This window comes from Diadema antillarum, unplaced genomic scaffold (assembly GCF_040938485.1).
Source record: "Diadema antillarum isolate AM-2024a unplaced genomic scaffold, OU_Dant_1.0 scf00000017, whole genome shotgun sequence".
Lineage (NCBI taxonomy): Eukaryota > Metazoa > Echinodermata > Echinoidea > Diadematoida > Diadematidae > Diadema > Diadema antillarum.
In genome coordinates this window covers 2,128,104-2,272,282 of record NW_027270906.1, presented here as the reverse complement: position 1 = coordinate 2,272,282, position 144,179 = coordinate 2,128,104, and the positions used below count along the sequence as shown (strand labels likewise).

General features: G+C 38.9%; 2 protein-coding genes, 2 long non-coding RNA genes and 1 pseudogene across 4 annotated transcripts; 4 read left to right on the top strand and 1 right to left on the bottom strand.

The window, feature by feature from the left end:
* Positions 1-9,912: 9,912 nt before the first annotated feature.
* LOC139727198 (small ribosomal subunit protein uS5) lies at positions 9,913-13,740 on the bottom strand. Its single transcript, XM_071638159.1, has 5 exons — positions 13,560-13,740; positions 12,814-12,974; positions 12,078-12,251; positions 11,061-11,220; positions 9,913-10,610 (listed from the first exon to the last, which is right to left on the bottom strand). The coding sequence occupies exons 1-5, from the start codon at positions 13,738-13,740 to the stop codon at positions 10,456-10,458; spliced, it is 831 nt and encodes a 276-aa protein (XP_071494260.1). The 3' UTR covers positions 9,913-10,455.
* A 7,081-nt stretch (positions 13,741-20,821) lies between these two features.
* On the top strand, positions 20,822-27,096 carry LOC139726443 (uncharacterized). The gene is made up of 3 exons (XR_011710705.1): positions 20,822-20,925; positions 25,807-26,050; positions 27,021-27,096. It is a non-coding gene; the product is annotated as an uncharacterized lncRNA (long non-coding RNA).
* A 7,440-nt stretch (positions 27,097-34,536) lies between these two features.
* Positions 34,537-50,516, top strand: LOC139726434 (pre-mRNA splicing regulator USH1G-like). Its single transcript, XM_071637395.1, has 3 exons — positions 34,537-35,047; positions 46,890-47,061; positions 48,042-50,516. The coding sequence occupies exons 1-3, from the start codon at positions 34,884-34,886 to the stop codon at positions 48,954-48,956; spliced, it is 1,251 nt and encodes a 416-aa protein (XP_071493496.1). The 5' UTR covers positions 34,537-34,883; the 3' UTR covers positions 48,957-50,516.
* Positions 50,517-65,506: 14,990 nt separating this feature from the next.
* On the top strand, positions 65,507-141,062 carry LOC139725594 (uncharacterized; annotated as a pseudogene).
* Positions 111,371-112,929, top strand: LOC139727191 (uncharacterized). The gene is made up of 3 exons (XR_011710736.1): positions 111,371-111,496; positions 111,979-112,104; positions 112,862-112,929. It is a non-coding gene; the product is annotated as an uncharacterized lncRNA (long non-coding RNA).
* Positions 141,063-144,179: the final 3,117 nt, after the last annotated feature.

Genomic DNA, 144,179 nt, shown 5'->3' with positions numbered 1-144,179 from the left:
TCAGTGTGCGTTTTTGTGTCATGTGAGCCTCACCTGTACATTAGCTTTCTTGAAAATTGGCCACTCATGAGGGTAGAGCTGTACTTACGCTTAGCTGCCAACTATAGTAAAATTTAGTAATTACATTTTGTAGTAGTAATTTCAACATGTGACTTCTGTTTAGGTGCGTAAAATTATGCTTTATTAGTATTTGGAAAATAAATATACTGTGTGCTTCTGTGCAAAACAACCCACTATCGGTATTAAAGTTTCATGAGAATGAGCAGTGAATTATACACAGACATACTGTAAAACGAGGAATTTTAGCGTGCATTTTAATTTCGCGAATTTCGCGAGCGCCAAAATTTGCGAAATTAAAATGCACGCGAAAGCTTTTGTCTACACTACATGCATTGAATGCCAGTAGCAATTCGCGAAAATTTCATGCCACGAAAAAGGCTGTCTGCTCCAATTCGCGAAAATTTCATGCCGGGAATATATCATGTTTTACAGTATTGGCAGCTATGCTCACGTGCCATCAGCTATAGGTAATGATGGACTAAGAGATTATTCATTTTAGCTTTGTTTCTTTCCTATAAATATGATGTCATTTACCAACAAGTTGCAGTTCTGTTTTTTTCTACTTACATATGCAATGATCGACAAGTCTTGTTGTGTTTTGCTTCTAATAGTTTAAGTTTAAGTTAATTGGTACATGTGCACTGCATACAGGCAACAGTAAGTGATTTGAATGATAATTTATTCTAGCCAGGTTCATGGATTAATATCTTAAATATTTAAGAACACGTGACAGAGGTACAATATTATGGGTCAATTTAGAGTGGAAAGTGTACTTAGAGAAATCTTGAAAGATGCCTGTAATGATATATGCAAACTGCATGTAGATTCTAAACTTGTCCTATTTTGTAATGTAATGTACATCCTGCTATCAAAGCAACAACTAAAAAGAAAACAAAATGCTGTTGTGGTAATGAAGGAAAACAACAGTCTCCATCTTGTCATTGATACAGAAATTGATACATCCAATGGATGACTTCACAAAATTTCTTGGCTTACCTCTTCGAGGAAGTGTTATTTGTCATTCTGTTCTTGGGCGCACGATGTAATGAAGGAACAAAACATTTTTTCCGTAGTCGGGGACTTTGTCAAGAAAAGATAGAAACCATGATGAGAAAATAACCCATATGTGTGTGAATTGTTGCTTAGGTACCATTAAGCAGCCATCTGTTTCAAGCAATGTGGTTATATAAAGCAAATGAAGCATAGGCCCTGTGGAGCAGTGGAAATGATTCATGTTTCTATGAACTGTCATCAAGTTGAAGCATTCTGTTGTGATGTAATGTCACATGGCCATGCACTATAACCACAAATTATTGTATGAAGAGTTAATATTGACCAGTGTTGACTATGTTACTATAGAAACTGATACACAATCTATCAGTATCACACACCTTGGTAGACTAATATGCTGTACCTTAAATTCTTTGTGCTTAATTTCCCCTCATACAATGTAGTTTTACCTCAGCTTGAGAGCTCTTGGTGAAATGAAACTACGCCTGAAGTTAGTGGGTGACTGCATAACAATAAAATATGTTATTTGTTTTATAAGTACACAAGAGATCATGCACTATCTGTGTAATAACAGAACATCCAGTTTGCATTTTTTTTTTTGATAAACTGACATATGATCAAGATCCTGGGGGGAAGAGGACATTCACCTTTGTGAGTGGTATTGACCATAGATAAGAGGCAGTGGCCGGTTTTTGCAAGGACGTCCACTTTGCCCATGCTGTGACCTAAGATGTAATCATTTGGAATAGATTAATATGTGTGATGAGTATCTTCATGTCTACTGGTGAGATTTAAAGGCTTTCCTTACAAGTTCTTTCGTACTCAAGCCAGCTTTCACATGCTTTAATTTAATTTATCACCATAGTTACTGTATTTGACCAATTTTAATCTGCAGTAGCCCACCCCCCCCCCCCAACTTGTGTAGAAAGTAAGATCTTTTAATGTTGACCCATGCATCAGCCTTGTTGCAGCATTCAATGGGGATAGAAACAAGAAAAATGCTACATTTTCTGTGAGGACGCTGAATTTTTTATCGTTGTAACCATATACAATTCAAATTCATAGAACAGAAAGGAGAGGGAAAACATAAAAGGTGCAAACATGCTAGAATAGTGCATGGTGGGTGCATTGTAATGACTGTCATCTTGGACAAAGGTATGCGTCACAGGTAATAGTCCCATATGGCCAGAAGAAAATGTGTCTATCCAAAACTAAATTGTGTGTTTGTGGTTTTATGCTCCTTTACACACACACACACACACACACACACATACACACAGACACACACACACACACACACAGACACACACACACACACACACACCAGTCTTCCATATTCTGTGAAATGTCTTCAGCTGCAGCTATGTGTAAACAAGTGCACAGTATTCTTCATTCTACATTGTTGGACACAAATAGCCTTTTGTTAGCGGTGGAATTCCCATTTTCTTGAGGAATCGCAGGCATTTGCGCGTGACAAACTTCTTTAGCATAGATTTGTACTCGATCGGAAGCGTAATGCGTGGTATCGCATCGTTGGATGAGCGAGGGCTCATTCAAAGTCTCTCAGACTTCACAACAGTCTAGAAATAGTTTTGTGCCTATCCAATGCCTGTCTTTTCATATTCATTTATCTAATTTTCAATTTGTAGGAGGTTTACATGAGGGATTAGATAGCGAAAACATTTAGACAAAAAGTAGTGTGCACATGCGCAATGACTTCTGTGGTCTGAGTAGTAAGTTACGAAGGTCTGTGGTCATTAAAAATGTGATTGACCTGATAATGTTGTCATTGTCATGACTCATTGATTTTATTGAATTTTTGTTACTGAAGTTGAACATTTGAAATGAAGTGTTACTTACTATCTTCCTCAAGGATAAGTATTGTTCAAAAAGAAAGAGAAATGTGCCTATTCATAAACGGTCTACTTATCTGGAATAACTTGCTGAGATGTGTCGTGATCTGAAATTATGGCCTTTTTCATTTTTATGTCTTTTTTTTTTGGATATATCAAAGTCAAATGTAAATACGTTGTATGTCAGCAAGTTATACTTGTAAGGAAGGCTTCTGTCCTTTCTTTATTTACATTACATGGTGTAGAGATGGTAAAATCATATTTTTTCTACATACGAGTCTTGTATATTTTAAGGGTATATGAAAATCAGTGCCACAATAAATTTGTATACACAGAAGGCATTTATACTGTAACATTCATAATGTCTAGCTCTTTTATTATCGTGTTATATTGGAGGCCTGTGCTTGTACATGAATATGTTGTTTTGGCTGTGTTGAAAGTGTCATGTGGGCTCGTTATTCAAGTAGCTGTACTCATTTGCTCTATACAAAAAAAAAAAAAAAAGTGGCAATGTGTTTATGTATATCAATATGTGTGATCATACTTGATACTTGATACTGTTATCCCTCTTGTAGCTCCAATAGCTATACCGGGATGAACTACACTTAATTGTGAGTCATCGGGAGGTGCTACAATGATGATCTCTATTTACAATAAAAGTGTGCGCTCTGCGAGTAAAATCTGACAAATGTATCACAAATCTCATGGGGAAAAAAAAAATCACCAGATATTATTTACAGTTGTGTCAAAGTGTCCAAGCTATTACTAACCTCTTTTTTAAGTTTCTGTTGGACTTTCATAATGATTATATAATGATAATTAATATGACTTAAAATGCGCCAAATTCATTCTTTGGAGTGCTCTAAGCGCAAAAAGAATGAAAGAAAAGAAGGTTATAAGTAAAGAAAGTACCAAAAAAATAAGTGCATATAATACTCAAAAGTAGACATTGAACAAGTGGAGTTTTTCGACCATTCATACTCACATTCTCATACCTCATCGGCAGAGACTCCAACCCCAAGCACCTTCTGATCTGGAGATTCTCCCGCCCGAGACCCCTAACAAACGGGAGACTCCAAGTTGATGTGTGCAAAGCGCGAAGTTCCCAGGGTTTTAGATGTTCTCTGGTGCTATCTAAGGCTTATTTTTTCAACATACGATAGCAATAAGTAAGAAATCCTTTCCACCGGGAGACACAGAGCCAGGGCGGGAGAAATCAAATCTCAAACGGGAGAACGGGAGATTTTGCGAAAATGGGCTTTCAGCGGGAGATCTCCCATCGAAAACGGGAGGGTTGGAGTCTCTGCATCGGTGGACAATGGACAAAAGCAACATGAGAGAGAAAAAAGTGGGTTCAAACAACTTGTAAAAATGCTACTTTCTACCTAAATCTCTGCATGCTCCAAAATATTAGATTTAGCTATACGAAGCAAAACACTGTCACGAAACGCCCCAAAACACCAAATCAGCAAAGTTGTTCCAAATTGTACATTTTCATCCATTCTTGAAAATAATACTGCGTGACTTTTTGTGAGTTTTGTGATGCAGCTACATAATACTTCTATCAACTTAACTCAAGTAAAGTACCTATGCATACAAACATAATTTTAAGCATACAACATACATATGCATGTAATATATATGTAAATGTAAATGTATGTATATACGTATATATATATATATATATATATATATATATATATATATATATATGAAGTTGGTAGAGGATGATATTGACTATAAACAATGTTACATCATATCTGAATTATTGGGATTGTCACACCATATTTCACACCAGCAGCTTTCAATTAACAGTGTGCATTCACAAGGGATCGGTGCATTTAGGCATTGATAAAAGAGATTTCTTTGCAGCGAGCTGTTTGTACTTTACCGCAATAAGTTGGTCCATGAATAGCTAATCTCCTTTAGGGTAGGCACTTGAACTAGGCGTATTTGGGTATTTGGCAACCTTCCAGTGTAAACACTCAAAGAAAGAGATGTAGCTTTTTCAATTAGCATATCTATGGGACCTTAAGAGAGGTAAAGCCAAAGGTTTCATTCCCTCAATAGCATTGGGGAGAAAAGTTTGAGTACTATGTTAATGGCATTTGGTGATGGCAGTCTGATAGGGTTAACACCTAGATGGTCCTATTTTTTTTTTTCATGTTACCCAAGGTAACGGTTGAATGCGACATCAGATAGCATTCAAGCTCGTAAAATTCAAAATTCCACTAAAAAATATATATATATCAACATTATTCCATTGCCTTAATTTTGAATGGTTCAAAGGAACACTCCACTCCATGCTCCAGCTGGCTTCCTGGAAAAAAAAAAAGTTTTTGCTGGTAAATCATTAAACCTCGACATGAATTTGATGGGATTGATTACATACCTTCTGTGAGAATTAATTTCATGGGAAAGAATTCAGTGAAGGTTTAGGAGCATTCAAGAGACCTGTCTCCAGAAGCACAACTCTGCTTTAGATGCATTGGCTCTCCTGTACACAAACTCCTCCAGGTTCCACCAAATATCAGAATAGCACATGATAATTATAGAAATATGATACACTGTACACACACAACAGATTTGACTACCAGTATATGAATAGTATATGAACAGCGGCGGATCCAGGAATTCCGTAAAGAGGGGGCGCATTTACAAAATTAAAGGGGGGCGCACGCACCCCTCCCCCATTTTTTTCTTTTTTTATTTCTTTTGTTTCAACAAAAAATAATGGGGGGTGTGCGCCCAGTGCGGTCCTCCCTGGATATGCCACTGTATGAATATATATAATGTGAAGAGTTTAATCGCAAATCGAGCTAACTCCATTCTTGTTGAGATATTTGTGATTAAAGCTGCTAAAAAACAAAGAAAATAAGAAAATACAGGATATTTTTAATCATAACTTCTAGAATATTCCTTGTTATGTCACAAGTGAGGTATTACTGGAAAGGTTTAATTTTGCTCTACATGATGATGGACTTACTTTGAAATGTTTAAAAAAGGCACTTAGCTCATTTTGCAATAAAACTCTTCATATATATTTAATTTATATATTATCCTATACATTTATTTAGTTGTTTTTTTTTTTCTTGGGGGGAGGTATACACCAATGATGCCAGAAAGGGATGCAAAGGAGATGTGTGTGTGTGTGCGTGCCTGTGTGTGTGTGTGTGTGTATGTGTGTGTGTTGGGGGGGGGGGGGGGGGGGACAATAGGGACAACACTATTCCTCAAGATACCAGAGAAATGCAAGGCTCAAGACAGCCTCATGTGAGCAGGTATAACAGTGTGTGGTTGTGAAGGCTGGAGCCTAGAATACATATGTATTATCATACTGTATTAGTTCTTTCCTCCTTTTTTTGAGGTTTTTCTTTTTCTTCTGTTTTTGATGTGGCGTAAACAAGGAAGTAACAAACTAAACATTGGTGATGGCAACTATTTGTGGAAGCAAAGAAAAAAATGAATTTTTCAAAGCCTTGACTCCCATCCTAACATGAAGTGCGCAGGAAGTGTATTCCTTTTGAAGACCAAACACAGGGAACTTTTTTTCTGTTATGGCTCCATTTCATTTCGCAAGAGAACAACTTCCTTCCTGCATGAAATGTGTGTTGTTTGCTGCTAGCTGGATGGGAAGGACTTGTGTAGTCACGTGCCCACTGCTGGTCCAGATGGAGACACTGGCAATAAATTTATCAATATTCAACAGGTCGTTTGACTTGATTCACATTCATGCTTATTTTCTCATCTATTTTTTTTTTTTTTTTTTTGGGGGGGGGGGGGGGGGGCTGAGGATCCAGTCATAAGATTCATGTGTATATGACCCATGTTGTCCTCTCCAAAATCTGTCAAAAATATAATTATCTTATTGGCCAAGTGTATCAACTTCACCCACACATACATTGCATCGTATAGTTATAGCCAGTTCATTTTAGAAAATAAATTGATAATTTTTTTTTTTTTTTAATTTACGGTCTCTTGACACCGACAATCTCAAGGTCTAGTTTTTATTTTATGAAAGTTTAGTTCTGTCATTCTGTGATAAGTTATTACAGCTTTGAACTAGCTATTGCACCACGTAGTGCTCAGAATCTGGACAGGAACTGGAGAGTTACCCATCACTAGAACCGTCTAAAATTTGGAGATATCATTCAACATTACCATCTAACATGCTTCATTGTACCACCTTTTGCACTTTGGCTACCAAAACATGGTCTCCTCTGGGCAGACTCTGTTTGCAGACTCAAATTTCGCTGTTACCACGTACTACATAGTATAAACCGTTATGGTCGTGTACAGATATTTTCGCGAATGAGGTCACGGACATTTTCTCTATTTTGACACACTATCATAAGTACATTAACCCTATTCTGACTGGGGGGGGGGGGTCAAATTGACATTTCGCGCCATGATTCCGCAACGCGCAAAGATTTTGCCGCGTTGTTTCATGACTTTTTTCATTGAAGTCTCCCAAATATTTCGAGACCAAATTTGCGACGTCCAGGTACACTGTTCTGAAGTTACGTAATGTTTTGCATATGCATGTCGACCTGAAAACAGCTCAAATTCATGATATCGTGTGCAAATCCAATGCAAATTGTGTTTTTTTGCTAAATTGATATAAATTAGATTATTTCAACTTTTATCCATTGAAATTAATCAATTCTAATGTAGATAAGTTTGAAAAAGTGCCTGCAACAAATTTTGGCAAAAAAACAATAGAAAACAAAAGGTCGAAAAAACAATAAAATACATCAGAAATTAACAAAACAATCAAAAACAAAAGAAACTGATTTTGATTGTGCCATTTTTTTACAAGAAAAGTGTTTGATGTGTCTTGAGGAACTGACACAAAAATTTAGCAATCGTTCAGTCTTTTTAATGTAGTTATAGGTGAAAATATGATTTCACGCGTAAATTTACATAACTAATTTACTAAAAATAGAAAGCCAATATTTTTCTATTGTATGACCACAATCGGCAGCCGAGATCTGAAGGGGGTCAAATTGACACCCCCCCCCCCCCCCCCCCAAAAAAAAAAAAAAAAATAGCCCAGTTAAAATAGGGTTAAAGGTCTTGTTTACCTTTGGGAGCAGTGATTTAAAAAATTTTCAAGATATCACATTTGATGCATATGTGTAGGTCTGTTGTATCAAAAAACATCCTACCATATAAATTTTTCCCAGTAAAGCCTAAAATATAAGGAGATATCAGTACTTTTGCTCAATTAACCGTAACTGTAGACGGCTTAGTCCGGAAACATTATTATTGTAACTATTGTTCACATTTTGTATTGAACAATACTTAACATCAATAGAAGATTTAGGCTTCTACTAACCTTTACTGACTTAACATTGATTATACGGATTCAAATGTTTTCAGGGGTTGTTTCCATCCCTAACTCACATTTTAAAACTATCTTAAAGCACTAATGCTAGGTTTTTTGTTTCATCTGCAAATGGTAAATTGTGCCTTTAATGCCCGTCAATTCAAGATTTTTCATGTGTCATTAATTTCGCAGACCAACAGTGATTCACAAAATTCCTGAAAATAACAGGTTATACATTGTACAGTAACTACAATGTACATTACTGTGAACATCTTCTTGTCCGTGAAAAAAAAGAAGTATGGTTGATACACTAGTACATGCATGTACCGTGCTTCAGACATGTGCGACTATGCAGCTCAGCTATTGAAGTCTCAAAGCATCGTTCAGCAGCCCCCTCAAAGGGCAGACTGCAAAGAAAATTGTCATTTTTGTAGACTGCAAGTACACTGTAGTGAAGTCTCAGAAAGTCTTGAGCAGTTGGATGATCAAAGTGAATGGCTCTGTGATCACGTTTTACAGTCATAAACACGTATGAAATATATGGCACATACATGTACTTAGACATTCACTTGGCCACATAAGTAATTTTGAGGGCATCATGAATCGACGCAAGTCAACATGTACTTGCATTATATACATTGCATTTCCTTTGCCACTCCAATGGTATTACAAATGTACTGTGAAACCAGAAATTTTCGCATGCATGAGATCTTCATGAATTTCCCTAGGAGTTAAGATATGCGAAACTAAAATGCATGCGCAACTTCTTTATCTACACTATATGCATTGAATGCCAGTAGCACTAGCAATTTGTCAAAATTTTGTGCCACGATATTTCTGGTTTTACAGTTCATGTATTTCCACTCAAGAGGGCCTTGTCTTTTTGTTTGTTCGTTTGGTTGTTTGTTTGTTTGGTTGTTATAACAGTATTTTGTTTGTCTCTTTGTTTACCTATCTGTTTGTTTGAGTATAAGTTGGAATGCAAAATAATGTTAAGACAACATAAATAATCCGACTTGTACTGTATAAACTTTTTGAAGTGCAATTCCACATCATGTTCAAGTTGACTTCCAGACAAAAGTAAGATCAGATAGAACAGAATGATACAGGTTTCATCAAAGAAAATCAAAAGATATTTTGATCTTTTACATGTTTTCAAGGACAGTGCTAACAGGAACACTCTCGTCAAAACAAGTAGGGGTGATGTCTTGCTGTCGCATAATTCGCCCATTGGTTTATTTGCAAACATCACAAAAATGAACTCATGTTTTTGAACAGTAATTTCAGTACCTGCAATCCCCTTCCCTAACAATTAAAAAAAAGACTACGTTGCCAGGATATTGCAAAACAAAAAGAACTTATCCCAAGCATACATCTCATCTGTGTACAAGTCAATGGGAGAATTGTGAGGGGAGGACATCAACTCTTCCAGGGTGGTATGAAACTGCTCCAGATAACACTTACATAAAAACATGTGAAACTTCAAAATTTCATAACTTTTATATTCAGTGCCCAAATTCTCTCTACAAATTGGTTCATCTGATTTTGTTCTATTTGTAAAATCCAACTTGAACATTGAAGTTGTAGAATTGCACTCCAATTACAATCACAGCTGCATGGAAAGAGGACAAAAGAACAAGACCAATGCAACAACCACTATTCTTTTTCACGTTTTTAATTTACTTTTTCACTGAAGCAAACTTCACATTTTTTCTAGACTGGTTCGAATGTACTTTTTCACTGAAGCAAACTTCACATTTTTTTCTAGACTGGTTCGACAAGCTGGATGGTGGTTTCAACAGCTAAAGAGTTTCAGAAGAGATGTGTAATTCAGTGAACTTGCCTCCCATAGGCAATGCAGATGGAATGGGTTGAATTCAGAGGAATGCCCTTAACTTTGATGAGGCTGATGGGAAGTACAGCGGAGTTCAGTACTAGAAAGCATGAAGTTTAAGCGTGCATTGTGATGTCATAGGCATTAACTTGTTTCATCATCGTGTATCAAGCCTGTTTCCATCTCGAATAGTTGCGTTGGTACGGGGTGGAAAAGAAAAAAGCTTGATACAAAGGATGATGAAACCATCATGACGGGACAGGGGGAAAAGCCCCTACAAAGCTGTGATGGAAAGCTTGGACTAAGATCTAGGTCCTGCCATGAAGGTCCTGGGCTAACTTTGGCCCTATTGTGTGGACTCTCTCTCTCTAGGCCTCCAGCTTGGCCTTGGGCTGGCCCTTGGCCGTCTTGGCCAGATGGTCGGTGAACTCCTGGTAGGGGGACTTGGTGAAGACAGTCTCCTTCCACATATCAGGGGTCAGGTAGCTGTAGGTCTTTGAGATGGCCTCAAATGTGGCCTTGGCTGTAAGACAGAAAGTATGACGTGACCATAATAATTCTATTATCACTACACTTAGGCTGCCAGAAACAGCCCTACCACATTATCTTTGTGCATTGGTACCCGACCATACAATTTCTATGACCATGCTGCATTTTCTTTTTCACCCCGTCACAAGCAAATACAATGTTCCCAAAATCTCTTTTCAAGCATCTTTAAGTTACAACACCTAAATTACAGGAGTAGACATGTGCTAACTTTATCAAGATCCTCTGATAAACATAATTAAACTTATGCTACCTACATTAGCCATATAACTTGTTATAAGAATGGTCCACCAGAGAAATGATAGTTTCAATTGAGTCTGCAGAAAAGGGTTAGCCACTGAATTCATATTTCAGTTACGTGAAGGATATGGCTTCTTCAATTCAAGTTCTAGCAACTGTGGATGTAGGCGGAATCTATGGCACTTACCAAAGTTGCCCAGGGTAGCGGTCTGTCCGCTGGCGCTGGTGTAGCAATCCTCAATACCAGCCATCTGGAGCAGCTTCTTGGGTACGGGGGCGCTGACGATACCAGTACCACGGGGTGCGGGGATCAAACGCACCAGAACACTGCCACACTTCCCTGTGACCTGCCAGAGAAGAAACAAGGATCAAGTTTAGCATAATGACTCTCCTGGGTGGCAAAAAGAAGGGTTACAAGAGGTGAGGTTTTGTTTGTTTGTTTTTTGACAAACATTTTTTTTCCAATTTATTGTCTTTTGCTGTAATGCAAAGGAGCAATCATAAAGGCGGGTCGTTACCGACCAATTTTCATCCTTTCTCTCACTCATAAAAATATTTTTTGAATATGAAAACTTCAGCGATAACACCTATAAACCCACTGTTAATACATGTAATAGTATAATTCCCAAAGTAGCAAATAACACAGGAAAAGGGTGCTTTATTTTACACTGAAATTCATCCTCTTTAATGCTTGCAAATGCTTGCTCATAAAAAAAGAAAGAATTTGACAACCAATTTATGACTCTCATGTTTCTTCACTTTTGTCTTTGCCTTTGTCAACTGTCTTTAGAAATTCTGTGACTAAACTTGCTATCAAACTTGTGCACATTTATGAATGACTAAAAAAATTCTGGGAGTGGACCGAGTCCAGCTTATTTATGGTCCACAATCGATACAAAGACATTCATCAACTTTCGGCGTAAATCCTTGGATTAGCCTAAGAAAATTAACAAAACAGACGGCAAGCTAACCTTTGATAAATGTTTGAGACCTGTTTGGCATTTAACTGCATCTGGGCCCGTTTCATAAAAACTTGATATGAGCAACTCCTGCTGGAAAGAAATTGCCATGGTAACAACAAGAATTCAGTTTCCTGATTGGCTGTTGCTATGGGAAGTTGCCATTCCAGCAGGAGTTGCCATCCTACCATTTTTTATGAAATGGTGCCCTGATGTTACACTGACTCCTTGGGCCATTTTCTCACCTTGCAGGGAACGGTATGGGGCTTGCCGATCTTGTTGCCCCAGTAGCCTCGTCTGACGGGGATGATGGAGAGTTTGGCCAGGATGATGGCGCCTCGGATGGCCGTGGCAACTTCCTTGGAGCACTTGACTCCAAGACCGATGTGGCCATTGTAGTCACCAATAGCCACAAAGGCCTACACAGAAATAGAGGAAAGAGTACTTCAGTCTAAAGCATCTGCATTACTTTACTCAGACAGGACTTAGGTTTGTTTTGTTTTGCTTTGGGTTTTTTTTTTTTAATGCTACGTAGTAAGGTATTCAGAGCATATATCCTCTTTCCAACTGATACAACAAACATAATCGGTCAGATTATATATTTCTCCCACTGCTCGATTCTACTCATTTATCATTGCTTTCTACACAAGTAGAAATCTAGCTTCCAACTCGTGAAGGTATATTCTGAAATAGAATATTTTCCTCTTTTTTTTTTCTTCTTTTCTTTTGCTGTGTTCTCTATATCACACAATGGTCTCCCTTCTTTCAATCCCCGTTAGCAATTTGAGCTCAGTTAGTCATGCACAATACAGACACTATCGTCGCTAGATCCTGTCACTTCTCTATCAGCTCCTGCCAGAAAAGAGATGCTGTTTCGAGACAGGCATTGGTCAGCCTTTGAAGAACTATCTCTATGGTCTTTATCTTTCACTCCCTACATGAAAAGCAATGATGCCCCCACAGAAAAACTGGACTGCTGACCTTAAACCTGGTGCGCTGACCGGCACGCGTCTGCTTCTGGACAGGCATGATCTTGAGAACCTCATCCTTGAGGGCGGGGCCAAGGAAGAAGTCGATGATCTCAAACTCCTTGATGGGCAAAGAGAAGAGGTAGATCTCCTCCAAAGACTTGATCTTCAGGTCTGCAAGTAGTAGACAACAGATTGGCATATGACATGTGGTGAATCAAGGAATGTAATCTTATTTCAATGTAGATGAGGGTATTTTTTTTCCCCAAGTTAGCAGTAGTTTGCTAAAGCTATTTAGTTGGACAAAAAAGAAGAAGATATAAATAAATAAATAAATAAATGAGCATTGTTTCCAGCAGCAAAATTTCCTCAGAAATCAAGAGGATCTCAAAGTGTATATCACTTCCACATTACAGCAGGCCTCACTCTAATCACCTACATATGGGCAACTACTGCTAATACAATAACAAAATCATCACAACCAGCAGTTTTCACTCGTTACATCAAAATTTTATTACAGCCAAGTCAAGTACATCAGTTATATCAATGATAATATGAGGACCTGAAGTTTCACTTCATTGTAACAAGAATTTCGTTATATAAGGATATTTGTTATAATATGGGTGCACTGTTGGATATTCAACTTCCAGAGATCTCAAAGCGTGCTGTCAAAAAAGAATTAAAATAATTAGAAAGGTATGGTAATGAAAAACTTCAGCATCAGTCAGTCACCCATTGAATGGTGACTTCATGCCTCACCTTTCACAAGTCTGCCCAGCTTGGTGACAGGCATCCATTCCTTGTCTTCTGGCTTGCCTCTTCCACGGCCGCGACCCCGTCCACGACCGCGCCCACGGCCTCGGCCCCTCCCGCCAGACCCAAATCCGCCACGGAAACCGCCTCGACTACCACCGGCTGGTGCTGCTGCTGCGTCCGCCATTGCTGTTTCACAAAGTCAATCAATGTGAATGAGACAAAAGCACACAAACAAAATAAAATTAGCATGGACTGACAAAGCAGTTCACTCGGTTCCAATGATCATGCATCCCATGCATGGGGGTGTGGTTCTAAATTCTGTCAGTAATAGACACTTAGAAATGCCAATGACGAAAAGATCAGTGTAATCACAAAATCAAAACTGGACTCTCATGAGATTGTGACTGCTTCAATGAATGCTATCTTACATGGTATTCCACAGTGACAATGACGGGTCACTTAACATCTTGATAATCTACTGAAAGCATTACCTACACTGTTTGTGGTAGGTCTATGACATCTCTAATAGAAAACAACATTCACTTGCCTTGAAAATATAAATAAATTTTCCTCTGACATGAATAATACTCTTTACGTTTATCATTTCAAGAGCAGTTTACTGGTAGAATGTACACCAAAATTACAACCCTTATTATTTACTACCCAGTAACACTAGAAATCTACTAGAAACGTTCTACTACTGTGTAGGCATATTTGAGTGTCCGGCACATAACCATAGCTAACATTTGTGTATATTTTATTCACACTACATTACTGAAATTCTATGAAATCCCGCTCACATACGGAAAAAATGCTGAAGATTCAAATGGAACCACTACCAAATTCAGTGATCAATACCAAAACTTTGTAGCTATCATTTTCAAATGTGAACGATGTCATTTAGTTGTGCTCAAAGGAAGGAGCCTGCTGCACCTCGTCACCCCGCGCCCAATACACAAAGCAAAAACTGAGACATGCGCGGGGGGAACATGGTGATACTTCAAACACTTATTCCTACAGGTCTATAATCTTCAGATTTTCAAAAAAAAAAACCGGGCTAGTCTTCACCTCACTTTGCTTGGTTGTGGTAACCCTCCTAAGTTTCAAGCGTACTGCACACAATCCCGCGCATACTTCTTTTTTTTTTGGAGGGGGGCTCGATACGAGCCCCCTTTCTTGTCTTTTTTTTTGTACTGGATTCTATGCATATAGAGACCTGTCTACGATAGTAGGATTACATAGGATGTCACCACTTCGCCCCCCCCCCCCCCCCCCCCCCCCCCCCCCATGGCACTAGACAAAAAAAAAATGAAAACTTGTGCGGGTGCGGCAAGGCCTTTCCGCTTTTGGCCTGAAGACTTTTTTTTTTTGCATGTTTGCTATGAAACCCAGAAGTGGCATGGCTGAATAAGTAGATTTATAAAAAAAAAGTGCCCCCCCCCCACTTTTGAAAACATGGGCGTGGCACACCAGCCATGTTTTTGATACATACTGCTTAATTTTTTTCTTCAATCTTTTCTGGTGTGTGCGCCCTTGCTGGCAACACCTCTTTTGCCTCCTCCAAGGAGTCCAATTCAATCATACGAAAAAAGATAGGACTGTGCTGTAAAAGCATAAATTTAGCCCTCTAAATCTAGCCCAGGATTGCCTGTATGGCTCTGAATTTACTTAGTAGAAGCACTTTCTGAAAACACCACTCGAGCCAACCAACTTTCGATTCTATAACATTCATAACGTATGTACTAAAGTGTCTTGCAGTGTTGGTGCAATATCCAAACTTCGTTTCTTCCATCCCCAGCAGTATACCCTAGTTACTTTATACAATGCAATTGTTATGCCATATTTGATGTATTGCAATATTGCTTGGGGACACACGTTTAGGACTATGTACAAAAGTTGTATGTTCTTCAAAAGAAAGTTGTCAGGTACATAACAAATTCAAACTGTAGATCACCTAGTACTCCTTTGTTTTTGCAGCTACATATTTTGCCGTTTGATGAAATGGTTTCTCTTCAATGCTTTATATTTATGTTTAAATGTCGATCTCTCCAATATACATTTTTGTCCGATGTGTCTGTGGAAAATTCTTCCATCCATCGTTATAATACTCGCCAGAGTAACCTCATCCATCAGCCATATGCAAGAACACAAACTACCTTCATTCAGAATAGTCTGTGCTAAAGAGTGGAATAAGTTGCCCCGTAATATAATCAATTCCACTACACCGTCTGGATTCAAAATTTTGTGTAAGACACCTTTTCAACAGATTGAAATTAGGTACATGAATGTAGAAAATGAGAGGAGGTAGCCATGTGTGAAGTGTGCATGCATGTGTGCATGTGTGTAAGCATGCGTGCATGTGTGCGTGTGTGCGTGTGTTGTGTTGTGTATGGGGGAGGTGGTACACGTGTATGGTTGGTGTTCAACACACTGACCGTGTCTATAGAAACCGACCGCGCTCTATAATGGCATTGCACGTACAGAAAGAAAATGTACGCATGGGACTACGCGCAATGGTGTTCGATTCTTCACTGGGCTACGCTACCGAGTAAAATGAGGCGAAAACAAGTAAGTATTCCCTCTAAATTACCGAAATTTAGCAAAATTGAATAAGATCTATCGTGTAACTACATATAACTAGGCCTACCTTTGCTGACTCGTTATATGTAGAGTATCCTTCCGTAATAAATTTGACGATTTTGACCGCAAAATTGTCATTATGCCGCTCTCTCAAACTCCGCCACTTGTACGATCATGCACACACGTTACACATACACACGACGTAATCATTTTGTCGCCCGCTACGACCGTACGAGTTGAAGCAGAAACGAGAAATGAATGTGAAAAAAACAAACCGACTCCTCTAATTTATTTCAATTATATTTTACGATGAAAAGTTTCCTCATGAAAATCAATTCAAATTCGGCAAACAGTCCTTCAAAAGTAATATCGAAGGATTCAAAATATATTCAAATATCATTGGGGAAAAAATGACGGCTAGAAAAAAACAGCAGCTTGTCGAAAGAATGCATTTAAGTGCGCTTTATACGAACTGTTAGGGTGGTCGGTTTACAGGGCAACTGAGTGCAGAAAAAATGACACCCCACGCGTTCGAAGCCACCATCTAGAGCGCGTACCTCAGGTCGCATTTTCAGTGCGCGCTTGTAAATCCAGAGTATTTCCTCCACACGCGAGTAAAATTTCAGGCACATTGTGAGATTTTTCATGTTTCTATTGATAGAAAAACGTTAGGTGGTCGGTGTGATGAACATCCAACCATACTTGTCTGCATTTATGGCATTTATTATGTTGTACAATTGGTACATATGTAACTTATAGAAATCTACTCCATGTAAATATGCTACACCTTGCCATATACTGACAAAGTTAGTGTATCTTGTGTAAAGCCTAACGTTAGCCTAAACTTAGAGGACAAGCTCACCTTCATAAACATAAGGATTGAGAGAATGCAACAATAAAATTATTAGTAGAACACATCAGTGAAAGTTTGAGGAAAATTGGACAATCGATGCAAAAGTTATGAATTTTTAAAATTTTTGTGTTGGAACCGCTGGATGAGGAGACTACTACAGCTTGTGAGTCATATGCGTACAACAGTATAAAGAAAATGTAAAAGAAAATTCAACATATTTTCACTTTTTCGCGTAATAGAAGAGCACTTGGTTTGCCTGTTTCTAAAGGCAGGGGGAATAATATTATTACCCATAACATTTGTCGGTAACGAGTCAGGGGAATGTGTAGAGCCCTACTTTTTTCAAAAGATGGAATTTTGTGAAATTCTCTTTATATTTTCCTTTAGCCCGACCAGACACTGTTACGCTATGCGAAAACAGACGAACCATGTAGAATCTACAGCGACTGGGCTGTGTATAGACCTAGTTGATTTTCCTTATATTGTTGTACGCATGTGACATCTAAGTTATTCATACACTGCAGTAGTCTTCTCATCCAGCGGTTACTGCACAAAAACTTCAAAAATTCATAACTTTTGAACGGATTATCTGATTTTCCTCAAACTTTCAATGATGTGTTCTACTATCTTATTGCTACATTCTCTCAATCCTTATGTTTATGAAGGTGAACTTGTCCTTTAAAGCCAGGGCCAGCAGGGGCCCCGACCACAACTGAAATAAAACAAGCTGTGCTTCACAGCCGGGACACTCTCACTGGCTGGGGTCCCAAACCTATCATTCTGAATTTTTGCAGTTGCCATAGAAACGGTCTATGTCTTGTAGTAACAATTTGCTATGTTTGATTTGGTTTGAATAAACTAAACTGAACTGAACTGAACTGAACATAGGCCATGTCACCACGGACTATCGACCAGCAGCATGACATTATACACACACATTCCCCACTGCACTACCCCTAGTCACTACCATTGATTGTCATTACCCGTCGCACATAGCTAGACCAGTGCACTGGTAGACCCTATGCTGAAAACATCCAAGCCCGTGTCCTCCTTCATATCACCAATTCATGACACACAATACAATCGAAAAGTTATATGATTCCCCCAAAATATGGCAAAACCCGCACACCATTATGTTCTTCATAGTTTTAAGATCATGTTCGTGTAGTTTAAAGGACACTGTCTACACGGATTGACTAGATATTTGAGGATTTTGTAGCATTTTTAGATCCTCTCGTCTACCTACGTGATAATTTCTGTTGTAAAGAACGATACTTGTACTCCAGAGGGCGCTCTTTCACTCATTTGATATCGCGCAGAGCACTATGAAAGAACATACTAAATTCTAAGAGGAATTCAATGTTTATTTCATGAAGATCGGTTTTGAAATGGCTGAGATATAGAAACATGTCCTTTGTTGGGACCACTCTCTTCGTTTTACCTTTACTGTAAATATAATTTTCTCCCCTCCCTCTCCCTCTCTCTCTCTCTCTCTCCCTCTCTCCCCCTCTTTCTCTTTATTTGATATCTCAGCCATTTATAAACATGATTTTCATCAAACCTATATATTCCTCTTCGAATTGTAGACCCCTGTGCTCCCCAATATTCATGTATTTTATGGTTTCTAATTACGACTCCCAAAAAGTCAAGGCCTGAATCTCCACAGAACTGGCGGAACGGGAGGGGGGGGGAGCCCCCCCCCCCCCCCACACACACACACACGTGTACACACTTTTTGCACCATACATAGGGTATAACTTTGCCTCCCCCCTCCCCCACCCCACCGGCCTCCACTTTTTTTGCACCATAGGACCAGTCCTACATAGGAATAGGCCTACACAGGGTGTCGCTTCTTTGCCCCCCCCCCCCCACCCACACCTTTTTTTTTTCTTCTTTTTTTTTCTTTTTTTAACCCCAGAAGTGGCACTAGAAATATGGAACCTTGAATTGTGAGCGCATTATTTAGTGCCTTTTTTTTGGAGCATTTCCCCTCCCCCCCCCCCTTTTTTTTTCTTGGTCAGCTTAAAACCCCGGCAGTGGCACACACGTTGCGCTGAAGGCCTTTGTGTGTGTGTGTGTTAGCTGCTGAAACCGGGAAGTGCCCCCCCCCCCCCACTTTGATAACTTGGCGCCGGCCATGCCCCATCTTAACCAAAACTGTATCATAAAGGCTTTATAAATCTGTATAAGTGTATCGTCAGCTTGATGTAAATAGAAAACAGATGGTATGACCATAGCTATGACTACCGCCACACGTACACAATAGGCCTACGGGGCCGGCGGAACCACTTTTTTTTTCTTCTTCTCCTTCTTCTTCTTCTTCTTCTTTTGCACAATTAGTAGGGCCTACACTTTGGGCCATCGACTTTTGGGCCACCACTTTGGGCCCATTCCCCCCCCCCCCCCCCCCCACACACACACACTTTTTTTCACCCCGGAAGTGGCACCAGAAAAAAAAAAAACATATGGAAATGGTGTGGTTTTTTTTTTTTTAAGTGCATGGTGTAATCTCTTTGATGCACACCAAAGAGATTTTATAGGGTGGTGTAATATTATTATCCCTTTGATGCACACACGTACATACGCACAAACGAGCATAAACATGTACATGCTATTCGAGCAGATGTAATCATGTCTTCAAGCATTATGGACACTCAAAAAAAAAAATGCTTTGTTTGGTTTGGCTTGCCAAATCGCTGTGTGTCATTTTGTGACGATGACAAGACCCTTTAGGGCTTTTTACACTTGTAAATTTTTGCTTAGCCCCGGACCAACGGTGGGGCTAAGGGGGGCCTTAGCCCCACCGTTGGTACGGGACTATCCTTTATAGCCCACTTTCTGTTTACACTCGTTTTTGCCAAAGTGGGCTAGCCCCACCGATAGTACGGTACTATCTGGCCCTGCAAAATAGCAGGGGTTAGCACCGCAATTGCGGTGCCAAGCAAGTGAGTGTAAACAGAACGAAAAAATAATCCTGGGCTAAGCGACGGAGACGAAGTGCGACCCTCACTGACCAATCAGAAACGAGGTTATCAAGTGCTGCCGGTGCGTGCGTGTACGCATACAGTACACAGCGTAATTATGAATATTCATGTGGTTTGGAAAGTCCGGGGCTAAGAAATATGAGTGTAAAAAGGTTAGTTTTCTCCTTAGCCCCGGACAAGAGATAGTACGGGACTAATTGGCGAGTGTAAAAAGCTGAAAAAATTGGTACGGGACTAACGATAGTCCTGGGTCAGAGAAAGTCCGGGGTTAAGAAACACAAGTGTAAAAAGCCCTTGATGATGATCATGTGGCGGATCCAGGAGGGGGCGCGCCGAGTGGGCGCGCCCCCTTTATTTTTTGTTAAAACAAAATAAATCAAAAAGAAAAAACGGGGCGTGCGCCCCACCCCTTTAATTTTGTAAAGGCACCCCTCTTTACGAAATTCCTGGATCCGCCCATGCATTCAATGATGATGATGATGATGATATAGGCCTAATGATAGTGATGATGACAATGATGATCATGATGATGGTAAGAATGATGACGATGATGATGATGATGATGACGATGATAACGATGATGACGATGATGATGATGATGATGATGATGATGATGATGATGATATAATGATGATGATGATGATGATGATGATGATGACATGTTCTCGAGCTATTGTTTTCGCGATTTAAAACCGCGGCCCACAGCGCGATCCACGAAATTCACGAAAATTAAACCCTCACGAAAAAAGATCCTAGGATCTTTGCGCAATACGGATGTACGTTCATTATCTGTATAAAAACAGTACGTACATGTAAAGTGTATGTACATTGATTGTACACTGAGTACAGTATATCAGCGAGAGAGCGGATCGAAGAAACAATGGCTGCGATTGGAAAGAGCGTATTTTCACTGATGAGGCACTCAGCGGGCCTATGTAATACAAGCCAAAGGGTATGTTGATTTCATGAGATGGGCTGTCATGGTTCTCCCAGGAAAAAACGTGGTCCCATTTGATTTGGCATTACTTTTTGTGTAAAAGAAAACATACAGCAGCAGCAGTTGTATGGGTGTGTAGCTATCCATCGACACAGTCCCGTGTACTGTATTTAGTGTTAGTTATTGCAAAGCGTGCCTCTCAACCTTTTTTGAATACTGTCCCTGAGTCCGACGTAAATTAGTTACAAAAGTGTAGGTCTTTGGCTTGGCCTACATATTGACCCCGTCTACTTGATGTACATCTAGGCAACCTATATAGTGCATGCCCTATATAGATTATTTGTAACAGTACGTGGTAAATGTTGTGTTTGGTTGGTTTTTTTTTTCAGGTAGAGTTCTACCAGTCTACAGTACCATATACCAGTACTTAGGTCGATACGTACTAAATTTACTCTACGGTAGTAGCACGGCTAGTGTAGTTAGTAAAGTAGTTTACACTCGAGTCTAACCATATACTAACGTTAGATCTATGTCTACACACGCAGTAGTTTGGCAAGGAAAGACGAAATCAGCTTGCGATAATTTCAGTTCCTAGAATCTAGACGTTTTTTCTAATTCACAACATTGGAAAAATACATCAAAAGTGTGATTCAGACAATGCAGTGTCAGTTTGTTTGTTTGTTCACTTCCATCTGAGAAGATGGCTGGCTGGGTAGCCCATATAAATATTCAGCTACGTTAAGCTGGTCTTCCACGGGGTCCAGTTGGATGTGAGGTGGCGGTGGCACCACTTCACCGGGTTAAACACCCTACTCTTTTTTTTCTTCTTCTTCCTGTTCAGTACAGTCCACCTTTGGTGTATTGTCGTACTGTTGGCAGGCATGGTGTGGAGGTGTTTATGTACAGTGCAGGTTCAAATGACTACATTTTCTAGGGTGCAGCTAAAAACATCCCATTCCCTTCTAGCGGAGTTGAATATCCTGCACCACTTGCTTAAACTGAGCTAAAGTGGTGCAGTTGAAGGTATCCTGGGGCAGAGCATTCCATAGTCTGGTTGTGTCTGGGAAGAAAGTCCTTTGGTAGCTAACAGTTCGTGCATATGGAATAAAGAGCTTGTGAGAGTGTCCGCGGAGTGATGTTGATGAAGAAGGGTGTATGATATCTGGGGGTATGTCAATGAGTGAGTACTTGATGCGGTACAGCATTACTACCTTAAATTGAGCCCTGCGCTCTTGAAGTGTAGGCCAATGTAACTGGTGGAGCATGGCTGCAACACTGCTTGTTCGTCTGTAGTCATTGCAGATGAAGCGAGCATAGCGACGTTGCACCATCTCGAGCTTGTGTATATTGTCTTGAGTGAGCGGGTCCCAAACGGTGCATGCATATTCCATTATGGGGCGTACCAGTGCTTTGTAGCACAACTCCTTTGTGTTTCTTGGACATGACCTGATGTTGCGTTGTAAGAAGGCGCTGGTTGAGTTTGCTTTCTTTGTTATGACATTGATGTGATGGTTCCAGTTCAAGTTTTGAGTGAGATGGACACCAAGATACTTTGCAGTATCAGCTTGATCGAGGATCTGACCATGGATGTTATAGGACTTGATTATCGGACGTCTCTTTTTGGTTACATGAAGAGTTTGGCATTTCTTGGGGTTGAATTGCATGAGCCAGTCTTCCTCCCATTGCTGTAATGAGTCAAGATCCTGTTGTAACTTGACTGTGTCTGCCTCAGACTTGATGTTTTTACGGTACAACATGCAGTCATCTGCAAATAAGCGTACAGTGGTACCAAGTATCTGGAGATATGCATTCTGGTAGGTCGTTGACATATAGAAGAAATAGCAAGGGTCCGAGGACACTACCTTGTGGAACGCCTGAAGTTACATGGCCTGTGGTTGATGAAACTCCTTCTAGGGTGACTTGTTGGGTGCGATTGCGGAGGAAGGCAGAGATCCAGTCATGGGTTTTATCCTGAATGCCATAGAAGTGCAGTTTGTACAGAAGTCTTGAGTGTGGGACCACATCAAACGCCTTGGAGAAATCCAGCAGTAATACATCATGTTGCTGTTTGTCATCAATCCCTTTAGCAAGATCTTGAATAGCCAAGATGAGTTGTGACTCACAGGAGCGTTTTTTTTTCGGAAGCCATGTTGTGCGTTTGATAAGATGTTTTTCTCTTCAAGGTGATTCATTATGCTACTGCTGACAATGTGTTCCAACACTTTGCATGAGATGGAGGTCAGAGAGATCGGCCAATAGTTCTCAGCCTTGTTCCTTTCTCCTTTTTTAAAGACAGGAGCCACATTTGCTTTCCTCCAGTCCTCTGGGATTTCACCTTGGTTCAGTGATGCTTGGAAGAAGATTGTGAAGATGGGGGTCAGCTCCAAAGCAAGCTCTTTCAGCAGTCTAGCTGGGAGTCCATCTGGTCCTGTGGCTTTGTGAGTCTGTAGTCCAGAGAGGAGCTTAAGGACACCAGCTGCTGAGATAGTGATATTTTCCATGGCAGTATGAGGGCTGATGCCTTTGTCCTTGATGTTGTGTAGGTTTTCATTCTTATTGAACACTGAAATGAACTGGTCATTCAGGATCTCAGCTTTGGTATGTCCATCTGTGTATGTTATCCCTTCAGGAGATTTTAAAGGAGCTACTCCAGTACGTTCGCAACGTTTGCTATTGATGAAGCTCCAGAATCGCTTTGGATTACTTTTGGATTCTGGACTTACAATGTCAGTAAGGTAGTTGTTGTATGCTTCCTTACAGGCAATCCTGGTTTGTTTCTTTAAGTTCAGGTATTCCAGAAAGTCCTTCTGCTTTTGGGATTTTCTTGCACGTACGAAGCTGCGTTTCTTCCTTCTGGTGAGCCGCTTCACAGAAGTGGTGATCCAGGGTTGGTTAAATCTGGTGGATGTCATCCTGGATGGGACATGTTTGTCAAGAAGCTGTAGAAGGAACTGTTTAATCTCGGACCACATCTCTGGAACAGGACTGGTTACAGAAAAATTCTCAATGAAGTTCTTCTGAAAGACGACGCAGTCATTTTTCATGTTGCGGAGATCAGCATTTTTCCAGAGGTGTATTTTTCTCTTGACAGGTTTCCTTCTCTTTGGAGAGACATCAGAGTCTACCACAATAATGTCATGATCACTGATTCCTGGGTGGGCAGTACATCTATTCACAAGTGATGGTCTGTTTGAGAGGAACAGATCAAGAGTCTTGTTGTGTCTGGTTGGGAAAGTGACCATCTGCTGAAGACCGCAGTTGCCAATCATTTCAAGGAAGCGATTGCCGATAGCATGAGTATATTGGTTTCCCTCTACTGCTTGGGTGTCCCATTTGATGTCAGGGAGATTCAAGTCACCTCCGAGCCACAAAACAGCATTCTTATGCTTGTTGCAAAGGTTTTCAATTTCATTGCAGAGATCGTCAGTGTACTGAAGAGAGCTTGATGGAGGTCGATACAGTGCTCCAACTATGAGGGTCTTGTTTCCTCTGAGAGGTAGCTCAGTGAATAAAGCTTCACACTCCGATCTGCTTGGTATGTGCCCACAAGTGTATCTCTTGTTAATGGCTATAAGTACACCTCCGTAACCATCAGCACGATCCTTGCGGAAGACGTCATATGTACTGGGAAATATTTCGGAGGTATGAATGCTGTCGTTGAGCGAGGTTTCTGTTCCGATGATGATTCTTTGCGATGAATGAATGAAGCGGGATCTTTTATGTGCATGAGTTGTTGTTACTCTCTCATACACGGGACCTCCATTTTATGTCCTATCCGAGGGACAGAGTATTTTGCCTCTTGCTCGCAGCTAGAGGGGACAGTATGCTTACACACAACATTGCTCAGTCCAGACTCGGGTTCGAATCCGGGCACTTAGGATCGTTAGGCAGACGCGCTACCGATTACTGAGCCAAACTCACCAGTGAACAGGTGAAATTTGACTAGGCTGTGTAGATTTAGAATCTAGGCCTGCATTTAACCATTTTGAGGAAAATTGAACAATTCGTTCAAAATGGTTTAAATTTTCAAAGTTTTGCTGGAATTCAAATGCTGTTATTGCTGGATAAGGAGAATAAAAGGGCAGATATACATGATGTCACAGTAAGGGAAGGATGAAAAAAAAAAGACAGGTCGAAACCAAGAATTCCACAAAATTTCATTTTTTTTTTTAAATGAAAAGCGCACATTCCCCCGCTGCCCTCGAGTCGACTTGTCACTGACATACAAAAAGGGTAATTTGAATAATGAAATAATATTTTCCCCCAACCACAATGTGAAGGAGGTTTATAGTCATGAGCTATTCCTTTATTCTATAAAATCCTAGGCATCCGCGGGCATCACCCTGGACCTTGGGTACATGTTGCAATTGCATCATGGGCTTGAAAAAAAAAAACTAGGGAGAGATTTTTACATTTTTATACATGTGTGCCAGTTTTTGCAGTACATTGCACTTTTTTTTCTCCTTATTTTTTTTTTATTTTTTATTTTTGCACAACTGTAGATGTCAACTTTTTGGTACTTTACCACAAATGAAAGCAGATCTACAAGTGGCACTTAACGTTTCATCTGGATATCCATGAGCTGTGTTGTGAATTATGCACATGAACATGAATATCAGTGACTATGAAATATCAGCCACTTCCACACCAGCAGTGCAGTACAGTATTGAGTATAATGCTGTCATATATCATAGGTAACAACATTCTCTATTTTGTGCTTTTACACATGAAAAGTCTTGGGCTTTAATATGAACAGTGCTGTGGCATGACTGAGCATTTGAAACTGCTTTTAGTCTGGGTAGTTTGATGCACAACTTCTGTCACCAGAAGGAGCTACATTTGTATGCTATTATTGTTTTGTATTTCTTTCTTATTTTATCTTTAATGATTGTGTAGGCGTGCTTTCAGCAGTTTGTCAGGCACAAATGCATCACCGAGACAGGGGGAGTCCTCCCTTCACCATCCACTGTGAGGTTTGGGCTACCAAAGGTCATCACGGTGATATTTCCATTCCTGTACATCGGTGCGACGATCAGCAAAGAGGGAGCAGCATTTCTAGAAGAGTATGACATCTTTGTTCCGGAGGACGATGACTAGATGACTTCATTTCTGCTGATACTCTGCAAGCCTTGGCACGTAGGTAAGGTAATGCTTGTGAAGAGTCATTGATTGGCTAGATTAACCCATTGGATTTGAGGACAGGCTGATTTCGCTATAACACGCATTTCCCATAGACACCTACCCAAGTATACTCGGGACTAGCCTTCAACAGGTTAAGTATAATATCTCAGTACTGTAATGGCTTAAGTGACGTTCCTTAGTACTGTGGATGCCAAACTGCAAGCAGAGTGAGCTGCTTCTATAAATAGAGGAGCCGCACAACTTTGAGATAACAAGGGTTGTTTGCATTAAGGCATTCATTACCTCATCCTCAAAATATTATCGAGAGTAGTGGAAAATTGTATTTACTCTCCTGACAGAAAGGGGGGGAGGGATTTCAGTAGCATAAAATGACGGGTCCTTTGATGGACATTGTCATCATGTTACATTGTACTGCCATCAAACGAAGTCCGTGGGAGCGGTATTTTTTCCGTTGTAACCAAGTCGTTGTTCCGAAATTTTGTTATAACCGAACAGTTTAGAGTACAACATGGTAATTTTGGGACCCAAATTTTGATTTCATTGTAACAATAATTTTGTTATAACCATGTTTGTTATAACGGAAGTGCACTGTATTTAGGTCATGATGCCCATATCATCCCTATTACAAGGAACATGGTCATTTGTCTATACAGTGCAACCCTGTGTGTGTATTTGTGTACCTCATATCTATATGAAATTGATCGATGGTGAAAATGTTGGGGTGAGTGCAACTTGTTAGATTAATATTTGCACTCAAGCATGGTGAGGAGCTATTAGCATTTAATTCATTGTGTATGGTAATTGAATATATTAGAAATATGTCGGCTCAAGGGGCAGGCATCAGTCTTATAGTCCAATTAAAAAGATCTGAGAACAATTTTAGTTTTTCTTTCTTTGTCGTTTCATTTGTCTTACAGTTGCTAAATTTCTTATAAAGAAGCAATGTTACATTTTGTTTCTCTTTGTAGTGTGTCCTGCAAGGGATGGAGAAAGATCACTCAGCTGCACAGATAATGCATCATTGGATGTAGATCACTGTCGAGATGAGGTGCAGTGATGAGGTGGAGGGACACAGAATCTTGGACCATCTTGCAGGAGCATAGGCCGGGAATCGTCTTGTGAATATTTTAGAATATTTATCACAAATTATGCATTGTATTACAGACCTTGGTACTATCTTATCTATCCTCTTCCCAGTAGATTCAATTCATATGCTGGACTGCACTAGAGAGGGTTTAATGAGTAAAGATATCTAGCTGTGAGTTTATTTTTGTGTGTGACAAAAGGCTAATTACCCAGGTATATTGTATTAAATCACACATATTTATAGTGGTTGATGACATTTTGCTTACAAATGAAATAGCTGCATGTATTTATGATTCGTGTAAGTTTCATAATCTATTTCAATTGCAATTAAGTTAGTTCCCTTAGGCTTATACTCATATTTTAAAAAAAATGGGATTACCAAGGAAAATCATAATGTTCCAGGCTAATGTTTTGCACATCAATTATAGTTTTACGTGTGCGACACTTACTGTGCACTATACTAGAAGTGATCTTCAACAAACATCAATAAGTACTGGGGGTATGGATTGTGTCTTTATATAGGCTGCATATATACATGTATTCAAAATGTGACAAAAATCCTCTTGTTGTAATAATATGAAAAAGTAGCTTTGATTTTCACATTTTTAAGTTGGCCAGTGCAGAGATATGTCAGTGCATGCATTTGTGTGTATGTTCTTATTTGTGTTTGTGTTAGTGTGTCTGTCTCTCCTTATGTTTTTGTGTCTATGTTATTGAGCACAATGAGCTTGATCACTGCATGTTAGTCCTCTCATACTTTGAAATTCTGTGTGAATGATTATGAGATATTGGCTACAAAAAAACAAAACAAAAATTAATTTTCCATGTGGCTAATGTTAGAAAGAGCACCTACTGATAGCTAATGATGTCAATGAATGAATGATTTATTGATACTTCATTCATCTTTTCTTCCTTTCATTTGTTTTTAGAATGGATAGCAATTGAGTTGTCTTGCATCCTCTCAAATTTAGTTTTATATTTCTTAGATTCTGTCCTTCTTGATCTGTGACATTCTCCTGTTTTTGATGATATTGCTTTCACTATAATATTGGAATTGCCACGTGGTACACATATAACAGAGTATGCACTGGATGACTGTAAATTGTGTGTGTTGAGAATAAATAAGAAAAGATTTTACCTGTAATTCCATGCACATAATTCTCCTGTTTATTAGCTATGACCTCCTTGTCTTTTCAGCCCTTGTATGACTTTCCTTGTCATATCTTATTTGGTACTTAGCACTGCCATGATCAAGACAACATGGTACAAAATATAAGTTATCACTATCAAACTAGACATGTGTGAGCTTGTGGGTACAGAAGTAGTATGCTGTCTTTATTTGTAGTAAGCGATATAAAGTGCCACAATTTCTTAAAGATGTGTTTTGTACATACGAGCGAGAGTGACTGAAAAAAAAAGAATGGGAAGCACCTGGCAGTAAAGATGATTAAAATTTAATGTAGGAAGTGTCTTCGATGGAAGGGTGGTACAATGCACTGTACTGCGCAATTTGCTGGTTAGCAGATGTGTGTTCTAAAAGTGGATTGTGAGAGGGGGACAAGTACAATACATTGTAGTATGTGGAGGAAGGATGTGACAGAGCAGTACAGAATACAGTATGTCCCCAAAAAAATTACAATCAGATTTTTGCATTGATAACACCCAATATGATTAAATTGTCTAAATGCTACTTCAGGGTCTTAAAATATAACGTTTTAGCTCTATTTTGCTGAAATCCCCATTCAATTTGGTTAAGCGGTCACAGAGAAATGTGGATTGTTGTAAAGCATGTTGTGAGTCTGATCTTCCAAGTTTATCACTTCGATGATCTTGTGCGTGACTACAATAGACAGAACTTGGAGGGAGGGGATCCCCGACATCCTCTACAAAATTCCTCATTTCTCTTTGACCACTGAATGGGGTTTTCTGTAAGATGTGGTCATTGATTTATAGTTTCATACCCTGGATTTGTATTTAGATTGATTCAATATTTTTAAAGATATCATTGCGGAGGGTCCCGTTGTAATTTTTTTGGGGGGACATACGGTACTTACTATAGCAAGTCACAATGAGAGCTGTCGTGAAGGTACATTTGTAGTACACGTACAGTATTAGGGTTTGGTACGGAGTGCCATGAGTAGCAGCAAGGGATGTGAGAGTGAAAAGGTGGCATTTCATTTCGTCTTGAATAGGAATTTAGTGTTTTTTATTATTGATTAATTACATAATATTGGTGTGTGGGAGTGTATAATGCATTTTATCTACTTATACTATTTGTTCACTCTTTCTTGTTTGTGTTATTGCTGAGCCACTGCTTACACTCAGCTTAGTCTTCATGGACTTGCATACATCAGGCCACTGGCTAACATGCATTCTAACACTCACACAGTCACACACACACACCCACACACACACACACACACACACACACACCCTTACACACAGACAAACAAACACACAAACATGCTTATTCAAAGTAACACTAGAAGACAAGTGCACAGATAAATCCCTCCCACCAATGTCCCCGCTGACACCGACAATTACATTGCACAAGATACTACATGTAGTGGTATTTTAGATTAGTGGCATACATATATTGTAGTAGTAAGGGTTCATAAGTCCGAGCTATTTATACTGTACTGAAAAGTACCCAGCCAGAATGCCTTGCGGTCATACTAGGAAGTAGGATGCGATGACATTGTCTGAAAGCCGTCGTATGAGGGAGCTTTCCATGATCGAACGACAGACAAGTGCCGTCGAACGACATTTTTTCTTGCACAAATTCTTCACTGAACACCAGTCCTTCCGTTGCCTCCTTCTCGTGGCTGCTAGATGCCTTTTATTAAAGGCAAAACAAAACGGAGTGTAGGTCCGTGATACCATCGTTGTACTTGTATTTGTATTCGTTCTTGCCTTTGAAAGGCATGCACCCTTTTTGGTTTCATGACTTATATAGTGGATTATTTCGGTCTTCAGCTGAGGGTGGTGTCGAAAGCCCGGGTCGAAAGCTTGCCCGTCGTCTTCACTTCAACCTGCCTTCATCGCCAATCTATAGTGTGCTCCCGTTATAACGTGCGCACGGTTATAGCGAGATTTCATTACAACAAAATTTTATTAAAACGAATAAAAAAAAATTCAGGTCCCAAAATTATTATCTACACATCTTTACACATCTTTATCCTTATACATTCTTTATTAGTTCGACTATATAACGAAATTTTGATGTAACGAGAAAAGCAATGCTGGCCCCGGGGAATTCGTTATAGCGGAGTCGCCTGTAAGACTAAGAAGATAGGCTTGTCTAGTTGACTTCCTATGACTTGGCTTATATCTCTTCCCGCCTCTCTGGTTTATCGTCGTGTCCAAGTGAAGAGTTTTTTCGCAAAAACCGATAAGTCCATATTTGCCATATGGAGATATTTGCGATTAAAGGTCAAGAAAAATAAAGAGAATAAGAAGAAAATATTTGCTTCTTTTGACCATAACTTCAAAAACGTACCTTTATATGTAGTGACCAATATATCATTTAAAAGGTATTATTTTGTACTTTATGACAGAGACCGTACTTCAAAATCTACAAAAATGGACTTATCGGTTTTTGCGAACAAACTCTTCAAGTGCAACGCAGGGCCACGGGATAGGTTTTGTTGTTGATTGGTTGGTTATTCTGTTGGATTCTTCTTCTTCTTCTTCTTCTTTTCATAGCCCCGTCCCCTCAGGTTCTGTGGACCATGGTCGAGATGGCTTAACACAAAAACAATGTAATTACAATAAACGTTGGTATGTAAGGCGTATAATAGTGTGTAGTACAGTCAACCTCGCGTAAGTCGACATAATCGGGACTGAGCAAAACACGTCGACTTACGCGAATGTCGACTTACGCGTAAGTCGACATTTTGTCGACTTATAAATGAAAACTAATTTCCCCTGTACAGAGTATACATTTGGATCACGATGGGGATCGCTACCTAAATCTTATTCATTTTGCCGCCAAAACATGCCTACTGATATCAGCAACAATAATGTTTTAGTTCATGCATAAATCTCGCGCGGGTTAGTAACGACAACGCACAATTTCCAAATCTCTAGAGAGATTTTGAGAGAGCGGGATCGGAAACCTAGGCCCGTTTCTAGACACTTTACTTTTTAAACTTAATTTGAAATATCAAACGCAAATTCCCCAAAATTGCATTAAACTTTGCGATTTAAATTCAAGTGCGTTGCTGCGAAGATATGCGTGTGATTTCGCATGATTTTGTCGAGATAATTTTTCAGTGCCGACTGAGTTGAAATATGTGTGATTTTCCTTCCCTAAGTCGCCATATTTTTTTTTTGTTCTGTTTAAAATTTGTATTGCCATACTCTGAAAATGAATTGTTCTCGCGCTCCGATTCGTAACATTACCGCTCTGTACGGCGCGGGCCCGTCTGAAATAAAAAGAAGAAGAAAAGTTTGTTTGAAAACGACATCTTTCGGACTACTATAACCTTCGTAAAAACAAACCTCTTTCCATTGTCGGACTAATTCAACTTTGGGCTGAGATTTAAACCTTCGGCATAGCGAACTTTAACAATAATTCGTTGTCATTTTTTCATTGACATTTTGTGAAGCAGCATGCGTTTCGGCAGTTTGAAACGTGTGAATGTTGCGATGTCTTTCCCCTGCAAGTGCAGACTAAGTTCGGTCACGGCGGAAGTTCCGTTACGAAATAAAAAAATAATGCGAGCCTTTTCAACCATAACTCACTTCCGTAAATTTTAATGCGTTTAAACGCAGTTTCTAGTTTCGGACAAAACCCGCAAGTCTTTTCTGCAACGCTTTTGCTTTTTGAATACAGCGTTGTTTGTAATTTGACGGACTTGCATTTGATTTTTAGAGTTGCGTTTAAACGCAATTGAGTTTAAATTTCATACAATTTTCTAGTTTCGTATGATTATCAAACGCAAGTCTTTTCAGCGTTCCGTGTGATTGATGGACTTGCATTTGATTTTCAGAATTGCGTTTAATTTTTAATTTTGCTTACGAAATGAAAAATAATGCAAATCTTTTAAATAACACACTTCCGGAGATGTTTAGAGATGCGTTTAAACGCAGTTTCTCATAGTTTCGTACAAAAACCGCAAGTCTTTTCTGCAACGCTCTTGCGTTTTTTATACAGGGTTATGTGTGATTTGACGGACTTGCATTTGATTTTTAGAGTTGCGTTTAAACGCAATTGAGTTCCCTACAATTTTCTAGTTTCGTATGATTATCAAACGCAAGTCTTTTCAGCGTTCCGTGTGATTTGATGGACTTGCATTTGATTTTCAGAGTTGCGTTTGATTTCTTATTTTGCTTACGAAATGAAAAATAATGCAAGTCTTTTAAACAATAACACAACTCCGTATATGTTTAGAGTTGCGTTTAAATGCAGTTTCTTATAGTTCCGTACAAAAACCGTAAGTCTGCTCTGCACCGCTCTCGCGTTTAAATACAGCGTTACGTGTGATTTGATGGATTTGCATTTGATTTTTAGAGTTGCGTTTAAACGCGATTGAGTTAAAAAAAAGTTCCCTACAATTTTCTAGTTTCGTATGATTATCAAACGCACGTCTTTCAGCTTTCCGTGTGATTTGATGGACTTGCATTGGATTTTCAGAGTTGCGTTTAATTTCTAATTTTGCTTACGAAATAAAAAAAGTAATGCAAGTCTTTTCAACAATAACGCACTTCCGTAGATGTATAGAGATGTTTTTAAACGCAGTTTCTAGTTTTGTACAAAACCGCAAGTCTTCTCTGCAACGCTCTTGCGTTTAAATACATCGTTGAGTGTGATTTGACGAACTTATATTTGGTTTTTAGAGTTGCGTCTAAACGCAATTGAGTTTCAGGTTCGTACATTTATTTTCTAGTTTCATATGATTATCAGACGCAAGTCTTTTCAGCAACGCACTTGCGTTTAAATGCAAAAGTTGCGTGTGATTTCATACACCTGCATTTCATTTTTTTTTGAGTTGCATTATTAGTTGCATTGTAATTTTCTAGAAAGGGCCCAGGTTTTAATACCGCTTCGGAATAATTAACGTCAGAATATTCGGATTTACAAAAACATTTCATGTTCGGATAATTAATACCTACTGGGACATAGTTAAGTGTACAAAATTTTTGCGTTTTGAGAAAAACGAGAGGGAGAAAAGGGGTAAAGTGAACTGCCTTGGGTACTACATGAATACTCCAGGTGTAAATGAGTGTATACCCTTTCTATTCTGGCATACAAGACAATGGACGCATGGCGCGAACGCTACCGCGACGTACACTAGCGAATTACCGAGTAGAAATGCAGCGAATCGGAGCGGGAAAACAATTCTTTTTCAGAGAATGGCGATAAGATTTTGAGCGAAAAATTATGTCGACTTAGACGAGGGAATTAACACGTATTTCAGCTCAGTTGGCACTGAAAAATCAGGTCGACTTACGCGAGTTGTCGACTTAGAAATGTCGACTAAGACGAGGAAATTTTCAAGGAATAACAAAGGTAAAAATCGGGACTTTTTTATTGTGTCGACTTAAGCGAGTTGTCGACTTATGCGATGTCGACTTAGGCGAGGTCTACTGTATATACATGCATATTACACATACTACTATAGGTATGTGTGTGTGTGTTTGCGAAGCTTTTAGAGAGAGAGGAGTATTTTGTGGTAAACTTGGTACACTGTTTTCAACAAGGTGTGAATATCTCTGCTTGTTTATCACCTTGCTCACACTCTTTGCTTTCCTGATAAAAATGTTCTTCATCCACATAAACATATTTGTCGGCATTATATCTCGAGTACTTGCGGAATTTAAGTTTATCTCAGAAACATATCTATGAACTATTTATCACGGCCATTATGTCATATCGTTATTGGCACTAACATGAGATCTTACACCGTGTATAGTTTATTTATAGGATACGTACAATAAATTCTTCCCGATAAAATTCTCCTACATGTAACGGGCTTATCATGTCAAGTAACGTTACTTGCGATTATGTTCTCTCGAGAGGGGCGAAGAGTAGACCCTATCTATATAGGCTGCACGGACTTCTCAGATTAGTTTTTCTATACTTTATTTGTCGTGTACACTAAGAGAAATCGTGGAACGGAGAGATTCATAAAGAAGATATCAAAAGGTAACGAGTATTGAACACACCATAGAACAATGTAGCAGAGTGTGGTGATAATAACGTTTGCCATTGGCATTGTGCAGGTAGAGGCGAGATCTTTCGGAGGACTCGAGTGCATTGTTTGTCGTCTGCGTTAGACATTGGACAGGGCAAAGTGTGAAGTCCTTTTTTCGAGATACAGACACCCACTTGCTCTTCAAGCAGTGTCGAGCGAGCCGATGCCATATCATTGCCATAATTATTTTCATCTGCTACTGGCGCGGGAGATCTGCCGGAGTGACCTGCCATAATCGTTCTGTAGTTCAGCGTTTTGAGCATACGACTGTAATTTTTTTTTTTTTGGCGATTACCGGTAATCATTTAAGTATCGATCATTACAGTCGTCGGTCGTCACCAAAATTCAAACCGGAAACCCGTATTCGGGGAATGTCCCAATTCAATCGAAACTAAGCTGGAATTTTGAGTTCATTTCGTGTCTTATCTGCTCTTAAAGCGTCATTTCTTAGTCCATCAGTTTAATCCAAGCAAGGTCTGGACTTCACCGAACTCTTCCATCCACCCAGTTGACACCGAAAATAATTATTCGTCTCGATCCTTGAAGATGTCGAATTCCCTGCACGAAGCCGCCAAGGCCGGGCGGCTTGATCCACTCCACGAGGCTACCAAACGGGAGTGCAACCGAGGAGACGAGACGGGAATGACGCCGACTCTCTGGGCCGCTTACAACGGTAAAATCGCTGCTCTCCGACTCCTCGTGAGCCGTGGGTAAGATCATCACACCCATTTTTTTTCCGAATATGAAACTACGACGAATAGAACCAATATTTGCGCTACACTGTACTGTACTTTGATGAAACAGTGGTGTCTGTGAAAGAACATACACACACAAAAAAAAGAAACACCAGACCTCCCAAGCATTCTGAATTTGGAGGCAAGAATCTGAATGTTCACAATTCCCAGCTCACGTTTCAATAGAAGTTTTCCTATATTTCTTGACAATCTTACTACACACTCCTATGGGAATTGCTCTTTCTATCCTTCTTTTGAGCCAAATCGTCCCGACTTTTCAATCAGAAAGGTTAGGAGGTCTGAAAAAGAGAATCTGATGAGATTTGTAAAACAAGCATTGCGCTTCCTGTCGCTGTCATTAGACATAAATAATAGTATAATTGTCATCTGTATTATTGATAACATCATTCGTATCATTACTATTTGTTCAAGCTGTTGATATCTATATTTAGTTAATATTTTGCATTTTAAAGGGACATTCCATACGATTTATATAATTTCACATAATGCAGTACATAAATGGATAGCGCCATATTATAGATCTGTGGTCCTGGAACACTGATCAACCATGACACTAAATACCCAAAACATATTACATGTGCACTGAACAATAATCATTGATCAAGGATGATGACGTAGCGGGAGGGAATCACATGGGGAGGTGGACTCTTCTACCTCCATGCTCACATACTCCAGTAATGATGATAGAAGTTCATTACAATACCACTTGCTTAACAAGTCCACCAGCGTATAATCTATGCATATACTTTCTTCTTTTGTTCTGCTTGCTTGGGCACCCAATCACTGATGCATGCATTTATGTGAAGCTGAGGTAGGCCTATATCATCATCCTCGTTCACTGTGATTTGTTATCAATTTTGAAGAGATTTTTATTCCTCATCCCAAAACTATATAAATTCTGTTAGCAACTCTGTATCCAGTATAACCAATTTATAGATGTTCAATTGCAAAAGTCTGAAAATCATCCAGAATTCTCCTTTGAATACTCGCCAACACACAGTGTCTCTATTCACACAAATTACCTTTTTTTATTGAAAATTTAATGAACATTAGCGCCATATTTACTTTCACTAATAACAGTAAATATGAGGAAAGTAAAATGATTGTGTTTGTTTACTCTCCATGGGACATGATTGCATACTTCCAATTAACGAGCAGACAACAATGCTATACTTCAACTTTGCCTGCACCTCCCCCACGAATACATTTACATGCAATTCTAAAAGTCAGAAGAAACATTTTCTTTATGCATGCTTTGGTCCCAATAAAGCATAAAAGCGCGCGGCGTGTGCAATCATATTCCTGTCGCTCATATAGAATTTGATTTGCGGTAGAAACACTTTAGCAACCATACAAGTCTCCTGTCGAGTTTTCGAGTAGGCCTAAGTTTCGTAAACGGCGACAGGAATTCAGAATGCATTGTTTGTCTAGACTCCGTCGCGTCGAGTCGCATTGCATTATACAAGGAATATTCATGAACATTATTTCGCTTCACCAATTTACTCAAGACATTCTACACCCTAACCTAAACGATACAGCCCGTATGACGTCATCCACGGAACGATTTTTTTTTTCCTCTCACATGTATACAGTAAGAAAAATAAACATATATGGTATATGCACCGAGTCTGATCAAGTTGGGTCGGCTGATATTCTCCCTGAATAAGCGCAGAAATCGTTGTGTTTGAAGAATAAGATGATAACTGAAAACAACAATAACAACGTTGCTGATGACAAGGGCATTAGATAAGTTGCTTTTCTTGGTATATCATATGTGTATTCCATGGGAAGGCTTGTGATAACCGGTGTGGCTTCGAATGAAAAGATAACTTGGAAATTAGTGATGCAAATTGTGTCGAAAACTTTGTGGTAAAATGTTTGATCATTCAGTGATTTTCTGCGTCTTAAATGTATGTTCACGCGTTCTATGTTGTACATTGTATATTCCTTTCTCATGAAAGCAAAGGAAGAGCAGATAAGCTTAGCAGTGGAGGATTTCTACAAACTCAGTCAAAATGAAAGTCGGAATTCATCTTGTATTCGATTTGTTTACTCACAATTGTTACAGGATATATATGTATTAGCCATTTCAAGACCTTTATTGATCAGATATATTTTGTTTTCTCCCTAGCACTATTATTATTTTTTTTCATATTTCATACTTTGTTTCATGTTGTATCACATGTAAAAAAACCCAATATTATGTAAAAACCCCAATTTTTGGAAAATGATGACGCGCCCTCCCAACCAAAAGTGTACTGTCCCTTTAAAACAAAAGATCGTGAGGATATTGGAGGGAGCATGAAGGAAAGTCGCATGATGGTGACAGACGAATTAGCTAGAAACGCGGCATCCCATTTTGATGACGAGACGGCCGCCTTGCATGGATGCCATGTATCTCATTAGAGGCTCTTTTATTGGTCTGGGCATAATCGTACTAACGATGATATAAAATACAGTGTCCCGATGCGCCACATACAACTCCTTACAGTAAAGCATAACCTCCTCCCTTGGCGGAGGTAATAAATATAGTTTCTTATCACAGCTCAACGATAAGTATGCTATAGTGATGATGATGCTTCTGTTAATGATAGTAGAGACAATTTGATCACGATAAACTAATTTAAAAGATGATGGTGATGAGAACAAGGATATTAGACATAATTATGATAACAGAAACACATTAGAATTCTCTTAAATTAGAATGAAGGAGTGCAAATAAGGTGAGAACATTCATAAGACCTTATCGTAGATTCATTAAAAAAAAAACCTCCGCGACAATAATATTCTACATAAGAGACATTGATCGCAAAGAGAAGAGAAGAGTCTGTATGAAATAACAACATGAAAACAATGGCGATTAATGAAAGGACGCCTTTCAAAATAATGATTTACTGGTGTTCAAATAGTTACCGTTTTAGGGAGTTCTATTCATCTAATTCTGACAAGATATTTACTGATCGGTATAGTGATACCACCTATAGTGTTAATAATGTTCCATACACATTATTATGGGGTGGTTTTTTTTTGTAATACTTCATAGCGTATTCTCAACATAGGCACTACAATCAATGACGAATTTTGGAATGATCGTTTGATTTTATTACTTTCAAGCACACCTGACCTTCAGAGCGGTAACAAGGTTCAAGAATAAACAGGAGCGATAATAGGGCTAATAGAGCGAGAGAACAAGTTTGCCTGTTGAGGCTAATTGAGGATAATGAGGTACGTGACGTCACTGTTAATGTAATCACGAAACAATTTGTTACAGCTGAGAGGTAGGAAAGAGAAGTGTCACACATTCCTTATTACCCAGCCTGTTAGCTCACCTGGAACCAGAATTTCCATTTACACTACAAATTATTCTTTCAAAGGAGAATCCTAGGTGTATTTGATATGACAACAGGGACTGTCGTTATTTTCGTCTCAAACCTTCCATGTTCCTTGCAATTAAAACGAAAGGGCTGGTCCTTCATTCTCTTCACAGGTCTGTACGAAGAATGACGCATAATATCAGTATAACTGGTCAATCACAGAAGGTTAATGCTATAAGCGCATCAACCTAAAACGAGAGCGGTATCAAGTGTGAAGTGACGACCTATGTGCACATAAACCCGAGCGGTCAAGGCGTTGGCTATATACCCTGGTTCGATTCCCGGCGGAGACTAATTTTTCAACTCATCCACTTTTTCCAAAAAGAGAAGAAAAAAAAGAAGAAGAAAGGAAGAACTGTAAGAGGAATAATAATTTCAAACGACTACACACCGTATTTTCTTTCTCACTTTCTCACTTATACATGTAGTTATATATTATCACATTCAATTTTGTGGAAAGGAAACAAAGCGTTACAATACCTCGCTATCTTCCTACCTATACCTACCTACCTATCTGCCTATCTATCTATCTATCTATCTATCTACCTACCTATATCTATCTATCTATCTACCTATCTATCTATCTATCTATCTATCTACCTACCTATCTATCTATCTATCTATCTATCTATCTATCTATCTATCTATCTATATCTATCTATCTATCTATCTATCTATCTATCTATCTATCTAAAAATATAAAGTTAACAAAGAAAATATCGATAAATGGAGAACCAGAAAGGAATACCGCTAGAGTACCAAGTAAACGGAACCATGACTTCGTGTTATTACAATCAAAAGTTTCGTGAATGAACGGCCATTTTGAAGCATCCACTTTATCTCGAAGTCTTTGTCGACTTAACACGCTTAGTGCAAAATTTCACCAGTATCTGCTTAACTGCTTTTATTGAAACTACTGCATGAAGCTTTCGCTGTATAATCATAAAGTCACACCGGTCTTGCTCTCTTTATAGCAACTGTTTCAACTGGTAGTGAATTAATACTTATTTATATATTCTCAAAGTAACGGACATAAAGTGCCCCCTTCATTTTACAGGAGCAATAAATCCATAAACTTCACTGAATATGGTTACAGACTCAACTGCACCCCGCCTACGTGTTTTGTATGGGTGGTTCCTCCATATATGTGAATATTGACACGTCCACAGGTAAAATAACGTGTGTTTGCACACTCCGAAAAGGAAGTGTGGTTATGAAAGTAGAATTTTACAGTAATGGATGGATTCTATCGTTTACACACCCTCCCATTTTCTTTGATAACATAATCATCATAAAATGTCAAATGTTACACCAAACTTTAATGTGACTTATTTGTGTGGAGTCTTCTTTCGTGCAGTCCAGGTAAAGCGTTTTGAAATATGGATATCACCAGGCCACACCCTGGCTACGGGTGACCCAGATTTCCTTTCAATGCTGATGTCCTGTAATAGGGACATGATTGTAAAGAAACTACTGCACGTAAGACAAAAAGGGAAACTGCTATAGACCTAATAGACCTATGACTTAAAAAGTCTTATCTTGTTGTCTTCTCAAACGAAACTTTCAAAGTATCCACGTAAGGTTTAGCTCTTGCATATATCTTTTCAGAAGCATGTACTATACATGCAATTTTCCTTACTGTTTGATATTACTCGTGCACCCGATGACGACTACCGTTAAAAAGAACTACTCAAGCAGACGAAGCGACCAAAGTTTCTGAAGCTAGGCGGTCTTGTAAGAAAAAACTTTCACCAGGACCCCGTTTCATAAAACTTGGTATCAATAACAAGTTACGATAGTTGTTATAAGCTACCGAAATCCTTGCATCTGATTGGCTGAGAGCAAACTTGTCATAGAAATGTGGCAGTTTTTACTGATAACAAGTTTTATGAAACGGGACCACGGTCTATCAATGATCACCCACTATCACTATATCTTCCTCGATGATTTACTTCATAATAAAAACTTTATGTCAACTGCTTCGCCGACCGTTTCCCAATATTATTTTCTCTACATAAAGAGTGAGTTGAGTTTACATTTTTTTTTTAATTGGGAATTCGACACACCTTATTCCAACATGAGGGATCACGTAACGACAAAGTGAATAGATTAAAACAAAAAAGACAGAAGATGATAATCATTTTTTTTAAAAAATGATAGAATTAATAGGAGGGTCTGAAAAGAACACTCCTCTGCAAAGAAGGAATATAGGATGGGGACAAAGTTCACAGTGCATATAAGGGATGGTGTGTATTATAGTTCTCATGGTCGAACCTAGCACATCGGATATACATAGATGAAAGGCGGGGAAACGTAGAGCTACTTGACCTTTCGACTCTTGTACTTTGATCCTATACGCAATATATAGCAACAATATTCAAGGGACCTGATGTTTGATTACGACCACCTGACATGGTAAGGTGCGTGGTGTTATTGATATAGCAATAATTGCCCACTTACACACACTGTAGTCATCAAAAAGAATAGATCATAATTATGATAGTAGCAATTCTCAGTATGATATGAACACGTATTAGTGATGATTGGATCTGAAGTTCGATTGACGGCATGGGAGTAACTGGACTCTTGGACTCACCGATTAAAAATAGCATAATCCGTTTAGAAAATGAGAATGTGACTTTTTGGGGATATTGTTGCAATCCGAGTTTGCTTTAAAAGAAATCATCTGTAGAATAGCATGTCTGGCCGACGAATTCGTTGCATCAGAGTGACCCCACCCGCAACATCACCAGTCCTGTAGTTCAGTGTACATGGTGTAGTCTATTTTTATTTTCTAGTTTGGTTCTAATGCCATTTTTTTTTTAATTTCTAGCTTACATTGCAGACATTGAAATATGACAGCCGTAAAATAGACAAAAGTCAGAAAACTACCGGAGACCCCTTGGGTAACCGATAAGCATCAAACTTACCCTGCTGTAAAGAACACAGTGTCCCACAGTGTGTTCAATGTGTTCATATAGTCTGACTATGTGAAAACGCTCGAATTCAACAGTGTGAAGATGATTTCACACTGTGACGTGGTTATTAATGGAGAGTTCACATAGTAATGTTCTGTTTCACACTGTGAATTGATGATTCAAAATATGAATTGATGATCAACGATATGTTCACATTGGTAAAACGCTTAGATTTCCAACTGTGTTCACAATATGTTCACGTTGTGTTTCACATTGTGTTTTACACTGTGGGGACACTGTGATCTTTCCATCAGGGTATTTAGTAAATAGTGTGTAAACTCGGGAGTAGCAAGTGACCACTAAAGAGCTGGTGGAGGGCCGGGGTGGATATCAAAGGGGAAATTATGGTCTTGGGTAGCAGTGATTCTTGTTCGAAGACACTGATACAATGGAAAACACGGAATTTCAAAAGACAGCATAATGCTATCATCTTGACAAGCCTGACAGTATTTCAGACAATTTCACGAGAAATCATGCAGTAATAAAAGGGGAAAAAAATCCGGAGCATTTTTCAAAACAAGAGTACCAAGGGGATCTCGCGCTCTCCTGAGTATAGCAAAGTTCACCTTCTATCAAGTTATACATTCTTGCCGACTACCCAAAAAGAATGTAGCAAACTTGGTGAACTTTGGAGGATTTCCAGGAGGGCATGGTGTTTTTTGCATATTCTGTCACGTAGGCAATAATACGAGCCAAGTTTGCAGAAAAAATGGATCATGCGTTTTAATTGGACGCCAATTTGTCCCCACTCCACGTCCTGAGGGAGGCAACCCAGATCCATCATGAACAAACCCGAAAATGTAGTCACCAATAGGCTAGACTTACTCTAAACACTAACTGAGTTCTATCACTTCTGGTTCTAGAGAAGAATAGATATCTAAAGACTTCTTTATCTAGGGGCTTTCGGGGTCCCTCATGGGGGGGGGGGGGGGCATTTTGCCAAACTGAACAAATTAAGATCCTATCACCCTACAAATGCTACCTGCAAAGATTGGAGAAATTCCGTGGCGGGGCTCCCCCGGTTCCGCCATGAACAAACTTGAAACTAATACGGTCAGCAATTTACTTTAGCCAGGGTGAGATAGCAAGTTGATACCCTGTATTTCTCAATTAATATATGCCTGTTTAATGGTTTGGGTCAAGATATTAATGCAATAACCATTTTGTCAAATTCTGTTAATTATCACTATGCTTTATCGAAAATGAAATGCAGAAATAAAACTAAACCAAAATAACGATGAACAAACATGGCGGATGGGTTTCATGCACATCAAGCTCATACAACAATGTTCAAATACACTTCTCAAAAACACAACTGTTGATAATCACAGTGCCGTTTCTCATTCATGATGGTAAAGATGCATAGATATTATATGAAACACCCTGAACTATTTCCATTGGAAAGCCATCGTTATCATCATTACATACCTGCAGTTTTTATCTATCGAACGTGATAACCTGAAAGGTTACAAAAGACAAGTTTATTTGAGGGTGGCTATACACACAGCTTGGCAAAGCGTGCCTGGACAAAGCTTTCTGAGACATCATTCAAGGGTTAAGATAATATAGCTATAAATCATCTGACGCAAGTCTGATGACAGAACCACTCAGAATGACTGATTACTGGTATTCAGTAGTCGGTCAAATTTTAAATAATTCAATCATGAATCAATATCATTGTGGCCTATTGAAATTCGCTTTTTTAGTTTTTGCAAATACGCATCAAAAAAAGAAACAGACAGTGCGTGAGTCAAAGTATGATGTAGACTTCAACCTCAAATTCGCGCATGCATACTAATCATGCTACCATCAAACATCCTCTCGAGAAAATGTATTAATCCATGCAAGGTACACTGCAAAAAGCGTTCAAAATCGTTTCAGTTCAATTTTTTTTTGCCCACGATTTTCAGATCTGCTGTCAGCATAGAGATATGCAAGCCTATGCTAGTATACTCTCTACGGTTGCCGCGTACATTGATTCTGATGATGATGGTCATTATGATATCATTGTATTTATTATTATTATCATCATCATTATTATTATCATCATCATCATCATTTTTATCATTATTGTCATGATGATGATGATGATGATGATTGGCATTAGTATTAGCATTAGTATTATTTCTATTACTATTACTGTTATTGCTGTTTTACTAATGGTAGTCTCGAAATTAGATACGATAATTGGAACGAAACTTGCCTTGTTTAGACTGCAATTTAAAAAAAAAATGATAATGACAGAGAGGAGAGTAATACTGATGATAATAATAATAATGATTAATCTTTGCGGTATAGGATATTGTAGTGATGATTTTTTTTTTCCCCGCTGACCCGTGTGACTCATATGCCGTCTGTTCTGTTGAAGGGGGAGTGCTATAATTGTACAGAGTTAATTTGCCAATCCTCTTATGGCATCAGTTTGCGGTTGTGATCAATTTTCCGTGTGTCCCGACCATGCAGAGTTAATAGCCTATCTCTCGTCAAATATTGACAATAGCTCGAACATATGGCTCTCCTAACATCCCTAGTTGCCAAGCAAAGGCCATGCTCAAGATACCACCAGTCTATGATCTGAGAGCTCTCAGGAGTCGTTCACTCAGTCGTGTCTCCAACGTCGAGGTTTAAAAAGTAAAACAGAAAACAAATTTGTTTGTTTTTATTTTAGAAAATGGCTGGATAGCCCCATATTCAGTTGCACTATATGGTCTTGTCCATGGGATCCAGTTGGATGTAAGGCGGAACCACTTCACTGGGTTATGCACCCTGCTCATTGCGACGAATGAATGAAGCGGGATCTTTTGCGTGCATGCGTTGTGACTCTCTCACCACATGCGTTGACATGGGACCTCTATTTTATGTCCTATCCGAGGGACAGAGTGTCTTGCCTCCTACTAAAAAAAAAAAAAGGGGGGGGGGTGATTACACAAGCATTGCTCAGTAAGACTCAGGAATAGAACCCATGCAGGTCCTTTGGATCTGGAGGCAGACGCGCTACCGAGTGAGCCAAATCACCGCCCTAAATTTGATTATAAAAACAGAAATATCAAACTTTTTTAAAAGTTCAGGTCAATTTAGATTTTATTTCTGCATTTTTCCATGAAAATGATAATAACAATAAATAACATGTATATAGTGTTTCTAAGCACATGGCTACAGAACAGAAAAACTGAATTACACATACAGAATGAATTACGTGACACTGTGATATGTAAAAATAGAAAAAAAGAAACAGAATATTAGATATGACACTAAAATTATGCATAAATTAACGATGAATGTATTAGAATTTAAAAACGTAATCCAAAGTACTCCGATAATAATCACGAAAGCGTTTATAGTATTTGAACAAAATCAAATACATGTACAATGAAATCAATGACGTAAGTCGTCAATCAATACACATTCCAATTTGAGAGAGACAAGACAAAAAATGCAGAGTTCTGCCATCTTCAGCAAGTGCTTGATAGTGACGGTAGCGGCAGAAATAAAGATATACATTCCTCAAGACCTTGAAATATTAAACACTAAACCTCTTAATGTTTACTCTCATCGTTTATGACAATACGATACCAGGACCAGAAGTATGGTTTCAGTCGTGTAAAGATTATCCTATAATGTTTATTCCGCGTCCGAGCTACTTTTCGACTCGAAAATAAAGCTCAGCGGGAATTGAATATACCAAACATCATCAGAATGTCATAGAGACTACAGGACTTTGAGTATTTCATCAGTTTCGATTAAAGATCACGTAAATTATGCAGTTCTCCTTGATAATTGGAAACACCTGTCTAAATGACTACAATACAGATGATTAAACGTCACATTACTCTTGATAGATCTATGAAATATAATAATAATTATGTACCAATATGTACCTTATCGGATCGTAACTCGCATCATGATGTGATTGCAGTATGGAAAGACACCATAATGTCCTTAAGTAATCGACAATTACATTCCTTACGAACAGTATTACGAACGACAGTGTCGACATTGCATGAATGACATTCAAATTTGATATATTTTGTAGGTATGTTTGATAAAATGGATTATATATTTCTAAAGAGATTTTCATTTTCATTATTTTATATCATTATTGTGGCAGCTCTTTAGGACTATAGAGCAAACACAAATTGACACTGGTTGTTAAACCATTAAGCGCCAGACCATGGACAAATTTCAAGTTGTAAACAACACTATTAAGATCTATTAAAAATGGTGACATGCGAATTTGTTTTTCGAAAATTCTCATTCTAAGTTCTCCTCATAAAATGAGGATGATCCGAAATGATCCGAACAACATATGATCAAAGATGGAAAACAAGTAAATTACAGCTGTAGGAACCAGTATGCTAGCTTGCAAAACAAATTAACATTTAAATTTGGCATCTCTTAAAGGTAGGGGATACCTTTTACGGACCTCCCAAAATGCAGCAGAACATTAAATATGAACCTCAGGGGACTTGTTTAGGCTACTGCTGAGAAATTTGGAAGTCAACAGTTATCTGCAATTTGAATAATGCACAAAACTCAACTACTCAGTAGTTCTGTGTGTCGGCCACACTTAAGCCTTTTTGTTGCAGTCTTCTGTATTTTTTATCTTTAAACACAAATCTAAAAGTATAAGAGCTGATGTGATAGCATAAAGAGTGTGTGGCAAGAATGTATATAGAAAATGTTTGTAAGTTTTGATGAACTTTCTTCACAAAATATACATGATGGACACACATGCAGTGCATGGGTCTGCAAAGGTAGCCTAGTAATGTACTGGCATTTACGGTGAGCCCCGAAAAAAAAATCAATTCAAAATCTAACGGTCAATAAAAATGTACTAAATGTTACCTTCCACTTTCAATACTTTATGGGAGTTTCTAAAATGATACTCTCTTCAACATACCACTGTATTTATACAACTCTTCATGTAAGGCATGCAAATGAAGACAGTTGAAGGCAATAAAATTATGATCATGCTAGTTCGTCACTCAACATGTTGTTTTTGGTAAATTTTAGACAAAAATTTAACGAAGATAGTTAGTCAAGACAGAGAAGGAAATAAAGAGGGTTAAGAGGGAGGGGGTGAAGGAGGCGGTAGGAGGGAATGTGCTGGGTTGCCTTAAGCAAATAGAAAAGGGGTTGAGACTGTATTCAAATGTGATAGCAAGGAAATTAACGAAGCGGGAAGTTGGACGTATAGAACCCGTGTCCTAGCCAACCAATCCAATTAGAGACTTTGTTGAACTTTTCAAGACTATAGATATAACTATGCTATAATTATCTTTCCTCCCATTACGTCTTTACGTTTCACTCACGATCTTCATCCATTCATGTCACCCCCCCCCCCTTTATCTGTGCGTCTCTTTTCCTCTTTCCTACTCATATTTTCTCATTTTTCCTATTCTCTCCAACCCCACCCTCGTACTTCCGTCTCTCCCACTGCTCCAGGGGTGACCCGAACAAGGCGGACCTTCAAGGAAATACGGCACTTCACTTGGCTGCTCTCTGCGGCCACCGTACCATCATTGAGTACCTCATTGCCCTGGGTTGCAACCTGTGGGCCCTGAACAACGAGTACCGGACAGCCATGCAGCTGGCGGCGGAGAACGGAAAGAAAGAGGTAAAGTGTGTGTGTGTGTGTGTGTGTGTGTGTGTGTGGAGGGGGGGGGGGTTCTCTATGAATTATCATACCCGTATAGGAGAGGAGAAGAAAGAAGAGAGGTAGTTAGTAGATATTTGCTTCCTCTTGTAGAGAAGGTGCAGGAAACCATTTTGCAGAGCTTTGAGGCATATGCTTCGGTAAATGGACAAAATGAAAGGGTTGTCCATATTCTCAAGTCGCTTATTGCCAATTTCTGAACATGTAAAACCTTATAGTCATGTGCAGTAGTCTATGTTGTGATTTTTGTTGTGCAACCTGTTAAGAATTACTACATTGATAATTGATTCATTATGTTGTCATTCATTGATTGATTGATACTTCTTTTTCACTTGTGTTTGTAGTTTGCGCTACTTTTATAGCGAGATAGATTTTAAAACATGAGTTTAAGACACTTTAATGTATTTCCTGTACATCCGTGTGGTAGAAGGGCAAATTGCATTTTTATTGTCGTTAAAGAGAGTGCAGAAAAGGAGAGTCTCTCAAGTAATCGCTAACCCATCGACCGATTCAAGCACCTAATGATTGAATGACAAATACATATGTACCAGGAAGATTAATGAGTAATGAAAATAATAATGATGATTATGATAATGACAATGGAAGTAACAATCAAAAATACAAATTATCGTGATGATGAGGTAAAAAAAAAATAAGTAGAAAGGATGACGAGAAAAGAGAAGAAGAATATTGCAGACACGATGTCTCTTTGCGCCTTCAGTAATAGCGCTGGTGTCCAATGAGGTTACGCATCCTGGAATTATCACCCCTAGCATTGCTGACTATCCATTTTGACACCAGGGTTTGGTATGTTGGTGGGGGATTGTCAGTAAATCGTCTTGTTCCAATATAACATACATATCGGGTAGGATTCGAACTCATGAAGACCCAATTATGCCTCCCACTTATCATAAAACAAATATCCCACGTCATCTCAACAGGTACTTGCCGTCCTAGATGACGTGTCATCCAGGCAGGCGGCTACCAATAGGAAGGTGGTCCAGAAGGCCAAGGAGAAAGCTGTAAAGGAGGCAGACGAGAGGGTGAGGAAATACGATAAGCTTGTGAAGGAGCACGAAAAGCAGATGGCTAAGCAGGCGAAGAAAGACGAAAGAACCAAGAGCTCTATCGCGAGGGGACCTTCCGGGGATTCCACCTATTCGGACGTGCTCAATCAGAGATACTCCAAGAAGGGAACGGTGACGTCGCTGTCTCAGGTGGTGAGCGGTTCGAGGAAGCGGGGAGATGGCGACGGCAACTCGTCCACTGGAATCCCCGCCTCCGAGAGTGGGGACACCATTGAGGAGGAGATGGATCCAAACGGCGTCGCCCCAGGGCAACGCGACTCTCGCTTCTGGCTGCCAAACCGCACCGCCGATGGACTGATGTCCCTACCCAAGAATGATGATGCAGCCGACATCGATGATGCCCTGGATGAGCTCGATAAGAGCATCCACGATCCCACTGACGTCTCGCCTTCAGCAGACACATCGGAATCAGCAAAGTCCAAGGATTCAGGAAGTAGGCATTCCAGGACTGCCAAGCCCGGTGACTCCATCAGTACCGTCTTCAGGGGTGACAAGGCTCTGTGGACCGACGTCGAAGTGGACTTGGATGATGATGTCGACCCTGCAAATTCGGCCATTGAGCTGTTTCTCACAGTTAATGACCTCGAGGACTACATCGGCGTGTTTTACGATGAGGACATCGACATGAAGGCCCTGGAACTTCTGACAGAGCAGGACATCCTGGAGCTGGGGCTACCCCTTGGACCTCGCAGGAAGCTGAACCAAGCCATCGCGACGCGGAAGGCTGCGATGTCGTCACCTGGAGTTATACAGGACTCTGCCTTGTAGCAACCACCGCTGAGACAGACAGTATCATGATATGAGCATGGATATGTAAACTTGAACACCAAAGATGAACTTATTTTTTTTTGTATATAATGCAGTCAATTAATAATGCGTCATGTTTTTACAATTAATTCAAGGTAATACTCGTTCAGAATGTCCTCACGAAAACTTTTAACCTGGTTTCAAATGACGGTCACTGAGAAGCAAGTAAATTCATACAATCAACTGAGTACGGGACCTATGGCTTTGAGATGATTCCTACGGACTACCGTTGCCATCAACAGACTCGAACCGCTATCCTAAAGATTGAGAGGTCCATGGTCTGATTCGCTGAGTTACAAGAGCTTGTAGTATTTAACCACTGCATAGAAAAGACAATCAGCAATGCATCATAACAAAAATAGAGTATTATATCTGAGCAGGTAAAACTTTAAAACTGTCTGAGCAGGTAAAGCAGTTTGAGCCTCAGTCTGCGTCGTCTGCGTTACTTCTCAATGATTGGAATGCGCACTACTGGCCTGAAATCGTTGAATTGAAGCTGTCATTATGGACAAGTAGCTAGCACATCGAAGACACGCATTTCAACAAGAATCCTCCATCATAAAATTATGCTACTTGCAGTGACTGGCATGACTGGTTTGAAAGGAATCGCCGCTTGTTGCAGTTTTCCCAGAACCCACAATGAGGCTGCAACCATTTAAAATGTCGACTGAGTATTTAGAAGAGCCCAGTGAGTGAGATATGCTGATTCGTGCCTGTTGTGGGATCTTTGTACATGATAGACGCCACTTTTGATGTTGGTTGGAGCATCCAGTGCGTCAGTGCCTTCGTGAAATCTGCCCGTGTATCTTATAGTGTCTTTTCGACTCGAAGCTTTTCAACGATCTTGTACAAAGTAAATTTTGCCGAAGTCTTTTGTCTTCTTTTTTCACATGCAATAATTTGCATCTTTGGAGGATATCTCTATGAAGATGGCATTGACACATGAATCTGTAGTGACATTGGATGTGTAACGGGAGTGGTGATTAAAAGCAGTATAGAGAATTTCTATTTTTATCCGTTGGTTGTTAATAGTACATTTTGTCTTTTTCCATACTAGGAAGAGAAGAAAGAACATACCATTAACAACCTGTTAAAAATGCCGCGTCATGTATAGTTCTGTTAAAATACTCAAGGTGCGAAATCGTGTATAAGTTAACTGAACATACTTTCAGAAAATACCGAGTCTCTCTATATCATTGTCAAGTTGTTGTTGTTGTTGCTCTCTTTTTCACTCACCACGTTTCAGGATGTTTGCCTTTAAGGTGTTTAAGCTATCAGCACAGTGGTCACCGATTGATCGATAACTTCTAGACGGACGATTATCAATGGTCGTATCTTTCAGTCATTGGTTACCTTAGGATAATCATTATGTAATAGTACTCTAGGTATACCTCTGTTAATTGTCAACGTTTCTCTGTATCTCGTGTAATAAATAAACAAGGACGAAGGCGCGCCAGCGTAATAAGTCGAGAACGATTAATTCAATGTGTGTTGGGCGTGGCTGTAGTGGAATACGTGAAATCAGAGCCTTCGTGAAATTTGTGTCTGTCTCCCTCTTTGTTCGAAACAAGAGAGAGAGCTACCGCGTCCACTACACCATTTCTCTATCGTTTGTAAGTTTCAGATTATATAAATATATATATATATATATATATATATATATATATATATATATATATATATACAATGAATGAGATACTTATCTTGACTTCCGCCTAACTATTAGTCTCAAAGATAACATAAAATAAAGAAATAGAATTGAAATGCTCACATGCACATAAACACATATAAGATTATCATGTATATTATATATATATATATATATATATATATATATATATATATATATAATAGCCCTATCTAAAATCTTCAACTTACAAACGATAAAGAAATTATATATATATATATATATATATATATATATATAATATATGTACTATGTATGATATAAGTATGTGTGTAAGTGCGTGTGTGTATAATTATATTCTAATTCTTTTTCTTTATTTTTTGTTATCTTTGAGACAAATAGTGAGGCAGAAGTCAAGATAAGTATCTCATTCATTGTCATTAGTAACAAAAACACAAAGTACACACCTGTACACACTAACACACTCACACAAACACACACGTGTGGGTGTGTGTGCGTAACAATAGAGGACACTAAAGTAAAACCGAGATTTCACATCAAGCCCCAACTTTTCACCTCAAACGTAATGCCCTAACAGCCCTGTGTTATGCCCTTAATAGTAACTTCGGTTATTTTGACGAAAGAAAACAAAATAGGATTGGGCATAATGCCAGCGGTGGAATAGCAATAATGTCATCACAACTGACGTATATTTACTTATCAGAAATAATCATGAAAATTTAGTTGCGTTGCTCTGACAACTTTGAGTGTTGTGTTTAGTTCGATATAACAAGTTATCGAAAACGGCAAAACAAATCAGGATTAGTCATAATGGAATGCACAAGCTTTGTCGCAGCTTCGCGACCAAAAAAAAATCTTCTCGAGATACCCACGTATTACCCACGTATCATACAACTATGCAGTATACCCTCTACTTAACTGTCTGATCTCGAGCAAATTCTAGAATGTTCTCGTCTGCTGTGTGTCCAGTTGCTTACTAATGGTAGTTCAGTGCGATTACTTATAGATTACGCATAAATCAATAATGCCAGGGGCGAAATTGCATAAACGTTGCACAGATTCATAAACCTACTCGGAAACATAAAGAATATCCCCTCCCCTTTCAGGTGGAGTTAAATCTGCAGTTGAACCACAGATAATCAACCCTGTGTCTAACTAATCAAGCATTTCTTCCAGAAAATAATTTTCCTATCGCTAATATAGAGCTGCACCCTCTATGAATGGAAACATGCTCCTTCAGTGTTCAGTGTCATTTGGGTGGCTTGCGGTACTTCACGGATATCAAGTCATTGCTTGACATCAGTGCAAGAAGTATGCATAACATGCGATTTTCCCTCATAATCTACGTAACATCAAGCCCAACCCTTGGACTTTACTTCTTATGTACAGTCAATTATTGCAGTTTTTGTCACTTCCGGGTGCGCATCCATACCGGTATGTGGTATAAAATAATAGCACACCAGGTACCTGGATTGTCTTCTTAAAAACCTATTGTGAGATTGCACATAATGGCGCGAATGCTGTCACGGTTGGCTGTGGATGTCACCTAATAGGGTCGAAAGCATGATTTATTATCATTCAGAGAGACGATGAGCAACCAAGAATAGAGGCAGACATTATAAAGTTTCCTCAGTTGTCGTCAAATATTTAATCTCATTTGTAAATCAAATTCACGGAACAAGCACAAAACACGTCCGTGCAGCGATGTAACATGGGATAAATACATGTAGTACAGTACATTACTGTCATCTGCGTGGTTTACTTTAAAGGGATGGTATAGTATTGGTGGGGATGAGGATTGAGCTTTTAATTTTTTGCGAGATATGAAATGAAAGGAATTCAAAGTTTATGCGATGAAATCTGTTTTAGAATGACTTACATATTCCATATCAAAGTAATCCTAATGAAAGATGGGTCCCACCTTTTATTCGGATCACTTTGTTTTGAATATCTCGGCCATTTCAAAAACAATTTTCATAAAGTAAACGTTGAATTCCTCTTAGAATTACTTGCTGGTTTCTCATTATTGATATCATCTGAAAAAGAGTTAGAAACCTGGAGCCATGTCTCAAGCAAAACTATATCATCCCTTTAAAACAAAATATCAACATGAAAGGGTGGAGTTTGATCAGCGCGCAAACAAGGAAAGCATTGAGAAAGAATGAAAGCAATGAAAAGCTCTCATCTGACTGTGTGCGTGTCGCAAAAAAAAGAGAAGAAACATAATTGGCAATGTCAATTGCTGATATTGGCCCTACCGTTATCGCGACCACAGAAGAACAGAGAGATCGACATGTAATGATTACCAAGTCGATAGACTGCATTATGACTAACAAGTATCAGGATGGAAAAAAAAATCGAAAGAAAAAATGTTTCTCTATTGTCATGATTGTATCCATACATTTTTCTCAAGGATCTTTTGGTGAACGTTATTTTAAAAGTAGTCTTTCTAACTCAGTGAATAACGTTTTAACCTGGCACCAATATTACGCACATTCAGGGATTGGGTTTCACAACACTTACACACAGTAAGAATAAGAAAATAACTAAGGATTTGACTCTCAAGTTACCATAATTATTCTCATTCCATTCATATTGCTCTAAGTCATTCCATCTAGTGCCATGTTTAACTACAAATGTATCATGAAGGTTCTGTCGGTGAAATCTCATTCTTCATGAAAAATATAAACCAGCAACGAGCAATTTAGGTACTCTCTAAAAAAAAAAATCGAGTGAAAATTTTCACTCTTGAAGGAGTGAATACAAAATATAGTGAATTTAGAGTGAAATTGGAGTGAATTTTGTGTGAAAATATTCATTTTCACTCGTTTTAGAGTGACGTCAGGGATCACTCCAAAATCTTCGAGTGATCCCTGACGTCACTCCAAAATGAGTGAAAATGAACATTTTCACTCGAAATTCACTCCAATTTCACTCGAAATTCACTATTTTTTTGTATTCACTCCTTCAAGAGTGAATATTTTCACTCGATTTTTTTTTAGAGTAACACTCCATTTTCATAATCTATACCAGTTGTAAACAATTTCATACAAAATAATATAATGATATTTTTTCATTACTGTGTATATACAATGTATAAATCAAGTCAACTTTAAACGATTATTTTCACAACTTATGACACTACGCCATGCATTCAGCTTTTATGCAAAGGACCTACTTATTATTCCTGACAAGACTGCACGATAAAAGTAAATTGAACTGAACATTATTATTACATATAATCATCATTATATACAAGCAGAATGTCTCGCCACCGTAGACTTAGCACAAGGTGTTTATCTTAATAGGCCACTGGACAACTGCACAATAGAGTGGTCACTGATTGTAAGAGAACATGCATGGCAGAGTAATTACTCGAGTATTGATTTTGAACCATCTAAAGAAACCCCACATTGAACCCCTGAATCTAATTAGCCGACACACCCAAGAGGTATGATTTTTCAAAAGTTTTGATAAACCTTCCATTTTTGCTCCGTATTTGACTGTTTGAGTTCGCAACTGTGTGCCGCCATGAATGTACCATTGGGTTCTCTATACACAGATTTTCAGAAAGACTTCAATTTTCTTGAATAATGTTAATATTTGTGAAACAATAAGAAAAATACTAGGGGTTTGAAGAGAGTTAACAAAAATGACAGATATATAATCATTATGTCAGACTCTAATTGGTGAGTGGGGCAATGTACTCGATTTGTACTTGTAACTAAAATGAAAAACGAAACACCCAAAATATTCTTTATGCGAGTTGCGATACCATATTGAAAAATCAGGTAGAAAGAAAAGTTACCCTACACTGCAAAAAGTCCGGTGTTAAATAGTGAACACCGAGCTGGTGTTAAATTTTCGGTGCTCATTTATGGTGTTAAATTAACACCTACGGGTGTCATTTCCAAATTTTAAACTGTTTTTTGAAGAGTTTCGTAGTAACTGCACTTCTTGTTGATTTTTAATTTGATCTATACATCTTTGTACAAAAATCCTTCTGCGGCGACTGATCCATACGGCATTAACTTGTGTCTTCCAATCTTGATCACCATAAAACATTTTCCAACAATACCCCAACCCCGAAAAAAAGAGCAAAAAGCAAAAACATTAGTAAAGGGCGTGGTGAAACAGAAACCTTTAAAATTTTAAAATGTTGAACGGATTGCCCGATTTTTCCTCAAAGTGCACTAATACGTTGTAATATCTCTGCAATGGTCCTCTATCCATATCATCGTGTCACAAGACATGTAACGAAAATAAGATGAGATGATGATCATAGACTTACAGCTTTCCTGTTGACGGGTGCACGTCACGAGTTCGACACCCACGAATCATAGAGCCCACGAGTCATACAGCCCATCTACGAGTCATACAGCCCATTAGTTATACAGCCCACGATTCACAGACAATGAGTTTGACGCCAAACACACAAGGCCCGCGAGATCGACACATTAAGTCCCGTGTTGTAATGTCGAACTCTTGGGCTGTTTTACCTAGTGTTGAACCCATGGGCCTTACTTGCCTAGTGTCAAACTCATGGGCTGTATAACTCGTTTTATAACTCATGGACCTTTTTTTTTCAATGTCAAACACGTGAGCTGTATGACTCGTGGGTGTCGGTCTCGTGGGATACCATCGTCCTACATGGTAGGACAACGATATAAGGGAAATTCAAAGGTAATTCGACGTGTTTTCACTTAGCGAACTATTCTCAAAAGGCAGAGAGAATAACATTACCCTAAACAAGATTATGTCAGCAATTTAATCGAAGGAATCTACAGTTTTCATTTAAAAAAAGTTTCTGTTTTCGCTGTTTACAGCATTGCTACCAAGTGTTCCACAAAGCAGTCGAGAGTGCATCAGTTGATTATTACATACATAATGACATTATATATATATATATATATATATATATATATATATATATATATATATATACATAATTTCCAGTATCCTACCTTTCCTGCTATTTGCAGACCACTCAAATGTATATCTCTTACATTAAGATCCTCAGACTTTGGTGGATACCTTAAAATCTCATCTTCAAATATTGCATTGCCGGATAAGGTCAAACAAAATGTCTTTAGACCTTCTCAAAATTCAAACCCACAATTTTAAAGATTACTAATATTTATCACTATCATCTTTGCAAATTCATGTAGGGCCGACAGCAAAAATACAGTAATAGCCCATTTCCTCCCAATTTCACTTGCACGTTTGTGAAAAACAACTCCGATCATAGATAACCTACGGTCCCGTTTCCAGAATTTTCATACATTCAGGGCACTCTTTTCTTAAATCTTCCTCATTTATTGCAAATCTCTTTTAATTTACGCTCTAATAATGTCGATATATGCACTTACTTTCTGAAAAAAAAATCATATTTACATTTCTCTTGAATGTGGTAAGAAACCCAAATGAATGAATGGATGGATATTTCCTTGAGTAATAAATGGCTTTGCGACGCTCAGTGAACTTGTTTACACACACAATAAGCACTGATAAGCACCAATGCCGCTAAGTTCTCTCGCAACATTTGGAGTGATTATTTGAAATCATGACAGTGAACACTTTGACACAGTATGCATTTAGTTTCGACCCACCTCCCGAAATCTAAACAAACAAAACAAAACAACACAAAACAACACAAAACTTAGGTAATCATGACTATTGTGGTTGCTTTGATTGAGTTTCATGTTCTTCTTTCTTCTACGAGTACCCGGGATCGAATGATTCGTTACGTTTTATCATTACGAGTATTCTAACAATAAACCTCGATAAGTCTAATTGGGTTGGATATAGATAATGTTATGGCATAGATTGATGATTATATGGGAATGGCGGTTGCTTCTACAAAGAGGCACGATAATTTCTAACTGTGTTTTCCCACTAGGTGACGCTTCTACTCATATTATTATGACAGCTCTACTTTTTGGTTAGGTTCGTGGTTTGTTTTTTTCTGGAGGGGGGGGGGGGTACTTTTAGAATCCTGAATAGCGTCTCTGGGGTATATAGAAAGAATCTTCACAGCAAATACCCTTGGGATTGTTCGGGTTCTGATTGTGAGTCTCAGGTCAGATCACGGTACATTCACGGTTGGTCGCCGCCTACTATTTTCACATTGCCTGGATTGTAAACAAAACGTGGAGCAATGTGAAACGTTTTGTCTAGCGAATGTTTACTAGGTTCCCTGGCACAAGTCTGGCATGACGCTGTAAGAATTCACAGCTCATTGCTATGTGAAATGCCCGAGGCTTCTGGGAATATTTGATTAAATTCGAATCCATTTGGCAAAGCGTGTTTCTCTCCCAATCCCCTCTTTCTCTCTCTCTCCCTCTCTCTCTCTCTCTCTCTCTCTCTCTCACACACACACACACACACACACACACACATTTCCTCCTTTTAATCAGTCAGAGCATTGTGTAATTAAAATGTGATCAGTTGCAGACAACTAAGATATTAATGTAATTCCATGCTTTACGCCCCCCCCCCCTTTTAGACAAGGGGGAAAAAGAATGGATGATAATAATAATAATGAAAATAATAATAATGATAATGATAATAATTATAATAACAATAATAACAATGGTCTTCTTTATCCAGGGGTAGCCTCTTAAGTGCTGACAGTCCTCTACCAAAGGATCCTGCTATTTTTATGACCCTTCGGTTGTCAGTTATCCATTTATACACCTTGGTCGAGAGGGACATTGCGGGTAAAAACATCTTGTTCAAAAGAGTGAGCACAGGACGGGATTCGAACTCGGGTCCTCCGATTGATAGCCAAGAGTCTTATCCACTATTATGCCACAGTGCCGCCACATGGTGACGTTTATTTTGATTTGACCATTACATACATTCCTCGATAGTTATCTGAAAGTGGCTTTTTGTCTTATGATTTGTAAGGGTGAATAAGATGTAAGATTTACTGGATTAACTCTAGTCGTTGCCAGTTTCTCTACCTCCTTGTAAGATCAGTTCCTCGAGAGGGCGGTTGTAGATTCGCAGCTGAGCTACGGCGCCGGAAGTGATGTTTCGCCAGAAATGATTCTTTCTGTGATGCAGAGAGATAGAGATATGATAGATAGATAGATAGATAGATAGATAGATAGATAGATAGATAGATAGATAGATAGATAGATAGATAGACGGATGGATGGATGGATGAATAGACAGATAGATAGATAGATAGATAGATAGATAGATAGATAGATAGATAGATAGAGTGAGTGAGTGAGTGAACAAGATAAAGAGGACGGGGAAACTTATAAGAAAGAGAAAATGACGACAGTTAAAAGAAGATAAGAGAAAAATTAGGCGAAAAAAGAGTTAAATAAGATCAAGAGAAAATGATGATTGGTGATGGAGACGCAGAAAGGGGGATATACAGGAGAAGAACGGGCAGAGAAAAAGAGAAACGGGGGAGGAAGAGATAAGTGGATGAGAGACGAATATAAAACAAAATATAATATGGGAATTAGGTATTAAGTAGAAAGAAACGATAACAAGAATTGCATATGACAAAAATGTATATTGGAGCTTTATCGATGCTCATGTTACAATTGTTTTTTCCCACGTTGTAGTCAAAATGCTTGCTTTTCTGTAGCCCTCATATCATCCAAGAGTGCACCGGGGTGAAAAGGCGAAGTCTCAGATTTGCCTAAATTCAATTTATTATGGAAGCATATTTGGGGAAAGCTTTTGGAAAGATTCTGTGATGCTGAATGTTATAGCCATCCCAGTTTCATTTTGTAGTGTACGTCTAAAAATTTGTTTTTCTTACTGCTGCGATGTTCTAAATGTCTTTTAATTTGCTCGTATCTACAAAGAGCTGGTGTTCAGACACGTGCATGTTACGAGTCTGTCACTGACGTGCCATACACCCCACGAGCTAGACACAGAAAAAGGCCCATGAGCTTGACGTCAAGTAAAATTGGCCCACGAGCTGTACGGTCCACCAACTCAACACTATTAAGCATAGAAGGCCCATGAGTCTGACGATAGGCAAACAAGGACTACGAGTCCGACATTACATCTCGGGGATTGATGTACGCAGTGTCGGTCTCGTGGGCCTTTTTTGCCCATGAAGTGTCGAGCTCATGGGCCGTACTACTCGTGGGCTGAATGACTCATGGACCCTCTTTTTCAATGTCGAGCTCGTGGGCCGTATGATTCATGTATGGACGTCGGGCTTGTAGCCACTGCAGTGCTGGTATTAAAAGCAGAATTATTTGATAATGATGTATGTGCATGGTAGGAGTTCACGTTACCATTACTATTGCTCTCAGTGTTCTCATTACCATGGTAATTACTAAACTTATTATTTGCAAGCGCCATGAGCACTAGGATGTGATACATTACTATTAGTAGTTACGCTAACATTAGCATCATTATCATCTTCATAGTGGTTGATGTTCATGTCAATCAATATCTGTGGGACTGTAATTATTGTGTGCGTGGATTACAAAGCTTTATGCCAGTTACATTCGTAAATTTCATTTCATTCATTTTCATGTTCAACGAAGAGTATGAGTGTACAAAAAATATCATGCCAAAAAAGAACATACATGATTCTCTAAAAATATATCAAAATATGAGACAAATACAGTAAATTATGAATCCAATATGCATGATAAAAATAAATTTGAAGGGAATAGAAGTGGTATAGTCGTACCTTCGAAAATGAAGTACAAAATCAAAAAGACTGACATCAGGATGGTGACAAAGATAAGGAAAATCTGGAAGCCCATGCAAAATGTCCATCGTCTCTGGGGCTTCTTGTCGATGTCGGTCACGACATCGACGCCCGATGTGCTCTCTTCGACGGCTTTAGATGTGCTCGGTCTGTCTGGGTCGGTACATTCTTTATATTGGCCTTCAAAGCCCTCATTCACTTTGCCGCCAAACACCTGCAACCATATATAATTAAGATGATTCGTTCACATTTTTAAAGAATTGACACATTTTGCCTGTTTCCACGGGTGTGTGGAGATTCTGAAATTCTGCAGAGTCTCTGATGACAAGGACACACTAATCCTATAGCCAGGTGAATATCGACACTAACATACAGCATGCTTTGTCAGTTATATAAAAGTTCGTCTTGCAGGAAGTTCTGTTCAGATAAAATTGAGGAATTTTCTTTCACTTCATGTTCAGTGACTCTTGAACGAATATTGTCTCATTTTTTGCCACCTCTCTACAATTACGTAAATATATATTCTATATGAAAACAACAAAAATGGGAAAGCATTAAACTGAAAAAGATAAAAACCGGACTGGTGGTTTCGGGCGTTTTATAGGGAGTAATAGGACGGGCGGTTTTGGGCGGTTCAGTTACTCATGGGTTTAAAAAAAATATACATCACTAATGCATTAGGCACCATTCCATGACAATACCACTGGCGACGTGCACGTTCACGTGGAGCTGAAGTGGATACAACTAGACTAAGGGGGTGTTGCAAGAAAGTCAAGTTGCAATTGATTGCAACTTTCTTGCAACACCCCCTAAGAGAAATAAATCAAATCGTGGAAGTTTAACTGAAATTGCTTCTTATAAAATCAGATGCGTGCTTTTTAGATGGTGGTGGCATAGTAAAACAAATGTCACATGCGCTTGTATCAAAATCTTTACTGATATTATCTTTTTGACACGTAGAAAGAAGAAGTTACGACATTCAATTGAAGTCGTCATAGATTTCAAGCATTCCAATTTAACCGATAGGGGGTTGTAGTCTCTGAATTATCGACATAAATATCAATTTTGCAACATCATGAAGTTAGAAACAAATAGGAGCATTGTGAAACAGTGAAGATATCGCTTCGCATAAAATATAAATTTTGATATTCAATTTCAAGTTTGTCACAGTGATATTTTTGACACATACCTTCTCCTCGTACTTGCTCATGATCTCTAGGAATCTTGACAGGGAATAAAGGTAGAATGAGGCATACAACAAGCAGGAATGTCCAAACAACTTCTTCCACAACCGTATGACATAAGATGCGAACTATGCAATCTCGTTAACAGCGAGGAACAGGTACTATAAAGTAAGCAAACTATATGTAGCGGTAGGTGCGGCGACACGCAGCACCACGCTCCGCCGACTTTCTATAATACCGACAGACTTGCTCAAACTGCTTGCTTCGGTGGAATCGAGGTGTGTTTGTCTGTTGGGGGAGGGGAGTGAGCAAGGTGTTGTTTTCAAAGCACTCCATTCATGGTCATGTTTTATATCGTTTGTAAGGAAGCCATTAATGTTTGGAAGAAAACCAGGCCTTTTAAGTCCCCTCCGAAGAACTACTGGCGTTGAGATTGAAGTATTTCTTTCTTTCTTTTTCTGCCGTATTGCAGCTGGCTGGTAGATCACTTCTAGAACTGTCTGTACATGTTTTTCATTTTCCAACACTTCCCCTTTATTTTCAGTGGGAACAGTTATGTCGCAATCATTATTCCTCCTCTGAAGAAAAAAAGAAGAAGAAAAGAAGCACTGGAGGCTCCCTCCATTGTCTCATAATCATGACGCACTTTCAATTCAACAAACTTGTTCCAGGCTGAACTTTTTTCCATTTTTTTTTTCAAACGAAGTAAAAACTCATGAATACATGATTTCGCTGACAACACAGCTGTCATCTTGTGATTTACTAGTAACGTATGCCCCCCCCCCCCAAAAAAAATAACACAAACACACACACAAACACACACACACACACACACACACAAGCACACGCACACATACCACACTATACTCATAAAGTTACGCACCCGATTGCACATCTGCACGCAGTAAGGTTGTTGACTGGTAATCATGCAGACTGAGACCAGTATAGACACGGAAATATGAACCCCGTTGAGAGGTATATCATTTCATGCAAAAAACAAAACAAAACAAACAACAGCCACAAACAACAACAACAAAAGAAAAACAACACAAGAAACTCAAGGATCAAAGTCGAATGACGTACACGAGATGTATTCCTTCGTCAGGCGACAGAGTTGCATTATTGTACCACTGCGGTATTACAGTGGATCTGGCTTTTGCGTATAAAATTGGGTTATGCGTTCTACTCCGAAAAGTGTTTAACTGACTTGTGACAGGTGTGAAAACGGGTACATAGCAATGCAGGAATAATCTTAATGGCAGACGGGGGCCCTCTGCCATAAAAAGCAATGGAAATATCAGGAGATTTCCAATTGTGGATTAGGATATAATGTTATCATCATTATTATCCGTATCTTCTTATCGTCGTTTATTTTTGTCATCATCTTAAATTTCATTATTCATATTGTTGACAATAGCGTAATCAGTAAAGTTATCACTGTCGTTGTCGAAGTCATTACCATCACCATCATCATTACCATTTACAGTTACCATGACTGACGCATATGTTACCAAGCAGTCATTGTGGCATATGTTAGCAATTACTGCATATCAACCCCTGTTATTATCCGTGTCAAATCCATCAACCACATGGGGGTTTGATAGTCGACAATGCGACCAAGAACAGGACAAACATAAAGACAAAAAAGAACAGCAAAACAACAACAACAACAGCAGCAGCAGCAGCAGCAGCAGCAGCAGCAACAACAACAACAACAACAACAACAACTCAACACCTTTTGTGTCATCCTCTCCCCTCGGTCTTCTGAATGTTACTCCTGCTTTTACGATTACAGTTCGTAATTCCGAAGATTCGTTTATCAAAAAAATGAAATACTGTTCCTTATTCCAGAGGTTCTTTATTCTAAAGGTTTTTTTTTCTTTTCTTTTTCGAAAATGGAATAAGGTTCGGTCGTTATTCTTCAAAAGGTCCGCAATTTCAAACATGAAATAAGGAACGTAATTCAGAACGTTCGTTATTCCGAAAACTAAATAAGGTACGTAATTCCGAAGATTCGTTATAGTACGCACCCTCTTTTCATTTTTGATAAACTAGCCTTCGAAAAAAGGAATCTCATTTCGTTTTCGGAATTACGAATCATCGGAACAACGAACCTTCGGAATAGCGTTACAAATGTTCGGATTATTGAAACCTTTTTTTTTTTCATTTTCGGAGTGAAAAAACTTCTAGGTATAGGGAATTTGTGGATATCGGAATTTTCCTTTTCGGATTTACGAAGCTTTGTAATAACAAACGTTACCCATGTTTACATGAACATTACTCTGAGTCTCATTATTCAAGACTATGTATTTCATGTCACATTCTTCACAAGCGCGAATTCAGTAAACGCTACCAGCATCAGGGGAGCTTTTTCAATTCAATTTCATTCAATTCGTTTATTCATCTCATCTTCGGATAAATCCAATACAACAGTATTGGATTTTACAATACACAAAAAGATAATCAATCATTTACATATAACAGTGAAAATGTGTGAACAAATATCTCTAGGAATCGAATACCAGATTAAAGGAAATTGGTGACGTACGGAGTTTGAAACCAGATTTGTTTTTACTACCCACATAATAATAACAATAATAATAATAATAATATGAAATCTATTGCAATTTCGTGTATTGTATTTATGAATTATATTATTAGTTGAAAACATACATGAAATATTTTGAGGTAACATATTTTTGAAATAATAAAATCCCAAAACAGCGGTATTATAAGTATACAAATCAAATATATTCAAAGTATTAAATTCACGAAAAAGAGGAGCCGAATGAGCAAGATAATGACTACCAGAGCATATTCGTAATGCTTTTTTTCTGCAATTTACGTAAAACTTATATCTTTGTTTTATTATATTGCCCCATACAAATGTTTTGACTTGATTTTTTTGAACGTAATTCTCAGCAAAGCATGTGAAAGGCGATTGTAAGTGACTCGCGGAGGCATGGAATTTTAATATCAAAAACGCTGTGAACATGGACATTCCAATTTCTAGGCCTGGGATATAACGAAGCGGTCTCTAAATATCGTCGCTTCGTTTCTTTCGAAATTAGATTTATGTCGTTTCTATTGAAGGCCATGAAACAAATGATGGAAAGGGGTTAGCATACCTAAATCTCCCTGCCTGCGTCAGAGCACGAGAAGGGTAATCAATTTGTTCAATGAACTGCATGGATTTTACTTTAATATGCACACTAACAAGGATCAACCAAAACGTATTGACAAATTTAGAGATTAATTTGCATGACAAAGCTTCAACACAACGCAAATGAAATTGGCTGCGTCGGGTAGACATTAATTAGTGCCATGCAGGGAGTAGGAGAATGGGGGTATTTTGTTTAAGTCGTTGTCATGGTGACCCCTCCTCGGGCTTCCAGCGTCGTCGAAATCCACTTTCGATTTTACCCAACAGGCTCTGGCGCTCAGGCGATTTATGTTGGAGGACAATATATCGAGTCTTGTTTTTCTCTTTCTTCGATCATACACACACGTTCACATAGTGCAGAATACTATTATATGTATCATAATAGAAGCATATTATATATTCATATTTATATCTCAGGTGCCCCATCTTGCAGCAAAGGTTCAAATTGTTACTTTTGCTTCTATTTTGGCCCATATACATACACAAACACAAACACACACACACACACACACACACACACACACACGCACACACACACATACACACACACACATATATATATATATATATGTATATATATATACACATATATATATATGTATATCTATATATATGTTTATATATATATATATATATATATATATATATATATATATATATATATACATATACATACATACATAAATACATATGTGTGTGTTTGCGTGTATGTGCGTGTGTTAGCATAAAGTCGAAATCACCTGTCTACTGTAGATAGCAAGTTGTTAAAAGTTACAAAAGCACAGGCATTGTCCTTTTCTCTTTCTTTCCTATTTCACTTCAAATACATGTTTATCTGTTGGTAACACATGTTTGTTTCGAATTTGAAACCTTCTTTGTTTCGACGTAGACCTGTACAGAGTATAGAATACCTTACAAAAATACATGTTTGATAAATTGTCCTCTTTAAAAAAAAAATACATATTAGATAAGAGCCTGAGGGGATCATCCCAACAACAAAATATCAGATATTCTCCGGTATAAATCTACTCCCTGGCACAAATGAATGTATTCCTGAAGCAGTCAAATATATTTTTTTAGATATACAATATTCTTATCTATGTATATATATACACATATGAAGCATTAGCTCACAAAAAAACAACCGCGTGATTAAGAATGTGTTGTTTTTCATGTGACTTGAGCTACACCGTCACTAGATGTTAGACATCAGGACTTATGATGTTTGGTAATCTTTAGACAGTTTACATTCTGACAGGAATATGCATGCGAACGACTGCAAAATATTCCCGGCCATTAACCCTAATCGTAACGGCCCCGAATATTGGAATTTTCGCTATGAGTTCGATCAAAACCTATTAACAGGTTCCATCAAATCAACGAATATGATTTTCAGCTGCTATACACTATCACAAAACGAGTGCACGTACAATCATCATGTTCCGCTGTTGTGAATGTCACAGTAAGAAATTAATAACACTTTCCAGGGACCCCAACCTGCAATTCCTATTTTGTGGTCACTGGAAAAAATGAAAATGATCAGTGAAGTAGAGGATAGAAGTGAATTTAAAAAAAAGGAAGCGAAAACAGGTGACATCGAGGTAGATACAGGGGAGGAGAAGGGGAAGGAGAGGGAGAGGGGGAAGGGAGGAGAAAGTGACGATAAGGGGTATGAGAGAGAGAAGCAAACACAGAGGGTTGGATGTTAACGAGGGGAGGATAATAATCTGCGCATGCGCGGTTTATTGCACCTATCCAATGATCCACTGATTTGAGCATCTAAGGGCAGACGATATACACCTGACGTCAATACTTGCAGAACGCGCTCCTACATTACTCCACGCTACTCTTTTTATTCAAGTTGTCATGATTCTATGATCTGCCTGATTCAGTGGGAAGCGTTGCTTTTTTGTGATTCTTCAAAGAAAGTGTGTTCAGTCTCACACACTATAGGGATAAACTGGCAAGCAAATCGTCAGAGGAGAGCAGGCACCCAATGGAATCAAGGAATACAATCGATTCAGAGCGCAGCCTTTAATGTCTTTGTCATGATTATTGTGGTTTAAGTCATACGTTTCCGCCAACATCAGTGAACATGGGATGTTTCGTAGCAGTCGCGAGTCTCGTTCTGACTTTGGTAAGCACATTCTCCCTTTTGTCTACCAGTGCTTTCCAAACATTTTGTCATATTGAAATGAAGAATTCTCTTGAAGTAGAAGTAACATTATTATATTACGATATTTCCTTCTCAAAATACTCTGGTTCTTTTAGTGTAAGACAGTTCATGAGATATTCTACAAAGATAAAACATTACCACAGATGAATATGATCGACACGAATTCTCCCCGGTGCAAGTGTCATTCGGTACAGTAAATAATGTATATAACAAAACTGAAAAACATGTATCTTCGTGACAAGGACATAAATATGGGACTTGTTGTTTTCAGGATATTGAATACAAAATCCAAATATTCACATTTATGATAAAGCTTCAATTTTGGGGTCGTCAAAGCAGAAAGCGAAAATATAAAATCATGATGAAAGGTCAAAAGGAGGTTACTTATTACATTCGATTGATTGTAATAATCAACCGTTTAAAAAGAAAGATTAACATTTCTAAACAAACCCATATTTGAAAGAGAAAATATTCGAATTGTATGAATCTTACAGCTGTATACAAAGATTGTACACAGTTGTGACGATCATGGACGATGTATCATGGTTGGCTTGAATTCAATTTCACTGAGTCCTTAATTGAATCACATCATGTCCTTGGACAAAGCGATTATTTTCAGCTTTCCAAAATTAGTTAACAGGCGTTTATCTGTCGCCCTTTTCTTGGATGTTTATTTGCGTTTGTATATAGAATACTTTCTTTCTGAAACTGGCTGCAAAGTATCCCAATACTGGCCAAAGCGCGAACAAAGCAAAACAATACATCATTTAGCCGTTACTGGGCATTTTTCTGGGAATATTTTGTGTTTATATCGTGTTTGAAAAAAATATTGTGTTTATGATCACAAGTGTTTCTAAACTTCAGTAAAATTACTCGAAATGCATTTACAAACGCTGCTGGGAACAACTGCAAGTCTAACCGCTTTTTGAAATGTGTATAGTATTGGGAATCATGCCCAAACTTCAGAGCTAGCGCTTTTGCACTGAAACTGCATAATACATCAATATCTCAATTCCTTTGAAAACCTTTGATGAGAGAAACAGCACATTATGGCCTATCTCATCATGAAATTTATCATCACCTCCTGCCAAAAAGTAAAACCTTTTTTTTTTTTTCATGGCTGGGAAATACGAAATCAATGCGGAGGATTTAAAGTATAAGTGATCAACCAATAATAACACCAAGTAAAACACACGGTGTTGATCAGATTTCTGGTAGGCCTACTATGACCATCTGCAGGCATATTGAAACAGAGATAAGGAACTTCTCAGAATAGAAAGAATAAAATCATGACAAAAGAAATTCGAAAGAGAGAAAGAGCCAGAAGGGGACATAAAATAAATGAATAATCATTAGATAGCAGATTTATATAAAAATCTAATGAAAATAACTAAGATAGATAAATACGATAGTCTTTGTCATCATCAAGTGCTCAAATTCTTTAATATTTCAGTTTCTGCGTATACTTGTATTTGTTAATTTGTGAATTTTGCTGGAGCGTACATTTCAAAGACTGCAGATATCCTAGTAGTACTCTGAATATTTCTGTTCTCATTCTAGCATGGACAAATGAGTGATTTACTCGTTTTTGGCATGTCTTTTCGCTTTTCAGATATTTATTCAACACTGTCAAGGTAAGTCCTACAATTTCATTCCCCCCTTTTCGCATCGTTCTATAATGATGATGTATAAAGCACATTTTCTCTCTCACAAAGAAATACGCTGCTCATAGTTTCACACCAACAAATTCCGATTCAAAAGAATCTACTGAGTATGATATCAAAACTGTATATATTTTGTATAAATGATTTCGTATTCCACGTTGGGACTAATAGGCACCACCAATTACAAAAAGAAAATATTGCAAACACGACTGCATTTAAAACATATGAAACTGTAGTTTCAATTCAAATCATGCTGAAGCATAATTGCATACACATTTTCCAGTAAAGTGACATAAAAAAGTAATCTGCATTAGTTTGAGTTTGTTTGTAGTTACTACAGTTACGACATCTGATAACCTGTATCCAATTCAACCATATCCCTTGGTTTATCGAGATTAATCCTGTCTGTATACTCTGCAAAATATTCCAAGGAATAATGATAACAATATTCCCATTACATATATCACAGTCGTTATGTTACATCATACTTATACTGTTAGACATGATATTGGTGATAACAACAACGCGACTTTCCTACCACATACTTAAGTTGTCTTCTAATGATGACAATGGTACAGATGCCAACTCTAATGTATAGACGTATCAAGTATGGAATTCCATGTATGTGTAAGTAACTGGTAGATTAGTATAAACCCTACTCACGTTACTCATCATAACTAAGACTAAAATCAACAACAAATTAATAATTTAATACAAAATTTCATGCTCTTCGAAGCCTAATACTTGATAATAAAATAGCACGAGGTGACGTTATACACAAGCTTTTACATTGAAAGAAAAATTGCAACATGCCTGTCATGCCATTGTTGTAATTTCACTTCAGGATTGTTGCCCGAGTGAGCGAATGCTGCAATCAATATCCAATTGTATTTGATTAGCAACCTGCCACAAAAAGTAATTACACCCCTCTCCCGACCGGTGCATGTATAAAGCATATCCTTCACCCTCCCCCTCCTTTCCCTTCAATATTTTCTGGGTCAACATTGCTTTTCGTTTGGTTCAATTCGTGGTGATCGATCAATTGCTGCATTGAGACATCAAGCATCCAATGGTATTCTGAGTCCATCAGTCGTACCAGCGTTACCATGGAAACGAGGTCTCTTTTTGTGTGTTTGGAAGGCAATGGGTCAAACATATCAGTAATGATATTCTGGTATAACATGAATGTTCTCTTCTTCGGAACAATGGAATGATTGTAGATGGTATATACTGTGACTTCTCGTATGTATGTATGTATTAGATACGCCAATATAGGCAATGACTATCCGGCCGCGTGTTGTCTGTGGGTTTTCTTCTGTCAATTCAATTCGCGTCAATATTTTATTTCCATTCAACAAAGGTAACCACATAATGCAAGGAATAAAATTGAAAAGGTGTATTGTTTAACAATTTGTGACCATGCAGTATGATTAACAAGTATCTCTCCCTTCACATGCTTATGTACACACACGCGCGCGCGCGCGCACACACACACACGCACACGCACACACACACACACACGCACACGCACACGCACACACACACACACACACACACACACATATATATATATATATATATATATATATATATATATATATATTACATAAGAAAAAAGAGGAGAAATGAGGTATAGAAAGAGACTGAAACTTCATTAAATCGAAGCAGAGGCAAAGTGAGGGTGATTAGTAAATGTGTAAATCGGCATGGAATACTAGCTGTTAGGACAATGTTTATCTAAACTTCGACAAAACGGAGTTAAGTTAAGTCTCCTACAACAAAGATTAAAATCTTTGTCCTAACTTATGTAGACTGTTATATGGCACAAGTCTATTGCCAAATCGTTCCATAGAAGGAAGAAGACGAATCATAGGCAGATGGGCGATTTATATATTATTGTCGTGATATGGTGCGACACCAAGCCAAAGCTATCATTTTGTGCATTAATTAATATCGTATATAATGGCTTTCGACCTTCTGTATATACTGTATCCATCTACTCTATTCGATTTAAAGGAGACCTCCGGATGATTTTCAGATTTTTCATTTGAACAACTATAAATCAGTTATACTGAGGACAGAGTCTCAGAATTTGTGATAATTGGGATGAAGAATAAGAATATTTCCTACATTTAGAACAAATTGCAATGAACAAGGATGATGACATGGCAGAGTCACCATAAGAATGCATGATTTGGGACTCAAGGAAGCAGAACAAAAGAAGAAGGCATGCATAGATTATACACAGATGAACTGGCAAGCAAGCGGTATTGTAATGGAATTACACTGCTACATTTCTGAAATATGTGAACCTCCTGTGTCATCATCCTTGTTCAGTGTAATTTGTTTAAGGTTTTTCTAAGTATTGTTTCTCTGCACAAGAACCACAATAAATTCCACAAATCTATACATGGAGTTGTTGATTAATGTACTACATGATGTGAAATGATGAAAATTGTCTGGAATGTCCATTCATCACGCAAATACGAATACAGAGTTTATATTTGATAAATCATATTTTTTACAAGCAGGAACATAAAGTTTAATAAAAAGAATTACGTGAACAAAATGATGAAGGAAACAATGCATATTTTGCAATGGTGACAAACGACAAAGGTAGACATAGCGATGGAAAAGAATGATCTACTGAAAAGAGGATCTTGTAAAACTCGCTGGTTCGAGAAACAATATGATATCATGTATGTATCCAAAATTTATCTACATTATATAACAGTTATAAGCATTTTATAAATGAAACATTTAATTCGGGTAATAAAAGAACATATTGTAGACAGTACTAGTTTAAAATGATAGAGTACATAGGCCTACAAACTTAAAATGAGATAGATGTTGCTGTATTAGGGTGAATAGAATGTGGGCTTATGTTCTTTAATGTTCAACGTCTGTGAGGGGCACAATGATGTTCACTAGACGTGGGAAGTAAGAGAACCGATTATATTTTCCCGATGTCATAGCAACGATTGTTCCCTGGAAGACATATCTGCCTAGCAACCAGTTTCCCTTCCTTCCTTCCTCTCCCAGTGCAAACAAGATCGTCTGGTCTTTTTACCCTTTGTATGTAGAAGCATAAATCAATACCCATAAATCATCACCTGAATAGAAACCAACGTGTCTGCCGTATATGTCGAGGCCATGCATTTTCATAAAAGACTCATAAAGTTGAAAGGAGAAAAGTACTCAATTTACCGTGGAAGGTGTACACTTGAATGTCCAGGACACATACCTTTTCTTGAGATGTTCTGCAACAGCAAGGAAGAGGGGAACATAAACCCTTAAGTACCAGGTGAATTTGAGCCCGTGTCGACTGAACGAGAACGATACTCCCAATGCATTTAACAGACTTTTCACTCTGCCATCGACAGAGATGTGCATTATCTGTTTGCCTGTTTGTCCGTTTGTTTTGATTTTCAGTCAAGGTATAACTAATCATGAAAAAAAGGAGACAAGTTTGGATAATAGCTCCACACATTCTGTCATTGTGATAATGTCGAGCTCGAATGGGAGAGAAGTTCTCAATTTTATTCTCTTAAATACATTAAGTTCAGTGCAGTAACCTTCCTTTGCATATGTTTTAAAACTGTGCATTCATGTTTAATCTTATTACGATTACATAGTAGTATAGGACAGTTAAAGGTCATATTCCGTATTGAAGTACTCCCTGAGTCCCTGAGATATGTTGGTTTTGTAAAAGTTGGCAACAAAAAGACAAGTGTATTGTCTTCCATCAATATCTTGCCTTCGCCGTAAACTAAAAGTTATATCCACCTTAAGTCTTATATATACATCATTCTACTGAAATTATTGAAGTAGTTATTGAGACCCTTTCAAAGCAACCTCTGTACGTACGCTGTGGCCGCCCCCCCCCCAAAAAAAAGTAACATTTCATTTAATAATATCAAATGAAATTTTACATTTTTTGTAACATTTCATTTTGATGATATCAAATTAATGAAATGTTACATTTTTTTTGGGGGGGGCAACATAATGATGTTGTTATTTTTACCACTTTTGTTTATAGGTATACATCATCTGCATAAACCAAAGACTTGGGCTGGTTGCGTTTTAAAGGTTGTGCGAATAAGGCCATTTAAATAAAGATAATGGCCGGATCGCCTCAGCATATTAAAGCTTCTTCATATGGATTTATAGCTCTGTGACTGGTGACTGGATTATCGAACAGGTTATAATGTCACTTATTCGACTACCATATACAGTCTGAGAAGAATCTACTTCTATCCACTAGGTCTCAACAGTGGCCAATTTTACAAATAATTTGCACTTAGACAATGTTTGTTAATATAATATCATATCCATGGAAAACTATTTGTCTAGTTCTCGAATCATTATCGATCTGGGAGGCATGCTGCCGTCATAAGGCGTGCAATGTTTGCACTGAGAGATAACGAACGGGGCTTTTTTTCTGTTTGCGCAAATATTTTATACCCAGCTACCTCCGAATGGATAATTAATTGCTGCGAAGTTCACACTCGAGAAAAAAAGGGGGAAAATTCTCCTCATCGCAGAGTTTTGATACCTGCTTGTAGCCAGAATGAAGACCAGAGTCCTGGGGCATTATTTCGTTTTCATATTTTTGTGATCCTGATGCAACATAATCATTCATATTATGTAAAGTCTTAATGTTCTAAAGAGTAAAACTGACCATTATTCTGTGCCCACCGTTTTAATAATGAAATATCAACCGGTTGTCTACGGGAACCGGATGCCCCTGTTTTGAAGCAATGGGAATTCGAGTAATCTCGGAAGCAACGGGTTAAGTAAACAGTCCACGATAAATGAGGCAAGTATGTACGCTGGGTAGAGATCGCTCGCTGCGTTTATCACTTGGCTCCAACCAGTCTGAATTCACTCTGCGTTCTCAAGTTGGCAAACCCCGTATACACAAAATATGAACCATCGATAGCGATCGATCTTATCTCGGTGATTCTCAATATTCATCGCGATGACGTCACTGAAGTGCTTCGCTGTTTCCTTGTTTGCTAACGATTCTTCGTTTTGGCCGCGGTGGAATAGTGGTACACCTTGACGCGGCGTTTACGAGACGGTCAGGGATTCGAATCCCTGTTTTTACACGTGTGTATTTCAACTTGATGATTTTTTTCCTTTTTTTTCACAGCCCTTCTTTAACCCATATCTACATAGACAGCCCAAGCAAGTTACCTATGGAGGTGAAACCAGAATTTCCCCATACAGCAGAAAGCGTGAAAACAGGTCAAATTTGCTGAATTCGGAATACGAAAGTGTTTTATCTGTAATTTAGTCTGGTTTCTACAAAGAAAAAAAAAAGAAAAACATTTTTCTCCCAACCATTTTTTTTTTTTTGCAACCAGCAGAAGATTTCGTATCACTTCACTGTGCAATATCCCAGAGGTCTATCAACCAAACTGTCAAGATGTTCCAAGCTCAATTTGTAAAGAACTTAATTCTTTAACGTTTGAGTTAAATACACATCAAGTTAGTTGAATTTCATATCTTACGTAGATAGCAAAACTATCATTAGTCATGCAGAGCAAGCTCTCGTGGAAATCCTATTCAGTATATAGGCTTGGATATAGAATGAATCGGCAGGATACATATTCACTACTCATTAAATATAATGCTGATTAGCAGAGACTTAAAGCTGTCTTCTGACGAAAACATGAAGGGAGAATACACATTGGGATCTAGACGAAACGTCTAATGCAGTCTTCGCGATTAGCTTGCTGTGTGGAAAGGGGAGGGGGTGTCACGTGATAAACACGCCGAGACTAGAAAACGAGAGAAGATAACTACGTGCTCTCTATGATACCCACCGACAATGTTGCAGTCAGAATAGCTGTTTAAGGCCATCCAAGGGCTGAAATGTTCCTATGAGAGCTCCAAAACACCAGAGAAGCGCATTATAAACGGAACATAATATTCCATATTCATGAAGATTATCAAATTAGGTTTCAACGAGACACGTTCTACGTCTATAACATATACATTGTCGTGATGCGTTTATCGTAGATAGGTGTATGATACGTCACAGTGTCAGGTCCCTAGATTGGTTTGTTGCCTCATAATCTTCTCGGAAGCAGGACATGCGTTCCCATGGTTACGTATTTCAATTATGTTGATTGTGGTTAAACTGTCAGTTTAAAAATGGACGCATCCTTTGCTATCTCTAGATTGGATGAGGCGAATGTGTGACGTTTTGGGCTTTAACTGCAAACACGCACTCTCATTTCAACTGGATCGCACTTTTTTGTCGAATTTCATTTGTTAATCAAATTTGGAGACAATTTCCTCAATTTCTCCCTTCTACCGCGACAGCAAACGAACGCGTGGTGTTGCCATGGTAATCAGACAAGCTAAGGGACACATCTTGAATGGACATTTCACTCCTGTCTAAGAGCGATCTCTCAAGGTGTAATTATTATACACATTTTTTCTGTATTCTCCATTCCTTCAGCAGTATTCGAATCATCAAAAAAACAACTTGAAAATTACACACACACAGAGACTCAGACGGGTGCATGCACACACACACACACACAGACACACACACACACACACACAATATTCCGTGTATCGATTACGACTTGATCAAATCCATGTGAGTCTGCATCCGAAAACCCCTAAAAAGTGTTGTTATATCTGAGTTGATTTACTAGCAGGCTGAAATTCGGTATTTTGGTTACCTCACCATGCAGCTGATTTTGGGATGCGATGTTTTTCGACATTTATATTGATTTGATTTTGATTTTTTTTTCATTTGATATGATTTCATTTCCGCATTCAAGCAAATACAAATTGAATACAAATTTCAAAAGCACAATGACAAAGGATAAGTGCAGTGATTCAAAACGATAACATAATAATACACAAATAGATACACTTAAGCAATTGCTATGAGCAGTATACATATACAGAAACATAAAATAAGATTTTTTAATAGTACTTTTCAGTAACAAATAACAGCTATGACTGAATGCAGGAGACCGCCATCGTGAGTGGTTAAGCTTTAAATGGATGGGGCCTCATATATATTTCAAAATGAGGCCACATTGTGTTTAAAAATAAGCTAAGAATATTTTATTTCACGATTTTCATGAAGCGCTTATTTGTTGTTTCTGTCTAGCCAAGTCTGTTTTATCTCCTTTCCACACTATCAAGGTGTGTAAAAGAGTAAATAAAACCTTCCAGACACTTTATGAACAAGCATAATCTATGTGTAAAAAGTAGCTTTGACGATTTGACATGCTCATGCATGAGTATACCAAATGTTAGGTCAATATGATAACCTTTGACTTGCTATGGAGTTTCAAGTCAGTAATCCTTTTGGTACATTATACGCAATATTGAGAGTTACACAGTGCCATAAAAGAGACCCACAAACTTCTAGGATTTTTTTTTTAAGTAGCATTCCTGCATACTTGATCATCTATTCTATCATTCATTCTGATGGGTGCAGTTTCATGAAATATGTCATAAATCACATACAGTATATAACCTTACAATCTCTTCCTTTAAACATGATTAAAGAGAAATATCAAATATGGTGACCTTTTTGTCAGGTAAACTTTTTGTGTGATGTACGTAGGCACTGCATCTGTTATCTAAACCTGGCGTCCACTATAGGGCGCGGACAAGACGCTGAACGCAAATTTATTGATTCCGCATTCATTTGGCAACCTCTTCCGTTCACTGTCTTTGTCACTGCTAAACTCGTCCGCATGCACCTTCGGGAGAGATAAAAATGTCCGCGTCCAAATGCTGATCGAGACCAAAATTTGGATATAAACTTTCTGACACCTTCGGGAACTTGAGGACATCGTCAGGACATCCCGCCCTTCTATAACATTGTACTTACGCCTCTTCCTCAAACGTTCCGGAAAGAATCCCGCGGTGCGGGCAGCTTCGTAGATATGATAGAGGCATGCAGATTAAAAGTCACCCATAATGTTTTGGAAAGCGCAGAGCCGATGAGGATTGATATAAGACTCAAGTGCGAGAAGCCGCTACAGACACTTTATGGTCAAGATACGAAAGAGGCAACATTAAGTGACAAGTACAAGGATTTTCAAAGTCCAAAATCAATGTAGCATTATGCCTACGAAACATAAATAATAAAAAGAATACAATGATGTCTGCTTTGTCTGAACAAAGAATCTAAATTGTTTGAATCTTCTATATCGTCACTGCATGATGTACGAACGAATTACAATGCCACCCTATATAAGTGATGCGTGGCATAGCCCATTTTAACAATTTTAACAATCATACGCCGGGCTGGTTAAGTTCAACAATCGTCGTCACACTTTGATATTTTCATCATTATCATGACAGTGATGACGGTTATGATTTTTTTTTTCCGTGGCATGCTCCTTTATAATATTCGCAACACTGTGTTGAATAGGGTAGTACACTTTCCCGTCGTTCCTTAAAAAGAGCTGCGAATGACCTAATCTACTATGGCAATAAAAATAAATGTCAAAGAACTTCTCTGAAATCCACTTAGTGATTCATATACCAGACAGTCTACCTAATATGTCATTGCACTCATACACCTCGCACATCGAATAATGGTCTTTGTGATTTCGAGTGGATGGATACAATATACATACATGTATATATCCATGGTGATATATTGGACGACCATGAATATTTCAATCCGAATATCTGTCACATTATACATGTTATAGTCAGCAAAGGAAATGAATGCAGCGGCAGCAAAGCTAATGGATGTCTTTCCAGCATTCAAGGTCGATATAGAATGCTCCATACACACACACACACACACACACACACACACACACACACACGCACACTCACTCACACGCACACACACACACGCACACACACACACACACACACACACACGCACACTCACTCACACACACACACACACACACACACACACACACACACACACACATATATACAGGGTGGCCCAAAAAGAACGGAACGCCCAAGATCTTTAATTTCAGCAATATCGTTGCAAATATGTCATCATGTTGCATACTATTAGAAAGGCCATTCTTTTTCCAATAGAATGACACCAAGCTCTTTAATTTCAGTTAATGCGTTACGATTTTAGGTCCATTTTTGTCAACCCTTGCAATTTTCAAAATGTGATCATTTTGCACCTTCAGAGATACAGAAACCAGTGAGAATTCGGCTTACCGTAGAACCAGTAGCGTTCGCAACGTGCGAAACGTGGGGCGGACAGTGTGAATATTGTCGTCAGGTCGTCTCATTCACAATGGTAACGGACAATGACAGCCACATTCCACACATTGTGAACGTTACTGCTTCTATGGCAAGCCGAATTCTCGCTGATTTCGGTGTCTCTGAGAATGCAAAATGATCACATTTTGAAAATTGCAAGGGTTGACAAAAATGGTCCTAAAACCATGATGCATTAACCAAAATGAAAGAACTTTGTGTCATTCTTTTGGAAAAAGAATAGCCTTTCCAATAGTGTACAAAATAATGACATATTAGGAACAATAAAATAAATAAAAATCTTAGGTATTCCGTTCTTTTTGGGCCACCCTGTATAGGTGGATATACAGATAGAGACAGAGACTGACAGACAGATAGACAGACACGCAGACCAAAAAGGAGAGTTTCTTACAATGATCAGAATGATTTCCTTGCTTTCAAATTGATTCGATGCTCTCTTATATGCTGCTCGTTGATTTCACAACGTACGGGGCCGGGGGGGGGGGGGGGGGAGGAAAAATCCCTCGACGAATGCCCATATCTAATATAGCTCAATTAAAGCTATTTTAGGAAAAATATATTCAATTTTGCACTTCAAGGTGCCGATCAGTGTCACACTGGGAGCATGTTTGTGGGTGCAACTTTGCACCTTTCAGACCAGAAAGTTGCACCTTTAAAGGTAATCCCATTGTGACGCTGCTGTGAATGCGCATTTTTTTTCTTTCTTTGAGGGTTCTGTACAGTAAAGAAATTCAGGTACGATATCTTACGCATCAGCCTCGTGATCCACATTATGATAGTGGCCTACAGTGCCCCCCCCCCCCCAAAAAAAAAAAATACAATCAAATTTTCTCATTGATAACACCCAATATGATTAAACTATCTAAATGCTACTTCAGGGTAATAACATCTTAGCTCTATTTGCAGAAAACACCATTCGATTTGGTTAAGCGGTCACAGAGAAATGTGAAAAGTTGTAAACCATGTCATGAGTCTGATTCTTCCAAGTTTAGCACTTCGATGTTATTGTGTGTGAATACAATAGACATAACTTGGAGGGAAGAGATTCTTGACAGTCATTCTCTACAAAATTCCTCATTTCTCTTTGACCACTGAAGCAAGTCGAATGGGGTTTTCTGTATAAGATGTGGGCAATGAGTTATAGTTTCATACCCTGAATTTGTATTTGGATTGATTCACTATTTTTAAAGATATTAATGCGGAGGGTCCCGTTGTATTTTTTTTTTTTGGGGGGGGGGGGGGAACATACGGTACTGTACATAATGTAATTAGATGTAGCGCGCGCTTTTACATTATCAGCCGGTTCTCAGAAAACACAGAACTATGTATTCGGTGATTCGAGATATAGTACGGCATCTTTGCTGAGCAGCCATCTTGATGATTAAGTAGGGGCCTATCGATTTCTTGTTCAATAGACTAGAGTCCTGCTAATTAGCACACCATCTTGACGTAACAAGCATCTTTGTGGTCGACCACGTGAACTCCTATTGTTCTGCGGATGGCGACTGACTCTCGTTTCTTCAGCGGCCACTGATTAACAGGAAATTGATAAGTCAAGGGTTTGGTTATATTGTCTCATACATTTTACTCTTTCCCTCTCCATCCCTCCCTCCCCCCCCCCCCCCTTTCCTCTCCCCCTCTCTCCCTCTGCATCTGCTTTATCTTTCTTTCTCTCTTTTTCCCCCAAACTTTCCGTCATTTCTCTTAGCTTCACTGATGCCTCTGTATATCTCTATCGTATTGTCTGTGTCTATTGTAGTGTCTACTGCCCCCTTTCTTCCACCAATCTATAGAGCAACTCGAGTTGCTTTCGACTGACGGCAGAAGGCAAAGAATAATTCGATGACCATGAAGTCTTATCATGTATAATTAATGCTCTCCACTTAGCCCTCAAATAATGACAAGCATCAGTTACAGGTAATAATAAAAAATATAATAGGACCTATACTGTCGAAACAGGAACACACACACGCACACACACACAGGCAGACAAACAGATAGACACGCACACAAGCACACACACGCACACACACACACATACATTCAGACAAACAGACACACACGCTTTTTTTTCTGATGACATTTTTTTTTTCTTCTGAGTACATGACTTCTCATCTACCGACGGTCTACAGTTCAACATCAAACAGCAAAAAACGTGTGTACAATGGACCTCACGTTTTAATAATATATACTTGTCTGCGCTGGGACCACCAATTTTGTCCTTCCGTTGACGATGACGACATCAATAGTTTATAGTAATCTTTCTGAGATGAGTCGGTCTGAAAATGAATAAATAACCACGTCCTCTGCACGCAGAAGCACCATTATAGCTATCAATAGAAATATTGCTCGCATGCATGGTCAAATCCAGCCTGCAGTATAATCATTGGTATAAAAGCGACTCGCAATCCACGACCCGCGGGGCAATTTCATGAAGAGTTTTTTCGTATTTTTTTTTTGTACTAATTTGCTCTCAAGCACAAGGATATATAGTTTTTAACAGCTTGTCAGAAAAAAATCTCACAAAACGTTTTACGAAAATGCCCCCCCCCCCATGAAAATTGCTCTTACATTATAATAATTGATTGTAGGCCCTATTTACGTGGCCGAGTGATAATACCACGATTATGAGGAATTCCAATCAAGCCACATTATAGCTTTTTGGCTTTCGAAGCATGGCACATTCAGACGCTGTCAAATATTGGCACTGGCAAAGAAAGAAAAACTTAAGACGAAATCTGAATGTACACAAAAGATCGTTAAAATTATAATAAAGAATAACCTCTAGACCTACATGCGTGAAGGTACTATATCGGATTACTGTATATAGTAATCAAAATGAATATAGGCCTACACAATGCCCAATATATCACAATGGTCATGACTTAGTGCATGTATCGCACGGATCGAGAAATTACACTGTAGGTCCTAATCAAAGATTGTCTCTGCAGTCTGCTTACTGTTTAAGAGGTTGCTTACTTATGGGACACATTTTTTAAAGAGAAAGTATTAGGTACATTTTCGGCCTCATATCCATTGGCACACAACTCCTTTGCACAATATTGTTGCTTTTAGCAGTGTTAAACCATTTTTTTTGTGTGTGTGTGGGTGCGCTGCTTTTGATCATGACAAGCCGACATTGTTACTGCCAAAGTATTTTTCCTTGACCATGTTAACGATTGGTGAATCCCACTCACCGTGTAGGCCTGCAGCTGTAGACATTTGCAAGCGGTATATAGCAAATAAAAGTTTGGAGAGGGATCTCAGTGTACTTTGGCGAAGTATGAGAGGCTGTACAGACTGACTGAACTTGGATTCTGCAAAGTGAAGCTGGCAAACCCAACTAGGCTATTGTTAATTTTGATCTCGAATAAAATGATGAACATGCCGTAGGCAATACGGTAATGCATACAGACGATTTCTGTTGTTGTATAACTGTATTTAATAAGTCGATAACAGTGCATAACTTAGGAGAGAATAGAGAATGTGGTTGAATGTGCTCTTTAAAAGTACAGTATAAAGAAAGAATGCAATCGAAAGAAATTCATGTAGGCCCTATAGCCTATGTGCTGGGCCGGCGCAACCATGTTTTTTTTAATGTTTTTTTTTTGTTTTTTCTGCTTGTCAGCCGAGATTGGAACACACTTGGATCTAGCTGTCATCCAAAATGTATTTTCCCCCGGCCTCCATCCTCAAAGTGGACCAAATTGCTGCTCCCTCTTGTCATATATTACTAGCCGCTAAAATATTTTTTTTTAATTGACTCGAGGGGGAGGGGCAATAAATTTGGTGTCAATTTTTTTGGTCTTTGTATGGGGTGTGGTTGCTGCGCTTCTTGAGGGATTCCACTAGAATTATTCTATGGCTTTAATATGTTTGTATATATATTAGTGAGTTGTTATATTACATGTCTTAACTTGCTTTTTCAGGGGTCTTATTATACAAGCTTGCTTTTCTAAGACCCCCCACTTTACATCTATAATGCATCTACATGCATTGTCAATTTATATTCAAATATTCTGCAAATTGTTTTAATCGCATATATTCAACAATGTATTCCTTGTTACATATTCTTATGTATTCTTATCTTAATAATATCTTGCCCAAGTTTCTCGAAAATTATTTTACTTTTACTCAGGTTAGAAATACATATAATACTCGGCAATTTTATAATTTGTAAATCCCAAAATTTTATTATAGATATAATCACTCCAGACGAACAATTTGTTATACTGGTCCTTCTTTATGGAATGCCTTGCCAAATGACTTAAAGTGTATCACAGTTTGAATTTATTTAAGAAAAGATATAAAATACATTTATTAAGTCAATAATTTTTCTGCTTTTGTATGATTTTTAATCAAATTATTATGTATAAGGATTAACATTATGCTCACTTGCCTTGTTGTTTTATAGGTTTTGTACTTTGTAATGTCTTCTGTTTAAGTTTTTATGATGTGTGTTTTGTCTTGTTGATGTTATGTATATTTCTTGGGATTGACCTTGAAAGGCTGGTTTAAGCCTATATTGATTCCTCCACTTCTCTTGATATAACGCCTATGTTTTGTATATTTTTTATTTTGCCTTTATGATGTCCTTTGTATGCTGTCATTTACGATGTAATTACCCTTTTTATCAGATTTGTGGAAATAAATTGAATCGAATTGAATTTAATTGAATATTATTGTTCTTATGTAATTTTTGTTTTGTGGAAACTTTGAATAAACTTGAACTTGAACTTGATGTTCTTGTAGACCATACAAGGGTGCTTAAAACTGGGGTACCGGTATGCATTACGTTACGTAACGCCGGCCCTGTAATGAATCTACTTCTTACTCTTACGTAACGAATATAAGGAAATAAAACGTCAATGTTTGCTTTTATTTTCTCTTATTCATTAGCATCATTTATTGTTGGTGGTTGCTACCAAGTGGACGTCGACAACCGTATCTTCGTAACGTCAGCAGGCAATTACGATCCGGACGACCTTGACCACGCCTCTTGCGCCGAGGCCTGCGGGTTACTGGACTACCAGCACGCAGCGGTCACTGGGGGCGCTATTGCCTGTGCGCCGATAACACAATCAGCGGGGCCGACACAGGATCGTGCGACATCGACTGCAGCGGCAATGCTGCCGAGAACTGCGGGGGTGCCCAGAGTCTCCGGGTCCTCGAAATCACTCTTCAGCGGGCTGCCGTACAGCTGAACAGCACCAACGAAGCTTTCGTAGTTGGCCAAAGCAAAGCGCTCGAGGCTTCGTTATCTGGTACAGCGACCACGGCATCGTTTGACTATGGAGACGGCTCTCGCGCGACGGATTTTGATGCTTCGATACGCTCTCATGTCTATGCCATTCCCGGACAGTATGTGGCCAGTATTCACGCCCAGAATGTCCTTTCTGTAAGCTCATCTCTTTCAAGAATTCACTCGTTTTCTCGGCTCTTTAGGATGTACGAAAACGATGTAACGACAGACGTTAGGTTATAATTTTGTTATGTATGTAGAACGGTCTATATCTGTTGACTAGGGGCATAGACCTATGTAGTATTACACATAGCTTCTCCATTTTGTCATGTTAGAGTTACAAGTTGCCAAAAATCCTTTCTTCCGCCGTGGTTTCCAGTTCCCATTTCTTATTACAATTTTAACAAGATCTGCTATGATGAGTGCTACATGTAACTGTTAAGTAGTGTCTATAAGTAAACGCCGCTAGACCTTACCCCTAATCCCTAATCCTTTGTTGTTGCTGTTTGTTTGTTTGTGTTTATGGGGGGGGGGGGGGTGTTACATTGCCATAGCATTAGACAGTGACTTGTGACAGTGTTAAGAGTTCTACTATCTGCTCACGATATTTATTTTGGTGACATGATAGACTTCTTACATTCTACAGCAGCAGTGTTTTCAATATTTCTTGGATAAATGTGATGTAACTGCAATGGCAAATATGCCTACTGGCCATTGAACAAAATAGTGGTAATGTAAACCTTAGGTAAGGTAAAGAAAAATAACAACAAATCTGAACTCCCATATGATTTTGAAAAAGTTCTGTCCATGGGGGACTTAGATTCTTCCTGTCTAAGCAGTTGGGTGGGGGGGGGGGGGGGCCCCCCCCACCCCCCCCCGAATGTTCTGCAGCCCCTGCAAGACTCCTCATATTTTCATGTTTTCAAGTAAATGAAAAATCCAATAATTCTAATTCACAGAATATCATCAAATGAACATTTTCAACTGTTACGGATCATCCATCACCATCTTGATCATTTCCTTTTGCCATGAACGATTTTGTTAATTGACCAGAGTGACTTTGCTGCCGCTCAAGTGACAGCATATGTGGCCATCAGTGATGTCGCCCTCGATTGTCCAGAGGTTGTCGAGCCGGACGAATCCTTCAACTGCAGCCTCACTATCCAAGATGGGTCTGACATGACCCTGAGTTTGAGTATTGGCTCTTCCTTCTACATAGGCAGTGAGTACAAAGAAACTGCTCTTCGTTAGATAGTTATAAATGTTACTGAGCTTGCTTTGAAAAATAAAGTATTCAGCCCCCCCTCCCCCCCCCCCCCAAAAAAAAAAAAAAAAAAATTAAGAATCTTGAGTGGAATATGATGGGAAGGGTTTTTAGCTACATTGAAATGTAAGCATTTTGTTATACCTGTATTGCTCAATACCATTGTAAGCCACGAAATTGCAATGACATAATATTTCTTTACTAGTCAAATTTTTCACCTCAAGTTATGTACTCAATATCAGCAGGCTGATCATACTGTGAACTGTACCAGTATGGTGCTTGTAGATGGAGAAAAAAAAAATTAACCACCAGGGGAAAACATTTCATAACTAAGTATGGAAACTCATTATTTCATTACAAAGTTCTTTCTCATGTTCATGTGCAAATTGACAGATGACCCTTTTTGGAAAGTATATTTATGATAGAGAAATCTTTCTTGATTTTAGCAACACCTCAATATTCAATGGATATAAAATCAGTCTTTTGATAAATGCTGATTGTCATTAAATTGCCGTGTTAGTCTTCTCAAGCGAAAAATGGAAGGTGTGTACCTCTCTTTCAACACTGGCATAGCTATCTGACACAGTATTTCACGTACATTCCATGCTTTAAAAGTTTATGCCAACTTATTTTATTTTTTTTTAACCATTTGAGTTTGTGCCCACAGGTTCATTGTGATAATAGTCTGTCTATGTAGCAACCTATCAACTGATACACTTATATTGTCTGCATCAAGCGTACAAGTTATGTACAACACAAGTTATAATTGACTGGCCTTGTGATCGAGTAGCAATTATCAGACAACCTTGAATTTAATCACAATTTGTTTGCATGGCAGCTGAGGAAGCAGTCAGTGCTTGTAAGCAAGCAACCGCTGGAAAGACATCTTTCCAGTGTACAATTGTATTTGAAAGAGTTTATTGTGACATTGTTTACTTTGTGAAAAATCCAGAAATCAAATCAAATCAAATTTGATATTTTATTTATAAACATAAATACTGTTGTTAAGCAGTGCCACTTTAGTATATTTGCCATTATGTGAAGTGGAGATACTTAGGGCCTACATATCTGTGTGTACATGTTTAGGTACAAATAAAAAAAAGGTCAGTGTACTGTATTATGACTAGTGTGTATAAGCATTCATTTCCCAAGCTAAGCACTTGAGTAGCTAGTATGCTGTATACGCTATAATTTTCGCGTACATAAATTTTCGCGAATTGTCGCTGTCACACATTTTCGCGAGTGGTTAAATTTGCAATTGGGGGACCAGAGAAAATATGAAGTGGCAAAGAAAGTGTGAATTTTCAACTTACTAGCAAATAAGAATGATACTAGTTATAGACTGCATGAAAAAGACTTGCCAAACTCTGCGAACTAGTAAGTTAGAATTCAACATTTTTGAAGTGGTTAAGTCCATCGCGCTAGATTTCTGATGAGTGGTCCCCTTGCGATAATGGATTGGCTCTCTACAGTATTTGTAAGTAGACGTGGACGTGCATAAACAAGCTTAGCCAGTATGGTCTGTTCGGTAAGCCGTGACATGGTATACTAGTACTGAAATGTTCGTATCATCAAGGCAAGGGATTCATTTTGGAAGGTAATATTTTCATGTGTTGTTAATGTCGCGAATAGCTCCCGACTCGCGAAATTCGCGAAAGTAAAACCCCCGCGAAATATGTAGCGTATACAGTAGATATCTATTTCTTTAATTGTTTTGTTTGTGATGTAAATAATTATTTGACCTTTTTTATCACCAATAGTCTTGAAGGTTTCTAATGCTGATTTGCACTAATGCTATTGTTTGTTTCCCATGTGCCATGTTTTTGAATTTGATATTTTATGTATTGTACTCAATTATATGATTTTTTTTTTTTCTGTATGAATGTATTCATCTGTGGTTTTGTATTTTGGAGTCGGTGAATAGATCCATGGTTCATCCTTTCATTTACTTGTGTGTATGTTTCTGCAGCTCCAAGCATGTTTGCCGTAGGAAGAGTGGCCCAGCATGCCAAAAGTTCCTTCGCCTTCGAAGCACCCACTCAGGATACCATCTGGATTCTTCCTGGTTTTGAGTTCCTGGACACCGGCACTGTGCGCTCCCTTGAGGTCTATGCCTCATCAGGTGGCCAGATGAAATTCCTGGTGAGTATCGAACAGAACTTTAACTTGTCGAGTCCAAGAATTTGCATTTCTGTGGTCTCGTGTTGTGTTGATCGTTTGCTATGCAGTGTCCATCGCACATAAACTGTTTCACCTTTTCATCTTCTCCTTGAAAACTGGTGACCAAACTTGACAGAAATCATCATTGCAGGAAGGGAATCATAGTCTGTACAAACGGTGGTGGTGGTGCCCCCAGAGGGGCTTCTAGTATAGAGTTGGAACCTAATACCCAATATTTGGATGGTGCTGCCAAAGGGGGCGGCAGCTATCCACAGATATTGTCATAATTTGTGTATTATTGCCTCAGCTGAAGTTCCTTGAGGACGAAATCCGGTGCTCACGCAAGAACTGGGCCCAGGGCTCTCTTGTTTTATCATAACTTTCACTTCAGCCCTATTCTGACTATATGCCATTGTACATTCCCACTGCAGCATTATCAAATACCTCCACATTATTAACTCTATAATTGATTGTTAAATTAGCATCACACATGAGAAGACTTCTCTCAAGTTTACAATTTTTTTATTGCTTTCTTGTTGTTGTTTTTTACAGATTTAATGTATTTAACCAGTTCTATCTATTTCTTCCCCCTTTATAGGACAAGCAGTAGCTTTCAGACTTGCCAATTCAATGAGACCAGGATTCATATTCTGCAAGAAGATTGCTGTAGGACTTTTAGGGTTAAAGCAATTACCTCAACTTCGGTTCTACAAACTCACTAAGTTTTTCACATTTTTACATTTGGTTTTGGTTTTTTTTTCCTCTTTTGTTTGTTCATTTCATTACATTTTAGTATTGCTTCTATGAGGGTTTGGTCAAAATATTGAGCTTCATGTACCAGCCCAGCTTCCAGCTTTGAAATGACAAGAGATTATTTCTATCTTGAGATGATGTGGCCTTCTTATGTGGATAAGCATGATAATATGGTAACTAGAAAATGTGATTTCTAGTCAGACCCCGTCAACTTGTTCACTGCTATTACAATGTAGTGAAGAGCAAGTCATGCAATGTTTATATCAGCCACTTTTGCTGTTAATCTCACACCTCAGATTCTACGACCCACATGTACTGGGCCTGGTCTTAGCTACTGCCTGATCGACAACCAGTGCTCCGCATCATGTGCTTATGACGAGAGTCTACCCACCAATCCCATGTATCAGGACACATGCTCCACTGGGACGGAAACCTACTGCCTCACCCAGAGCCGCTGTGTGTCCGCTAGTGATGTAAACACCTGCCCAAGCAAACCGAGCCGCTACGTCACCAACACCACAACCGATCCGCGTGCCCAGTACACCGTCAAGTATATCTACGATGCTACCACTTCTGTCGGACACAACTATATTGAGCTGCCTGTCTCTGACCGCACGTTTTCAGCAAACATTGGCGATGTCCTCGGTTTTGCCGTCGGAGCTGCAGGTGCTGCAGTGGCTTATGAAGGCATGACTGGCTCCGGAGAAGCGGTGGGGTACAGAGTGGATTCAATGACCCCAACCCAAGATGGAGTCTTGAGTCCAGTCGTACCAGCTTTCGCCAGGCAGTTTCAGATTCGCGTTGCTGCAACAGAGGTGCTGTCAGCATCAGTTGAACACTCGTATCCTACCATTGGCATATACCCTGTCGTAGCCAATGTCAGCAATGCTGTGAATGCTGAGGGAGAGGTGGTGGAAAGTGAAGTCGCAGTCCAGATACCAGTCATCAGTAAGCATGTGCTAGACTTTTGTCTTTTGTTTTGTTTTTGTGTTGTGGTTGGTTAGTTTGTTTGTGTGCGTGTGTGTGTGGGGGGGGGGGGTGACACATTTAGGGCTCATTAGGGAGAAAGGGTGCATGTGAACGGGGAGATATTTACTTTGCATGAATGCTTCCCAATAAACCACCAATACCTGGATAGTCATGACAATATAAAGGCTGATTATGATTTACTGCTTTCTTCGCCACTTCAAAAAAAGGAGAGGTGATCACATGGTTATGATTCTCTTTACCTGTGGTATTCATTTCATGCATGAAATTTTTCCAATTTCACAGCTTGTCAAAATGTGGTGATTGTTCATTGGGTTACACAAGATCATTGAAGATACCACATTAATCCACCAGGGCCCTGTTTTATCAAGATAAATTTAGCGTTGATTGTGAAATCAACGCTAACTTTATCCAACTTGAAGTCTGCTATAACTTTAAATCAACTGCAAGTTTCCGTTTTACGAAGAGACTTAATAGTCGATTATAGTTATAGCTCTTCACCGTGACTTAATTATTGATTTAGTCAAAACTAAAAACACGGGACGAGGCTGGTTTCCGGTACTAGCTGTCTGCTTAAAAACAGAACAATACATTAAGCAAAACAAACAACAAAAACATGATTGTTTGCCATGGCCACGGATTCGTAGTCTGCTAGTGTGACGCAGTATTATTAGCGCTATACAGCCGCTGAATTAGAAGTATTAAGTTTGCAACAAAACCGCAAAATACGCCGTTTTGCGTTGTATTGAAAAAAGTAGGTCGATAGATCTAGCACATCCCGAGCTCAACGAAAATCTGCGTACACGCGTACCGTAAAGATTCCGCACATACATAGGATTATTAAAACACTCACGTATTCATTGAAATGGATCTAAAAACGTACAGTAACTGACTGCCCAATGTGAAGGTCGTGTAGCCGGCCTACCAATGCATTATTTCAAGTCCTGTGTGTTAACGTGTAGGATTATGGAAACTTGTGAGAGTGTGGTGACTACAGTAGCTTGTTTTTACCTCTACGGCGCAGATCGGCTTTGTAAAGAATAGATCGCAAGTCTACATACATCAACATGTAAATTGTCAAAATTCTAGACTCTAATAGACGCTCTAATCTGCAGTATGGTACGTGTTTACGGTAAGTACAATCGACTCGCTGAACGAATAGGCCTGTTAAGTGTTACTGGTTAGCCTGACTTAGATCTCAAGTTACTTTCGTACTCGGTGCTATAGAATTAAACTCATTATTTTCTGTATAGGCCTACTAAACTCTTAATTAGTATCTATTGACAATCTAGCTCTACGTAGGCCTACGCACGTCAGAAATCATTGCATTTCCTCGCATATGGGCAATTCCACGGTAACTAGGACACAGGTGCCAAAAATTAAAAATGATATTTGTTTCAAACACCATACATTTTCAGACAGTACTTGAGTTGAAGTTTTAAGAATCATTATGTTTTTCAATAAAAGCGGCCATTTTGAATTTCAAAATGGCTGCCAGAATATGCCTATAACTCAATGGCGAAAAGAGTGTATTGTCGCATAAATTACTCTCTGTATATCCACTTTATTAGTACTCTAAACAACAATCTTTCATATGTATGCAGTTACCAAAGAAGTCTTTTACCACACGATAGAAAAAAAAGCTGGTAGCTTTAAAGAATTTGATAAAAACTGTTAATTACTTTGATAATGATGGATGTAACGTCAGTTACCAAAAACAAGGAATTTTTAAGTTTATTCATCAAAGGAAGTGACCTGTATGATGTAACTTGGGATTTCTAATGTATGCCCATATGCCTTTATTTTAATACCAGAAATAAGGATACTTGGCATACTGGCGAGTCAAAATGAACACTTCAAAATGTGTAACGTCAGTTACCGAAACGTCATACATGAGTATGTAACGTCAGTTACCATGACAGTAATTATAACTGAGGCAAATTTTTTGACTTTTGACCATTTCAATACATCTGGGAAGTCAACTTACAACAAAGAGCAGCTATCCCTTTCATAGGGAATGATGTCATTGCCATGGTATGTCCATGGATATTTTTTTAAAATTTTATTTTATTTCTAAATTCATTTATTCATTCATTTACCATTTTTTTTTTTGATTCAGCACAAGTTTAAGGTTAAATCATCTGGAAGTTTAGTTTGCCACATGCAGTATATGCACTCAAATTAGTACATTCCCAGTCCTACGGGATGATAAAGCTACCAAAGTTTGTAGGCCTAATCAGTGACATGATTGCATGTTAACCACATTTTCTATAAAAACAAACAAACAAACAAACAAACTTCTGCACAGCTGTATGTTAGTACCAACAGTTTAACAATCTTCACCAATGTTTGCTTTTGCTGGCATTTTTTTTTTTTCAGGAAGCTTAGTCAAGTTTCTACCTCAAGGCAAATGCACAAACAGATATTTCTTCTCTTGCACTTAAATGTGTGGTGTAGTTAACATGGCTCATCTTGTATTATGGTACGTAGGGCATGTACTCATTATTGTTTGAAACTTAACACTGATGTTGCTCAAAGTGAGAGAGGATTCTATAGGGTTTTAAAAAAATTGTTCATACAGTGTGTATTTGTTGATTACTTTATTCTATTCATGCAGGGACATTTTGTAATACAACACATGATAATTATGAACAGGAAGAGTTTTTATATTGATTTTAGTATTCTTTCATTGCAAAGTCCAATTTCTTGGTATCTCGAATGTATTTGCAAGCCGTGATATATCAGTGAAAAGGAAAAGAAAAACAGTTAAATTACTTCAAGCTAGGAATAAAACAGTAATGCTCTTTTGACCAAAAAAGCATTTATTTTTCTTCTTCACAGAGAAATATTAAAAATGCGGCACTTTTCATTTAAATCAATTGATGATGGAGATCATCAGGAGTAAAATAAAGAAAAGAAGGAGAAATACATCACAATAGATTTCATACATATTTATGCATATTTATGAGTTGATACATGTTTTTTTCCCCATGACCTGGAAGATATTCTGATATTTTTTTCAAGCACAAAAATATCCATGTTTTGTGTAGTACTACAAGGTATTATGGGTGGAGCACAAGATAAAAACTTTCCTGTTCATTAAAAAACAAACAAACAAACAAACAAACAAAAAAGCCCTTAGTCATGTCAATATATTTATACTTGGAACTGCTTAATCTATTAATGGCTCTGTGTAATCATAAATGTTGAATAAAAGTTAAATCTTCAGACAAATGTCAAGAAATATCCTCTTGTGCATTTACATTATTTTTGCCCAACTGTGCTATGGCATGGGGGGGGGGGGGGGGGGGTGCCCCCTAAGGTCCCACCCAATATTATTTGTGTCTTTAGATTTTGTTTTAATTTGTTGCTGTAGTTGCCTGGGATTGTCACTGGTACATTGCAGCAGTATAATAGCCTGTTAAATAAATTAGTTCTCTGTAAACACCACGGCAAAGTATGTGTAACGTCAGTTACGTAACGTCAGTTACTGACATGTTTACCTTTAAGTTTTCATAGAACACAAAGAAAATGGACTACTGTTTCATTTCATTGTGTATTTATGACTGATGAACCAAGGTATGACTCCATATCAACCAAATCATTCTGAATGGTCAAAATTATGAAATATCACATAGCTATTCCCAATCATGATTTTGCATGTGTAAACCCTATGGCAAATGTAAGCGTAACGTCAGTTACGTAACGTCAGTTACCGTCATGCCTTCACTGAAATTGGCATGGTGGTAAAAGGAGACAACTAAAGTGCACATTATTTTGCACACCTGTTCCTAAGAACCTAGGTGTATTGCCATATTAAACACATAAAGGCTAAAAGTCAGGGACATGAGATATTTCCATTTACATCTACACCATAATTTCCCATGTCCTTTTTCCGTAACGTCAGTTACCGACACATTTTCACTTGCTATGTGATAAGAAATGCAGTTTGAGAGAAAAACTTTCCACCTATTTCTTCATTCTCATGAACTTATTCATCAATGCTAATAGCAAGCCCAAGGTGCTTTCCTTCACAAAACTACAAGGTAAACAATTTCATGAAAATCCTTACGTGTAACGTCAGTTACCGTGGAATTGCCCTTCTGGGTTCTTTGGCAAGATTTGCATTGCACACAAACGCGGTTCTTACAGTAGCGTACTCGGTTACTTGCCCTTGCTGGCGATGGCTTGATTGGCGGGCGGGCAGTCCGAGGCGCCGGGCATGCAGGCTGGGATTGATCAGACTGCTGTCTAGGGTGTTTACGTGCAGCAGTCGCGTAAGCAATGCGTGCCGATCGTGAATTTCATGTAAGGAAAAGATCATAATTACATGAAAGAAACGCAACAAAATGTTAGAGAAAGGTGAGCAGTTAACAGACAAACATTTGTGACAAGACCGCAGCTAGACTAGGAAAGTGTGACAGTCATCTTTCTTCAGTAAATTGCCTTACAATTGAGTCTACCCAGACTGTTTGTACTTAAGTTGATATTTGTCAACTGTCTGATTAATCATAGATTTGGAGCAGTTGAGAAAACTTATGTGTTGATTTTTTAGGAAGTTGGAGTTGATATCAACTCTGGGTGTCTTGATAAGACGGACTTCAAGTGGATTTGGAAGTTAATCATAGATTAAGTGGACTTAGAGTTGATTTGAGAGGTTAATCATAGATTATTTTGACTTAACGTTAAATTTATCTTTTGATAAAACGGGGCCCAGAAGAATCATATTTTAGCTTTCTTCTATTCGATAGGAATTACAACTTCGATTCGATAGGAATTAGCAAGCGCTAATGTAACTCAAGATTACTACAGCTAGGATTGCAACCCCAATGGCTGACCTGTTGAATGACCATTCAAAGAGTCAAAGCTTTGTTAGTTTAATGCTTGTCAGATTTTGTTACCATCTACTTTAGATAACAGATTTCATCTACTGTAGATGTCAAACAACCTGTTTATTGTTCTTGACATCTTTCATGTGATATGATGAAGTTTTAAGGATTTTGATTCATTTGTCAAAATATTCACTGACATGTATAGGCCTACTGACACAACTGTAATTTACCTGTCTTCCCTTTGACAGAAATAATTCAAAATCTCACATTTTCTTGGCATGTACACAGTGCAAAACGATGTCTCATAGAATGATGATTTCTGCATTGTAATATTCAAGATAACCGGGGAATGGTATTTTATATAGCATTACACCATGATGATTACCTATGTTAATAATTCATGAAAATGTCTTACTGATTCATTATGCAGAAATCATATTATATCCGTTTAAAATACTGTAAAACATGAAATATTCGCGGCATGAATTTTTCGCGAATTGGAGCCGTCAGCCTTTTTCGTGGCATGAAATTTTCGCGAAGTGCCACTGGCGTTCAATGCATATAATGTAAACATGGACTTTCGCGTGCATTTTAATTTCGCGAATCTTGGCGCTCGCGAAATTCGCGAAATTAAAGTGCACGCGAAAATTCCTTGTTTTACAGTATTTAACTTTGTGATTGGGTTCTTCTAAACATGCAAAATCCCTCTGAATGATATTCATTTGTCTATTTGCTATCTGTTGGAACAAAAAGACCTTACACCCAGTTTACCATTTGTTAAATCACTGTTAGGCTTATAAAGTGGAAAGGAAATGAAGTGAAAGCAGCCTATTTGAATTGATTCTTCTCCGCTGCACAGACCTGACTATTGCGCTGACTCCTGATGTTCCCTATTTTTCCGGAGAATCGACCGTCAACCTCTCTGTATCTATCGTTGCCGGCGACCCGATCACCCTGGAGATCGACTGGGGAGATGGCGTCATCTTCAACGAAACGGATGTCTGTAAGAGTTGCACCACTGCTTTGAAATTGAGTGGAAAAATTACATTTTATCCTCTAAATATGTTACACAGCTCCTGATAATATGACGGGATCTTTTTGTGAGGAGGGTAATTTTTAATCAACGATTCCAACCTTAAGGCATCTCTTAAACAGGACTATCTAGCAAACTGGAGACTTTAATTGCATGAACCTGCACACGATACTTGTGCGCCTAGCACATGTCATAAGCTCAAAGGGTAGTGTCACGTGCGACTTGGTGCAGGAAACTCTAGGGAAGCACTGATGGTCTGTTAGCATTAGTTTGAGCACATATATGACAAAACTAAAGTTGGACAGGGGAAAGCTTAAAGGGACTGTACAGTACTGGTTGAGGTGAGGATTCAGTTGGTAACATTTTGCGAGATATTTAGAAACCACTCTATGAAATGTTAAAGAGCCTACAATTCTAAGTGGATCAAAAGATTATTTGATGAAAATCGGTTTTGAAATGTCTGAGATATCTAAAAACAATGAAAAACAAAAAGATCCTAATAAAAGTCATGGCCTGTCAATTTTATTAGGATCACTTTTTGGGGCATCTCAGCCATTTCAAGGCCTATTTTCATCAAATAAACGTTGAATCCTTCTTGAAATTACATGCTCTTTCATATTTCATAAGAGGTTTCTCATTTATCTCACCAAAAAATGTTATAAAGCTGAATCCTCACCATAACTAGTACTGTGCAGTCCCTTTTTGATTGAAAGCAGGAGAAAAGCATAATACATATTAATCGAGCAGGAGAGTGGCATATTTTTAGAAAATGGCCTCAAAGAGGGAGAACTGGAGTTCATGTAGTATGAGATCATTTTACTTGAGAAACATACTAAACTAGAAAAGCACTCTTGAGAGCGCAGACCTCCACCAAGCATGCAGCTCATTTCCACCACTGATCTTGTTCTTCCACAGAGATATCAGTGATTTCCACCCTTACGTACTTACAGCATTGTGTGCTGAAAGTCGCCCGATTTCCCAATATAGAAACCTTTGTTGCGTCATAAACCCCCAGCTGCACGGCGCGCCTCACTCTAGCAGAAACTAAAGCACGCACTTTAGTGCGCGCATGCAAACCTCAAATATGCGCAGCCTGAACTCCCAAGTTAATTGACCCTACCTGCCAAAATATCAAAAATCCTTCATAAATTCCCTCAAAATTCTTCGATCACTACCAAAATTTAATCATCTGTTTCTTGTATCATTCTAAACCTTTCCTGCAAGTTTCATCCAAATCCATTAACTACTTTTTGAGTTATTTTGCACACAGACAAACTAGCTAGCTAACTAACAAACAAACAAACCAACAGTAATTAAAGCATAAGTAATTAGAAGTTGATGATTTCTTTACATTCCATATTTCAGTGGAGATAATGATTGTCCAGTGGATGTGTCCCTCCCACTATGCTTGCCGCAATTAACCATCCCAGGATATCTTGTCTGTACACATCATACTTGTTTTGACATGACTTGTGGACACTTCATGGAGAGCAATGCTGCATTTGAACAGCTGCAATCCTTTACAGTTATGCAAAGTGTATGGTAGCATGTTGTCACACAATGCAATTTCCCAAAAGCCAAGAATTGTGGCCATATTGTATTCAAAAGGCTCTGGCTATCAGTTGAGTCTATGCTGTACCTCCCCCATTCCCCATAATGAAATGGAATGCAAGCCCACAGAGCGACTTGCATCATGGGGAATGCAATAATGGATATCATTTACATCGTCACTGGCACATTGACCTTCTGCAGCAATAATTGTCTGCTTTTTCCCCAATAAGCCACTGATGAATAATGAGTCATATTTTTCTGCAGAGAGAATCCACAAGCATGAAAAATATTATTCATTCCTGTGAACTCTCTCACTCTACAGACTGGTTCCATTGATATTATTAACCTGTTGCGAATGGACTGATTTTGCTAAAGCACACATTTTCCATAGACACCTGCCCGAGCATTCTCGGGATTCGTCTTCGACGGGTTAATGTTGTATGTCTTACTAGAGATTCATGGATTATCAGTCAGATCATGCTAATAGATAGCATGCAGCGGCATTTGAATATCTGTACCAAGTTCATGATATCATATTACTCTTCACTTGCTCCAATGCCATTGTTAGTACTACTTGCTGATACACTGTAATTTGTGGTTGAATTTTATTGAATTTGGAATAATCCTTTACAGATCAATTAATATGATCTCACTTTCAAAGAGCTGCAGCAAAAAAAAAAGACGAAAATAGTTCTAAGCAAGAACAAAAGCAAAACAAAAGCAACAACAAACATCTCTTTGTGATGATAATTATGAGTTTTTGTTGCGCAGTTTTCATCTTGAATAAAGTATAGGATAAATTCTGTTAATCCAAGCAAGTCATGGGGTAATCATATTACAGGAATTATTATATCGTCATTATTGGATTATGATACATGACAAGAAAGAGCTCAAATTAGCTCAAATGTGACTTTTTGAATCACTAATTAATATTGAAGGAAATTGAAAGAGTAGCAAATCTAAGATTTTTATTTTTTTCTGGTGCTTGATATGTAAAGGTGGATATGGAAGAGTTGAGAATAGAACAATCGTGAGACATTTTTTTTTCTTCTTCTCTAAGCTGCACCCCTGGCTGATGTTATCCATAGCCATCTCTACCAGATGTCCAGTGGTGTGGTCACCATCACGGTCACTGCCTCCAATCTCCATGGCGCCGAGACGGCAACGACGACCATCTACATCCAGTATCCTGTCAAGAAGGAACACTACCGCATCATACCGGACTCTCCCGCCTCTCACCCATTCCCAGACGCCACCCAAAATGGTAGCAACTCCCAAGTTTTACTTTCACCTAAAGCACCTTTATGCAGACACTATTTGTTTGCTTGTTTGCTTGTTTGTTTGTTTGTTTGTTTTTTTGTCGTTTTTTTTCAAAAGTTCACTTACATTGTGTCTTGCAATTGTGCAAAAGAAATTCTTCACTTTATTGTCCCCGCCGAACGAGTTCGAGCAGGGGACTATGAAACGGGCTCCGTACGTGTGTGTGTCCGTGTGTCCGTGTGTCCGTCTGTCCGTCCGTGCGTCCGTGTGTGATCAAAATGTTCAAAATGCTACTCCTTCGCCATTTCTGACCCGATTTTGATTCTGTTTGCTTTATATGATAGCACTACATGGGAGCTTTGAAACTTCTATACAGAATTTCAGTTGTGACCTTTGACCTTGACCTTTGACCTATATTGTACATTTTGCTTCAAAATGCTACTCCTTCGCCATTTCTAACCCGATTTTGATTCCATTTGCTTTATATGATGGCACTAGGTGAGGGCTTCAAAACTTCTACACAGAATTTTGACCTTTGACTTCTTTGACCTTTGACCTTGATTTTTGACCTATATTGTACAATGCCTACAAAATGCTACTCCTTTGCCATTTCTAACCCGATTTCGATTCCGTTTGCTTTATGTGATGGCACTAGGTGAGGGCTTCAAAACTTTTACACAGAATTATGACCTTTGACTTCTTTGACCTTTGACCTTGATTTTTTACCTATATTGTACATTTTGCTACAAAATGCTACTCATTCGCCATTTGTAACCCGATTTCAATTCTGTTTGCTTGAAGTGATGGCACTAGGTGAGGGCTTCAAAACTTCTACACAGAATTTTTGACCTTTGACTTCTTTAACCTCTGACCTTGATTTTTGACCTGTATTGTACATTTTGCTACCAAATGCTACTCCTTCCCCATTTCTAACCCGATTTCGATTCCGTTTGCTTTATGTGATGGCACTAGGTGAGGGCTTCAAAACTTCTACACAGAATTTTGACCTTTGACTTCTTGACCTTTGACCTTGATTTTTTACCTATATTGTACATTGGCTACAAAATGCTACTCCTTCGCCATTTCTAACCCGATTTCGATTCCGTTTGCTTTATGTGATGGCACTAGGTGAGGGCTTCAAAACTGCTACATAGAATTTTGACCTTTGACTTCTTTGACCTTGATCTTTTTACCTATATTGTACATTTTGCTACTAAATGCTACTTCCGACGGGGACATATATTACGCACTGCGTAATTTCTACTTTTCCTTGTTAGTTGGTCATTCAAATCTGCTCAATTTTATCAAAGGCATGTAATGACAAGAGTTATAGAAGTATCTGAATAATGCTGACTGGTCAGTTCCCTCCATACCCACTTGATAGAATCTCAGAATATTTCCATTTTATAAGCATCATTTCTTGCATATTTTTATTCTTTACATATTTATCAGAAATAGATGTATTATCATTTTCATTTTATTTATTGTTTCTGCATGGAACTGATCGACAAATCACTTTTGAAAACATACATATTGATTCATCATTTATCATGGCTAAAAGTTTGCTCATGAAAGATAAAAAGAAATCGTCATCAGAGAATAAAGAGATGTAACACAAGGAAAAAACAAAGCACCATGTGGAAGAATTCCTTATTCAGGCTTTGGATAAACTTCTTGGTTTTTTGAGCCACTTTTGGCTGGCGAAATGCCAAAATTTCTCAGTGCAAAAAAAATACAAAAGCAATAACCCTAAACTGTAGTGAAGTTTAAAGAGGCATCAAGTTATCAAGGGCAAATGCTATCTGTTTGTGTTTGTGGCAGGTTACATCAACATCACAGTGGAGCTCCTTGCTGCGGGAAGTGACCCATATGGTACTGACCCCAACATCACCTTCAGCAGCAGTTACTATGACAACAGCTCACACGTGATGACCCTGCAGAATCAGGGGGACCTGGAGAGTTACACCCACAACGTCCAGTTCCCGGGCACGTACACTGTGTCCGTCATCATCGAGAATTTCATCAACAAGGTCACCTTTGAAGAAAGGGTAACAGGATTCTCCATCTCTTGGAAATGGAATGTAGATGATATGATTATGTGATTATGAGCAGATTGACCACACATTCGCTAAGTGTCCTTGGAAGAAGCTCAGAGAGATGAATTCCTCATGGCTTTGAATGATTATTCATGTAGTCTCTTTCATATCACAATGAATAATTTCTTGGGTAAAAATTTAGTGCCATATGATATAGCAGACCTCCTATGAATTCAAAGAAAATTATATAGAAACTATCAAGGTATTGAGAAACACCTTATAATGCTAATCCATACATTTACATGTCGTCTGCTGAGAATGTTTGTCAGCTCAGTCATTGCTCACTAGTCATGCCCTGATATTCCTCAGAGTGCTTCTCTCTGTTTCTTGGTGATCTAATGCCAGGTGGAACTCTATGGGGTCATTTCCCCCGACATCTCCGTGGAAGTCCTGTACCAGCCAGAAATCCCCCCAGACGGCGACCCTCTGCCGGGATTCGGCTACAGCGGTCTTCAGTATCCATTGGAGAGGCCTATCATTTTCAGACCCCTCTTATCATCTGGTAATAAAATGTAGCAAAAGACAAGTTGTAGTCATTATATTCTATTGATACATGTCATCTATGATTTGTCTGAATGCATGCAGTTACCATTTGAGATTTGTATACCATAATTACACATGTACACTTTATATTTTGCAAGAATATTTCACAAACTTGGAATGACAAGACAGTTCTGCAAGTGGTTGAATTTGCAATCAAAAACTGCAATGAATGGATGTAGAATACACATCATTCATTTCCAAGACAAAATTTAGCAATTTCTCTCATTGAAATAATTATACTTTGCATATCTACGATCAGGAAATGTTCTGATGAATTGTTAATCTTGCAAAAGTACTAAGTTTGCAAAATTAAAAAAAGAAATGAATACGGATGAGGAGTGTATGATGTTTGCAGCATTTACCTACATTCTCAAGATGAGTGTCTGGTCATAAAATATCTTATTCTTCGATTCATATCTATATCATAGTAAACATTTTCTCACATATTATAACAGCCATAAGCTTCATGACTGCAATTTTGTTTAATCATTTACTGGCAATTTCAGTGCCTGAAAGTTCATACTCAATCCTAATTTTGTTGTTGTTGTTGCTGTTATAATTATCATATGTACATTATGCTGTATCTTACCTCAATACTGTACGAGCTGAAATTTTCGCGTACAGATATTTTCGCGAATTGCTACTAGGAGGACATTTTCGTGTGTTATTAATTTCGAGGTTGCGAGGGTCTAACTGAACTTACTTTACTATTCACGCATTGTTATTTTTGCGTATTGTTATTTTCGCGGTTCAAAGGCGATTCACGAAATTCGCGAAAATAAAAACCACCGCAAAAATTTCAGCTCGTACAGCATTTTTTTTCCTGATTAATGCGAGCAATATAAGTGTTATTCATTATTAGATTATCATCACATTATGTACAATGAAGCTAGCATTAGAAATTGACTTTTATTTGGTGTAGTGTTTGCTTCTAGTCATTGAATATAAACCAGCTGTAATGCATCCTTATTCTTTTAATGATATCTATGCTCAAGGCTGATGCTCACTCTAGCATCTCTCACATAGCAGTTCTTCAAACATTATATTGCCGATAAAACTGTCACAGAGCAGGTATATCACCTGAATTCTTAGAGTGATAATCAGCAAATTTCAAATTAATGTAATATACACAAAACCCAGTTTTGAAATGGCATGGTAGATTTTATGTCCATAATTTGTATTCATACGGTACAGATGCATGCTCTGTCTCATGAAGCTTGCTAAAGAATGGTACTTCCATGTCCTCTACTGACAGGTGGTTTGTGTGCCTTTGTGTAATATATATGCTTGGTTTTTTTTTTCCATAATTGCTTAGTTTTATGATTAGCATTTTTATTTTTGTTGTTTTATTTTGCTGTTGATGACTTCTCTTGTCACAACGTTTGGAAACTTGTCTCCTCCTAGGCACTGGAATTTTGTATGAATACCTGGACTTTGGTGATAGCTCAGTACCTCAGAACACCTCAGAGGATACTTACGAACACAGCTATAGCACGGTAATAAAGAGTGCCATTTGGCCCTCACGCAGTTTGCCATGTGATTACCAGTAACACTACCCCTCCCCCTCCCTCCCACTCCCTCCCCCCCCCCCCCCCCCCCCCCCCAATCACCACCACCTCACTTTGGTGATGCATGTGAAAAGTGCAACAATGGTGTCGGGAAACTTGTATCACCCATGTAAGATGCATAATGTAACGTTGGTATATAATCATTTTATAATAGTCACAAGTTTCCTTTTCTTGTGAGTACAGCCTCCTGAGAAATACCCACATTGTCTTCATTTGATCCCGAATACCTTTCAACACACACTCACACACAAAAGATATGATGGCTTGAAGAGACAAGAGATGATATGCTTTAGCCTTGTCAGGATTTTCAAATTCTTTTGCAAATATGGCAAATTGAAAGATCAATACCCTATGATCAATCAAAGAATAAATTTAGTCTGCCTTAATGTGAACATTGCCATCCTGAGAGCTTAGCTCTTTTAGTTTCAAAATCACCTCTGTAATTTTTTTTTCAGCCTGGGGAGTACACTGCCATGGTTCGTGCATCAAACCCAATCAGTGGCCCCTACATCATCAGCGCCACTTTCGAACTGTACCGTACCATCTATGGCATAGAGGTGTCGACGGGGGATACCACAACTCCAAATCAGCCAAAGAATTTCACCATCACTGTCGCTCAAATTGGTTTCAACTCCTGTCTGGCGGTAGACTATGGCGATCAGAGCCCATTGCGTATTTTCGGCGAAGAAGCCTCATGCAGCGGGCATCCCCGATATCCCGCGGCGACCTACAGTGGCTTGCTGACCAATCGGATAGAACTTCAGCACACGTATGGCAGCAATGGCAGCTTTGTCTTCATTGTGCACGGATTCAACCTCGTCTCCAGCGTGGAAATAGAAGAGGCCTTCGCCGTGACGTACCTGAGCTGCAATGTACCCCAGGTTTCCATCAGCGACGGTCACGTCTACTACACTCACCCCCGGGAGGTGGAAGTGTTCGAGTACTTCTCGCTCAGTGGCGTTGCAGACATCCGTTGCAAGATCAACGACAACTTCAAGGAGTGGACTGTGGAGGAATACAACATCACTAGCGGTGAGGTCCTCATGGACGGACTGGCTTTGAATCTGACCGGCCTGCCGCTCTCCAGCCCATATTACATCGAAGATGCGAACACGGCCAACATCTTGCTGAGCCCATCCACGTACTCTCCGGGCTACTACATCTTCACCTACTGTGTCACCATGGATAGCTCGAAGCTAGATGGCGTGGTCTTCACGTCCTGTGCCAGGGACTACGTCCGCGTCCTTCCCTACGAGCTGGAGGTGCGGGTGGTGGCTGGACAGATCTCCAGCAGTACGGTTGGACATGGCCAGATATTCACCCTGGATCCTGAGGGTAACTCCAGGGACCCATCACTCCCAGCTGACGCTGTTGATCAGGTATGTTCTGTGATCATTGACTCTTTGTCTCGCTATGTGAATTGTGTGAAAAGGTCCTGATGTACTTTGTATAACAAACAGTGGTTATCTATCTCGATGAAAAGGTGTGCTTTTAGGTATAACTTTTCAAGTCATGGTAGGGGATGGTTCATTTGATTAAAATTACCAGTTTTAAAGCAATTTTCATCGCAACCTAGATCACATAACGCCAGTGATTTCAATTCGCCCATTCTTTATTCAAAGTGAAGGATTTACGAGATAGGATATTGTTCTGTCATTATTTTTCGCTGGTCAAGATGCTGACAATTTAAAGTTATGATTGATACCATGGCAGGGCTTCACATCGTTCAAGTACTACTGCAGACGATTCTACGAAGCTTTCCGGCAGAACAATGATATGTCCATCGATGACACCCCTGTTGCCATCCAGTATACCGAAGAACCGTCTAATGGTGGATGCTTTGGCACAGGTAAGATTCAATCTCTTGTGAATCATCAAAGCTACAGTTCTTAAGTGCAATAATTGTATTTCTTCACTTCTGTTGCCAAAAGTGTTGTCATTGAGAGTTGTCATTTGTGACCACCCAGCCCAGAATACACACACACACACACACACACACACACAAACTTGTATCGGCATTCAAACCGATGACTCGGGAAGAAAATCTATTGAATTACTTCACAACTTCCATTGACGGAATAAACCGCATCGATTGTTGACAACTGATGACCTATTGAATTCCAAGTGGTGACGGTTTGTTCTCTTTTTTAGAGGTCACCAGTTAGAATACCAATACATGTACACACTCACACACACACACACACACACACACACACACAAAATAAGCCAAAATTAATTTCCATTTGTCTATATAGTTTAAGATCGAGTAAGCTCTAAACTTCAAAATGATATATAACTTGTTAAAAACTGGTCCACATAATCCTATTCAAAAAATGATTTAAGTTTGAGAGAGTTTTATAGAAAAAGAGAGAAAAGAGGATTTAAAGAGTAGGGTCACTCAGGCGTACTGTACACAACTATCAATAAACCCTCTGCATGTCACATTATATCACCTACTCATAGGATTGTGTGTAAAAGTTGTGCACATTGAACTCTTTGGTACAGTAAGGGTTAAAACCCAGTGAAAGCAGCAAGCACCTGTCTGAAAAAATATGGTCCAGAAAAACTGCTAATATCTTGATTTCTGTTTTGTTTGAAGCCGCCAAATTTTACATTTTAACAGTAGGTAGAAAACAGATTGCTCTCCCAGGTATGACAAACTTAAAAACTTTGAGTAGAACGACCTAAATGATGTACGTGTATATCGCCCATTACAGAGAATCCTAATCTATGACTCTAAGTGGGTTTTGAGCCGGGCTGTCACATCTTTTTTTTTCTCTCTCTCTTTTTTTAATGCAAATGTTGGCCATGAGTGTTTGCTACTGTTTAAGCATTTACAGTACTGATCTCGTAGATTCATAATTCATCTTGTATAAATGCACCTTTGGGAGGGTTAAAAATTGGTTTTGATTAGAGTACTTGGGGGATGTTGATTGTCAGTACATGAATTGATTCTAAGAAAACAAATTCCATGAAAATTGCTTAATAATTCAAGTATGTCAAGTATGATACCACTGGATGAGAGAAGTCTGTCAACCAACAAAAGAAATAAGTGGACAAATCATAATTATGAAGTGTCCAAGTGACAGAGTATCACTCATTAGCCAGGTAGAGACAAGGGTGTGCAGATATGCAATTAGTAAATAGCATTGGTACGAGAAGTCGCATTCTTTGAAAGATGAGATGCTGTATTTGATGAGACAAGGCCAAGTTGAATGGCAAAATCTTGTTCCAAATCAGAAACAAAGACCTTTCACAGCTTCTTTTATACAATACCTGGGACATTATTTTGCATGGTCCAAGCCAATTAAGGTCTCAATGTACCGAAACTGCGGAACTTCCAAATTTTGATGAAAAGCCTATGGAATTAGTGCACATGGTTGGTGATGCTAGTTTGTGTTATCCACGACTGCTCATCAGCATTTGCATGCTGAAGAGCAAAAGCTTGCTGTGGTACTCTTATTAAAGCAATTAAATGTCTATGGTGAGCATTCAACCAGCAATCATATGGTGAGAATCCCTTTGGGTGTTGTATGACACATGACTTTGGCTAGGCTTGCTCCACTTTGTGATAGCAGTCAGCTTGTCTCATGTTTGAGGCAGAAACTCTGCCAAACTGAGCTAGGGCTGCTGCTGCATGAAAGAATAAATCTTTGACTCTGTCATCATAATTTGATATGTTAGACATATAAGATGCTTGTCTTCCACCTCCATTAATGTTTTCAAAAAGAAACTTAAAACCCATTTACTTTTAGAACAGATCTGATGATCATGTATAGTCGATTATTTGTATTTGTAGTTGATTATATGTTTCTTTGTTTGTGCTTGATAATTGTAAAGCGCTTCAAAACATGTTTGTATTAAGAGCTGTATAAATATTTCATATGATCAATGTTATTATTTGTATGCAGTGTCAAAGTTATTTTCAGATGTAGATCGGAGGGGGATAACAAGTTGATGCATTTATATAACTACGAGTGAGTGTGTTTCTCTCAGTTCATCATATCACTCCATGCTCTGTCTTCCAAGGTCCTGGCAGGTTGGACCACGACGGTGGCACGCTGAACCTGACCACCGCCTGGATGAATAACAACATGACCTACAACATACAGGTGGTGGTGTCGAAGGGCGCCCTCAGTGGCCAGGTTGAGTTTGAGCTGAAGGTCATTGATGGGGATCCCCCTCAGCCAGTCATCAGGTAAGATCCGGGTCCCATTTCATAAAAGATGTCATAATAGCAATTAACTTTTGCTAGAATGGCAACTTCCCATAGCAACAGCCAATCAGGAAGCTGGATTCTTGTCATTACCATGACAATTAATTGCCATTCCAGTAAGAGTTATGCTGTCATATCAACTTTTTATGAAACCATAACAGGGCCCAGGAGCCTAGTCTCATTCCAAATAAAGCTTGCTTTATTTGTGCTGTCTGCATGACTGTCATCAAGGGGGATCAGAGAGTGAAGACTCAAAAGTTCTGCAAGTTTGTGGGGTTTGAGTGTGTTCTGGTCTGAAAAGGATGGTTCAGTTTTGGTTTAGATGGGGCTGCTGGTTTCCACCTTTTCTTGTGTGTGTGTGTGTTTGTGAGATAATGAAAAAACCCAGCTCTTATGAAATATGAAAGCACATGTAATTCTTTCGGGAATTCAGAGTTTATTTGATGAAAATTGGTCTTGAAATGACTGGGATATCTAATAAAACAATCCTAATTAAATGCAACAGGCCACAACTTTTCTTAGGATTGCTTTGTTTACCGTGTTTTTGGATATCTCAGTCATTTCAAAACCGATTTTCATCAAAGTAAACTTTCGATTCCCCTCAGAATTGTATGCTCTTTAACATTTCATAGAGTAGTTTCTAAATATCTTGCAAAATCGTAAAAGCTAAATCCTCACCTCAACCAATGCTATATCATCCCTTTAAAGGGGCATTCCAGATGATTTTCATAATTTAATATCATGTAGTACATAAATCAATAGCTCCATCTATAGATTTGTGGAATTGATTGTGGTCCTTGAGCAGAGAAAGTGATACTCTGAAAAATCTTAAACAAATTACACTGAACAGTATTGATGACATAGGAGCCTCACATATTTCAGAAATGTAGCAGTGCAATTCCATTACAATAGCTCTTGCTTAACAAGCTAGTTCACCTGTGTAGAATCTATGCATGCCTTCTTTTTTTTGTCCTGCTTCCTTGAACCCCAGCTCATTGATTCTTATGGTGAGACTGCCATGTCATCATCCTTGTTCATTGCAATTTGTTATAAAGTTTGAAAACATTCTTATTCCTCATCCCAATCACAATAAATTCTGAAACTTTGTGCTCAGTATAACTTATAGTTGTTCAAATGTAAAAGTCTGAAAATCATCTGGAGGTCTCCTTTAATTATGAAGAATTTACTTGCATGAATGTTTATTTTTTAGGTCCTCCTTAAGAACCACTCTCATCCAAGAGAACATTTTTGTGGTACAGTGGAAACCAGTGGTTCTTTGTTTGCTTTTAATTGCTTTCTTATAGTTGGAGGCATAAATGAGGCCCTCATTTCAGCATTTCTGCATTCTGTGTAATATAGGTTTCCTCCTTATGGTTGCATGCTGCTGTGAAAACAGACTTTGTTTGCTGCATTCTGTCTTACAGTACATTCATCTTTGCATGTGAGATAGCAAGGACTCTTCTTCCATTGTGTCTATCAAAAGTGTCTAAACCTTTATTCATCCCCCATTGCTGTTTACGAGTGAATCATTGACAACTTGTGACACATTATCTGCATCATCTGAAAATCTTGGTAACTGCCAATTATTTCCTGGCTTTCTAATCTCCAACTACGTCATCTATCCAGCATATTTGTCGCTGCATTTTGTTGAAACTAGGAAACAGAGGCCCCCTATATGACCAAGTATCAAAAGTGTTGAGAAAAATGTCTTCAAAGTGGTCTTGGATCCCTCTCTTGCAGTCTATCAGACGGCACGCCATTCACTGCAGACTCCAACTCGGTGCTGCTGAACACCAACTCCAATCTCCGTCTGAAGGCGGGCTGCAACGATCAGTGCCACGATGTGTCCTACGTCTGGGAGGTGGACTATTCCAACGGCACGCACTCCTTCACTCTCGACGGCTGGAGACAGAATGCCACAGGTGAGTAGGCCAGCTGCTGCCTCGGTTTCAAACGTGATCATGATGTCTATGATGCTCACACTCTCATTACTATGTTCTTGTTTCTCAGAATATCAACAATATGACGCAAACGTATGATCAAGCAGCATCTTCTCTGATGTAGAATGAGATGAAAAAAGCATCTCCTTTTGAAAATTGGCTCTCACTTTTATTTTCTCTATCAATCCATGAAGATCAAAGCTATCAAATGCAGGCAACTTCCATTGTAAGGAAGTCCTAGGAACCAGCAGTTTTCTGTTGTTATATTGAAATCTCATTATAGGCAAAAAATAAAAGTATACACGGAATATACAGCTGATCATTTTGGAATCTGAATCTTTTTCATTATATCAAGAGTTTCGTAATATCCATGTTTATTATAACGGGAGTGCACTGTACTTTGACTGCAATTCCTGTCGACTACTATCCACCCATGAACATCATGTAGGTTATACCACAGACTCAGTCTTCATCCCCAAGGAAGTCTTTAACATCTTCCCCACGGCTGTGAGCTACACGATCCGACTGCTGGCCACGACCAGTGGCGGCGTCACGGGGATCACCGAGATCAGGGCGGAGGTGAATTCGCCCCCCGCTGGCTACAACTGCACGGTGCCGTCGCGACAAATCGCTCTTGGCGATAGCACCACCATCACCTGCCACGGATGGACGGATGAGGACGGCATCGCTCGCTATGAGTTTTACGGTAATCATGCGCAGCAGGGTTTCTTGGCTTGCTTGCAGTACGTGTTAATGAAAATTACATCCAGCGGTGATAAGGGAATTCCGTTTATGAAAAAACATACCGACGGAAAATATCATTCTTAAAAGAGTCGCCTATTGATGCATTTCTGTTGAATTTGTTCATAAGTGTTGAGTGCTAATAGTCAAATTTGTTAAGTTTGTTGAAAGCATGACATTGATTTCATTGAGACCATTGAAAATTCCCGACGCTTTACAAACTGTAATCTCGACTGCTGATAGAATATGTGGAAGGAGCAGAAGTGTTAGAAAATGAAAAACAAGAATGTGAAATGTGTTGGGATTTCTAACAATTTTTTTCTATCCTTGAAAAAACAATCCATTAAAGCTTGTGAAACCCATCAGCGATGGAAAGTAAATTCGTTATAATGTGTTAAATCGGTTTTAACAGCGCAATGCATGTTTTTACTGTAGTTTCAGAATATCAACACGATGAAGTCCATTCTGACGTAAACATAAACATGAACAATTATCTAATTTTATAGAAACCACCGAATGTAATTTATGAGTGAGTAAACAAATGCAAAAAAGCAGAAGAAAAACTATTGATTGCCATAATCCTGTACTCTGTGGCCAAATCGTAGCTAGCATTCAGAAGAACTTCACAAGTCAGAGTTAAATATCCTCAAATTTTGAGCAGTTAAAGGCACTTTGCCGAGAATGAAAAAATTTCACATTATCAAATTGATTAGATGGGTAGCTCTCAGCAGCATTCTCTTGTGCAATTTTCACCATATGCGCGTATGTGTACAAATTGATGTGTTCTTCATGTTCACTCTCACGGTTAGTTTGTTTGTGCTTTGTTGTTTTTGTGTATTCTTTCATGATGAATGTATTCTTTCTTCACTTATTCATGGATAAGTTTAGCTTTGTTTATTTGTTCATCATTCATTTATTTACTGAATAAAGTTTGCGGTTGGATACTAAATAGTCGACCATCTATCTATCTATCTGTGTATAACTCATAGTTTAGAAACTCCTGATGAACACATTTTGCAAAAGTGGATATTTTCCAGTTGAATTAAACACATATACTGTAAACATAATCAATGTTTTTTTTTAAAGTAAGTTTTTGCATTTGGCCAGGTAAGATGAATTTCACTCGTTGTGACCAGAAGCTTATAGAGTTAGAACACCAAATAGAATTCTCCACAGACTGAGATTTGCACAACGTACGTACCCTTCTCTGCATATAGCAACCACTGATACTACCACACTGCTTGACAGAGGGACGCTGCCTTCCACCCTCGTCTACATTCCCTCCAGCGGTGCAGACCTGAACTACACGACGCAGGTGTATGTGCTGGTCATCGACAGCCTGGGTGGGTCTGCAAAGTACTCCATCGGCTCTGTATATGTGAGTACACGTCTCTCTCCCTCTCTCTTTCTGAGAGTGATGTCTTCAAAGTTTTGCAGTCACATCCCCATGCGCAATACCCTTGCCTTCCTTGAAGAGTTATACATATGTACATTCCTTCCTTTTTCAAATTGGCCGTTGATCCTGTGATCATGGCGAAAATCAGCACACATGCTGCCCATTACGTGGTCTAATGTCATGTATGTTATTAATTTGATTAGAATAGTAAAAAAAAATCACAAACCTTTGATCATTTCAAATATTGGAATACATATTACATATTCCTGCCTGCGATAGATAAGCCTTTTTCTTCCATCAGCTATTTATCTCAAATCCTATGCAATCCCATGATAGGTGAACCCCTCTGATCTGACAGAAGATATTCTGACTGAGGACTCCGTGACTAGTTTTGAGAGCACGTACGAAGAGTTGGCGGCTGAGGAAAATCTGGAAGAGATCACCCAGAAGACCCTGATCGACATCAACGCTCTCAACATTGAAAAAATAAACACAAGTATGTTCATTTCATGTGTAATTAAAGAAGCAATTGGAATGGTGTCGAAAGTGAAATAGGCTGTAGATCAGTAAAAACACTTTTATCATAAATGCTGCTCTGCAAGCCAAAGTAGTACTCTTAAGAGATCTTTTACAGATATAGGTTACCGTATACACCATGACATTAAGGGAGTCAAAGTTTTTGCGAATCGGGACTTCCGGACATTTCACAAGTGGTTCTAGTAACTTCATGATCATGGAAGAAAGTACTGAACAAGGAAATGTACGCGTGCTTGTCGCGTTTATGTCATGATCAGAGATAATATTTTATGCGTGTTGTTAAATTTGCAGATAGCACCCAACTCAACGAAATTTGCAAAAATAAAAACCCTTTAAAATGTGTAGCGTATACAGTAGTTGGATGGGTTAGTTCAGTGCCAGTTTGACGGTTTTAAAAGCATGATCATAGGAGATTGGATTCTCTGTAATGTTTTTACCACTTTCAAATAGATAATTCAAATGTAGGTAATTTTGTCTTAATAGATAAACGTGATGTAAAAGTGAAATTCCTACAACTGACAATCACAAACTCCAGCTCAGTGCCACATACGTGTTGCAATCAGGCAGAAATTAATTTTCTTGTGATGTGTCATCTTCAAACTTTGACACTTTGAAGTTCTTCTCTGTGACGTAATGACAGACAATGACACAATGTCATGTGTTTGAAAATCAACCATCAGTATATTTCCGGGGATGGGGCCATAAAATCACTAATTGTTTTCCAAAGCACTTTTAACCCTTTGAGGACAGGCTGACTTTGCTACAACACGCATTTCCCATAGACACTTGCCCGAGCATACTCGGGACTCGTCCTCAACGGGTTAATGTATGATGGACTTGGAATTTAACAGCAAGGAGCGAGTGCTACAGTTATGCCATTGAAAAGAATTTGTGATCTATGTTATTGAATTTGATATGGGTTATATTATTGTTGTGCTAATAATGTTCTTAGAATGACTCAGTGTGAGATAGAAGTAGGGAGATGGATCACAGACAGATAAATATTTTTGTACGTACGTCAAAGGGAACCTCTATTCTCTGTTCATTGCGATCCATATCAAACAGTACTGAGACAGTTTGATATATTGGAAAGATCCTTTGTGTTTTTGTGCCGCAACAGATGTGCCGATTGAAAATGAGATTAACAGGTTGCAGGACGTGGAGAGCAATACAGAAAATGACACCATCACTACATTGGTAAGCATGCATGGCTGTGTTGATGATGTCCACCGACATTACCTTTGTAATAACTTAAAAGGAAAAGTAAAGTTATATACATGTATTTTATGTGGATTAGGGGAAGGCAGCAATATAAGTAGAACACTTCAGCAAAGTTTGAGGAAAATCAGACAATCCATTAAAAAGTTAATGAGTTTTTAAAGCTGTGGCGCTGCTATCACTTGATGAGAAGACTACAACATTTTGTAACATCATGCATGGACAACAATATAAAGAAAATTTATCATATTTTCACATTTCTAGTATATGCATCCAGCAACAAATACCCATAATGTCTATTGGGCATCGCTGACATATGATGCCAGTCTGTTTCTGTGCCTCAAAAATTTTAAGGAAATGAAGACAACTACTGTTTCTGATTGATTATTCAACATTTTCATCTTGCATTATATAGTCATCTGCTGAAATTGTAAACCTGAGAAATGAGAGGACGTCAAAGTCAACTGTCCGTGCTTATGTAAGTATGATACTTAGCTCTCAAGAAAATGTTGTCCAGTTGCCTTCAAACCACAACATTTATTGTGATACGTGTAAGTCACCAGAATGTGTATGATATTTACCATAGGATTGCATTGAAAAAAGAAACAGCCCCCTCCCCCCCCCCCCCCACGTTCTTGGTATCTCATGTAAATAATGTACATGGTCTCGATAAAATCCTTTAAAAAATGAGGCATTACCAGCAAAGTAAAAATATATACTCCTTGGAAATTCCTGAGGCGCCTCATCTGTGGGGATTTCTGATTGTCCTTGATCATTTTGTCCAGATCTCACAATATGCAATTCTGGACTATCGACCATTTTGTATGCCATGTCTTTTGTGTGTCTGTGTGTGTGTGTGTGTTTGTGTGTCTTGTGTTGCTATCAGCAAGAAGGGTTCAAGGAACACAAGTTTTTTTTGTTTTTTGTTTTTTGTTTTTTGTTTGTTTGTTTGTTTGTTTATTTGTTATGGTCATTGCAAAGGAGACCTGTGAAAGTTAAAGATTAGCCGTATAGTAACCTTAAATCTATGGCAATCTGCTAGCCCGATTAGGGAGTGCTATACACCATGAACACTAATAACAACATTAGCCAGCATGCAACCCCAGTGCAGAGTAGTGCCTCGTCAACTGTGAATATATCTCCATGAAAGTTCGGACTTCAATATTATGTGCCCGGCTTGTGATGAATTGTTAGCATATTGTAGTATCAGAATACTGCATATGTGATATCAGTACATCTGCATGGTCAAACAACAGATACGTTCCAGAATTGCGGCGACACAGGAGCAGGTCACTCCGACGTCTTTCGAGGATGTCATAGCCCTGGCTGGACCGGTCTCTCTACTCTCACACGCCACTGATGAACTGTCTGGAGGCACTCTGGTGAGCCGCATAGTGTCTTTTATTGCTACTTGCTTGACTGCAGCAGAATAGCAGAATGCAGAAGTACAGCAATTAATGCACTGAGAGGCACTTAAATCAATTCATTTCTATCTCGATTTTTACAATGAAAAGAGATAGAGAGAAATGCATGATTGAAGAACAGATTAAAGCCCAAGGAAAAACACTGACTTTTGCAGCCGCAGTGATGAACGAAGAATAGAAGTAGTTAGAGGGGGAGGGAAGAAGATGTTGAAGAAATAAAGGATATCAAAGAGAGGAAAAATTGGTTGAAGACTATATCCAAAGTTCACAAATGAGAAATGAGTATGACTTCTAACTTCACAATGACATCTCTCGATCCCGAGATTGATCAAAATCCTCATTTCATTGTCGAAAGATGTGAAAATACAATCGTACCATTCAAAAAGAAAAAACAAAACAAAAATTAGAAAGCGGAATCATGCAAACTTTCTTCCCTCCAGGATTCTCTCAGCAATGTGATGGATAAAATGGTCGCCACCTGTGAGGAGCAGAGCTACCAGGTCAGTACGGAGACGGTTACCGAGGCAACCACCAGGATGATTGGTATCCTAGGCAACCTGTTGGAGGTAAGCATCTTTCTCCTCTCCATCCTCCATACAGATTCCCTCATCCTCATATTTCTTTGTCGGGGAACACCATGCAGTATGTGGATGGCATTGAAATGTGATGATGGCATCTTTGAAAGCGAAAACAAACAAACAAACAAACAAAAATCCATGATATCATCATGCATTCATGTCAATCAATAGATGTGGCAGCATGCAGTTGAACCATAGATAGTTATTGATTTCAATTTTGATATTTTTCAACCATGTTTTTCTACTGAAGTAATTTCCAACAAGGAGCTTTCTATCAACCTAATAGCATTATTGTCCAGATCATGTGCAGGGGTGGATCCAGGAATTCTGTAAAGGGTAGGCACCTTAACAAAATCAAATGGGGGTGCAGTTTTTCTTTTTATTTCTTTTGTTTTAACAAAAAATAAAGAAGGGGTGCCCCCGGTGCACCCCCTCTGGATCCACCACTGATGTGATTACCTTGGGAGCAATAGAACATTGCAGTTTGTGATATTACAGTTACTTTCACGGGAAATTCATAATTTGTGTTGCAGAACATTTTTGTACTTCTTTTTTGTAGATCATGTGCACACTAACCATCATCGGTCTTTGGAGTTTGATGAATCATTGAGTATTAGAACATGATTACAAAATGAGACTGACTGTAAGGAGAAGGAAAGAGGGGGAAAAAGGGAGGCAGTAACAGACCAAGTTGAAGTTGAATGAATTTGATACAAATGTGTTTATCATCTCTACATGTTTGTAGGGTTCTGCTTTAGAGGTTCAGGGCTCACAGACAATCCTGGGGGAATTTGAGAATAGCAACGATCAGGGCTTTAGTGCACTACAGTCCAGGATCGGTGAGGCCACTTCGGCATCAAGTTCTGGTGAGTCTCATACACCATCCATAGCAGGTTACCTAGTAGTACACTTTTTTTCAGGGAGATTTGCCTAAACTACCATTGACCCATTGAAGACGAGTCCCGAGAATACTCGGGCAGGTGTCTATATGGTAAATGCATGTTGTAGCTAAATCAGTCTGTCCTCAACGGGTCAACACACAAATATTCATTGTACATTAATTTTCACAGAATTTGTGCTACTGTTGGCTAGCTCAAATTCTAAAACCAGCAAAGTACTGTAACATTTTTCTGTGCATATTTTGAATGGGTTAAATCTTGCATTTGGTCAGCTAATAGATACTACTGTAGTACTGACTACAGAGAACATATGAGTATGTACAAATAGTGTATGTGTGTACTGGTATGTGCCCTAGTATTAATTTATGTGGTCATATGCTACGTAGCTTTCTGTGCAGGCTGGTACATATGAATGAATCGTTTGTGTGTACGTAGGGCAGTGTACGTCGATTTTCATGCGTGGAGATGTCAAATAAAATTCTGTAGTTTGTAAATTGGATGAATGCATAAAAGTAAGCAACTTGGGCAGCACAAATTCAAGGACCAGTGAATATGTTTTGAGCTCACTCGGCACAAAAATAAGGTTGTAGGTCCATATAAAACTTGATGAGAGATCGAGATATAAATAAGGTACATATTTCTCAATTGTGTACCATTGCTGATAATGCATGCTGCCTATTGAAAGAATAAAAGACTTAACTAGGTACAGCTAGCCGAAACAGTGAACATATGTACATATAATAATTATTTGAAATTAGTATGCATGTACTGAGAATTTCTCCTGTGCAGTTTGCAGTTACACTCTGGCAAAACTTCGAGATCTTAAAGATCGCGATCTTAAACTTCTCGATCTTTTGCCGATGTAACCACGGCTATTGTGTCACAAGATTCTTGAATTCAATATGAAATCAATGGAGAGTTAATTGACAGCTGTACTTTCAGTATGTAAATCAGCATACATATCATACATGTAAGTACTTCTAATCTCTGTGATGCGATCAACTCCAGGCACAAAAAAGCTATATTGATTATCAATCATGTAGATGAGAAAGGATGCCTGATGTATTCTTGGTTGTTGTTGTATTAACATGTCTTTGTTTCTCTGTTTTTAAAGCAACTGCAATCTGAATCCCCAGAGGTGGCTGCGGCAGAAGAACAAGCTATACAACAGCAAAAGGCTGAGGTACTAAGTGTTATTATAATATGGAGATGTGATAATTTTTTGTATACTGGCACATATTGAATAGCAACATGGTATTTTTTCCATTTTCCATGTTCACATTGCACAAAACAATGTCAATCAACATAATTTTATATTATGTACGAAGAAGATTGTCATATGCCTCGAAAAGTTGATAAGAACACGGATTGTGTTCTTTGTTTTTAAAGGGAACCCAAACCCAAAGAGCAGTGTGGATTGAGTGAAAGCAGCAACGTCAGTAGAACACATCAGTGAAATTTTAATGAAAAATAAATTTTTGTGGAATTTTCTGTATATTTTCTTTATATTGTTGTCCACACATGACATCATAACCTCTAGTACGTAGTCTCCTCATCCAGCGGTTCCAACATCAACTTTTAAAATTTCATAACTTTTGCATCGATTGTCTGATTTTCCTCAAACTTTCACTGATGTGTTCTACTAATGTTGCTGCTCTTTCACTCAATCCACATTTGTCTTTGGGTTTGGGTTCCCTTTAAGTGGCAGACAATATTTTTCTTTCATAAGAGAGATATCAGTACTCTCCCTGAAATACATATGTTGGAAGAATGATGTACGTGACACATTCTGTAAAATTTTTTATTTCAAAGCTTCTTGATTGAATGAAGTCACATGCCCAAGCATTTTTGCTATGTGTATCAATTAATTCATAGAAAATTCCTCAATAGAAGGAAAGATGTGCTGAGAGAAAGAGAGAGAAAGATTATTTAGGAAGTACTAAAGCAAATCATACTTCTCAGAAGGCTCAAAATTCATCTTCCACCATTTGGATTTTGCTTGCAATTGGTATGAAGGGTTTACCAAGAAACTTACCTGCCTGATATGATTTGCTAGGATGATGAGTAATTTTTTTTTAGTATTTTGAGATCAATAGTAGAGTGATTCCAACTGCAGTACACAACTTTTATTCCAGAAGAGCCCTCCCCATTAAGCATTGTGGGAAGGTAGAACATTATGTGATTATTAATCATGCCCTTGTAATCATATTTCAACAAGCTGCATGTGGTTCACTCTAGCGTGGAAGATTGATGGATAATGCTGTGGCTCAGTTTGTTAATGATAATCAATTACGAAAAAATGACATAGCAAACCACAATCTAGAAAGATTTGAGGTTGTGGGCTTCCAGCAAACCTTTTTGACTAATATTTCACATTTGCGCTGTTACCCAACTGAAATTGTGTTGTCACAGCATTATTTTACTTTACACATTCTTATGCATACATGTACATTTTGGAGCAGTAATTTACAGTTCTGCAGGCATATGAGAACCATGTGTCGGCTTGAATTCATTCACAAAATAGATGCCTCCATTAAAGAAGAAATGTGATGAGAGAGGGAGAGAAAATAAAAGAAAGAGCAGAAGATCGGAATTAGAAAGATTGATGACAGAAGAGTATCCTTACATAAAGGGCCAGAAGAAAGAGTTTACACCAAATCACTGATCCCGCCTCACCCCCCATCAGGCAGAAGCGAGAGTTAAAAACCTGGAACAGACCTTGCAGAGGGTGAGGAGTCTACTCATCAGGAACACCTTTGGCCAAGGAGGAGCCCATCAGCTATTCCTCTGACACCATCGCCGTGACGATGAGCCGCGACACGGCAGCCGACGTGACTGGCCAGCAGATATCCCAGGCTTCCGGAGGCGTGTACCTGCCCCCGTTTCTGGACGTTGTCGACAACCCTGATTTGTACCACGATGCCACAGTGGACACACAGGTAACATGTCATACAAATAGGGTAATTTGCAGAACTAAGTTAAGGGGTCAAGGACGATGAACTATCACAAAATTTCTTTTCGCTCTCGTCCTCACTGGCTCTGCTCTTAATGAATGACTGTAAAAAAAAAAAGACCTCATAGATGTGTATGTTATATTGTGATGCCCCTTTTCAAAATGATATTCATTATCTGCTGATTTTGTGGGAATATGCGGAATATAAACTGTAAATCCTTTATGAATTAGATAAGATATAACAGATAAAATTCACAGTCTTTTTTTTTTTGTCTTAGTCTATTCAGAATTGGAAGATACTGCATATCATCAACTTTACCAAAGATCAAACATTTCTATATGTTGCATTATAAAGATTGTCTGGTTGCAAAACACAGATTGCGTGGTAGTCATTCTGCAAATGTAAAAGATGAATATCTTGAGCATGCATATCAGGTAATACTATTTTCAGCTAGCTCAGAAAATCATAAATAAAACTCAGTGCCGTCTTGCAAACCAATGAAAAATTCATCTTGGAAGCTGCATTATTACGATTGTTTTTTGTCGAGCCCACCGGAGGTGCGGGGAGACTAAGGGATCACCTGCGGCGTCTGTCCGTCCGTCGTCCTGTACCGTCGTCTGTCGGTAATGCCACAAAAACTTCAATAACTCTTTTCTCTGTGCTTAAATTGCAATCAAACTTCGAGGGAAGAGGGGTCATACAAAGTTTCACATTTTACCATATATGAAGGTCATCTCAAGGTCAAAGCTCACAGGCAGGGGTCAATGAACTTTAGGGCCCAATGTTAGTTTTTATGGTGCGTTTCTATTATGGGCCATAACTTTTGATCCATAACTCCATTTGTGACTTAACTTGGATGGTAGATGTCCCTTGGGGAGTGGATGATCACCACAAGGTCAGTGGTCACAAGCATGGGTCAACAAACTTTTAGAGCCCAATGTTAAGTTTTTATGGCGCGTTGTATTAGTGGGTCATAACTTTTGATCCATAGGTCCGTTTGTGACATAACTTGGATGGTAGATGTCCTTGGGGAGTGGATGATCACCACAAGGTCGAAGGTCACAAGCAGGGGTCAATGAACTTTTAATGCCCAATGTTAAGTTTTTATGGCGCATTCTATTATAGGTCATAACTTTTGATCAATAACTCCATTTGTGACTAAACTTGGATGGTAGATGTCCCTTGGGGAGTGGATGGTCATCACAAGGTCAATGATCACAAGCATGGGTCAACGAACTTTTAGAGCCCAATGTTAAGTTTTTATGGCGCGTTTCTATTATGGTCATAACTTTTGATCCATAGGTCTGTTTGTGACCAAACTTGGGTGGTAGATGTCCCTTGGGGAGTGGATGGTCACCACATGGTCAAAGGTCACAGGCAGGGGTCAACAAACTTTAAGGGCCCTATGTTAAGTTTTTATGGCACATTTCTTTTTTGCCATAAATTTTTACCCTTTTTATATCTCTTTTTTCTCTTTTTGTTATCTGTTCATATCCTATTCGCGTACAATTTCTTGTACGCGAATGGGCGAGACACATTATGAGCACTTGCCTTGTGGGTACCCTGAGATACCAAACAGATAATCTCTTGAATTATTCTTTTGTGTGTGTGTGGTGGTGTGTGTGTGTGTGTGCTGTACCGTACACCTGGGTTCCCCTCTAAAATGGGTGAAAGTAATTCTTTTGTGCTTTGTGGGAGAACATTTTGTTGCATCACATGAGCTCAGCAGTGCCGCAGCATTATAACATCAGCACTCATCACACACTACACCAGTGATCGCAGAGTGACACACAGACCGCTGCACTGCACTCTATGCGTTACCAGTCCATGGAAGATGTAAAATAAGTAAAGAAAAATCATATAGGACAAGTTAGTAGATTAAAATGATCTTATGCTGTATTACTGTTCATAATTGTAACAGCATGTTTTGAAAAAGTTATTAAAAAGTTTTGTTATTGTCGATCATTATTGTTGTAATTATGGTAAAAAAAAATTAATAACAGGGCTAAAGTTTGCATTATGTTCATTGTCGCCGTCTGCTGAATTTGACCTCCATGATGATGGCAGTGTGTACATATCTTTTGAACAAGAGATGGCGCTATATATGCATGGCAATACCCAGGGGTACTGCGCGGTGCGTCATAATTGTCATATTATGTCTCTTGCATACAGGTCACGACACTCAAAGTGAATCCATACAATTTTGAAGATTCATCGGACCGCATCTCCACAGAGAGTGGGGTGGTCGACATCAGCTTCGAGGTTAACGGAGTGACGATTCCGGTCACACAGGCTGCAACGCCCATCGAGATCACGGTGAAGCGAACGTCGCCGGCCCCGGACTGGCAGATGTTTGATCTGGAAGACTTGGAGGCCAACAACAGCACGAATGTCACCTACCACACCTTCGATGTCTCTTACAATGAGACGGCCGTTACCCTCCAGGTCAGGGGCGGCAACCAGTCCTGCTTTGCCCTGTTGCTGCAGGGTGGGGGATTCCCCAACTTCACCCATTTTCTCGATGCTCAGCTCTTCACCTATGACAGAAATTCAAATGGTGAGTACTTGATGACCCCTAGAGTGCTAATGTATCAGTAGGTACTGTATGATGTCGGTGGATTTTTTTTTTTTCTGTTCATTTACATTTTATGCATCTAACCTGTGGTTCTTATGTTTCCCAAGTTTACATGATATTATGTTCACACTTTGTATGATTTTTACTACTCAAAGAATCTTCTCTCTTTTTATCGTTGTTTTGCTGTATATCTGATATTTTTCTTTTCTGTATATTTTTGTCGAGCCCACCGGAGGTGTGGGGAGACTAAGGGATCGCCTGGGGCGTCTCCTGTCCATCCGTCGTCTGTCTGTAACGCTACAAACACTTGAATAACTCTCTACTGAGGACTTCTATTTCAATCAAACTTGAAGGGATAAGAGTGGTTATACAAAGTTACACATTTTACCAAACATGAAGGTCACCTCAAGGTCAAAGGTCACAAGCAGGGGTCAATGAACTTTAGGGCCCAATGTTCAGTTTACATGGCGCATTTTGATTATGGCTCAAAACTTTTGATCCATGGGTCTGTTTGTGACCAAACTTGGATGATAGATATTCCTTGGGGAGTTTAAGGTCACCACAAGGCCAAAGGTCACAGACAGGTGTTAATAAACTTTTAGGGCCCAATGTTAAGTCTTTACGGCGCGTTTCGATTATGGTTCATAACTTTTGATCCCTATGTCCGTTTGTGACCAGACTTGGCTGGTAAATGTCCCTTGTGGAGTTGAAGGTCTCTACAAGGTCAAATGTCATTAGCGGGGTCAATGAACTCCAGGAGTTAGAAAAACATTAATTTCTTCTACGCGAATGGGCGAGACACATTTTGGCATTTTCCTTGTGTTTCATATTTGTAGTGTTACATAGTCTGCAGTTGATACATTTATGCAGCACCCCTTTGTAGAACAGTTAGCAAATTGAAAGGGTTAAGTAGATCGATAGATAGATTGAAAAATCAATCATCAATCAATCAATCAATCAATCAAAACTTCATCTTTGATGTACACTCCTAGCTGTCATTCAGCTGAGTGACTGGTGTTGTCACAGCTCTTGTGATGTGTGCCTGAACTTGCGTCTGGTTGCTGCCACTGGTGATTATCAAGCTATTTTCTTGTCCAGACAAGCTTTGCAGTATGGTAGAACTTGACTATTTGTCCAATTTGATACTGCGTCAGACAGCTGACACAGTGTAAATGCTTATTATTGTTTTGTGTAATGCAATAGTTTCATACTCAATCCACTGCATCCATTTCTTTTTACTTGTGCTCAACCCACCCTCAAAAAAAAAAACCCAAACACAACACTCAACACATTGTGACTATCATTTTCACGACAGAGTCAGTGGAATACATGGTCTATGAAGTGTTCTACAACAGTTCCTTCATCGGCGACCAAGCCGACAAGTATTATGTCATGCTACTGGAACTCGACTGCGATGCCCTGTTCCGAGACTACGGCGATCTGGACTTCGCTGATCCCCAGGAGCTCGTCTGGGCAGCTAGCAACACGAGCATGAACTTCACGGGGCCCTACGGATTCCGGGTCCTAAACTCCGGGTGCTCTTTCTGGAACGTCGCAGAGCAGACGTGGCTCCAGGATGGCTGTGAGGTCTGTACAACACCTAGCCTTTTGTCAAGGCCATCTCGCTGTATGAGCTATAGTTATAACAGACGAGCAAAGCGAGCCCAGCCGAACGCGACAGTGCGCGGCCTTTTGAGATCTGCTTCACACATTATTATTCATGACATGCAAACCCTACTGAGTACCGGTAGTCATATTTACCAGTTCCAGTTGACAAATGGAATGGTGCATTCCCCATTCCCCACATTCATCTTGGCGTCACCTGGCCTGTTAGCATGCATCACTGACCACCAGTGGAGGTATGTGATGGCATGCATTGGCTGTGTGCAAATCGGGCTCAGGCAGACAGATCGACACGCAGATTAGTCAATTTTTGCTCCCCAATTCAGGGAACAAAAGTTGGTAATTCAAAGGACTAACATAAGGATCCGAATCAGATCTCAAAAGGCCCTCTCACTCACAACCATACAGCAAGAGGGCCTTGACAAAAGGCAGTGGAACACCTAGCTTTTCATCCTCCTATCAAGTCTTGACTCTATTGTCATTGTTATTTTTTTCCCATTTTGTCTTTACATATTTTCCTTCCATTTTTTACCATTCTTAAAAAAAGATACCAAAAAGATTGAAGGGTAAAAGTGAGCTATGGTAGTTTAGACATATGTATTTAGCAGTATATCAGTATTAGTGAATATTACTTTTTTAGATACTAAAAAAAAACCCCAGAAATTAATATGTGCATTTTAATTTTGCAAACTTTGCAAGAGCCAAGATTCATGAAATCTATATGCACATGAAAGTTCTTGCCTATATTATAATGCATTGGATGTCAGTGGCAATTCACAAAAATTTCATGCCACAAATTTCTTGCTGTACAGTATTCCATAACCTCAAGCATTTTCTCTAATGACAAGAATGTCATCAAATTGTTGATTTGACTAAAATTTCAAACACTGTGTTGCAATGATGAGATGTTTGCAGCAGGCTCAACCTAAATGATTGCACCAGTCTGTTCTGATAAGGCTAGCTGTTGCCCAGGAATTTTACAATAATTGTAACTTTGCCATCCTAATGTGGAAGGTTGTGTGAATGTCATTTATATCCAGTTTTGCATTCCTGTTCATTTCAAGCAAATTCATAATCAAGCAAATTCATAATCAAGCAATCTTAAAAGTTTGAAATTGACAAGACTGCATTAATCATTGTACGGTTGTATTGCTGATTCGTTTCTGCTGTACATTGTGTAAAGGCAACAAAGAAAAAATAGTTTGTTAACAACTGATGTTTATGGCTTCAACAATGTATGTATATATACATGTACATGTATGTTCTTGTACAATGATGATACAGAAATCAATATATCAAATCAAATCAAAATTAAAGATTTCTCAGATTTGTTGCCATGGCTACCGGCTCTTATAACCACAAGGTTTTCAGCCCATTAGCATGCTGTTTCTTGCAGGTTGAGGCCAGCACTGACTACAGCGAGCAACACTGCAAGTGCACCCATCTCACCTCCTTCTCCAGTACGTGGATCGTGCCGCCGACCCCGCTGGACTTTGACTACATCTTTGCCAACGCAGGATTTTTCCAGAACGTCACGATGTACATCACCACCATCGTCATCTATGTCATCTTCTTCTTCATCTTCCTCTGGGCCAGGCGGAAGGACCGAAAGGATTTGCTGAAGGTATGCAAATATATCGGCCGGGCTTAAAACGGGGACAGCGGGCTGGGGCAGTTGCTCAGGGTTCACGTCACGAGGCCGACACCCACGAGTCATACAGATTTGCCTAGTGTCGAACTTGTGGGCTGTAGGACTCATGGGCTGTGTGACTTGTGGGTGTCAGTCTTGTGGGATGATCCTGTTGCCACATCTGCCCTTTTCAGTGTTTGGTTGTAATGAGAAAATAATATGCAATGGACATCTAGAAATAAAACAGAATTGTCATGGAAGGCTATCATAGATGATGAATGTATTATTGTAGGAGTGCTACATGTTGTTGGACGCAGGTACGGAACGAGTCTTAGCAGACTTGAAGTCCTCGAGGTGCACTGATTTATTCTGAGGCTGCTTGCCCTCGGCAAAGTTCGGCAAAATGAATTGAATTTGCATAAAGTACATTTGCATCTTTGCATATTCAAATCAATGAGGGGAACCAGTCGAGGTAAGAGGAATGGAGGAGGCCAAATAAGATGCAAGAATCATATTCCTCTAGATTACAAATGAAAGCACAAAGGATGAAGATGGCAACTAGCTGGGGTGAATACTTAAAGACAGAATGTTACACAAAAGAATCAGATCTGGGCACTGTTTTATGAAGAGTTATAATTGATTATATATAGGTGATTTCTGTAATAAGTCTATGGCAGCCTGTGTATTAAGGAAATTTAAAATCAATTATATCTCTTGATAAAACTGGGCCCTGGGGTGCCATGGATGAACACATCTGAATGGGGAAAGAATGAAGGTGATCAGAGGAATTTGAATAATGTGAACTTGAAAACATTGAGAACTTAAAACTCATGGAGAGCTTTCTTTTCTTGTGGTAGCCTTCATGTAATTTTATGTAACTATAATTTTGCCAAAAAATATTCAGTGTCTGAGATTTCTGACCATACTTTTAAAACTGAATAGGCTTTACTCAGAATGCGTATTCATATAACTAGGTTTTGTTTCTTTGTTTGTTTGCTGCTTGCTTCAATTTTGTCAAATATTGAGAGATTGTGAGTTATGTTTCTTGATATGGAAATCCGAAACTGAGAAGAGATATGAACTAAGGATGCTGCTGTCAGTCTTTGCAAGTTCCTCTCTTAGTATTCTTTATATCTTTTCCCGTCACAATATCTCTCACTCTTCCACCTTTTCCAGATATGAATATTGAATAGGATAGCAGTGTTCTAGTTTTATTAATTAGATTTTTTTCTTCCTGTGTGCATGGATATTTCCCCCATAAACGAGAAGGCATGTTTCATAATATTGAAAGAAAAATTGTAAGAGCAGCTGCTAGAACTTAGACTTTTGAGACACCATGTAATTTTTATTCCGGACCATCGTTTAAATTAAGTGTGTGCGTATCTTGACTCAAATATCTATTACTAAGCTGCGGTATCTGAGAAGATAGCTTGATTACTGTAAAAGCGGACATTTTTGCACGACTAATTGTTCATGCTCAGCCGGGTAGAATGAGTTTCGCATGTTTTCAATTTCGTGGAATCAAGGCATCAACTTCTGGAACATATGGCAAACAAAAATATTCACATGCTTTTATTTTCGCGCAGTTTCTTGTGCGAAATGTGCAAAAATTTCAACACCACAAAAATGTCCACTTTTACAGTATAAGTAAGATGTGTACAATTTTTGCCCATGCTACAACGACAGCTTGGAGTAACGCCAATGGCAGACAACAATGCACGACACAACTACTACTATGAGATTCTTGTTTTGACTGGTCAGCGGAAGGCTGCGGGAACCGACTCAAAGGTAAGGCATTATGCAGCACACGGGGTAAGCGTTGGGTACCTTTCTGCCACCTTTTGTGTGGTTTAACTTTATATTAGGTAATATGTGTCCTCTCTGATCACCTGTTGATATTGTCAGGATCCTTCTTTTGTGCAGAGCATATCTCAAGCGTAATCTCATCTCTTGAAGGTACTGTTAACCATTAGGGAGCAGTGATCAAGTTATCACATTTGATGCATGTGTGTAGGTCAGTTGTATCACAAAACACCCTGCCATTAAAATTTTTGCAATGAAACCTAAAATATGAGGAGATATCACTATCTATCTAAATAAACCATCAGATGGTTTATTCTGGAAACAATTTTATCATGTTTATTTTTCATGTTTTGTATATTTAGCAATACGTAACATTGATTATGTTGATTAACATTATTACATTCATTGGTTGTTTTCTCTCCCTAACTCACATTTTAGAACTAATTATGAAGCACTAAAGCTTGGTTTTTGTTTTATCTGCGAATGGTGAATAATGTCTTTAAGTTGAAACTTCTGTTGCCTATATAATAAGCTTATGACTTCTATCCTCTCTTAAATTCATTTTTCATGGAAATCACACAGTCCATCAACTTGATACTGACATTGTTAAGGATAGCAATTATTCCCCTTGCTTTCTGAAAGAGGTGAGTCAAGTGCTCTTTTGTAATGCTAGAAAAGTGATTTTTTTAAAAGAATTTTCTTTATATTTTCTTTATATTGTTGTCCACGCATACGTCATACCCTCTAGTAGTCTCCTCATCCATTGGTTCCAACACCAAAACTTTGAAAAATTCTGAACTTTTGCATCGATTGTTTGATTTTCCTCAAACTGTCACTGATGCAATCTACTAATGTTGCTGCTTTCATTCAATCCACATTGCTCTTTGGGTTTCCGTTCCCTTTAAAGATTTTCTGTGCTTTAATTTTCCTCAATTCCAGGTCAGCTTCATTCTGTCCGGTGAGAACGATGAGACAGAGGTACGGCAGTTTGAAGATGACAAGAGAAAGGTCCTCCGTCGTGGCGGAGGGTACCGACAGATTCCTGATGGCTGTGCCAAGGTTCTGCTTTTCCCGTCTATCTCTCTCTCTCTCTCTCTTTCACTCTCACACTGTAACATACATTATGTTTGAACAATGCTGTCACACACTGTAGTGGTTGCACATTCTGTAAAACCAGAAATTTCATGTGCGTGAAACTTTTGTGATTTTCACAAGGAGCCAAGATTCATGAACAAAGTAAAATGCACACAAAAGTTTTGGTCCACACAAAGCAGTGAATGCCAGTCACCGATTTGTCAAAGTTTCATGCCACAAAAAAAAAAGACCATCAGCTCCAACTTGCAAAAGTTTCATGCTGAGAATGTTTCTGCTGTTATAGTAATGTGCATACAAAAACATACCAGTGTTCACCAGTTTTAAAGTTTAATCGAGATGTTATTTGATATGTGTTACTAGCCCCACAAAACATTCACACAAAAAAGGAAAGAATTACTCAGACAAGTCACTGTGTCTCAGAATGCAGATAGATGGTAGACCAAATCATATCCTTTTAAAGACCTCTACGCTGGGATGGCTTACACATTTCTGTACTGTATAAGCTGTTATTTTCACAAATTTTGCGAATTACAGTTGGATTGCGAATTTAACAACACGCAAAAATGTCATGCGCAAGGGTAACAATGCATTTAAGAGAGCATCGGTGTCAATTCACAAAAACAACATCCCTCAAAAATGTCTGTGACCTCCTCATTCACTAAAATATCTGTACACGAAATTAAGAGCTTATACAGTAGTTAAACCAAGAAAAAGACTATGAATACCCTATAGCAGTACAACTATATTTCATATCAACTATGTTGTCTGATGTGGTAATTATGTTTCATGCCATGACTGCAGCTTGATGTTAATTGCCTATTAACTGATATATCTCAGGCCACTTGGTACTCTGAACTACATGCGTATTTGGCACGACAACTCCGGATCGGGCAAGATGCAGGGGTGGTACTTGAAGTATATCGCTATCAGAGACATTCAGACCAGGGAGAGGTTCTACTTCATCGTCAACCAGTGGTTCTCTGTCGTCGAGGATGATGGCCAGGTATAGAGTCTAATCTCACAAGTCTTATCCTTGTGTTTTGAACATTTAGATTTAGACCACTACTACTATACTGTAGTAGTAATAGTAGTAGTGGTAGTGGTAGTGGTAGTGGTAGTAGTAGTGGTAGTGGTAGTAGTAGTAGTAGTAGTAGTAGTAGTAGTAGTAGAAGTAGTAGTGGTAGTAGTAGTAGTAGTAGTAGTAGTAGTAGTAGTAGTACTACTACTACTACTACTGGTACTGCTATTTCTACTGCTACTACTGCTACTGTTGCTGATAATGATAATATGTGGGAGTCTGCGGGGGGGGGGGGGGGGGGGGGGGGTGTCAGAAGTCAATTTATCCCCTAACCTGCCATTCAATCAAGATCAATTACTTGGTCTATCACATGCAGAAGAGTAATAGAAAATGGATGGTACTTCTTGTCTTTGTTTTTCTCTGTCTCTTTTTATATGTTTTCCTCTCTGTCTCCTCTCTGTCTCCTCTCTCTCTCTGCTTTAAACCCTCTTGTTTTCATCTCTGCCACCAGATCGATCGCCTCGTTCCCGTCGCTGGCCGAGAGCAGATGCAGAACTTCTCCCACCTCTTCAGCAACCACTCCCGCAGGAACCTCAACGACGGTCACCTCTGGTTCTCCATCCTGGCCCGCCCACCGGGCAGCCGCTTCACCCGCCTCCAGAGGGCAGCCTGCTGCATGATGTTCCTCTGGCTGGACGATTCTTCCGCCCCAAGCTGTTGTCGGCACACATTTTACAGGAGTTTTTACCTCCGCCAAGGGGGGAGGTTATATTTTAATTACTGTTTGTTTGTTTGTTTGTCCGTGTGCAAAATAACTCAAAAAGTTGCAAACAGATTTGGATGAAACTTGCAGGAAAGGTTGAGAATTGCAAAAGGAATAGATGATTAGATTTTGGTAGTGATCCAGACATTTTTATGGGTTTTATGAAGGATTTTCAATATTTTGGCAGGTAGGGTCAATGAACTTCGGAGTTCAAGCTCTGCATTTTTGAGGTTTTCATACGCGCACTAAAGTGCATGCTCTAGTTTCTGCTAGGGTGAGGCCCGCCGCGCAGCTGGAAGTTGATGACGTAACAAAAGGGAAATAGGGCGATTTTCAGCATGCATACATATGGATGGAAATCGATCTCTATGGAAGAACAAGATCTTTGGTAGAAATTAGCTGCTTGGCAGAGATCTGCACTCTCAGAGTGCTTCTCTAGTGTGACAATGATATTGATACAGTCTTCTGTATCCCGGGTAGTCCCTTGAAGTGTTACCACTGCTGCTCTACTAGAGGGTCCTACTGTTATTACTGCATCTTTGCCGGTTACCCAAGTTTAGAGACATAAACACGGTTTCTTTTATTGATGCTTTTGTGCTGTAGATCAGCATCGGTGTCCAGGCCAACTTGATTGTGTTCCCAGTGTCGCTCCTCGTCGTCCAGTTCTTCAGGAAGTCGCGACCGCGAAAGAAGCGACAGTCCCGCCTCAAGGAGGCCGCCCTCGCTGGCAAACCTGCACGCCGTTTCAAGCGAAAGAATCGCAAGAAGGCCTACACCAAGCTGGAGGATTTTGTAAGTGTCCTAGATCTCAAACAGTCTGTCTTCCTATGTTTTTCTCTTTCACTATCTATCTATAAATCTCTCTCTTCTCACACTCTCCCTCTCTCTCACTATAAATTTCACTATCTACCTCTCCATTTCTGTCTATTATATACATCTCTCACAATCTATTTATATGTGTCTTTCTCTTTCACTATCTGTTTCACTATCTACCTCTCCATTTCTGTCTATTGTATACATCTCTCACAATCTATTTATATGTGTCTTTCTCTTTCACTATCTGTTTCACTATCTACCTCTCCATTTCTGTCTATTGTATACATCTCTCACAATCTATTCATATGTGTCTTTCTCTTTCACTATCTGTTTCACTATCTACCTCTCCATTTCTGTCTATTGTATACATCTCTCACAATCTATTCATATGTGTCTTTCTCTTTCACTATCTGTTTCACTATCTACCTCTCCATTTCTGTCTATTGTATACATCTCTCACAATCTATTCATATGTGTCTTTCTCTTTCACTATCTGTTTCACTATCTACCTCTCCATTTCTGTCTATTGTATACATCTCTCACAATCTATTTATATGTGTCTTTCTCTTTCACTATCTGTTTCACTATCTACCTCTCCATTTCTGTCTATTGTATACATCTCTCACAATCTATTCATATGTGTCTTTCTCTTTCACTATCTGTTTCACTATCTACCTCTCCATTTCTGTCTATTGTATACATCTCTCACAATCTATTCATATGTGTCTTTCTCTTTCACTATCTGTTTCACTATCTACCTCTCCATTTCTGTCTATTGTATACATCTCTCACAATCTATTCATATGTGTCTTTCTCTTTCACTATCTGTTTCACTATCTACCTCTCCATTTCTGTCTATTGTATACATCTCTCACAATCTATTCATATGTGTCTTTCTCTTTCACTATCTGTTTCACTATCTACCTCTCCATTTCTGTCTATTGTATACATCTCTCACAATCTATTTATATGTGTCTTCCTTTCTATCTCTCTCTCTGTATAGACGATAATCTTGAGGTATATGCACCACTATGCCAGCTGACTACAGTGCACTACCATTGTAACCAACACAATTTTAACAAAATTCTCAATACAACAAAGTAAAAATTCAGGTCCCACAATTATCACATTTAATATCTGTATATACACTCAGCAAAAAAAGAAAGTAAACGCTTTTTTAAGTTCAGATTTCTCATCGAATAATTGGTTGAAAGCTACTGTATTATATATCATATTGAAGGTGATTTGATTGGCTATCAACCTGGTAGGTCAACAAGAAGGGAAACTTTACGCATGAGTGATTACCATTGTTTTTCTCTTCCAAGGCACAAAAGCAAAAATTGCAAAACTGAGCAAGTCATTCATGCGTTTGTGCTCTTCCATGGAACAATAAGAACAAACAACAAATTTCACACAAAAAGAAACATGAATTAAGTTGCAAAAATTAACTTTGATCTCAATGATATCGCTAAAGCCCAAAAGATCAATGAAGGCTAAAAATAATGGAGGAAAATAAAGCATTTTATGTCAAATCTAAATTCAAATGAAGTAAGTGAAGAAGTAAAAATTCAACAAAAATGGTAGAAATTTGAGGGGTTTTTTTTTCAAATTAAGAAATTGTATATAATGTTTTGTTCTTGAAATTGTCACATGGACTCTTTAATCACTAGATTAAAAGAAATAAATGAAGAAATTCTTCTCAATTAATCATCTTTATGCTTATTATTCCCTATGCCATTTGAAGTTTGACTTGACAGAAAATTCTTATTTTTCCCCTTAAGTTTCCCACTTTGTTTTTCTTAGAGGTTATAAAGAGATAAAGAGAACAAAAACTTATTTTTCCTATTTCATTCATGTCTCTCATTGTGTAAAACTGGTCTTCTGTTATCAATGTTATTCTGAAGGGCATTTGCAAATGAAAGAAAACATGTCAATTTTTGCAATTTTTGATTTTGTGCCTTGGAGGACAAAAGGAAATGTGCTCACTCATGCATAAAGTTTTCTTTTTAATTAACCTATAAGCTTAATAGCCAATTAAATTACCTTTAACATGGTATATAATACATTGATTTTCATCAAAATTTTCTTATGAAAAATATGACTTCGAAAAAGTGGTTACTTTCTTTTTTTGCTGAGTGTACTTTACTGTTTGGCTTTAACAAAATTTCAAAACAATGAAGGGAACAATGCCAGTCCAAGGACTTCTGTGTTAACAGGAGTCGCCTATAGGCCTACATGTTACACTTTTGTTGGTGTGAGGAACCAAACTAATGTCTTTCGTTGGTTTTTTTTTTTTCTTTCTTTCTTTTTCTTTTTTTTTTCCAGGCATCCCCTAGCCGCATTGTTCTGGAGGAGAGCAAGCAGAAGATGGCGAATCCTGTGGCAGGAACAAGGGCGGAGCCCAGCCTGGTCATCCCTCCAATCCCCGGGGCTTACGAGGAGCCCCCTGCCCTTCAGCACACTGCCGTACAGCCGGCCTACTCATCCAACTCCCCTGGTTCCCAACCACCACCAGGCTCTGGGGACTCCACGGTAAAAAAGTGCCACAGACTGTGGCAGTTGATCTCAACATTTTATGTGCCCATGCGCTTAGTCTAACTAGCTTGTTCATCAGCATTTAGCAATCCATCCAAACTTAGAAAGGATGGTAAAGTAATGGTGGAGATGAGGATTGAGCTTTCAATTTTTTGCAAGATACAACTCTGTACCATGAAACCACCTATATAATGTTTCAGAGCTTACCATTCAAATGGGAATTCAAAGCATATTTGACAAAATTGTGTTGGAAATGACTGCAATATCCAAAAAAAAAAACAACAAAGTAAATCAAAGCAATCCTAATAACAGGTGGGTACCACCTTTTATTAGTGTTGCTTTGTTCAGCTATCTCAGTCATTTTAAAACCAATTTTGATCAAGTAAACATGGAATTCCGCTTGAAATTACATACTCTTTCATATTTCATAAGAGGTTTCTCATTATCTCCACCAGAAAAAAAAGTTAGAAGTCTGAAGCCTGGGCTCCTTTTCGTAAAACTTGTCGTAACTAACTGTTCATGATACTTGTTAAAAGGTACTGAAATCCTTGCATCTGTTTGGCTGAGAGCAAATTTGTCCTAGAAATGCGGCAGTTGTTACTGATGCCAAGTTTTATGTAACGGGACCCAGGTCTCAACCAAAACTACACCATCCCTTTAACTTACTTGTAAAGTTAGTATGCCCACTCGGTGTAGCAATGTGCCTCAGTCCAACAGGAAGGCCAAGGCTGGCATGATGAGGACCGGAGGTATTTGGTAATCCCTAGAACCACAATGACAATGAATTTCCATATGTCTATGCCAATCGGGCTACAAAACATGCCAGCTGGAGTGCCAATCAGCGACCAAAGTACAGTTAGGGTGAGGCACTTATCGTTGCTGGGGCGACAGGACCTAGTATTTTCAAAATGTCCAGGAGAGCCAAAAAACATGACGACCAAAGCTCTATAGCGAATGGGATAGCCTTTCCTTTGACATGCCGTGGTGGCTTTATTTTTGGAGTAAGAGAGTTGGGATTTGGTCAGGACATCACTTAACCCTTTATTTGACCATTAATCAAAAAAAGTTTTTTTCATGAAAAATTCAGATACAAGGTCTTGTCGCCCCAGCGACATTATACACACCACCTGGACTGAAGACAATAATGAAAGCAGGAGGCATGCTAGACTCAAATTTAGAAGAGAGCATTCCAAGCTACAAAATGTTGATTCTTTGTTTGTTTCTTTGTTTGTTTTTTACTTGTTGTGAGTAGCATAATCTTTTTGTTTCTTTCAGGGTGTAGAGTTACAGCCGACTAGCTTCCTGTCTTTCATGTTATTGCAATATTGTGAATGATATATGTATTCAGTCGTGAGCCATCATCAACTGAGGAGAAAAGAAGGTGTGTGTGTGTGTCTGTATACGGTGCCATTAAATGTGACAATTTAGATTAGAATTTAGATGGTGATCAAAGTGGAGAGCTCACTGGTGTCGTCTATTTTTTTACAGAGTCAGGACTTGTGAATAAAGTGCCACAGTGTGATGTCGTAATCATTCATCACCGTGGAAACTGGTTCTGAACAGCCTCCTTGGCCTAAGTGGGAATGCGAGCACTTTAATTAGTTCTAACCCCAGCTATGACAAAAAGATTGTGAAATTATCACTTCGGTACTCTATAATTGATGACTAGTGTTACACACACATGCACACACACACACACACACACACACTTGCACATACCGCATCAAGCTAAATACTGGTTAGTGATAAGGTTAGAGTAACGATTAGGGTTAAGGTTAGGTTTAGGGTTAGAGTTTGGGTTAGGGTTAGGATTATGTTCAGGATTATTATTAGGGTTAGTGTTAAGGGAAAGGTCCGGGGTAATTGCCTAGGGGGTAATTGCCCTAGACCCTGCACACACACATACACGTCTACCTCTTCTCTCGCACACTGTCAGGTATTGATCCAGCCGGACACACCCAAGCGGCGCAAGAAGTTCTCCTTCCCTTGGTGGTGCGTCATCGTCGCCTGGCTCCTCGTCATCCTGAGCACGGCGGCCGCCACCACGGTGGTGGTCTTCTACGGCATCCAGTTCGGCAACCTGACCGTCCGGGAGTGGCTGGCATCGCTCTTCACCACCTTCATCGTTGGCATATTCTTCACGCAGCCCATCAAGGTATGGTGACTCACAAGGGGAAAAAAAATTAAAAATAGAAAAGCACTCGGAAAGCGCAGACCTCCACCACATTTCCATCGATACATGCATGCTGAAAATCGTTCAATATCCCAGTGATAAAGAAGCCTTTGTGTACCTCATCAGCTTCCTGCATGCTGTGTGGCGCCTCGAGCAGCGACGCACTGTAGTGCACGTATGCAAACCTCAGGTACCCGCAGCTTGAACTCCCAAGTTCATTGACCCTTTTTGCCAAAAGATGAAAATGCCTTCAAAAGTTCATGAAAATTCCTGGATCACTACCAAAATTTAGTCTATTATCAACTTTCCCTGCAAGTTTCATGTAAATCCATTCAAAACTTGTTGCATTATACAGCACACAGACAAACAAACAAACCAGCACCAACAAAAACATAACCTTCTTGGTGGAGTTAATTAAATATGAATATGCTTTGCTCTGTATGCCATATTTTTTAGCAAGTCTAATTTTTCGCAAATTGAGACTTCCAGACAATTTCGCAAGTGGTTAGTGTTACGATTGTGGATTCAAATTTGAATAGAAAAAATGTATGTGTGCATGTCACATTCAAGGGAATCAATCTCCTTGTCTCTAATACCCCTTTTATACTGGGTGTTAGCTCGCTTCAGGTACGGACCTGAAGCGAGCTAACTCTCAGTATAAAAGGTCGAAAAATAGTTAGCCCAAGCTAAAGTCAGCCCGCTCTGGGGGGGAGATCAGGTCCGCTTCAGGTACGGACCTGAAGCGAGCTAAATCTCAGTATAAAAGGTCGAAAAATAGTTAGCCCAAGCTAAAGTCAGCCCGCTCTGGGGGGGAGATCAGGTCTGCTTCAGGTCCGAGCTAACTTCAGTATAAAAGGTTTCTCGAGTTAGCTTGAGCTAAATTCACTGACCCGTGACCGGAAAGTGTGTACGGTGCTTCCGGATTGCAAATCGTACGTTTACTGCTGTACGAGTGTACTGTTGCCACCGGCGTGCTGTGTATTACGCATCGCATGCACTGGTGTAGTATTTTATGCTGTCACTGTTCGCTGTTCGGTAAAACTCTCAGTGAACTCTTTGAGGTAGCAAAAAAAAAAAAAAAAAAAAAAAAATAGACCGGTGCAGGACGTACACTATTATATATGCCGATGACTGGTTGAATATCGCCAGTAATGTATAACAACGGAACTGAATTCGTACTCGTAAGTATGCTAAGTATGCATGAAAACTGTCTTTGAATTTTCGTGCTTGTGGGAAGGACAGCAGGCTAATGGGGAGTAGGGGGGGGGGGGGCGATAGGTCTGGTCTACCTTTGGTGGTCGAGATTGGCAGTATAAAACGACTTAGTCCGAGCTAAAGTTAGCTCGCTTCAGAAGCGAGCTAAAAGTCATGCGCAGTATAAAAGGTGTATAAGACAGAGTACTGTATGCGCCGAATATTTTGCAAGGTGTTTATTTTCACAAATTTCGCCAATCGGGTGCTACTTGCAAATTTAAAAACATGCAAAAATACTAACTCTGTCTGATTCCACCATGAGTGTGACATGCACGCACACCTTTCTCTGTTAACTACTGTATTCCTCAATCACAAATTTAACCACTCACGAAATTGTCAGAGTGTTGATTTGCAAAAACTTAGTCTCTCTGAATATATAGCGCATACAGTATATCATGTATTTGCTCTTAAAGAGGTGATGTACTCACTGTCTGTATAAGAGCTGACTTTGTAAATTGTTGCTGATCATGAGGAGACGTTGGAGTGCCCTTAGTGATGGCGGACTTTGCTCCACACGCAAATGCTCTGCGCACTCACAGAACCAGTGATCAGAGTTTGTTAGCACAATGGGCAAAGTGCCATTTTTTTATCTTTAAGAGTAAGTCCATCTTCAGATAGAGCAAAACATAACCTTCCCAGTGATACCTCACTTTTAACATAACAAGGAATATTATGAGTAGGTAAGTAGAAATGTCCTGAATTTTCTTATCATTTTGTTTGTCTTTAGCAGCTTTAATCACAAATATTTCAAAAATGGAGAAAACCTGTTTTGTGATCAAGTCCTTCAATTGTACGGGCCATACTTGGTTACATAGAGATCATTCGGCGTACTGCAAGTCCGCGATCCTTGGCTGATACCAGATATGCTAGCAAGGTCCACCATTACTATAAAAGTAGGGCACGATCACTCTTGATGTGCAGTGAACAACTTTACTCCCGGCATCACAGAACAATCGTTTGGATGTTTTGCGAGTTTGCTTTCCAGTACCTTCTAATATATTCACTCCTTGGTTAATAGTCTTCTTTTCTTTTTCTTTATATTTTTTTTTTATGTGAAACAAACAATTTCTTCACATGTGAGAAGATGATAAGAGAATTAAGCAACAATATTTCAATCAGGAAGATCAGCAAAGTTGAAGTGAGACGAATGAAATCATCCGTGTAGGGATCTTGGAGGGCCATGATCCGTCTGTAGGCTGTCTGCACTGAACATGTCACAGTGGATGTAATGTGTTTTTTTTTTTCTCTATCTCTCTCTCTCCCGCTAGATCCTGTTGATTGCTGTGTTTGTAGCCTGCATCATCAAGAGCCCCAATGCCGATGATGATTCCGACATCGAGGAGGACGAGGAGGAATTTGACCTCAACCCCGATGAGGAGTACTTGCACACGGTGTCGGGTGAGGCCATAAACAGAGGAAGGAGTGTAATGTGTTCATATCTAAAGGAGATGAAGATGTATAGGTGTAGCTACAGATATATGTATAGCTGTAGATACACCATGGTATATATGTATAGCTGTAGATACACCACGGTTGAAATATAGGTATGGGCAGATATATTCATGATAATTACACTAATTAGTTACACTAAGTATCGTTGTCACTGTTGGTGATGCGGTAGACATGAATATCATATAATTGTAGATGCATAGAAATGTCGATATTGGTGCTTTTGACAAGTATGTCGTGCCTGTTTGAATCCACTGGTGTCGTATTTGATATCTGTGTCAATTGAGGTGCAGGTGTTTGTATAATGTGTATGACACTGTACATACACTATGTTTTGAAAGTGTTGGTGCTTGTGTCAAGTAGGCCATCCTTAAAATTTAGGGATAGATGTCTGTGTTGATTATAAGGGCCTGGCATAGATATATGTATGTGAGTACATGGATGTGTGAATATAAATGTGTACAATGAAAGTATGTGTGGACATGTCACAGTTAGTCAAGTTGTAGGTAATAGATATGGGCCCTGTTTTACGAAGAGTTATAATTGATTACAATATAGTTGATTTCTATGGTAAGTCTTTGGCAACCTGGGTGGGGTAAGGAAATTTATAATCGATTATATCTTTTGATAGAATGGGGCCCTGAATTTGTGCAGGGGTGCATATGCTAGTTTTTTTAAGGGAATATAAAGGTGTCGTATGTAATCATGCAAGATCACACTGTGTAGCATGGAGATGTGTGGATGTAGATGTAAAGCTGCAGCGGTAGATTCAGGTGAAGTTATGTAGAGTACCAAAGTGTGCTGTCATAGGCATTCATTGCCATGGAAACTGGTTCCAGACAACTTCACCTGCCCCAACTATCTTTGAACACTATTGTTACTATTAGCCCGTTCCTTAACGGGATCCTGATATACCAGGTTCCCGTGGCGTCAACTGATATACGGGAACTTGGTATACCAGGTTCCCAAAATGTATGCAGGAGTTCCTGCATTCCTGGCCTAAATTCATATCAATCCGTGTTTTGCTGCACAGACAATTGGTTTTAATAGACAGATCAGAATTTCTTCAATCAATATCTGTTTTCTTTCTGTATGAAAACTGCGTTTATCGCAGTATTATTTGACTTTTTCCAATGAAGTGTGCGCTTGTTTCGTGGTAAAACTAATATAAAGATGTACACAGTGATCCAAGGGTGAGCTCGGTAGATATTTGACTTTGCTGACCCCATTTACTTGGTCTTTTGTGTATAACAAAACAGTCTGTGAGCCCATCAGCGCATACTCTTTTCACACCTTACGCCTGATAGATATTTTCGTTGTTCGATGACACATGTAGTTGACTGTGGAAAGGGATATATATGCACCGCTTGACTGCCGTTGAATAGGTGGATTACCAACCTGTCCATTCTCTGTCGAACTGCAAAAAGAATCTCATTTTGGGGCATTGAAGGTGCTTGGAGAATTGCGGGAGGAACGGGTTAGACCATTCTTGTATCTGGTTCCACTCTAAGCCATAACAAAAGACTGTGACATCATCACTTGGTGCTGTATACTCTGTGGTTTTAGGGTTGGTTTCAGATTCAAGTCATGTGGCTATGTTCAGCTCATATAACGTCACCTGCCTCAAAAGGTTCACTGAGGTGTTATTTGATTCCCTGATACTGTCTCCCTGTGACAAATGGAAGTTGTGAAGTGTGCAGTGTAGTAAGTTTAAATGCCTCATTGTCGGTTCTTTGTGTGGATTCAAAGGAAAAGAATTAATTTTGCCATTGAATCTGTATCAACAATTATAATTCTCTGTATAGGTAATTGCTAATAGATCTGATATATTGAGATGTGGGTAAAAGGAAGAAGACTTTTTGCACCAGAGCAATTAGGTAAATATGTTGGGGTTTTTTTCGTGCCAGGCAGCCCATCGTGTTGTATTCTTTCCGTAAAACATAAATACATGCCATATGTACTGTAAATGAGTTACACCTTGTCTCTTATTTTTGTTTTTGTTATGATGATGTCAGATATGATAGTAATATATCTGATAATGATGATTATACTGATGTGTGTGCATTGTTTCCATTACTTTTGTTAATCTCTTTGGAGATTCTTCAATTTGATATGACAGTGTCTTCCTTCCAGGTCACATGACCACCAAGAAACGTTGTCTGCCGTACAAGCCCCCGGACCCCGAAGCTCTGGAACGAGCCAGAGAGAAGCGTCTGAAAGAGATCAAGATGTACGCCATCTTCCGCGAGATCTTCTTCTACGTCGTCTACCTCTGGGTCGTGCTCATGATCAGCTACGGGAATGCCGACCCCTCGTCGTATCGCATGCAGGAAGACTTTGCCAACGAACTGGTGATCGGCGACGGAGTGCATTCTTTCAATAAGGTGCGTTGGCACCCTTAATTCCATTTCATAGATATTTGATATTACGATTCAAAACTGAAAATCTTGTGATAAAATAGTGAGTTATGCAGTTGATACCATTTCATCCTGTATCTGATACAAATGTCTCAAATGCAAAGTTTTCATCCAGTCTCTTGTTTGTACATCATGTGTCATTATTTTGTTCTTTCCTGTGTGCTCATCTCTAAATGGTCAGAGGTCAGAGGTCAGAGGTCAAAAGTCAAAAGTTCACTGGCTTTCTCACAATCAGGGCCAATGCTGACCTGTGTCTAAAATTTGCAATGAATATTTCATTCACAACATCAATCACTATATGTGTCAAGCAAAACTCAGTGTTTGAAAAAAGAAAGGATTATATAACCAAGTGGCATTAAATTGAATTGGATGATATGCAAGGCTGACATTTCTTTTGAGTTAGGCATTACCCACCTCAGAACTACCCTGATAAAGGGCTTCCTTTACCACTGTGCTATCCTGAGGTGCATGTGAGATCAGGGACTTCCCCCCACTCGCCCTTGTCTCTTACTGATCTCCTTCATAGGGCTACAGGTGTATGTTGATTTATGTGACTGATGTGTATAATATGAACATAAGATGATGACTGGGGTGGGGGGCAAACATGCAGAATGTTCCCTCTAAAGGGTTTGTGTCACTAAATGAGGGAAGGATGTGATCGATTCCTTGACCTTGTCTCAAGACTTACAATTACCTCCCCAAAATATTGTTAAACGTGAGATTATAGAACACTGATTAATCTTCTGTGATGAGGACTTCTCCCCACTCGCCCCTGTCTCTTACTGTCACGAGGACCTAAAAACCGTGACAGTTACCTTGTTACATATAAACGGATAGAACCTGCATATCCAGTATGTAAAAAAAAAAAAAATTACAATCAGATATTCATATTGAAAACTTCCAGTGTTATTCGACTATCTGAATGCTATTCCAGGGTCTTGAAATATTTACATCTTAGCCATATTTTGCAGAAAAACCCCATTCAATTTGGTTAAGTGGTCGTAGAGAAATGTGAATCATTGTGAAGCATGTTGTGGATGTTGTTATTTCCAAGTTTAGCAATTGGATGTTCTTGGAACTGTATATTCATGTGTGAGCACAATGAAAAAGAACTTGGAGGGAAGGGATACCTGCCATGCTCTACAAAAATCCTCATTGTCTTTGACCACTTAAGCAAATCGGATGGGGTTTTCTGCAAGACGTGGGTTATACGTTATGGTTTCATACCCTGAAATTGTATTTGGATTGATTCACTATTTTTTAAGTTATCATTGTGGAGGGTCCCATTGTAATTTTTTTGTGGACATACAGTATTTGATGAACCCATACAATATATCAAAATGTATACCTTTCACATGATTCCCAGGTCAACAGCCACCATACCTTCTGGGTGTGGTTGGAGCAGACATTCATCCCTGCTATCTTCCCGCAAACATGGTACAACGGCGAGCCGGACCCAGAGGTGGAAGGTTTCCTGGCTGACCAGAATGCCTACATCATCGGCTTTGCTGTTCTCAGACAACTCCGGATCAAGCATGGTAAGTTTGAGGATAGGTTACTAAATGGTGCAAATGTACACTACTTTCATCTACATGCAACCTAATACAAACACAACATGCTCCCAAGGTTGCCTGGCTCTAATTGTAAATGCCCATGTGATTTACTTTGTGTTTTATTTTGCCAAATAAATGACCTTAATTCGCCTCAATCAATGCAATTTCAAAGACACTGTTTAAAGGGTAATGGACTCAAGATTCAAGAGGGTGCTATTGCATCAACCCATGCTTACCCATTTGCCATGTTCCAAATGTCAGTTACTGGGAGTGTGTCAATGAATGTTTGAAATGATGCCATTGTCACTTCATCTTGATTTGGGTGTTGTTCCCGGCTGGTTCTGTTGACTTTATACTGATCCCTTAAAGACGAAGATTGATTTCCTAGTACTTAAGTGCTCAGTTTATCTATCTCTGTTGTAATGAGAAAAACTGATTGTGCTTCTTGCATTGTTGATAAAAAGTAAGCACACATCTATCTTTCAAAACAAACCATTGTAGGGAGGATATCAAAGCAATGGGCGTACATTGAGGCCTTTTTGTCCGTACTTTGCATTCTTGAGACATCAACAAAATGACATTTGTCCATGCCCTGTAGTGTCAAGGTGTATATTCCTGTCAATATTGTCCCTACCAGGGCTTTGCCAGGTGGTGAAGGAGTTTGAGGGAAAGATTCACAACTGCACAGTGAGCTATTCAGTCCGCGCCGAGGACAATGAGGTCTACGGAGCAGGATGGACACCGTACAACAACGCCACAATCTATCGCAGCGAGTACAACTACACGGAGTCATCAGAGATTGACAGCTATCCGTATCTGGGTCGGCATGGCTTCTACTTGGGCGGCGGCTACGTGGCGAGGCTTGATGGAGGGTTGACCGCCACGCAGGCTCGACTGAGTCAGCTCTATAAGGAGGCGTGGCTTGACCGTTACACGCGTGCTGTCTTCGTCGAAATGGCCACCTACAACGCTCAGGTGAACCTTTTCGGTGTCATCACTCTCCTTGCTGAGTTTCTCCCGACAGGCGGGGTGGAGACCAACTACCACATCAACATCATACGCCTCTACAACTATGCCCAGGGGTTCGGAGCGGTGCGCCTTGCCTGCGAGATTCTCTTCCTAGGCTTTGTGGTCTTCTTCATCTTCCGTGAACTGAACAACATGAGGAGAGAAGGGGTGCGCGTCTACTTCAAGTCCCTGTGGAACTTTGGGGAGTGGGTCATCATTGGCTGTGCCATAGGGGCCACGGTGATTTACTTCTATCGCTTGTACGCCACAGAGAGCCTCCTTTCGAGGTTCACGGATAGAAAAGGGGCGAAGAGGATCAACCTGCAGCACGTGGCCTACTTGAACGAAATCCTCACCTACTTGCTCGCCATCATCGTCTTCATAGGCACGCTGAAGTTCATCAAGCTGCTTCGGTTCAACCGCCGCATCGGCCTCCTCTCCAGCACGATCCGCAGCTGCTTTAAGGACCTCGTCCACTTTGGAATCATGTTTGGAATCTTCTTCATCGCCTACGCCCTCGCCTTCTACCAGATCTACTTGCGCTCGCTCTTCAACTACTCCGACTTCTTGTACACTGTGGAGACTCTCTCCACCGCTATCCTCGGCAAGTTTGACTTTGTGGCCATCCACGACGCCAACCGCTACCTGGGGCCGATTCTCTTCTTCTTCTACATGGTCACCATCACCTTCATCTTGATCAACATGTTCCTGACGATCGTTATTGAGGCCTTCTCCTCCGTCAAAGGCGACATCAGCCGTCAATCCAACGAGTACGAGATGGTTGATTTCATGCTGAACACCCTCAAGAACTGGGTGGGCTGGTCGTCCAAGTCGAAGACGGCCCTCCCCATCGAGACGGACGCCCCAGCAAAGAAGGAAGACCAGGACCTGATGTCTGAGTTCCCGGACAAGGTAGAGCAGCTTCTCGACAGCATCGCTAAGGTCTACTTCGACACGGCCCACTTTGAGGACGTCATCCGGGGCAGCGGCCTGGGAGGGTCCAAGTCCGGCGATGCCTTTGGGCCCAAGAAGAGGCCGGTCAAGCATGCTGTCACAGGATAAACCAATAGAGAGCACTCTTGTGGGAAGATGAAATGTGTAATATGTGATGTGCTGTTTAATCACATATGTTCTCAATATACCTTACACATTACTCAGAGTGACAATACACTGTCAACTGATTTTTTTTTTTCATTGTACACTATTAGAAAGGAAGATTGAAAGCATATTTTCACATGTTGTTTTATCTATGCTGTTTACCATACCAAGTTCTATAATGTTTCAATTTCGCATTATCACAGATATAATGTAATCCAGATACATGTAAGCCTGTATCTTTGTATCTTCATTCCGGATTTCTGAAAGCATATTGGGCATCTGGCCATCGAGGAGAAATTGTCAGTCATTGCTGAGTTCAAAAAGACTTATTCGTAATATGATCCAGTTACAAAAAACAGCTATCTGACATGTTGTTGCAAAATATGACGCTCTTATTTTGCAGTTAGTTTCTTTTTCTCCTGGTTTTTACTGTTTTTCAACCGGCTATGTTTGCTTGTTTGTTCTATTCTGTTTTGTTTTGTTTTGTTTTGTTTTGTTTTGTTTTGTTTTGTTTTGTTTTGTTTTGTTTTGTTTTGTTTTGTTTTGGGATGTGGATCACAACAGACTTGTCCTGATAATTACATTGAAATCTATGCTTAACTTTTTGACTAGTATTGCATACAGACAAACAAACAAGCAAACAAATGTCATCACAAAACATAGCATCATGTAATTTAGACATACATGGCAGTGTTATTTCGTTAAGGAGCATAAATTAAAAGTCAGATGCTGAACAATATGTTTCATATGCATAAAGGGATAAGAATCAGATTCTGCTTTGTATTACACAGAACAAACAAATCATTTCTTGTGCCATACATTTTTGACAAACTATCCAATATTTCTATGATTCTTTATGCCTAATTTTTGAATGTGGAGTATGCATCACTTTGATCATAGACTCCATTTGTGTTTCAAATTGTTCTTTTTTATTCTTTTCTTTTTCTTACTTAAAAGTATGGATGAAAACTGATTGTCATTCACAATGTTAGTCAGCATGCAGTGTAATGAGTTTGTGACAAATATGGAATCTATTTTGTTGTGAACTATTGATTTAAAAAACAAGGAAACTCCACCCTATGTTCGAATAGAATATGATAAGAACAGTGATGTCAAACGAAAAACATTAAAAATTTCATAAAAATTGAACAGAAAATTACAAATTTAAGGAATGTCAAAGCAGAGCTTGATTTCACATTATGATAATAATAGTTGCAATCCATTGTGCCAGTTAGAAAAGGTGATAGAGGTGTTGCCTGAAAATTCTCCAATGGTTTATAGATGTAAGTGCAACGGAATCCTGTATTGTAAGTAGGAGTATCATGAAAGCAGTTTGTCATGATGTATTACCTTCCTTCCCTTTACAAGTTTGCCTAATTGTTACAACTCTAGCACAATATGATTTGGAGGATGGTGTTGCTGTCAAAATAGACATGACTTGAATAACACATCATAATGTACCTCAGTGATTTGCAACAGATATAATGCACAGCCAATGGAAACACACAAGACTTTAGACTTACGAAGCATTCCTACTTTCTATACAAATTTAATAAATATGCCACTGTTTGTGGCATATATTGTAGTCAGAGTTTACTACATTTGTTAAGCGAACTTTTAGTACAAATGGAGTTTTTCTTGAATGATGTGAAAGACTGAAATCTTGTCCCTTTCCTCAGACTCTTGTCTGTGGTCCAAGCCCATGCCAAAACCATCCATGATATTTAGAGTCGTTGTGATTTGGAGATAGGTAGTAAAATACAGAACTGATGAATTAGTGGCTGATAGTAGCAAATGTATAATCGCTGATTTAGATGATATCAAGCAGGACGTGAATATTCGTAACTTTTAAAATCAGAAAGTAATGTGGCACATTGACATAGCTCAGAACGTACTGAAATGTGATTTTGGCATTTTTCTTATAACTTCTATCATGACATAGGTACATGTATGCCAGAGTGTGGTGAAATGTAGAGAGTCACAACTAGCCAATGTTTAAATGCTGATTTATCTCAGATTGAGGCAGAAGAAATTGAGTATTCATAAGTTGAAATGAAAATTGCAGCATAATGTGGCTTGTAGGCATGGCTGAGAGTGTGCTGAAATGCTATTGTGGCTTTTCTTATGTTAGATGAATTCAGTTGAGTAATCAGTTCTGATAGGTTGTGTCTATGATAATCCTCGCCTGTCTTTCATCAGGTAGATTTATGCTATCGTATGCAATCATGTAACAAAAACTTTATGTTCTGTACTGACTTACGATTTGTGCATAGGCTTTTGTGATCTCTTGGATGTATAGATGTACAGTTTAATTATCAGCATCCATTTTCATTCACTGATTCCAGAGCACAGACTCATTGCACTTGTGATTGTTTTCATTTTTTAAAGTATTCTCAAAGAAGTCACAGTGTCAACTTCTAGGTGATTGTTAGATTTTGTCATGAACAAAAACTCATTATCTAGTACTTGTATAATGGTAACTGAAATTGTTTTTTCTGAAATATTTTGGGATTTAAATCATTGAGGCAAAGTGCTACAACTCCATGAGAATTTGGATTTATATCATATCACATAAAGAAACAACCAAAGTTTCTGAAACTTTTCCAGAAAAAAAAGAACAATTCTATGATCAAAAACTATGCTCTGAAGTAAATAATGGCCTTTCTTAAGAATATTGTACTCTTACTTTTTTTTTCTCTTTCTTTCTGTTTAGACAAAAGCTATGATTTGATAGAAGAACTAAGAGTAGGGAGATTACGTACATCAAAATGCAATAAGAGTCTGATCTAATGTCAATACAGTTTGCCAATAGTGAGACCTGCTTGTTCATTTGCCAAGCTTTTGCAAAAATGGAGATTGCAGTGTCATTGTTGAAGTCTAACTTACCGAAAGTCTTTCATCGTAATATATTACACAAGCCTGAGTGTGTATATATATAATTGAAACAAGAAATGACTTTGATGTGTGTACTTTGGTGTACTTTTTGTGAACTTGGCTGTGTTAGCAAGATTTTGACATTTGTACCTCACTGTCCTTTGAGTGTCTTGTAGCAGGATGATGAATTGCGTAGCACTGTTATTGTAACTTATTTGATTACTCATTTACAAGAGCTTCTTTAAATGATCAGTTCTTGTAACTCATTTGAGTGCTGGCATTTAGCCATAAGCCTTTGGAAGAGTAAATCTCAAAAATTGTGTCCGGAATGAGCAGAGGAGCATTAATTACCATACATAAGATCACCCCGTTGTTTCATTTTCTTTCCTAGCCAAATTTCACCTTTCTCCACCAGTGTCAGCCTTCTTTGTTTGTGCATTGTGTCAATCATTCTGATAAGGCATCAAGGGGGGGGGGGGGGGGGGGGGGTTACCATGTTGCTGTTGTTTCATCATCTACTAATCTC

What these genes read in the sequence shown, in the direction of transcription:
- LOC139727198 (XM_071638159.1), bottom strand. Translation starts at nt 13,740, where the DNA reads ATGGCGGACGCAGCAGCAGCACCAGCCGGTGGTAGTCGAGGCGGTTTC. An exon ending in GCTGGGCAGACTTGTGAAAG is followed by an intron (nt 12,975 to 13,559) that starts GTGAGGCATGAA and finishes TACTACTTGCAG; the next exon opens with ACCTGAAGATCAAGTCTTTG. An exon ending in CGCTACCCTGGGCAACTTTG is followed by an intron (nt 10,611 to 11,060) that starts GTAAGTGCCATA and finishes TCTGTCTTACAG; the next exon opens with CCAAGGCCACATTTGAGGCC.
- LOC139726434 (XM_071637395.1), top strand. Translation starts at nt 34,884, where the DNA reads ATGTCGAATTCCCTGCACGAAGCCGCCAAGGCCGGGCGGCTTGATCCA. An exon ending in CGACTCCTCGTGAGCCGTGG is followed by an intron (nt 35,048 to 46,889) that starts GTAAGATCATCA and finishes CCACTGCTCCAG; the next exon opens with GGGTGACCCGAACAAGGCGG. An exon ending in CGGAGAACGGAAAGAAAGAG is followed by an intron (nt 47,062 to 48,041) that starts GTAAAGTGTGTG and finishes TCATCTCAACAG; the next exon opens with GTACTTGCCGTCCTAGATGA.